This window comes from Neovison vison, chromosome 7 (genome assembly GCF_020171115.1).
Source record: "Neovison vison isolate M4711 chromosome 7, ASM_NN_V1, whole genome shotgun sequence".
Lineage (NCBI taxonomy): Eukaryota > Metazoa > Chordata > Mammalia > Carnivora > Mustelidae > Neogale > Neogale vison.
In genome coordinates, this window is record NC_058097.1 from 156,504,254 (window position 1) to 156,643,211 (window position 138,958).

At 45.7% G+C, this 138,958-nt stretch overlaps 2 protein-coding genes across 9 annotated transcripts; one reads left to right on the forward strand and one right to left on the reverse strand.

Annotated features, from left to right (window-relative positions):
- Window positions 1-7,944: 7,944 nt before the first annotated feature.
- TUB (TUB bipartite transcription factor) lies at window positions 7,945-31,055 on the forward strand. Of its 4 annotated transcripts, XR_006385667.1 has the most exons (13): window positions 7,945-8,272; window positions 16,864-16,915; window positions 17,390-17,552; window positions 19,380-19,523; window positions 20,711-20,878; window positions 21,868-21,989; window positions 22,457-22,654; window positions 22,971-23,083; window positions 23,969-24,086; window positions 25,658-25,756; window positions 26,010-26,181; window positions 26,598-27,531; window positions 27,923-27,967. XR_006385667.1 is itself a non-coding variant. In XM_044258765.1 (12 exons), the coding sequence occupies exons 1-12, from the start codon at window positions 8,235-8,237 to the stop codon at window positions 26,729-26,731; spliced, it is 1,521 nt and encodes a 506-aa protein (XP_044114700.1). In that variant the 5' UTR covers window positions 7,945-8,234; the 3' UTR covers window positions 26,732-31,055. The 4 variants fall into 4 exon arrangements, 3 of the variants coding, with proteins under 3 accessions (XP_044114700.1, XP_044114702.1, XP_044114703.1); XM_044258765.1 differs by having other exon boundaries at window positions 26,598-31,055; XM_044258767.1 differs by lacking the exon at window positions 26,598-27,531 and having other exon boundaries at window positions 27,923-31,055.
- RIC3 (RIC3 acetylcholine receptor chaperone) lies at window positions 30,909-93,722 on the reverse strand. 5 transcript variants are annotated; one of them, XM_044258773.1, is made up of 7 exons: window positions 93,574-93,703; window positions 62,921-63,147; window positions 61,370-61,445; window positions 58,702-58,795; window positions 44,941-45,089; window positions 37,203-37,247; window positions 35,086-35,128 (listed from the first exon to the last, which is right to left on the reverse strand). In XM_044258773.1, the coding sequence occupies exons 1-6, from the start codon at window positions 93,695-93,697 to the stop codon at window positions 37,219-37,221; spliced, it is 699 nt and encodes a 232-aa protein (XP_044114708.1). In that variant the 5' UTR covers window positions 93,698-93,703; the 3' UTR covers window positions 35,086-35,128; window positions 37,203-37,218. The 5 variants fall into 5 exon arrangements, with proteins under 5 accessions (XP_044114704.1, XP_044114705.1, XP_044114706.1 ...); XM_044258772.1 differs by having other exon boundaries at window positions 35,097-35,167; XM_044258769.1 differs by lacking the exon at window positions 37,203-37,247 and having other exon boundaries at window positions 30,909-35,167; window positions 93,574-93,722.
- Window positions 93,723-138,958: the final 45,236 nt, after the last annotated feature.

Here is a 138,958-nt window from a genome sequence, read left to right on the forward strand (position 1 = left end):
AGAACGCTTCTGCCTCCCTCTACATGCTGGCTCCTAGGGATGCCCTGAGCCATCAGTGAGATAATGCAGCACTGCTTAGCACAGTGCCACCGGGGTGCAGGCTCTCTAGATAGGAGATCTCATGGCTAATCCTTGTCACCTTGCCACAGTGCTTTTGACTTCCCACCCCACGGTCACATTCCTCTCAGTTCAGCGGCTCACACCCTGTGCAGTAGGCAAGGTGTGCATTGTCCCCATTTCACAGATGAGGAAACTGAGGCAAGTCTGGGTGGGTGGTCTTCTGCCACCCAGTGAGTTGGCAGCACAGGGAAGACAAGAGTTCCTCTCTTATATCTAGCATGTTTTCACTAAATAGAGAAATTTAGCGCTGCAAGGTAGCCTTCAAAATGGTTCCACCCCCTGATCTTCATGAGGCACAGAGAGGCCACATACTCACTCAAGGTCACACAGCACATTAGTGGCAGAGCCAGCACTGCAACCTTGGTCTCGTGTTCTTTCTGCTATATTCACTACTGTTACAGGCGTTTGAACTTTTATATCCATTTCAGCGATAGGAACATTGAGCCAGAGAGGCAAAACTATCGACTCCAGTCCCATGGCACTGCCTTTTAGGACACTGCGTCCTCAATGACCTGGTGGGCCTAGTCTGATAGTTATGAACCATCCTCAGCAAGAGGGAAGGCCATGGAGCAAAATATTGGTATATTGGGAGTAATAAACTTGGCAAATAGTTCAAATTGCATTTCAGGGTCTGATTCCTCTTGCTAGAGAGATTGGGTTGTAAATTCAGAGTAGGATTGTTTAAAATGCATTTCTCATTTTAAATAACCAAGGGTTTCTTAGGTGAAGAAGAATAACAGGTCAAAAACCGCACACTCAGAGGCTTTTCTGAAAGGTTACAAAATAAAATGTTCTTTGCTGGAGGATATGAAGGCACTGGCTCTCTGTTTGACAAAGGAGAGGGCTCTGCTAGATAAATCCTGCATTATGAACAAATGAGAGCTCTGCCCCTCTCTTCCTGATCAGCTTAATTCCTTGTTGCTTATCTGCAAATCCAATAATGCTGGGAAAACAGACCCCTCCCGCAGGCTGAGCACAGTGCCTGGCTGCTCCTTCTCAGAGGCATTTTTGTATTTATAACCTTGCCCCCTGCTCCCTGGAGAGCAGGGCCTAGAAGCCCTGTCAGGAAATGGGGGTGGGGGGACTTGTCTGGGAGGGACAGCCAGTCCAGGACTGGGCCATGGAGCGCCCAGCCTCCCCGCCCCCTGCCTGGGCCCTCAGAGCACGAAAGTGAGTAGATTGTCAGAGTGGAGCCCGCGATGGGGGGTATGGGGGAGCTGTTAAGATTCAGCATCCTTCCCCGTATCCCCTGTGCCCCTCCAAGATGAATGACCTGACCCGGGGTATTTCCAGTGCCAGCACATGTCACTGTGCGGCCCTGTGGAGGTAGTCCTGGTGACCGATCCTGCTCCACTGGGTGACTAGGGAGATTTCAGCTGCACAGATTTCAAAATATTTATTTATTTACTTACTTACAAAATCCCCTGTTCACCGACAGTATTTACTGTCCCTCTCCTCCCCTCTCCCCACACCGGGGGCCAGGGGTGTCATCTGGGCTCTCTTGGGGTTACTAGGCCCTCACTGGAGTGGAAAGCCAGAGATGAGAGGAAGCCAGCACCTGGAAGAAGACCCAGCTGCAGAGAGGATGGGGTTCTCGGGGGGCCTAGCTGATGGCACTCGGCTGTGTCTCCGTCCCCTGGGGCCCCTTTTCATGAGCCCATGCAAGCATGTGCCAGCCCGTGGGGCTTCTTGGAGCGCATTATTTCCGGCAGTATCAGACCCCATCTCATAAGCCTGCTCCCCTGTCGTTAACCCCCCCCCCCGTAAAGGATGCCTAATGATCCGTCTGTGAATACAGAATGCTTTACTTAAAACCAAGTCCCAACCAACAGACTGACGTTTTATACCCCCTTCTCCTGCCGATTTATCCCATTAGAAAAAAAGGGGTGCTGATGATCTCTGTTGGTAACCTTTGGACTCTGTTGCAGGTCTCCCTGGGTCAGGCTTCTAGAATGGGAATGGATGAGTCAAAAGCCTAAGGCTCTCGTCATCTGGTTTTCTCTCAAGGACTGAGGACTGCGGTTAAGCCTGTGGCTCTAGAACTCTCTGGTGCCTGAGTTTGAATGTGAACTCTCCCACTTATGATCTGTGTGACTTCGAGCGGGTTATGTAACCTCCCATTTGTTCACCTGTAAAATGGGGATAATAATAGTACTTACCCCATTAGTGGTGTTGTGAGGATTCAGTGAACTGAGCCATGTATATTGGTTAGGTTGAATAGGCATGACTCATGAGATGTTATCATAAAGCAAACTTTATTTTTGTCTCCCGTGGTCTCTTTAATTTTATTCTCTGCGGTTGCTACCCAGTCCCCCCAAAACTAGATGAAATTAAGGCTAAGTCCCATGACTTCTCTGGTAACTGAAGTTTGTCCTGTCAGTAATTAATATGTCCTGTCTATTGTAATAAAAAAAATCTTTCAATTTCAGATTTACACCAGCTCTTCTTGCCTGTGACATTGTGCTGCGAGCCAGCTGCCTGTGGGAGGGGGTCTGGCTTGCTGTTCTGACCCTTTTCAGGGTCCAGCATGATGGGAGGGAGGGAAGAAGAGAGGCGAGGAGCAGGAAAATTCTCCCCCAACCCCAATCTGGGTGCTTTGGACACCACTCCATCACTTGGGTGTCCCCATAAGCTCAGCTCCCTTGATGGAGGTGACCCTCACTTCCCATAGATCCACAGGACACTATGGTTCCTTTCTCAGGCTCTGGGAAGCCTGGACTCATCCCCTCTCCCCACTGTCACCTCCTTCCACAACAGGGCCCTCTCAGCTAAGATCTAAGATAACTGCATCTGACTCTCTTCTGGGACCCACACTGGTCCACAGGAAAAAGCTCCCATTTCTTGAGCCCACAGACCTGACCTTGAAGCAGCAGCATCCGCTCAGCCCTCAGGCAGCCACCCACTGCCTGCTCTTCGAGTTTGCAGGCCTGGACCCACTGCCTGTGCCCCAGGACCTCAGGACCATCCTGGGGGGTCTCCTTCAAGCCCCCCTCTCTGGATTTGAGGCAAAGGCCATGGAGCCTTCCCTGCTTCCACAGAAGGTCCATTGGACCTGGAGACTCTCTCTAAAACTTTCCCTTAGCCTCTAACAATTTAGAGGTACACGTTGGCTAATGGTACAGACCCAGGTTTCCACCATCTGGCTTCCAGGTCCTGTTTGGTCAGGGCTGTCCTATCGCACTTGACAATGCACTATCTCTTCACTCTGCACCTCGACCGGAGAATTGCATTTTGTCATCCTCTTGCCCATATTTGCTTCCTGTGAAACCTGGGGAGGGGTGCCTGGCCCAGAGCGTGCACTCAACCAGTGATGGTCGTGTGTGATCCCACTCACAGGCCCCCCCACTTATACTCACTCCATCACTCTTACATTTGGCTCTATCCCAGTGTTAACGTTTTCTTCCAACTCTGCTTGTGGTGGTGATGATGATGGTGGAGTTGGAGGTTTGAATTTACTATTATCTCCTGCAGTTATTTGGAACATAGGCCTATTGCTTTTAGTTCTGCGAGTGCTTACCTGACATCCTTTCAAATACATCAGTAAGCCTGTTCATCTCCCCTGAGCCAGGTAGAAATGGGGCAGTGGGAAATGGGGCTTCGTATAGTCCACAGTTATTTAAACGAGGATTTTGGAGGGCACTATCAGGCGTCCACACTTGGGCTGACATTTGCCATCATGTCAGCTCAACAGCTTCGAAAAGGCACAGAGCTCTGGTTTCAGGCCTGTTCATCTCTGTCCTAGACTTTCCCATTACCCAGCTCGCCGTTGTCAATACGTCTGGCCTTGTCTCCCTCTGTCCTCCATTTGCTCCTGATGAGATCTTGCTGAAAGTACATCTGGGCAGGTCATTCTTGCCTTAAAACCCTTTAGTGGTTTCCTGTTGGCTGTAGGATAAAGTTCAAACTCTTCAGCCTGGCGTTCGGGGTTCAGGGTGTCGTGTGATCTGGCCCTGCCTTAACTTTCTAGGCCCTTCTCCGGCCACATGGAACCACTCACTTCTGTGCTACCTTGTGGTTTTGCATTTCGGTTATCAGCTGCTCTGGTCACATGTTCTCATATCCTTGTAGCTTTGGTCATGTCATCTTCTATGTCTAGAACGCCCTTTGGTAAAAGAACCCAGCTTGGTGCTAGGCCATTTGTAGATTCTCAGTAACTGGTAAGCATCCCCTTCCCTTTCTTATCAGTCTATCAAAATCCTACTCATCCTTCAAGGACCAAATTCAAATGTCATCTTTTTCCGTCTCAGGGCAGATTTGTCCTACCCTGACTCCCTCCCCTTGCTACCACTGGCCGCCCCTCCTCTGTGCCCCCAGCATCTTGTACACATGTGTTGTAACCCTAGCACCTGGGGGCTTGGCGTCTTTCCTGTCAGACTGAAAGCTCCCTGAGAGCAGAACCAGGCCTGACGCCAGCCAGAGCCCTGCATGGACCTGCAAGCCCGGGCTTGTCGAGCCCATCACCTTCCTCAGCCCGCAGGGATGCAACACGGAGCTCCAAGCTCCGAGGCGGGGCACCCTGGGACTGGCTGCCCCATCTGGGTAGATACTCACTTATTGTTCATATCCTGTTGCATCCAAAATTGATTAGAGGTGGGCCACACTCAATACAACTGTTAAATTAGAAACAGAAAATTTAAACCTGCACATGGAAGTGGCAAGGTGCCGAAAGAAGGTGTGAACCTTCTTTGTTAGGTGAACTCATCTTGCCTGGAGGTGCTTGCATTGGGGTCTTCCAGCTGGGACAGCAGGTAGGAGGGTCTCCTTTGGCCTAAACTCTTGCACTCCCCTCACAAACTGTGGTCCTGTTTGAAAATGTCTGAAAGGTGGGACGCCTGGGTAGCTCAGTCAGTTAAGCATCTGCCCTCGGCTCAGGTCATGATCCCAGGATCCTGGAATAGAGTCCCTCCATCAGGCTCCTTGCTTGGCTGGAAGCCTGCTTCTCTCTGTGCACTTGCTGTCTCTCTCTGACAAGTAAGCTTAAAAAAAAAATTTTTTTTTTAATTTTTTTATTTGACAGACACAGCAAGAAACGAAACACAAGCAGGGGGAGTGGGAGAGGGAGAAGTAGGCTTCCTGCTGAGCAGGGAGCCGGATGCAGGACTAGATCCCAGGAACCCAGGATCATGAACTGAGCTGAAGGCAGACACTTAATGACTGAGCCACCCAGGTGCCCCTAAAATCTTAAAAAAAAAAAAAAAAGGAAGAAAGAAAAAGAAAATACCTAAAAGGCAACAAGGAGAATTTCAGTCCCCCCTTGCAGAGTTTGGGCAGGTGGCGAGGCAGGCGTTGGGTTTGCTATGTGGTGGGATTTTGGTGGAGATCACTTGGTTCCACAGGCTAAATTTAAAAAGCTTAGGCCCTTTCTCAAGGTCACCCTATAGCACAGTTGTAGTCTAACCATGGGCCAGTGTAATCTACCTCATGTGGCTTTCTGATGGAAGCCAAGGGCATACCCTTCAAATGTCAACCAGGGAAGCTCTTTGAGCAGGAAAACCCATTGCCAGGTCTGAGTTGAGTGTGAAGACTTACATACCCTTTAGAACTCACAGAGGCACATACTGAGATCCTCCCCATGCCCATACCCACCAGCACGCCATCCAACAAATGTTCTTGCGCAGACCCAGTCAGCAGCAGGCACACCACACACACACACACACACACACTCATGCACACTCATGGGTACATGGCACATAGTCCCACTGGCTCCCACACATCCCATTGGCATGTGCACAGCCTCTACAGGAAGAGACATGGGGAGCTGTCTTATTTCTGCACCTCACTCTGCCTCCAAATTTTGCTCTCTTAGGACAGAACCTGAAGTATCTATTTAATAGATTCAATTACTTTAGGCTCCTGAGACCTTCCAACTTGATTCTGATTGCTTTAAGGTGTCAGATGATTTGGGAATAAATGGGGAAAGCGTTCACATCCTTGAAGGGAAAGTCTTCTAGGCTCTGGTCCTCACTGAAGTGGTAGCTGTAGACTGTAGTTTGTGGAAATGTGGCCTGGAGGATGGGACCAGCCTCATGTTGCTAGGCAAGGTTCTGTCCTCTGGTCCTAAAGAACAGAGGCCCTCAGGGTAGTGCTTTGACCTCCAAAGCAAGGGCCAGTCCCTTTCTGCTAACCTTCCTGGGAACCCTTGGTGGAACCGAGGCCCATGCCAAGTGTCCCAGCAGGCAAGGAAACAGCCCTGCTTTCGGTCCTCTGCACCCCACTCAGGGGTGATTCCTTTTGTCTACTCTCTGTCCACTGGGATAGTGATAGCTCTTGGAGGTTGGTAAATAACCAAAGGTCATGGCCTTCAGAGAGTATCGATGCTGTGCCAGACAGAGATGGAGCTGTTCTGTCCTGTACTCCAGAAGCCTGAAGAAAGAGACCCAGTGTGTGGCATGTGCATGGCATGAATCGAGCTAGGCAGGAAGGAGGCTAACGGCAAGGGCTGTGGGCCCAGACTGCTTTGTGCAAATCTTAGCTTCACCACTGAACGTCTCGGACTTCAGGCAAGATCTTCGCCTTTTCTGTGTCCCAGTTTTTTTCTGCTGTGAAATGGGTATGATGAGAGCCTTCACCTGCTAGGGTAGTTGTGAGGATGAAAGGAGTTACAGTGTAGAGAGCACCTGGAGCCCAGCAAATGCTCTGGACATGCTGGTTATTGTTTTTGTAGTTAATGGGGAAGGCCAAGCCAGGCAGAAAGGCTGGGACAGTCCTGGGGTGGGGAGTCCTGGCTGTGTGGACCTAGGGCAGCAGGATGGGGTCCTCTCTCAGCCCAGCTGGTTCTTTTCACACTCTTTTCCACCAGTCATGCTGTCCTGATGGCCTGTTTCACACCAGAGGATCCCCACATGGACCTGCATGGTTGCGGGTCTCTATGATGCTGACTCCAGGGTGCTGGTGAGGATATTCACCAGGAGTGTGGAGCCTGAGCCCCTCAGCAGACCCCCGCCCCATCACCAGTTCCCTCCTCCCCTGCTGGGGATTCACTGTCCTTCACCTCATCTTGCATGGCTTGCTTTAGAGTTGGTGTGAATCACAGCCAAGACCTCCTTGGCACTCAGAGACTTTAAGATGACCTTTTTTGAAAATTTCTGCCTCTTTTTAAGTGTGGCCCCTAGAAGAGCTTTGGAGGACTCAGGCCCTGGTTCCATTTCAGCTCCTTCGCTTTTGTAGCTTAGTACCCTTGGCCATCTTAGCATTACGAATGCTTTATTCTCTGGAAATAGGAATAAAATACTTGCCTCTCAAGGCTGTTGTGGAGCTTAAATAATATAAATCTATACGGGCTGGGAATGCAATAGCATACGTTGTTCTTCTCTTGACTGCTACAGCTTAGAGCAGAAAGACCAAGGGCTTTGAGAAAGCAGCTCCCTTGCTAAAAAAAACAAAGGTTCCCCTGGGGCCTGTGAGGATGGGGGTGGGGGACTGGAAGGGGCAGAGAAAGGAAGGCCAGCCTCCAGGGATCCCCTCCTCACCCACTGCTCCTCCCCTCTTCCCCCCCATCTAAGGGGTGGTTCACATCTCTTAGTGGAGATAGGTAAGCCAGGCAGGCAGGTAGGAGTTAGAAATATCCCCGCTTCACAGAATAAGAAACTGAGGCTTAGGGGTCTGGGGATCCGCCCGCCGCAGCGGCCTTAGCCCGGGGTGGGCGCGGGCGCGGTGACGTGTGCCGCGCGGGAGCCCCCGGGGCTTCGGGGAAGGAGCGGAGGCGGGGGCGTTCGGAACGCCGGCGCCGGCCGGGGGTGGGGTCTCTGCCAGGGGCGGGGCGAGGGGGCGGGGGCGGGCCGCTGCCACGCAGCGCTCGGGCCCCTCCGCGCGGGACCTAGCCCCTCCAGTGGCGCCCGGCGGTGCGGCCGGCCTCTCCTGCTTCCACGCGCGCGCACGCCCGCCGCGGCCCCGCGCACTCCGCCAATTCGCCCATCGCGCCGCGCGCACAGCCGCTCGCCAAGCCCGCGGCCGGGGCCCTGGCGTGCCGCGCGGGCCTCGGCGGGGCCCAGCGCCCCGGCCCGGGAGGATGCGGCCCGGGGCGGCCCGGGAGCTGAGCAGGGCCCCCGCGCCGTCCCCCGCGGGCCCGGGCTTCCAGAGCCGCAGCCGCAGCCGCCGCCCCGCCCCCGGGAGACATGACTTCCAAGCCGCATTCCGACTGGATTCCCTACAGGTACGCGGGTGCCCGTCCCACCTCCCCTTCAGCTCGGGGGTGTGGGCTCGGCCCACGCCCCTCGAGCGCTCGGGGCGAGCGGCGCCCCCCACCCCGACCCGGAGCGTAGGGCCCCTGTACTCATCCCATCCCACACTGCGGGCGCGGGCTGGAGGCCAGGGCCTTTCTACCCCAACTTTGGGCCCTGGGCGGACTGAGCCGGCCTGCCCTGCCCCATCACTTCTCCGCAGGGTTGCTGGAAGAGACCAGTGCTCTGGGCCTGTGTGGGCCGTGTTGGGTCGGGCAGCGCCATGTGGTCGCGCGGGGAGGGAGCGCACTGCTCTGAGCCCCCTCCTAGGCCCCGCACACCGGGTCACACGCCGGTATAGCTGTAGACAGACACTCGTGCAGCTGCAGGCACGCACCCCCCGTGGGTGCATCGGGCCAGAGAGGCTCGTGCCGGTCTGTTCACACACGCAGAGCATGAATTCCTGGAGGCAGTTATTCTGAACCAAGAGCACAGGCCGCTCATAGACACATGCACCCCTTACGTCTCCACACACGCTGATTCTTGGTCTCACGCAGGTGTACTCCTACTCCCTGCGCCCATACACATCCTGTATTTGGACAATACCTGACACCCGCAACCCCCTCACAGGTACGACTCCTATCTATCAGGGACTCAGAAATCCACTTGGAACAGCTGTATACCTGGACACACACCAACTCACAATACATAACTGCCTTTACATGCGTAAGAGCACTCAGGACAGCAGGGTTGCCTACCCAGTGTTCCCAGAGTCTGTGGTCTGTCCCAAGGATGGATGGGCTTTGGCAGTTGAGTGGTGGTCGGGGTGGGGGAGGGGCGTTGGGGGGTTCTCACCCAGGTGCAGGCCTTTCCCCCATCCACTCTTCATTCTCTCCATTACCCCTGGAATAGAGCTCATTGTCATGGCAGCACCAGATCCTTGGCCACCTATTGGCTCCTGGTTGCCATGGGCTACGGGGCTGTCTCTGGGTCTCCTCGAGAGGCATGGGTGTAAGATGGGTGCTGGACTGCTGGGGCCACTATGTTACTGCCTGCCTAGGTGCCCATGCCTGCGGGCTGGAGGAGCAGACCCTCAGGACCTGCCTTGTAACACAGCCAGCTCTGGGGAAGGGACCTGATTCCAGTCACCCATAGAAAATATTTCTGACAGATCTCTTCTAGGAGTCTGTCCAGACAGCATCCAAAATGGAAACCAGCTGAAACCGCCTGAGGCTTGTTAAAAGCAGATCCTTCTGCAAGCAAGCACCTGTCACTGACCTGGGGAATCCAGCCTTTTTCTTTGAGAGCTATTGTCTCTAAGCTCCTTTGGGGGTTTTAGAGCTTCTCAAGTGAGAATTTGTGGGTGCCCCTCCCACCAGCATACACGCGTGCACACACACACGAGTCACCCATAGGGTTTCCTGCAGGCATAACGCAGTCGCTTCTCAGAGTCTGCCATAGATCAGGAAGATACCCCCATCGGGAGACTGGGGCTTTGCTGACTCAAGAGCTGTTACCCTCCACTGGTGTCCAGGCTGGGGGCACAGGTAGTTTCTGGGATACCGTGACTTGACATGTCTGTGCCAAGGACCTTCTAGAAGACTGTGCAGCCCCACGGAGTACCATCAGCCTTTTCTAGCCATCCAGCAGAGGTGCCTGGGTAGCACCTGCAGGCTGAGGGGTCTCCCCTCTAATGCTGTGGAAATAAGCTTAGGGGGGGAGCACTAGGCAGGGTGGTGGCCAGGCTGACTTAAGAGGGCAGGAAGGGACAGCGCTTGTGGCTGTAGATATGATGGGGTGTTTAGGATCTGGCGGACTAGGGGCCAGGCCAGATCATGGTTTAGGGGAGCCTCTCCCAGAAGCCAAAGACCAGAACAGGGTGTAGAGTAAGTGCACAAGTCTCAGAGAAAGCCTGCCTCTAGGAACGGGGTACCTCGGGAGGTGGGCTTATCTTTGAGAAATGGCTTTGTCCTCCGGTGGTGCTCAGGGCACTGGTATCCTTCAGGGGGTGATTTGGCACTTGCCCCAGCCTAGGCCCAACCACCCTATTCCCACATTCCTTCCTTGGGCCTGCACATGCCACCTGGAGCACAGAATCCTATCCCTGAAGGGCAGCTTGGCACCCTTGTGGCCCTGCCAGCTTGCGGTTGCCCGTCATCCCTGCCTTGCTGTGTGGCAGGGAGGGGGGGTTCTCGAGCTGGGGGCGGGCTATCTTCCGAAGTTGCCAGAATCTCTCCTGCCTTGCTGGGGTCTTTCTGAGCGTGCTCTGAGCCTGGGAAAGCACCGGACCTTGGGTGTAGACTTCCAGAATGGGGGAGACCCAGGCGGAGATGAGGAGATGCAAATTGCTTCTCCCATTAACTGGGCTGCTGATTGCAGTTAAAGCCACATGCCTGCGTGATCGCAGAAAACTGGGGCAGAAGACAGGCGAGGCCGCTTCCTTGCAGATGAAGGGGTGGGCATGCGTGCACGTGCCTTGTGCTTTGGTATGCGGTTTCCCCAGTGTCACAGCATGTCAGAACCGGAATTTGTCCTTTGGTTGGGGGGAGAGCAGTCGGTCGATTTCTTGTTAGCTCTCCTGGTAGGGGTTTTCCTCCCTCTGTGATGGCTGCACCTGCGTTCCCGAGGCCTGGCTCATTTTCTTTGAAGTAACTGCCGGTTGGCGATAATCGTCTTAAGGGTAATTGTGGCTCAGTTTATAGGGATCGTGGAGTAATCTCACACTCTGACTCAGAAGGGAGTCGTTTAGTTTATGAAGTTGAACAATTGGAATAATGTTTTGTGTTTTGATGTTTGTCTATTCTCACTAGTACTGATAATTCGCACTTCTGCCATTTTCTCTTCTTCTGTTCTTCCTGAGTAGTAAATGCTCCTCCTTCCCAGCTTCACAGCCCTTATGAATTGCAGGTGGAGCATTAAGAGCGAGGGAGGGATGGCAGGCCTTGTCCTTAGTGCTCTCTCTGCACTGCATCCCCCCAACCTGGCCGCGAACTCCTGGAGAGCAAGGACCCCATTTGGTCCTGGGCTGTGTGCCCGGTGCGGCCCAGCCCAGACAAGATGCACACTGCTTTCAGTCAAAGAGGCATCCCTCCCCAGGCAGCTTTGTGGACTTCCTGGCTTTCCTGGCTGCACACCAGGCTTCTCAGCACAGGGGACGTAGTAGTCTCCCCTCAGGAAGGGCACTAGTGCTGGAAGAGCGAAGCCCTGGGTCAGAGAATGAGCACCGCTGCCGGAAGGGCCCTCACAGGCTGTCCAGTCCTTTGAGTGCTCCCTTCCCTCACGTGGCTGTGACCGCTAGAAGGCTCTTCTTGGGGTGAGCCTCGGCATGCCTCTGAGTTTTCCCTCCTCCTGGCTCTTGTGAAGGTCCTCCCACCACTTTCTGGGGAGTGAAGGACTGCTGCCCAAGCAAGGCTTGGTTCTGTCGGCTCTGCCTGTGTGGGAAGCCTTGGGGTGCTGTGGGGGCTCCGGCTGCTGCTTCACCTCCTGCAGCAGGGAAGGGGAGCCCGGCGCACTGGGGAAGTCTCCCTGCTGCTGCTTCGGGTAGAGGCAGCAAGAACATGGGTGGTGGAGAGGACTGCAGGAGCAGGGACCATGTCTCTGCCCACTCCAGCACCGGGGGCCTGGACCCCCTGCAGCTTCCTCTTTCCCACACCGAGCAGAGGGAGGCGGTTACTTCCTTGCTGGGGGCCCTGCTCCCATTGTTGACCTTGGGTGCTCCCTATAATTGGGGACAGCTTTGGCTCACCAACTTGTCACCTTGAGGCCTCTGTAAATAGAACCCTGAAGTCTCATCTGACTGATGTCAAGCCCTGTGTACCCCATTCTGCCTATGTGGGGCAGACCTGGGTTTGGGGACCCACATGTAAAACGTGACCTTCTCCTGTTAGGCATCGGTTAGACTCTGCTAGCTCACCAGTGTCTTCTGAAGTCATACTGTCCCAGTGAACAGTTAATATCACTTTGGCGTTGTGTCACCTAGAAGTCGGCAGAGAGGCCCACTTTGTCTTTAGGTCATCAGTAAACATGCTTAGCAAGGGAAGTGGGACGCTGGAAACCTCCTCTGATTATGGCATGTTGCAAAAACCGTTGAGGGCCTGTCTCCTTGGAGCACACGCCACTCACATTGCTTTATTTTGCCCACAAGTGACTGTCACTGGTCCTCGTGATTCCATGGGGAACCCTGGCTATGCTGCCCTCCTGTTTTCCTGGATAGGTCTGGGGGTATGTGGCCTGACTTGCTTGTGGACTGGGCTGGCGCCTGCTCAGTCAAGGGGTCTTCTAGCTCTTGAGCGAATCTGTGATCTGGGGCCTGTGTAAGACTGATGGATGTACAGACTGATTGCTTCCCGCATCCGAACAGAAGTCTGCATTTGCATACTTTCAGCAACTCTTTGATTTCTTTTTTGTTCTTTAGAGATCACCAGCTGTGGCTTCTAGTCCTCATTTACATGACTGAGCATTACAATCACCTATGTTTCTTGCTTTTAAGGAGAAAATGAGGCGAGGGATTGATTCTGAGGTAACTTCCCCAGCAGTTCTGAATCCCTGAGTCAGGGCTGAGTGCACATAGCAGTTTTAATTACTGGCTGGACTCTTGTGAGCCCTGTGGGCTTCTCCCTTTTGAGGCTGCCCCTGTTCCCACCCATTCTGTGTTTCCCTGGTTTCCAGGCAGCCACTAGGGACAGATCTGGGCATGCTGGGGTGGGGGTGGGGGAGTTTGGCATCCATAGGTACAGGGCTTGCAGTCTGACCCCGTGGGTGGGCTTTCCTCCTCTTGACTCCCTGGATCCAGTGGGGGCAGCTTCCTTTGTGACTGGGTGGAAGGAATGAGGGCACAAAAGTAGAGGGTGAATTGGGCGTGGAGTACGAGCCTGTCCCTAGGTAGCCTGGCCCCCAGGTCTCTGGTCAGCTCTGGTGGGTTAGCTGAGCATGCACAGTGGAGTCTAGAGAGAGGCAGGGACGCGGCTTCCTAAATGTGTTGTCCACGGCTGGGCTGGCTTTTCCATCCCATGGGAGAAGTGCCCTGCTCTCCCTTGTTATCAAGCATGGTTTTCGCTCCCGTTATCTGTTGGGCGGCTTGTGAGAAGCAGGAGGATATGGAGGGGCTGTCTCCCTGGGAGGCGAAGGGCCCCCTCGTTGGCCCTGGGCAGAGTCGAGGGATTGATGGACACTGCAGATCAGGTTTCTCTGACCCTCAAGCCCGTGGCCAGTGCGTTACTGGATCTCCCTGGTCCAGTCCCCAGCAGGAGGCGACCGAGATGAAGGAGCTGCCGGGGTCAGCTGGAGGACCCATCCATCAGTGCCCTGTCTCCTATCCGAGTCTCCTGGCGGGGCCGCAGCTGGCAGCCTGGGCTTGGCAGTGATTCCATAATTGGAGCCCGAGTTGTTAAAAAGCCATTACTGTCTCCTCTGTGGTTATCATTTAGTGCTGTTGAGAACAGTGCCCATTGGGTGGAGGCAGGCCGGGTGGTGGTGGTGAGAAGGGAAGGAAGGTGCCATGGTGGGAGCTTGAGGGGCAGGGCCGCCTGCAGGGGTGGGGCCCGGGGCCTGCCTGGGACAGCCACCTTGTCGCTGTGGTTCTCCGCAGCCACTAGGACTTGTGGGGATTTGTTCTCAGTCAGGGACAGATGTGTGCCTCAGACACAGTGCTGTCAGGCGGTCCGGGCTTGTCCCTGCCGGGGATGGAGGTCGGCCTCCGACCTCTGGGGCTTTCCTAGAAACAGGGCTGCAGCAGGAAGCTGCTTTGTGGACATGCTGTAGCCCACCCTCAGAGCCACTACTCGGAGGTCCGTGGACTGCCGGCCCTCCTGGGGGGTCCTGTGTGGCCAGGCATGTTCTTCCTCCCCAGGGCTTGATGCTTTTCCCAGCACCCCCCCTCCTCCCCCCCCCCGCTGCTGTAGTGTGCCTCTTGGGAGGTGGGGGCTGGCTCCCCAGGCACTTCCAGGCCATCTGAGTTTCTGGAATCTCTTTAGAAACTTATCCCTTGCTCATCCATCTTTCTGTGAGGGCCAGAGGTCAAGTCCATTCCACCTGTGATCCTTCCAGGTGAGCAGCATTACTAACAACGCCAGTGGCTCCTGCTCAGGGAATGGAGGTGGGACTGGCGGCAGAGGAAAGCAGCCTCCTGCCCGCGTGTGACGTGTGGAGAGTCCGTGGCAGTGGGACAGTAGCCTGGGCTGACTGCAGCCCCCCTCTGCCCCTGCACAGATAGGGACACTATCAGATATGCCTTTGTCCATCGAGCTGTCGTGGTGACCCCGCGGTTCTGGAGGTGGCTTTGCTTCATGTCAGCTTAGCTCGCAGGTGGACGTCCCCTTTTCTGAATGAACCGAGATGTTTGCGTCAGCACCACAGCCCACAGGGGCATCTTCTCTGCCCTGCTCACCAGGCTCCGTCCCGGGATTACCTGGCTGCCCTCCCTGCCCCTGCCCAAGGAAAACACAGGGGTCGGGCGTCATGCCGGCCACAAAGCTGCCCCTGTCTGCAGGAAGCGGAGCCGGCAGTCTCTCAGAGGCCGCTTGGGCTCTCGTGGCCAGGCTGCTAGCGTGTGACTGCGCTGCCGGCTGCGCAGTGTGGACCCAGGCACAGAGCCGGGCAGGCAGAGCGCAGCTGGATTCAGGCCCCATCGTTGCCGTCTGCCAGGGCCACATGGAGTCCGGAGTGCCATTTCTGTCCAGATCCTGCGCGTTTTAAAGGAATACACACTGCTTGTGCCGCTGACCCTGGGAGATGGTGGTGTTGGTGGCCTGAGCCCTGGAAGTCTGTGGGAGCAGATGCTCGGCCTTGGCTTCGTTCAGTGAGGCCACTGACTTAGGGTGCGCAGACCAGTGGCAGACTCGTAGCTTCTCAGCCCTGGCCGAGCCCCCAGGCACCTTGCCCTCCCTAATGAACTCTTTCTCCTTCAGAACTCTGGCTCCCACCCTCTGGCCTGGGGTGCCTGCTTTCTCTGAGGGGGCACTTCCCGTCCTGGCCAGCTGGAAGTTTTAGGAGCCGGGTCACTGTCGTCTGGTCCTGGCAGCACCCTCATGGAGTCCCTCCCGCCCCGGACTAAGGCCTTGGCTCAGAAGCACATCTGTTCAGCAGTGTCTTCGCTTGTGTTCTGGCAGCCAAGACTTTTGGAGAATAAGGTTGCAAATCAACGAGGCTCATGGTTGGGGCTCCTCTGGAGTGAGGACCAGCCCGTGGGTGTCAGGCAAGGCCTTCAAGTAAGGAGAACAGTGCCAATGGTTGAAAACAGGCAGTCATCTTAGGTTGTGGCCAGGGAGGTGGGCGGCGGGCTGGGGACTCCGTGGACATCCTGCCGCCCTTGGGTGGCTCCCCAGCACACCGACTCACAAGTCATCTGGATGAGCCGAGGGGACATTGCAGGTCAATGATTGTTCTGGCTAGAAAGAGCTCCTCTTATCGGGAGGGGGTGACAGCGGCTGAGCTGTCTTCAGGGTGACTCGTCCTTGTCTGCACTCCTCACACGCGTACTCACCCGCACACAAGTTCATCTGTGTAGATACGCAGGTGTGTGCTCACTCACACGTATAGATGTGCTCATGTTTGGACACCTTCTGGCATGTGCACACGCATGACAAACCTGATGCCCTCAGGCATGCCTGTGCAGGTTCCCGCTCATGGTCTGGTTCAGGGGCAGGCTCTAGCATCTCCGGGCCAGGGTAGTCTGGGGGTTCCCAGGGCTCAGATCCTCAGGCTCCAGCTCTGCCCGCAACCCTGGCTTTTACAGAATTTGGGGCTATGGCTTATGGGTGTATCTTGGCCTAGAAGGTTGGGGCTCCCTAATTTCACTTGCTTTCCTGGGAGGCAGGTCCAGTCAATGTGAGATGACACACTGCCTGTTCCAAGACCTTAGAGACTCAAGGATTTGATGCCCCGGTGCCCCCTGTTGGCTGGTCACTGGGCTGTGCACGGATGGGCTGTGTCTGCCTACACATATGTCCAGCCAGCCCAGCCCTGCCCTCAGGGACTGGTTGGACTTCCAGTTTCTCTCTTACAGATGAGAGAACCCTCAGCCTTCTTTAAAGGGGGTGGATAGTGTTGGCATCTCTCATTCTGCCACCTGGAGAGCCAGGAGTTTGACTAGAAGAGGAATGAGTCTGCCTCAAAGGATCCAGCTCCTCTAGGAAGGACGGGAGGACCGGGGAGGAGCTGGCGAGATCCGAGAGGGACCTGGAGCAGACAGGTGCCTCAGTCTGAAGCCCAGCCTTGGGCCTGGCTTGTACCTGATGCCTCTGGGCAGGTTCCCCTGCATCTTAGGCACGTCTCAGCTCATGGCCCCAAAGAGAGAGTCTCTTCCTGTACTTTTTGGGTCAGGCTGACTAGGAAGTCTTTCGGTCAGCAGGGACCCCCGCAGGAGAAAGCTTCTGCATTGGCAAAAATATGGCTTCCACCTTTCCGTCCGGAGCTGGCTTCCAGGTAGTAGCTCCACCCTTCCTGTCTCCTTCTCCTGTGTCCCCAGGAGTCATTATGGGAGGGATTTAAAGAACCCTGAGGTGCAGGGCGGGGGTGGGCTCTGGGTTCCCTGTTTGTAGCTGGCAGCCGCCAGGCAGGCCCTGAGTGCCCGTGTCTCCCTCTACAGTGTCTTAGATGATGAGGGCAGCAACCTGAGGCAGCAGAAGCTAGACCGGCAGGTGAGTGCAGCCGGGGCTGGGTGGACGGGCAGTTGGCATTTTCCATCGGCGGGGGGCTGCGGGGGACATTGTCTCGCTTCCTGGGGTGACCCTGGCTGGCTGGGAGGAGGCCCTCACAGAAGAGAGATAAGCCATGTCTAGACTGCTCAGCATCAGCACAGCCCCAGAGCCCAGGGCTTTTCCAGGTGGGCAGCTGGTACCCGTAGTTGGAGCACCGGACATCCGTGCTGCAGTCCTGCTGGGCCGTTTACCTGAGCTGATTTGTGCCTCCTTTTCCTGGATCCTGAGCCTCGAGGTGCCAAGGGCACAGAGCCGTGGCCCAAAGTGGGCTGTGGACTCCCTGGTCACCCCGAGAACCGAGCTGAGTGATCGGGGCCTTCTCTGGTTCCAGTCGGGAGCCTGCCCTCCGGGTGGGAGGGATGGGCTGTGCTGTCAGGGCCTGCCAACTTGTGTGCCTGTCCGGTGCCTCCACAGCGGGCCCTGCTGGAGCAGAAGCAGAAGAAGAAGCGTCAGGAGCCCCTGATGGTACAGGCCAACGCAGACGGGCGGCCCCGGAGCCGGCGGGCCCGGCAGTCAGAGGAGCAGGCGCCGCTGGTGGAGTCCTACCTCAGCAGCAGTGGCAGCACCAGCTACCAAGGTAGAGCCTGCCTTGGGGTTGGCCTGGGGAGTTCCCTGTGCTGTGACTGCCCCTCCCCCGCCCCCCCCCCCCACTGCTTCCAGAGTTGGGGGTGCCCACGGGCCTCCAGCCAGACGACTCCCAGCTCCATCCCAGGCAGAGGGAGTCGGGACCTGCAGCCCCGGGCCCCTGCACGTGCTCCGGCATCCCCAGGCTTCGGTGGCCTTGGCGGGTGTTCCTTGAGCACCGACTGCGCCCCAGGCCAGGGGCAGGCCTGTCTGCAGCCCCTTTGGACAGAGTGGGTCCCAGCCCTGTCAGAAGACAGTTTCTTCTCACTTTTGAGTCTGGGCAAGTCACATACCCTCTTTGGGCCTATCTTCTCCCCTCGGAACATTGAGGAACGTGTCTGGGGGCTTTGAAAACAAGTGGCCCTGGTGTATCACATGGTCCCGTCTGCTGAATGCTTCTGCCTAGGTTGCAGACCAGGCTGGGTTCACGCTGCTGCTCTGGGGTGTGGGTGGGGTTGGGGGGGCTTCTTTGCCCAGCTCGGAGCCCTGAGGAGGATGCTGCTCCAGGGGCTGGCTGACCTGGAATCTGGGGTTCCAGGGGCACCTCCCATACCCCCCTGCTGCTTCAGCTGCCTCCTGCTCTGCCCTCTGCTGGCCCTCGGTGTAAAATACAAGGCCCTCATCCTCAGAAGCTGAGAGAGTTTGAGGGCAGTGAGAACTTTCTCCCAGCGAAGTTTTTCACTGACCGTGCTCATTCATGTTGTATACTCATTTCTTAAATATTTGTTGAGGGCCTACTGTGTGTCAGGCTCTGGATTAGAGGCTGAAGGTCCTGGGGAAGCACAGAACAGGCGTGCTCTCTCTTTGTTCATGGACCTGGAGGTCCAGGAAGGAAGAGTGAGTTCGTTGGTGTGCTTGGTGAAGAGAAGCCAGGCTGTGTGAGTGAATGGCAGAGAGACTGCTCCCATACAAGGGCCAGGGAAGGCCTTTCCGAGGAGGTGACACCTGAGCTGGAAACTGCAGGTTGAGTGGGAGTTGAGTTGGGGTCAGGGGGCCGACGTCCACAGTGAGGACAGTGCACACAGTGTGACAGTAGCGTCAAACCCCTCTGGCAAGAGGGAGGACGCTGTGTACAAGGCCCTGAGAGGGCCTGGAGGGGCTGGGATGTGGGGTGCCTGGGAGATAAGGGGTGTGCCGGGAAGGCCAAGGCCAAGTGGAACGGAGCTGGAGGGGAGAATGTTGGTCTTCATCTTATGAGCAATGAGATATCATTCAAAGACTTTGAGGAGATTGGGGTTCTGATGTGTGAGACTGTGGAGGCCACCTCTCTCTTGGTTGGCACAGCTCCTTGTAGCCCAGAGTTACTCTCCTGCTCGGGGTACGCTGGCGTGCCAGGCTCCCGTGGGCTTGTCCTGGGCAGGCCAGTACAGGCTCCCTGCAGTGCTTCCCCTCCCGAGTTCTGGGCTCTTCTAGGAGATGCAGCCTTTTCTATCTTTGGCACCTAGAGTGACCCACATTCTCCCAGATGCTCCCCCTCCCCCTGCCCAGACTCACACGGTTTGCTGGCCCAGAGCTTTGATTGTGGTGCTTCTTGGTTGGTCATGCTGTGGGCCAGCCTGTTGACTCTATCACATGGGGCTGGGGGCACCATCCCGTTCTAGCTCTGCCTGCCCTAGCCCCTCTGTCTTATAGAGGTGGGTGGTACAGAGGCCCTGCCTGGTAGGGCTGGGTGGTGGTGGGGCCCTGGGAAATGTGCTGAGAAGGGAGTTCCACTTGCAGCTCTGGTCTCACCTAGGGCCCATGTTTCTCTCCCCCCCCCCCCCGACTCTCTCCTGAGCAGTTCAAGAGGCCGACTCACTCACCAGTGCGCAGCTGGGAGCTGCCCGCCCAACAGCACCAGCCTCAGCCAAGAGAACCAAGGCAGCCGCTGCAGCGGGGGGCCAGGGCGGGGCCTCTAGGAAGGAAAAGAAGGGCAAGCACAAAGGTTGGCTTTCTTCCACCACGGCCCTCCTCAGGAGGTCTGGCTCCCACTGGAGGGTTGGGGGAGGTTTCTCCTCCAGATCTGGGAGGTAAGGGACAGGGTGGGAGACCTCCATGAAGGCACAGAAGGATACTCAAGGCTCCGCCCAGCAGGCTCACAGGCTTCCTCTAGCTCATGGGGTTCCTGGGCTGGCTTGTGGGTGTGGGCAGGCTCCCCACACTGCCAGGAAGTGAAATGCACCTCGCCGTGTCCCTCCCCCAACTGGTTTGAGCCCCCTCCATTGCTGTCCTGCCCCTGGCAGTCTGCCCCATCCTTGTGCCGTACTCACAGTTGTGTGGGCTTTCTCGACTCTCTGCTATAGTCCTCACTCCAACATCTGGGCCCACAGACCATTCTGTTCTCTCCGTTCCTCTCTCTCCAGAAGAGATCCCCAGAGATCAAGGACCATTGTGGTGCCTTCTGCCACGAGTCCTGTCTCTGCTGGCTAGACACCCTCTGTGTGCCCAACCTGTGTGCCTGGGCAGTGATTTCCAGGTGTCTGGGATGTGGTTGGACAGTGGCATGTCAGGGTTCATAGGCTTCCGGAGCTGACTGCAGAGTTGGGGGGCATAGCGCAGCCAGCAAGGCAACTGCTACCTGTGTGGGCCAGGCCTTCTGTTACTCGGGCACCTTGGGCAGGGTGACGTGGGATGGGTGAGCTTCCATTTGGGAAGGGGAGTGTATGCCAACCTCCATCTTTTTCAAGGGGCCCCCTGTGTTTTGAGTGATGTCTGTGAGTTATGAGGTGTGTATTTGTGTGTGTGAGAGAGAAGATCAGCACTGATAACTGGGTGTTGGTTGTGTCTATGAACAAGTGGTGGCCTTGGCCATGGTCATCATCAGTCCTTGTTCTCCATCTTGTCTTTTTCACTGTGCAGTTGGTTTTGTAGATGGCTGTCTTCTGCCTAGGGATATGAGGCATTTCAAACCAACCCTCGGCAACTAATTTGGGGGAACAGCAGAAGAAATGAAGCCCTTGTCCCTTTGTAGCTTGTTGATCAATAAGAGGCTGGCAGCAGTCATTAGTGTTTTCAAAAATCAGTTTTGCAGAGGGTTCCCCCCACTCATCCCTCACCCACTTCAAGGACGTCTGAGAATCCAGGCTCTCTCCCCCACCCCCCATGGGACTCAGGAGTATCCATGGCCTGCAGGCACCAGCGGGCCAGCAGCACTGGCAGAAGACAAGTCTGAGGCCCAAGACCCGGTGCGGATCCTGACTGTGGGCCAGTCAGACCACGCTCAGGACGCGGGGGAGACGGCAGCCGGCGGGGGCGCACAGCCCAGCGGGCAGGACCTCCGTGCCACGATGCAGAGGAAGGGTGAGCCCTGTGGGGGTTCAGTGACACCCCCAAAGCTCAGTTCCAGGTTCTCAGATGCACCCTTTTGGGGAACATGACCCTGGTAGGGGGCACAGTGTGAGACTAATGAGAAACTTGAATGTAGGGACCCCTGGTAAGGCCAAGTCAGGGAAGTCAGTGTCAGCTGGGGAAAGCGACCCATCCACAGCCCATTCCCCCTCTCTACCTCCATCTTCTCTCTCCAGGGAGGCCCAGGTTTGGAGACAGATTTCCTTTCCCTTTGGGTCCTTTGAGAAAGGTCCTTTTCAAAGTGTTTCCGCTACATCTCCCGAGCTCAGGGAGCAGGGCCAGAAAGCCAGGAGGGATGGCAGATCCTCCCAGGAAAGCTGCTGCCCAGAGAGTCTCTCTACCAGGAGCCCCGCCCCAGGGAGTCCCTGGCACTGGGTGGCAGAGGGAAGCCCAGTAGGGACACATGTTCTAAGAAATGAGATCAGGACAGGCTTCCTGGAGAAGGGGCTGTCGAGGCAGCAGGAGGCTAGGGATAGCATTTCAGGTGGGGAGAAATGTGTAGACAGAAGGCCATGGGCAGGCTGTGGGAGGAGGCATGTGCATCAGGCTGGGGGAGGAGGGAGCCGGGCCTCTCCTAAACAGACTCCATGGCCTGTGACGGCTGAGACCTCCGGTAGACACGAAGGCTCCCAGCACAGGGTCAGCTCCACTCAGGCCTCGCCACCCAGGAGACAGGCACTGACTGCTGGGGGCGGGTGGTCTCATGGGAGGACTGAGCTGAAAGCTGGGGAGGGGGGTTTACACCCTGAGGAAGGTGACCAGCCCCAGCTCATGCTTGCATTGGAGAGTGTGTGTCCTGTGTGTATTTGGACGTGTGTGTGTGTGTATGCATGTGTGTACATAAGGCTCTTTGCGTGTACGGGTGACTCTATGCTTCGGAGCAGGTGTCTGGGTGTGTGTATGTGACCACTTGTCCCGTCCCATTCCTCTGCCCCGCCCAGGGGTCTCCAGCAGCATGAGCTTTGAAGAGGAAGAGGAGGATGAGGATGAAAATAGCTCCAGCTCCTCCCAGCTAAACAGCAACACCCGGCCCAGCTCCGCTACCAGCCGGAAGTCCGTCAGGGTGAGGTGCTTTGCTGCCCCGAGGGAGGGTAGACAGCCATCAGAGGTCTGAGCGTCCAGGTTGGAGGGGGAACAGGTGTGAAGGAGTGGAGAGTTGGCTTTCTTGGGAAAGAAATTGTTTCTTTCTGGGCCTTGAAACCGATCAAAAGCTTTTCTGGCTGGGGTTTTTGTATCCCTCCTCTCCTGCCTCCTCTTCAGCCAGGCCAGAAGTAGGGGGCTCGAGTTGGACAGGATGGCCCCGAGAACCTGCCCACATCTCCAGCTCCGCCCCCCAGGGACAGTGGAGGTGGGAAAAGGGGCTGAGGAGCCAGCTGCTGACCCCAGGGCCAAGCTTATCCCAAGGACCCTGTCCCAGCTCCCATCACCACCACCACCACCACCACACCAGGGGGTAGCTTTGGGTCCCAGACCACCAGCTGTAGCTGCTCAGGGTCTCTGGGGCTTGGGCTTCTACTCTCTCCCGTGTAGGAGGCAGCCTCAGCCCCCAGCCCAACAGCCCCAGAACCCTCGGCGGATGTTGAGGTCCAGGATCTTGAGGAGTTTGCACTGAGGCCGGCCCCCCAGGGTATCACCATCAAGTGCCGCATCACGCGGGACAAGAAGGGGATGGACCGGGGCATGTACCCCACCTACTTTTTGCACCTGGACCGTGAGGATGGGAAGAAGGTGAGGTTGGCCTGAACCTGCAGTTTCACTGACGCAGGCTTGAGGTCCTGTGGGCTGGAATGTAATTGGAAGCCTTGGGTCCAACACTGACCTTTCAGTTCCCCAAAGGGACAGAAGCCTCTGTGCCTGGTCAGTGCACACCTTTTTGTTTGCTGATGTGTCTGTGTGTGTGTGTGTGTGTGTGTGTGTGTGTGTTTGTGCGTGCACACATACTTATGTTCAGGAGTCGAAGCCAGAGAGCGTCGTGTGTGTGGCACCCCTGGGTGTGTGTGACCAGAGGCTGAGCCTGGAATGTGACCTTGTTCCATTCCCCAAGGTATTCCTCTTGGCGGGAAGGAAGAGAAAGAAGAGTAAAACTTCCAATTACCTCATCTCTGTGGACCCAACAGACTTGTCTCGAGGAGGGGACAGCTACATCGGGAAACTGCGGTACTAGCACTCCCCTAAGGAAGCAGGTTGGGGGGTGGGTGGGAGGGGCGGGGCAAGGCTCTGGAGAGGGCAGGTCTTGTCCCTGAGGGAGATCGAGGTCAGGGGTCAGATCCTCTCAGAATCCTTTTTGTCTCTCAGCTCCGACCGCAGGCCTGTAGGCCCGGGTCTGTGCTAGCCTAGAGCCAGACTCAGAGATGGAGCTCATATACCCTACCCTAAGCCGCTCCTGGGTAGGGGGGGCATAGGCCAACCAGGAGGGACAGATCAAACCTCAGGAAGTCACTGAAGACATAGGCCACTGTGGAAGAACTGCCTTGGCTCCATGGTCAGTGCCAGAGGGCGGGGAGTGAGCCATTGAGGGAAGAAAGCGCAGTCTGGGGATGGGGGAAAGGCTTTGAGCTAGGCCTTGGGGAGTGTATGCGGGGGAACAGAGTGCCATATTTGGGGAGCATGAGTCAAGCTTAGGGGTAAGGAACTAACACTGGGGCTAGACTAACACAGGCTGCACAGGAGAGGAGGTCGTCTCATCCACTCTCCATGAGATGCTGAGCGCCTTTTGCCATCTTGCCAGATGCCCTCTGCCATCTGCTTGCTCCCCTCTCATGAGGGGCGCAGTCCTGTTCCTCCAGGGAAACATGTGGAACCCGGACTTAACTCCTCGAATTTCCCTCACTGAATAAGATGCCCTTTGATTCTGTTCAGAGCAAGTGCAGGCCTTCTGCCCCATGAAAGACCTTCAGAGATGGGGATTCGGTGTGCAGTGTGCTCCTGGGTTGCTCCCGGCCCAACCCAGAGTGCCCTGCAGGCTCATTGAACAGCTCATTGAGCTGTTCCCTGCCCTAAGGCAGAGGGTGCATGATCCTTTATTGATTGCCGGCCCTTTAGGTCCAACCTCATGGGCACGAAGTTCACCGTTTATGACAATGGAGTCAACCCTCAGAAGGCATCATCCTCTACTTTGGAAAGTGGAGCCTTGCGTCAGGAGTTGGCAGCGGTGTGCTATGTGAGTCTTGCGTTCCTGGGTCTCTGGTCTCTAGGTTAGACAGGACACTGAGGACTAGCTGCCCAGTCTGTGGGCTGTCCCATCTTTCTTGTGAGTAGACAAGATTGTACACAGTTGGACTGCCCTCTGTTGGAGTGGCTCCTGTCTGTCCTCAGAGCTTGGACCACAGATAGCCATCTGCCTGGGGAGATCTGGGAACCGGGCTGAGCTCTATGCTGCCCAGCCTGGGAATCTCCCGGAAAGGAGGCGCCTGGAAGCCTGAGTTCTTGTCGGTGCTTTGCTCTACCTCTCCCTCTAGTACCTGGGCCCTGCATGGACTATAAGTCCCTTTGCATAGTCATCTCACGGAATGCATTACCTAAGAGCTCAGTCCTGTTTCCTTTACTGTATAGAGGAGGAAACTGAAGCTCAGAGGCTGTCACTTGCCAATGTCCTACAGCGCGTAAGTGACCAAACTGGAATGTAAATACAGGGAATTTCTCTACCTTATTTTAAAATGAGGGATTGATACCCCCATTAATCTGGGCCTGGGTACTTGGAGGCCAGCTGGGACAGCCATAGGTGTTCTGTATCAGCTTATGGTGCCACCTGCTGGCCGCCTTTGGGAAGGCAGCCCAGATCTCTTCAAATGCTTTTTAAGCCACAGCTAATACCGGTTGAGGCACTGAGAATACAGTAGTGAACAAGAGACATAAATTTATACCCTTATGGGACTTAAACCCCTAGTGGGGAGACAAGCTATAAAACAGATTTATAAGCAAAATAAATAAATATGAAGAGGAAACAATAAAGCAGGGAAATGAAATGTTCAGGTGTGTATAAGCTTTTAGTAAGGACGGCAGGGAGGGCCTCCCTGAGGTAGCATTTGAGTAAAGCCTGGGAAGAAGGGAGAGCCAGCCATGTGGGTGTAGTGGAACACACAGCCAGTGCTAATGTCCTGCATGACTGGCATGTGTGGGGAATAGCAAGAGGGGGTGGGCGGAGCCAGTGCAGAGGTGAGTAGGTGGGCAGGAGAGGAACGTAGTGGGGCCATACCATGTGAGTCCTCAAAGTCAAGGTAAGACCTTCAGCTTTAATTTGCATGAACAGTGGAGGCAAAGGATATGACTTAACAGGATGACTGCTGCTATGTGAACAGACCAGGGGGGCAGGGCAAGGTCAGAAACCAGGAATCCCAATAAAGACTAATACTGTGACCTCGGGGAGAGATGGTGCTGGTAAAATGGTTGAGCTCTGGATGGAATTAGAAGGTAGAGGTGACATCATCTGCTCATGGATTAGAAGTGGGTTGTGAGCGAAAGAGAGGAGTCAAGAATGACTCAAAGTAGGTTGCCTGAGCAAACAGAAGAACGGAGTTGTTAACTGAAGTGAGGACGATAGGGAGGAGGTGGTTTGGGCAGTTGAAGATTCAGGAGCTCAGTTCTAGATGGGTTCAGTGTAGAGATGCCTATTAGACATTCAGGTGGAGATGGTGAAAACTAGCTCGTCAGCTTTATTCCCTTCCTCCCAGTCTGTTAGGTAAGTAGAGTTCTCAGATGGCCCGTATTGAGTCCTCCTTCTCTCTTTCCCAGGAGACAAATGTCTTAGGTTTCAAGGGGCCTCGAAAGATGAGTGTGATTGTCCCAGGCATGAACATGGTTCACGAGAGAGTCTCCATCCGGCCGCGAAACGTGAGTCACTCACCACCCTGTTACCCCAGTGTACATGTGCCCTTCTGGGAGCAGAACTGCAGCGGCGGGTGTGTGTGTGTGTGTGTGTGTGTGTGTGTGTGTGTATGTAGGAAGCATGGTGTAAGCAGCCCCAGGGCTCTAGGTGGAGGTCTAGGGAGATCTAAGGACTCCGCCCCTAGGGCAAATCCCTTTTTAGGGTAGTTGTGGGCCAAGACTTGAGCTGGACCTGACTGAGGTGAGGCTGCCTTCCCAGGAGCATGAGACGCTGCTCGCACGCTGGCAGAACAAGAACACGGAGAGTATCATCGAGCTTCAAAACAAGACCCCTGTCTGGAATGACGACACGCAGTCCTACGTACTCAACTTCCATGGGCGCGTCACACAGGCCTCTGTGAAGAACTTCCAGATCATCCATGGAAATGACCGTGAGTGTTTCTGCCCTTCCTCAGGACTGTCCCTTTGGCTAAAGGTTCAGCTCGTCCAGTCCCGGCTTCATAGGCCAGAGTTTAAGAATGTGGGTTATATGGCTTCGATCAGAGGTCAAAAATTCTCTGACCCTAGGACTGGGAGGCTCTTAGAAGAACCTCCTTTGGAGCCCTAACCCCAGATTCTGTGCACTTAGCAGAGTCTCAGGTGTGAGAACACTGTCTGAATAGACTTTTTCTCCTCTTCTCTGTCTCCTGGTATTTGTGTGCCTCTCCTTCTCCTCTGTCATCTCCTCCCTCTTTCCCACCATGTTTCCCAATTGTACCTCCTCTGGGCCTCTTCGCCCATTGTGATGTGTCTGTCTGTCTGTCCTGCCCTGCCCCACCCCTGCTCTGTTCCACGCGCCTGGCCGCAGCGGACTACATCGTGATGCAGTTTGGCCGTGTGGCAGAGGATGTGTTCACCATGGATTACAACTACCCACTGTGCGCGCTGCAGGCCTTTGCCATCGCCCTGTCCAGCTTTGACAGCAAGCTGGCCTGCGAGTAGAGAGTCTCCTTGTGCCCTTTGGGGTTGCTCAGCCTGGAGTGGAGCTGCCTGCCAACAGAGACAGCCCTGCCTCCCCTCTCTCTGTACATAGGCCTGCTGCCAGATGAACTGTCAGCTCTCAGTGGCTCCCTGGCCAAGCTGACTCGGACCTGGCTCCTCTGTCTCCACTGCAGAGACAGAGGACTGGGCTGGGGACGTGTGTGCGTGCAGGGACCCAAGGTCCAGATACACACCCCTGCTCTTGAGTTTGTATCCTGCTGCAGGTGTGTTGCCCAGCTGGGCAGCCTCTTCGGCTGGGAAGATAGGAAGAAACAGAGGGAGAGGAAGCACAATGCAGGGCTGCTGTGGTCCAGCCACCCACTCAGTCTGGGAGTCAGGTGACCATGGGTCCCCAGCAGTGAAGGGCACAGTGTGAGTGTACGTGTGTATTGAGTACACCCATTTTACATACATAGTAGGGCTAGGATCGGCTTCCAGGCCCTTGGTTAACTCCAAAAAGTCCTCCGACTTCATAAGGCCTCAGCCAGCCTAGGAGAAGTTAAAGGAGTTTGGGAAAGGTGAGTGGCAAGACCTTGTCAGGATTGCGGGGGCCTGGCTTCGGCTGTGGGAACTGGCTGGTAACCTGGGGTTCCCGCTCATTTGATTTCTCTAGGTTTTGTCTGTGTGCATAGAGGCGGCAGGAGGTACATGGCACAGGGCCCCTGGACCAGGGCTACGTTGGGAGTCCTAGCAGTAGCCAGAAGAGCTTTCTTTGGAGCAGCTCCTGCCCAGGGCCCTGCGCCTCAGCCCATAGTGCATAGGTAGGCATGCCTTGGCCTACAGCCAGCAGAGCACCAGTCCTAAGCCATGGCATGGTCCAGGAAGGTGGTCTAGCTCCAGGGCCTCTGGCCTGTGCCTCGCACCCCCTGTGCTCAGCCTAGGTTGTGGCTGCTAAGGACGCTTGTGTGTGGTTCTTTTGGGGTGGGAATGGGACGGGGGAAGAAAAGCAGGGAGTACATTAGAACCACAAGAGAGGAGAGGTGGCATGAGCTTTAGAGGTGAACTAGTACAATGTGTCACTTTAGATGAAGCACATTTAGAAGATGGACTTGCACTGGGTCATCTAGCTGGTGAGTGGCAGAGTTCAGAACTTCTGCTCCTTTATTTCTTTGTTCCTACCATCCCCTAAGAAACTGCTCTCTCGTTCTTTAGCCTTCCTGGGACTCTGGTCTGCATGCCCTCACCCTTCTGCCTGATTACAGAGACTTAGAAGTGTCGGAGTTGATGTCTGAAATTGAAACCGTTCAGTTCCCTGCTGAAAGCTGGCCTTTTGAACATCAGTCTGATCAGGACTGCCCTGTGTCTGGCTTCTCCCCAAGGGCAGGCCTTACCAAGGCCATCGTGCCTTTCTCTTTTTGGATGTGATGGGTGAGAGACATGAATGTTCCAGGGCTGGGTCTGAGTTCTTCCTCCTTGGCTGGTACCCTCTATGCTGAACACTTGGGAACACTAAGGCTTTGCTTGTCTCTGACCCCCGCAGAGGCTACTTGCCCAGGTGGAACTCAGAAATCCGGGGGAAGCAAGCAGGAGTTGTTCTTCCTTTCAGAGTAGATGTGCTTGGAAAGGGTGCACAGAAATTTTTGTTTTAAGTAAGTACTACTTAAAACATTGGGTTGAGGCTCCTCCCATAGTGAGGGGAGTTGTTTTGACCTACGTGGTGGTGGTAGTGTGTTCTCATTTCCTTAGACGCTGAGATTTCCTGTGTGGAGTGCTCAAAGCACAGTGCAGCTGTTATAGCGGGGATCTGTGGGAGGCCCCTCTATGGGCCTAGTTTCTGGACCACTTTTGGGGTCATTCTGAGGGCAATGAGGCTGATCCACTTTTCCAGTCCCAGTTGGGCTCATACTCCCCAGACTGGGAAGAGACGGGCTGACATTTGGGATGCCGGAAGCTACATCTCTGAAGTCTGGTCTAAGCTCTTTCTCTGGGTCTAGGATTTTAAAATAGAACAGGCTGATTTCAGAGCCTAGAGAGAGGGAGGGAAGCCTGGCAGAAGTGTGGAAGAGGCAGAAGCACAAGAACAAACTCTTGTACCCTGTGTTCCATCGAATACATGGGGTTAGTGGGGGAGGTTGTGTCAGGAACGTGGCTTGAGCTTCCCGGCCTGGACTGGGGAAGGTAGCACAGCAGCAAAACTCTGTTGGGCACTGAACGACAAGAGCAGTTGAGTCACCTGCTCGAGACCCAGCTTCACAAGGTCTGTCCTTAAGACCCCATTCCTGGTGATGCTGGTTTTCCCTGACCACTGGCCTCCTAGCCATGGGCCCAAAGACTCAAAAAGCTGCCAGGGCCCCTGGATACCACCTGGGCTCAGCATCTCCCAGGGTAAGAGCTCTTGTCCTTTATACCCTCTATCCAGACGGTACCCTTGAGTGGGCCGGGGATTGGATGATGGCACGAGCAAGCCCTAAAGGTGGGGTGGCAGTTGGGACCTCAGGCAGCCCCTCTGTCACTGCTCCTGGGGCCACACCCTCTTCCCCCAAACAGCTCTTCTGTAGAGCTGTGGTGTTCACTCCCCACTCTTCTCCGATTCTAGCTTTTCTTTCCTTCTGGCTCCAAGGTGCTCTGTGTCTGTCTGTGTGTCTCTATGTCTGTGTGTATTTGGGGAAAAGGGCAATCTGCAAATCACCAACTGAGGTTTCTTACTACGATCATATTTCTAAGGATGAGTGGGAAAGGAAAAAGGGTATTTGATCACCTGTGGATTTTGTTCATTCATTTCATGCTCTTTGATCAGAAAGTAAACCTGGGAAAGACCAGCTCTTTCTTGGGAATAAGAGAATAGGAGGATACTGTCCAAGAAATTCTAGTTTTCAGTTCCTTTTTGCGGTACATGATGAAATTGGTATGTTACATGCATGCTTTTGGATGAATTTGAACGTATTCTAGTGAATGTGCCTTAAAAATCACGACACTAGTTCAGAAGGAACAGTTAAGGTCCAGACACATGCTGAAGACCAGTGGTAGAAGCCAGCAAGTGTGAAAATTTGGAGTCTGTGTCCTTCAGTGACAAAAAGGGCAACAAAATTGTCTTTGGTCTGGAAAGAGCATTTACCTCTAAGTTAGTGTACAGTTAGAGGAAATTCTAAATTTAATAAGGAGTGGTGATGATCTCAAACCTAAAGAAGACATGCTTTCCTCACTGTGAGGGGAGATGCTGGGCTGGGGCTGGTCATGGCCCTGTTATGCAAGCACAGATTCTATCTCCTAGCCAGAGTCCCTGGTGTTCCCTTTCTGCGGTAACACTGGCCTTCCCCTCTCGAGAATTCTTTGCCCCAACTGAGCTCTACCTGTGACCTCAGGATACCAGGTGGCCCTCAGAGCACACTTTTCCAGAGAGCTGAAGGAATCTCCTGTGGTGGTGGGCCCAGCACTGAACGGTAGTGGGCCCAAGGGAAGGGCTCTTGTTTGTACTGGTTCCCTGTCTTTCTGTACCTCCAGTTTGCAGTCTTGTCATCTCAGGATATGGGGGAAGAGGCATAGCAGAAGCATGGGTCTAGATTTAGTTTAATTTTCTGACCAAGTTGAGAGGCAAGTTGGTCTTTGGTCTTACAGAGAGCACTACTGCACTTAGCTAAGTGATTCTGAGCAAACCACATGATTTTCCTAGGTTGTTTTCTCATCTACACACCGAGGAATTGGGCTGTCAAAGCTTTCAGTAAGAATCAGGGTGAATGAAAAATGATCCTTGCTTTCATCACTACCTTTTCTGGCTCATCACTGTGCCTTTTTTCTTTCCTCAGAAACATGTCACACCCATTCCTCTCTTCTGTTCAACTACCCCTCTCCCTTCCCCCATCAGGGTCCAGGCGGAATTGCACATTTAGGCCAAGATCCAGAGTTTCCTAGAGTGTGATTTTGAGTGGCTTACAGAGGGAAGCCTGACTCTGGCCTCTTTAATCCTGCAGAGTTTCGAAGGGCCCTTGGTCAGGATGGGTGGCACTGGCACTTCTCTTGCTGGGAGCATCCATTTAGTCAGTTTTCCTAACGCCTAGAATGTGTATGTCCATTTGCACAAGATTGTCTTTTCCTATTCTGGAGTGGTCATTTTTATTTTTGTTCCAAATTATCTGGAGTTTTAGACAAACTTGCAAAACTGTGCTTTTATTAAGTGACTTTTTGAATAAACTCTTTGGTATTCTTGAGCAAATGTATTTATTTATTGGTATGTGCAATGACAAAGTTGGTATTTTCCCATGTTGACATTATATATGTTGTAGAACTTAGTGTTTGTCTAAGTACAGACCATATAGCAACAAATTAAACTTGAACTGTTTCAACACAACTGTGTACTTTTTTCCTATAAAAGGGGAAAAAACATTTCTTACCTACAAGTGTTTTCCTATACCGTTAGTTCCATCTGTCCTGAGAGCCTGGGGGTTGGGGGGTGGGTAGGAAGGGCTCACAGCTGGTTTGGAAAAACTACCGCTGTCCTCCCTGTGGCTGAGCTTGTCATATTGAAGGCTGGGAAGGGCTGGATAGAAGAGACTTTGGTTAGAGTAGTTCTCTGTGAGCATGTATGGTTTAGTTCCTCAGTATGCCCCTAGGGGCCTGGTTCTTAGGACAAAAGTAAGTAGAGCTGATTTATTTTTTTTTTACCCTGGATTTGGAGTTTTTAGGTGGCCAAGACCTTGAAAAAACCACAGCCCAGCTCCTTGGCTCCATGGGAAACAGCAAATGCAGGTTCTGACCAGAGGTTTTTATTGGTTAGTGGGCAGATGAAAGACAAATCTTTTAAACAGCCACAGTCAAGGTGACCATAGGCCCAGGGCAGTCCCAGTTTATACCTATTGTCCTGGCTTCATTCTAATTCAAGCTCCCTTTTTTCAGGGTGTCTTAGTTTGGACCATGAGTTATCTGATCACCCAAGCCATAGAAGACACAGAGAGTGGTTCTCATAAGCCATCTCTTCTAAAGGTCAAATATGCCTCCATTCTTCAACATGCTTTCCTTCCTGGGCCTAGTATTTTTTTTTTAGAGCATGTGCACTGCTAGTCCTGGAACTCACAAGGCACTTTCCTTGTGCTCCTCTTTGGACCAGGAAAGGTGCTCTCCTGACTGGCTCACCCACCTGACTTAGCCAAGCATGGTCCCAGGTGATGCCCTTGTTTCCTAGGCCATTTATCCATCCCCAGAGCTAGGACTTCATGCTCTGTGCCACAGTGCTCTAAGGGCACTGAGGACCTAGTAACTCGGGTCTGATCAAGTTCACAGCCCAGGCCAGTTCTGAGAAGTGAAGACCATAAGGAAAGAGCACATATGACAACAAAAGCCAGTCCTATGATTTTGGTCATCCTGGGTTGTATATACACATAATTGTCATCCATGAAGGATAAAATAATTCTGGAAAATCCAAAAAGTACTAATGTAAATGACCAAATACATCAAAATTTCTGAAACCTAAGTATGTTAATACATCCCAGCTGTATAAGCCAACCAAGAGTTGTGGGCAGCGGGAACTTCCATGAGCTCTTAGTACTTCTGGCAGGAGATGGTTCCATAAGCCAATTTCCCCCGAAGATTAACATTCAAAATATAGAGTTGGTTACACAACAACTTACATACCAGCCTCATAAAAATACCTGAACATCCACATACTTCTGCACTTGTCACTGTTTTGTCCAACACCACTCTTTCTGCCAAGAATGACCGTTCTCTTCGTTGGCCCCTGGAGAAGTCTTAGCATGCTTGAAGATCCAGCTCTGCAGTAAAGCTTCTTGGAAGTACTTTGGCAAAAATGATCTCTGTTCCTGTAGATTTGGATCCATGTCTCAATTACAGCATAACACCTTATACAATTAAAGTAAGTTAGCTACCACCTAGTGAGTGGTTAGCATGGAGAAGATGGGAGGGCCAGTGCTGTTTTAAATGCACTGATGATTCACATATAATTCTCCTACTCACCCTGGAAGAGCTGGACTTCGACTCCCCTGTGTCAGGAGAAAGCCAAGACTCAGAATAGGCAGGGATGGAATCATGACCAGTATTTCTCTGCCTGCAGAATTCATAATCTTGAGCCCTTTTATTGTCAATCATTCATTTAAAAAACTGGGCAAGGTTCCCATTCTAAACTTTGTTTCTTAAAGGTAGGAACTAAGGCTCTGTTCCTACTGCCCAGCTGTGGGCAGTGTCTGCTAAATGAATAAATGAATGAATAAGCTGGAAAGAAACAAACATCTCTAATAAGGGAACCATATATACGGAGATAGAAAAGAAGGAACCAGGGACCCAGGACTCTCTATAAATCAACTGCTCATGGTGAAAAAGGGGAAATAACAGGGAAAATGATCTATCAAAACAGTAAAGAGCACGTACGTTCTTTTGTTTACCGTGAGCATTATATTACATCTAGATTACTTCTAGTACATTTTAAACTACACTCTTGAGAATTAATCAGAGGTTCCACACACAGATGGATGGAGTATACTTCCCTACAGACTCAATCTTCAATGACTTCTCTGTAACAAGAAATGTTAATTTCATTAATAAGAAATGCCTAGTAGCAGCTGACATATTATCTAAATATCTCATAACTTTCTGATAGCAGTCTATATGCTTGTATGTTTGATTTCAACTATTTTTTCTGGCATTTTAGTTGACCAGGAACGATGAACTCCAAAAGCCCTTTCAACCTTTATATCATTTCTTAGTTTTCAAGTCCTCCACATTCCATACCAAGGAATGTTCTCGGGAATGTGTCCTCTTTAAACTCTCAGGTCCTACACCTAAACTGAATTCACTCATCCTTACTAGACAGGATACATGGGGGCCATCTTACCTCAAGACAGTGACAAGTCCACCTTAGAGATTAGGTCTTTAGTTTCATCAAAATCCTCCTAGTCTTGACCTACCTCCTCCTTTTCCCAGCTTTCTCAAAAGACCCAGATACCTGAATATAGAATAGTCTCTTCCCCTGGGCACTGCTATACGTTCTCTGCAGCAGACACACACTGCAACTTTCCTTTCAGGTTGGCACTTTGCCTGTAAGTTCAGTCCTCGGTAAGAACAAATTTCCCAGAGGGCACAACATTTAGAAATAGCTTCTAGACAGGGACTGTCCTTAAGTACGCAGGGTCACTCCCTACCCTCGGCTCTCCAGCCTGGGCATCTCGAGGAGGACTACCGCCCTTATGCAGGTTTTTGTGTAGCCTCACCAGCCTCCAACCTTGGCTCTGCAGGACAGGGATTAAAGTCTTTATTTAAAGCTTCCTCTGGCCACTGAAGGCCAGAGATACAAAGATGCTTCTGGGCTGGCAGTTCTGTGAAACAGAACAGGGATAAAGGAAGTTAGAGACCCAGCAACAGCAGAGTAACAGTCCCTCAGCTGATCGCTGCACTCATTCACAGGGCGCTGGGTGCCTTCTGCTACTCTGGAGAAAAGCAGGCATCTGAGGCAGCAACAGTGCTCCTAAAAAGGCCCCCACTGTGAGGAAGGGGCTTCAGTTCACACAGCAGTCTTCCCCTGCTCTGGGCCCATCATACCCACTAAGAAAATGTTCTCTTCTTGAGCCCAGAGGACCACGAACCTGCTCAAGGCCCACAGAGTAAGGCATCCTGGACTCTAATCCTCACTTCTGCAGCCTTAGGTCCTCATCATGTGTAAACTGATGTCTGTTCATAGGTACACCATCTGGTACTCCCAGCTCAAAGAGTCAGACCTCTGCCCCTGAGTTGCACAACAGATCAAACGTAATTACTCAATGGATCAGCCCTCTGGTGGAGAGGCATGGAGGGAAAGAGTGAAGCTGTACTGTGTTCCTACTAATTGCTGTGGTGTTTTACAAGGTGACAGGTGTGTGAGCACCAGGAAGGATACATGATATCCATGGTAGTGGCCTCATTAGCTAGGATATTTAAATACAGAATGAAGTTTAGGGCACAGGGCCAAGGATGAAAACTGAGACAGGATAGAAAGGTCACCTTGGCACTAGAGTAATGGATACTTCCCCAAATCAGCTGTTTTCAACTCAAAACTCTGGGGGTTCCGCTTCCTCAGCATGCCACCTGTATGCACTTTATCAGAGCTGATGCCCAGGCCTTCATCTCTGAAGTTTTGAGGCCATACTTTGGTGGTTTCCTCTTGCTCAGTGTAAGTGTCCGCACTGAATCCAGCATTCTCTGCCAAGACTGCAGGATCCTCCTCTTCATGAAAGCAGCAGGAGCAAGTTTGTGGCTTTGGGTCATATGAGGTAACAAAATTCTCTTCCTGGGCTCTGGGGTCAGTGGGCATTTTCCAGCCCAAATGGTCTGATTCTTCACCTTCCAGCACTCCGATTCTTTCAGCTAGTTCTTCAGCAGAGGGCTCTTTGGGGTCTGGGTAATCCACCAGGATTGTTTCTTGCCTATGCTTGATGCAATCTGAAAGGTCATAAATTGGGTAAGTCTCTTCAGGGTAACCTAGAGAAAAAAGTAGCACAAAGTCTTACAAAGAATGTCTTTTCAACAGAAAATATCAGGCTCAAAGAGTCTTCTCAGGCATCAGCCATCCTAGCCCAGCATGTCCATTCAAGAAACCTCTAAGATGACTAACAGTTCTAAAGTTTTACTTGAATAAATTCTTAGCGATCTGGCGGACTATTCAGTATTTTTTGAAATTCAAACCGACTCGTTTTGGTTTGTATTTCAAAAAACACTGGGATAGTCTGCCAGATCGCTAAGAAGAAAATCCTTTCTCAAGTCCAGGGTGGTTAGGGAAGGGTAGAAGTCTCGCCCCTCTGGCTTCTGCAGTAGTGACGAAGATTAAACAAAGTGAGACTTCAATTAAAAAAAAAAAAAAAAAAGGTACCAAACACCAGATGGAGAGAGCATAGCTCAAGGCTATTGTTTACAATTTCTATTTGGATCCATTTCTGAATCTTCCTAGGGCTGGTGGTGGGGTTTAGGGGGGTGGTTAGTGGGTGGAGAAAAGGAAGACTAAGGCTTTGGGAAAAAAAAAAATACCATGAGGGCTCTGACTAATGGAAACAACTGAAATGGCTTGCAAGTGTCAGAGAGAGCACACTTCAGCAAGACGTGCCCAAGATCCCAAAGGACAAGCACTGCGTTTTCACAAGACACAATTCCCATTATTGGCTTCTTCGTCCCCATAAAATGGAAAAAAAGAAGAAGACAACAAACCGGTAAACAAAATGAGTAATATTGGTACTGAATCCTAGCTAGGATGAGAAAAGACGAGATGTTGCCAAATTAAAGGATGAAATGAAATAAATCTGTGTCAGCCAAGCTGCGTGGAAAGCGGCAGATGGGCCTTGCTGGGACTCACACACTGGCCCTGGCCTAGCAGCCGGAGGCCGGGCACAATGTGGGAAGCCGGAGAACGCACAATCCACTTGTACACTATGATAATTGGCAGGTTCAACCTGAATGCCAAACACTCTTTGCCTGCAAAAAGTCTGAAAAGCAGGGGTTTTTGATGCAGTGGAATGTGGAGAGACATATTTTAACATTTACTGTTTTTTTTTTCTGATTATAAAAGTTATACAAACTCACTACAGAAAATTTTTAAAAACAGACAAGTTTTAAAAAGAAAACACAAGTCACCCATTATCCCACCACTGATAATCATTTGTTGTGTTACTTCTGGCCCTTTTTATCATATATAAACATACTGTGTGTAAAATGTTACACTCTGATTTTTTAAATTCAACATTCTATTGTGAGCTGCAAAATATCCCATCATATAGCTACATAACTGACACGACTGGCCGTGTCTCTTCTGTTAAGACATGTAGTCTTTCCATTTTTTTTTTTAAAAAAATGATATGTTAGTCACCATACAGTACATCATTAATTTCTGATGTAGTGTTCTAAGATTTATTGTTTGCCTATAATACCCATTGCTCCATTCAATCTGTGCCCTCTTTAATACACAACACTGGGCTCAACCATCCCCCCACCCGCCTGCCACCAAAACCCTCTATTTCCGAAGTCCATAGTCTCTCATGGTTCATCTGTGATGCTGATTTCCCCCCCTTCATTTTTCCCTTTCCAGTTTCCCCTTATTATAAGTAACATGGCAGTTAAGATCTCTGAATATAAATCTATGTCTACTTTCCTATTTCTTTCAGACAGACCACTAGAAATGAGAGAACTAAAGGGACTAGACATTTTCAAAGCCTGTTTTTACACTCCACCAAATTGCTTTCCAGAAGAATGTATATTTTCTGTTCTACTAGTGATGTAAAAAATTGTCCATCTGATCACATCCTCATCATCACTGCCAGTGGCATGTGAAGAATCTTGCCAAGGCAGTGTCAGTCCGCTGGCTTAACTGTGGACAGAATGCTAGGTAAAACAGAGCTTAGCTACCCACAGCCCTCACAGCCTACTTGGTCAAGGGCAGGGGCTGGAGCAGCTTACTTGCTAGTTAGCTCCCAGCCAGGAATACTTAAGAGAAGTCCACGTTATTCTCCACACCAAGGACTAAGCTTACCTTTGGAGTTCCATGGCTATCTGCTTTGGTTTAATAGGGGAAGGCCTGCTAAGGAAAACAAATAGTGACTCACAAATGGGCTGCTGAGGTTCCTCATTATCAGCCAACATCACTGGTTATTTAAGAACTTCATTAAAAATATGAGCAAGCAAAAATAAAAAAAATTAAAAAATAAAAATAAAAATAAAAATATGAGCAAGGTATAAAACTCATTGATCCTATGAAGTCAGCAGGGGAACCAAAATAAGCAAACTGTGTAAACAGCCCCTAAAAAGAACAACAGTCAATGCTGGAAACAGGAGCTATCACCTTGTAACTGATACTCCCAGTAATATTCAAAAAAGTACCACACTGGTAAAACCCAACCAGACTTCAATATAAAAAGGGAAGCAAACAGGAAATAAGAGCTGTTAGAAATAGAAAATATTTAAACTTGAAAAAGGAAGAAAATACAATAAAATGGACAGGACTAAAAGCCAAATTAGTAATACCAGAAGTAAATGTATAGGAATTCTTCTAAGACAAAGGTAAAAATGACAAAGTAATGGAAATTGTGAGGGGAAAAAAAAAAAAAAACAAAACAAAACACACACACACAGACTACACTGAAAACTAATCCAGGACATCCAATCTCCAAATTGCTGAAATTCCAGGATGAGGGCAGAGTAGGTTAAATGGAAACAATAATTTTTTTAAAAAGTTACAAAAGAAAATATGTAGCTGAAGAAAGACTCAAGTTTTCAGATGGAAAGGAGTCACTAAATGCTAGGCAAAAATACTATGAAAAATCCACACACATACACTCAGATATATGCCAGTGAACCTGCCCAAATGCAGATGTTTAAGTATTAAAAGATCCTATGTTTCCAGCCAGAAAACTAACTTAAAACAGACTGAATCAGGCTGTGATAAGATTTCTCATTTCCAACATCAAATGAAAGATGATACAGCAATGTTTTCAGACTTACAAAGAAAAATGGTATGATCAAATAATTATTTGTATAAAGGTGAAAAATGGTTATGTGTAGAAATCTAAGTACTCAGTACACCAATCTATAAGGGGATGAGAGGGTAGGGGGTGAAGGTACTTAAAATTCTGACACACACACAAAAATTAAAAATTTTGAGAACATACTGTATATGAAAAAGTGGTAAGCAATGAATTAATAAGAATGATCAGTGTAAATTAATTTTGATAATGTGGTAAGAAATTAATGCCATTTAATGGTTAGAAATTGTTGAAATACTTAAAGTAGGTTAATATATTTGAAAGTTAGTATCACTCGGGAGCTAAAATTCTATATACTTTCAACATCACCTAAGAGAAAGACAGAAAATAAACCTGACAAAGATTTTACCTTATTTGGGAACAAGATTATGTAAGAAGATTTGCAATTTAGAGGAGAAAATGAATTCCAATTTTCATTTCTTTGATTACTAGAGAGATTGAAATACTTGTTAATGTTTTGTAGCAAGGTGCATTTTTTTCTTTTATGTACTGCTTACATAGGAGGATACAGTGTTTTATAAATTATAGAATGCTTTATATATTAAGGGTATTGACTTCTTTTCAGTCATTTGTTACAAATACTTTTTCTAGTTTAGTGTTGGGTTTAAGTTGTGTGGTATTCTCTAATCTAGAAAGTAAAGGTTTTCATATTTAGGCTACATTATCCTTTCCCTTAAAATTTTTTCATTACTTTTAAAAAATTTAATTGCAGTTTCACATGTAGTTGTAAAAAAATATATATATAGAAATCCCTCTTGTACCCTTTACCCAGTTTCTCCCAATGGTAATATCTTGCTAAGCTATACAACAGTATACAACCAGGATATTATTATTGATAGAGTCAAAAGGGCATAAGGGATCCTGGTGGATGTTCTATACAGAACATTTCTACCACAAGGATCCCTTATGCCCTTTTATTGCTATACCTATTCCCTCTCGCCCCCTCTATCCTCCTTAACCTCTGGCAACTACCAGTCTGTTCTCCATTTCTATAATTTTACCATTTAAAGAATGTTATATAATTGCACAATATGAAACCTTTTGGAATTAGACTTTTTTACTCAGTATAATTACCTGGAAATTCATCCACGTTGTTGCATGTATAAATTTATTTTCATTGCTGAGTAGTATACCAAAGTATCAGCACATCACAGTTTGTAACCATTCACCTACTGAAGGATGTTTGGGTTGTTAGCAGTTTGGGGTGACTATAAATAAAGCTGCCATAAATATTCATATATAACTTTTATGTGAATTTAAGTCTTAAGTTCTGGGATACATGCCCAGGAGTGCAACTGTCAGGCTGTATAGTAGTTGAAGGTTTGTGTAACTGCCAAAATGTTTTGCAGAGTAAGTGTACATCCCCGCCAGCAATGCATGAGTGGATCTAGTTTCTCCATGTCCTTGCCAGCATTTGGTGTTGTTACTGTTTTCTATTTTAGCCATTCTGACAGATGTGTAGTGGTTATTTCATTGTGATTGTAATCTTCAGAGAGACTTCTTCATGTTTTTAGCTGATTTCTTTCTGCTCTGTGCATATATGTGAAAGAACTACCCAAGTCCAGGAGAAGAACTATTGACAGCATTAGGCCCCCAAATTCTTGGCACTCATACATAGCAGGGAATAGTTCATGTTCCTACTAGCCACAGTAGAAAAACATTGTTGAGCCATCAGACAGAATCCTAAAAAGGGTACTGCCTTATTAGTGGGGCTAAATTAGCCAGAGTAAAGGCTGCTCTGGACCCATTCTCACAAATCTTAAAAACAAGCCTTAAAGGAATCCACCTGCTTTAGGTAACTTAACTGTGGGTTAAGAAGAATTCCAACAACTATTTAAAGTACCAAAACAAAATCCAGAGTCCAATAATGTGAAACCTGCAATATCCATCATCCAGTCAAAATTTACTAGGCATGCAAAAAGGGCATGAAATTAGGCCCCATAGCAAGGAGAAAAATTAATCACTAGAAATAGACCCAGATGATAAGATTAGCAGCTAAGACTATTAAAGAAGTGATTACAAATATGCCTTATATTTTAAAGAAGGTACAAGACTATATAAGAAATGAAATATTTAAGAAATGAAAGACGTAAAAAAGACCCAAACAGAATGTCTAGAAATTATAATATCTGAATTAAAAATACATTAAATGAGACTAAGAGGAGATCATATACTACTAAAGAAAAGATTAACAAAGGCACACCAAGAAAAATTATCCAAAATTAAGCATGGTATGTATTAGAGAACAGACTATACACAACCTATACGGCAATTTCAAAAGTCTGAACAAATGTGCAACTTAAGAATCAGAAATGGTGAGGAGGAAGACAGAAAGAGAAAGAGAGAGATTATTAATAAAATAATGGCCAAAGTGGTTGCGGGAGAGGGGGGATCAATCAAGGACCGAGGCTGCCACCTTTAGAAACTAGAAAAAGAAACTGCAAATTAAAACAAAGTGAGCAGGGGCGCCTGGGTGGCTCAGTGGGTTAAAGTCTCTGCCTTCGGCTCGAGTCATGATCCCAGAGTCCTGGGATCGAGCCCCACATCAGGCTCTCTACTCTCTCTCCCTGCCTGCCTCTCTGACTACTAGTAATCTTTGTCTATCAAATAAATAATTAAAAAAAAAAGAAAGAACCATAAAAAAAAAACCCAAAAAACAAAGTGAGCAGAAGGAAGAAAACAAGCAGAGAAATCAAGGAAATAGGAAACAGAAACCAAAGTACAGTTCTTTGAAAAGATATAAACCTCTGGACAGTCTGATCAGGAAAAAAATTAGAGAAAGAACAAATTACCAATATCAGGAACAGAACAGAGAACATCCCTATACATTACATACATTAAATGAATATAAACAACTTTATTCTAATAATACATTTGACCATTTAGATGAAATACATAAATTCCTTGAAAGAAATAAGCTACGAGAGCTCATTCAAGAAGAAATAATCTGTGTAGCACTATATGTGTTAAAGAAATTCAGTTTGTAGTTATGTAAGTCTTACCAATAAGAAAACTCTAGGCCCTGATGGTATCACTGGAAAATTCCATATTTAAGAAAGGAAATAGCAATTCTATACAAACGCTTCAGAAAATACAAGGAACACATTACATACAATGCATTACCATGCAATCAAAAACAAAAAGATGACAAGAAAGCAAAAGCACAAACAAATATCCCTCATAAACACAAAATTAAAAAGTACTTAGCAGGGCACCTGGGTGGCTCAATGGGTTAGGCCTCTGCCTTTGACTTGGGTCATGGTCTCAGGGTCCTGGGATCGAGGCCCTCGTTGGGCTCTCTGCTCAGCGGGGAGCCTGCGTCCCCCTCTATCTGCCTACCTTTCTGCCTACTTGTGATCTCTCTTTCTTAGTCAAATAAATAAATAAAATCTTAAAAAAAAATTTAAAAAGATTAAAAAAAAAATAGTCCTTAGCAAATTGAACCTAGCCATATAGAACATCATAACAAAATAGATTTTATCCCAGGAATGTAAAGTTGTTTAAACATTCAAAAAAAAAAAATCAATGTAATTCACTGAATTAACAGATGAAAATAGAAAAGCAAGATCTCAGTTAACAAAAAGCATTCCACAAAATTAAATATCCATTTGTGATTAAAAACTCTCAGCAAAGTAACACTGGGAGGAAGGTTCCTCAACCTGAAAAGGAGCATCCATGAAAAGCCAGCAGCTCACATCACACAAATAATGGAGAATGTGTGAGGGCTTCCCCCTAATATCAGGAAAGCAAGGATGTTTAGCCTCACCACTTCTATTCAGTATTGTGTGACAGTTTCTGACCAGTGCAATAAGGCAAGAAAAATAAAAGACATATTGATTGGAAAGTTAGACGTAAGACTGCCTATTCACAATTTGATTCTCTATATAGAAAATTCTATGAAATTTAATCTTAAGAGATCTAAAGAAAAAAAAGCTACTAGAACTAAGTGGAAGAGATTATGCGGAGTAAAATAAGTCAAGCAGAGAGAGTCAATTATCATATGGTTTCACTTATTTGTGGAGCATAACAAATAGCATGGAGGACATGGGGAGTTAGAGAGGAGAAGGGAGTTGGGGGAAATTGGAAGGGAAGGTGAACTATGAGAGACTATGGATTCTGAAAAACAATCTGAGGGGTTTGAAGTGGCGGGGGGGTGGTGGGAGGTTGGGGTACCAGGTGGTGGGTATTAGAGAGGGCACGGATTGCATGGAGCACTGGGTGTGGTGCAAAAATAATGAATGCTGTTATGCTGAAAATAAATAAAAAATAAATTTAAAAAAAAGAAAAAGAAAAAAATAAAATTAAAAAACAAAGAACTAAGTGTGTTTAGAAAGGTGATAGGAAACAAGGTCAGAATAAAAAAATAATAGTATTTCTATATAGTAACAAGCAATTAGAAATTTTAAAATAAACACAATATCTTCAAAAATATGAACTACTTAAGCATAAATTTATAAAACATGTATAAAATGTATACATTGAAAACTATAAACTCTGCTGAAAAATTAAAGATCTAAATAAATGGTGAGATGTAAAATGTTCATGTACTGAAAGATTCAATATTGCTATAATGTTAATTCTTCCAAATTGATCTAAAGATTCAATATGATGCCGGTAAGAATCTCACTGTACTTTTTCATAAAACTGACATACTGATTCTACATTTATGTGAGAATATGAAGGGCCTAGACTCACCAAAATAATTTTGAAATAAAAGGGGGGGAAAAAACCCAAGTTGAATTTGCACTACCTGATTTCAAGACTTAATATACAGACACAGTGATAAAGACACTGTGATATTGTTATAAGTATAGACATGATTTCACTCATATGTGAAATTTAAGAAGCAAAACAAATAAAGAGAAACAGGGGTACCTGGGTGGCTCAGATGGTTAAATGTCTGCCTTTGGCTCAGGTCATGATCTTGGGGTCCTGGGATCAAGCCCCACATCAGGCTCCCGGATCAGCAGGGACTCTGCTTCTCCCTCTCCCTTTCCCTTCCCCTGCTCATGGTCTCTCATTCTCTCTCTCTCAAATACATAATAAAATTAAAAAAAAAAAAGCCCCAGACTCTTAAATATAGGAAACAAATTGGTGGTTGCCAGACGGGTGAGTGAAGGATAGATGAAATAGGTGAAGGGGATTAGAGTTGTCAGTTATCACGATGAACACTGAGTAATGTATAGAATTGCTGAATCATCCTGAACACCTGAAACTGTATGTTAATTATACTTGAATAAAAAAATTTTAAAAAGAATCCAGAATAGACCCACCCATACATTGTCAACTGATTTTCAAACAACATACCAAAGTAATTAAATGTTCCAAAATAAATAGGAATAATTGGATATCAACATGGAAAAAACAATTAATCTCAGTCCTAATACTTCACACCATATATAAAAACTAGTTCAAAATGGCTCCTAGGCCTAAATATAAGTTAAAACTATAACACTTCTAGAAGAAGAAAAGGTAGGAGGTAGACAAACGAGTTAGGTAAAGATCAGAAAAGAGAAAAATGATAAACTGAACTTCATTATAATAAAAAGTCTGCTCTTTGAACAATGCCACTAAGAAAATAAAAGGGAAAGCCACAGTTTAGGAGAAAATATTTGTAACATATATAACTGATAATAAACTTATATCCAGAATATAAGAACTTCTATAGATCAATAAAAACAAATCAATCCAATTAAAAAACTGACCAACAATGTGAACACTTTACTAAAGATACACAGATGGTGAATGAATACATTAAAAAATGTTCATCATTATTAGTCATTGGGAAAATGCACATTAAAGTTACAATTGAGATACCACTACATTCACTAGAATGGCTAAAAGTAAAAAGACTGACAATACCAAGTGTTACCAAGGATGCAGAGTAACTCTAATACTCATACATTGCTGGCAGAAGGCAAAATGGCAAAACCACTTTAGAAAACAGGTTGACAGTTTCTAAAAATGTTGAACATACACTTAACATAAAACATAACATAAAAGCTCAGAAATAAATCTCATTCCTAGGATATAACCCAAAGACATAAAAGTATATGTTCAAACAGATGTGTATGCACAAGTTCATAGCAGCTTGATTCATAATAGCTCAAAGCTGAAGACGATCCAAATGTACTTAAACTAGTGAATAGAAAAACAGTATTTCCTTGTAACAGAATACTACTAAGCGATTTAAAAAAAATACCGATACATTTAAAGCATGCTCTCAAAGCATTATGCTAAATTAAGCCAGAAACAAAAGAGCATATGCAATATGACCCATTTATGGTAAAACTATAGGGACAGAAAGTGGTTATATTGTTGCCAGGTCAGTTGAAGGGATTCCCTCCAAAGGGGAAGGGAATTTTCTGAGAGGATGGAAGCATCCTAGATCATGATTGTGGCATAGTTATACCACTCTATATATCTGTCAAAACTTACTCAACCAGACACTTAAAACTGGTGAATTATATTTTAAAACATTTTTAAGATCTTTTTTCTGAGGGGCGCCTGTGTGGCTCTGTGGGTTAGAGCCTCTGCCTTCGGCTCAGGTCATGATCTCAGGGTCCTGAGATCGAGCCCCGCATCAGGCTCTCTGCTCAGCAGGGAGGCTGTTTCCTCCTCTCTCTGCCTACTTGTGATCTCTCTCTGTCAAATAAATAAATAAAATCTTAAAAAAAAATCTCTTTTCTGGGCTGACAGTTAACGAAGAAATGACAAGATACTGTTTACCTTCCCAGTCTTCCATATAAGGGGCCTCTTCAGCTTCTTTCTCTGGAGTGGGTCTGTCAGTGAATTTTCCTTCTTTTATGACCCTGGTGATTTCTCGGAGCTGATGCAGCAACCGTTTTTCTTGGTCAGAAGTCACAGTCTGTGCTCTGCTTAGAGATATTAGACAACCCAGCCATTTAATGGTAAATGTACTCCTGGGTAATGAACATAGACATCATTATGACCTTTCTGGATCCTGAAATAGGATGTCCAAGAACAGCAGGTAAGTATTCTAGAAATTGGCCCTGGAAATGCACAGCTGAAAACTAGGTATCTTAGTTCAGTGTTCTGATTTTATAAATGCAGAAACTAAGGCCCAGAAAAGATTAAATGATTGCCCAAGGTCCCACAATGAATTAAGGTCAATAATGGCACCAGTACCCAGAAATTTCAGCTTTCAGTTTAGTGTTCTTTCAGTATACCTCACTGTCCTGATTCTCTAATCTCCAGAAATTTCATTGTTACTCTTATTACCCACTTACTATAAACCACTTTTTTATGAAGCAAGGCCATCAAAAGAAAATGTACTGAGTCATTAGACTCAACTATGGAAAAATATCCTAGCCCAACACTGGAATCACTAGGCTGCATCTACTTGTGCAGAAATAAAGATATTCCTGTACATTTCAGAACTGTGTCATTCTGACAAATCAGTCATCTAGACCAGAGAAACTGAGGCCCACAGAGGGAAATTCTACATTTATTCCTATTGCTAGTTCATGTCATCACTTGAACTACAACTGAAGTCTCCTGACTTCTGATAACATTCTATGCAATTCTTAAAGGACAATGCTCAAGTTCAAGTTTAGAAAACCTGGGTTTGAGTCTCAATTTAGCTGAATAACTCTGGGCAAATGTGTACAAAAATTAGGCTCAAGATTATGGTAGGACAATTTTCTTTGAGATGGAAGCTCTGCATCATACTCACAGGCAGACAAAGTCCTACTCAGAAGACTGAGAACTGGTTTGGGACCAGTTTTATTTAGTGGCAGGATTTAACAGAGACTACTTATTCTCCTCTTAAAAATACAAATCATTCCATGGCCATATAAATTCATGAATGAATGAATGAATGAAATTCATTCATATAAATTCATAAATTCATGAATTCATTCAAATTCATGAAGGAAAAATGACCTTTAATACTAACCTCCAAGAAATGCCTTCAATTTTTTCTAATCAGCCAGTCTCCAGTTTGTGTTCCTGTTTATGCTTAGCCTAACAAACTTTAGCCTTAATGACTACCAGGAAAAAAGTGTTCCTCCCACCAGTGTTAGGATGGTAAGTGAGGAAAATGAAGGTGCAACTTTTCCACAGACCTACCAGTGGGGAGAAAACAGAAACACCATGAGCTCCATTTCTTCCACACTAAAGGGCCTCACAGCCATGAAGCTGAAGAAGCCTGTCTGTCCCACATTCACCTAAAATCTTACCTGTAGCAGGCCTCTTGCAGTTCTATTCTTTCTATCCGTACAGGAGTCCTCACCTGTCACAATTGGTCATCTGCTCTATAGAACTCCTAATTCTTACTATTACAACAACTCACTTTGTGGGGAGCTTCTGACTCAGCTAAAAGAGCCTATTTGTTATAATCTAAAATATAGAAAGAACTTATAAAACTCAACACCCAAAAAACAAATAACCCAGTCAAAATATGGACAGAAGACATCCAGAGACATTTTTCCCAAGACAATGTACTGATGACCAACAGGCACATGAAAAAAATGCTCCAACATCACCATTACAAAAAAATACAAATCAAACCCATAATGAAATATCACCTCACGCCTGTCAGAATAGCTAAATCAAGAACACAAGAAACAACAGGTGTTCGCAAGGATGTGGAAAAAGCGGAACCCTCTTACACTGCGGTGGGAATGCAGGCTGGTGCAGCCACTCCAACAAGCAGTATGGAGGTTTCTCAAAAAGTTAAAAATAGAGCTGCCCTATGATCCAACAATTGCACTACTGGGTATTTACCCAAAGGACACAAAAATATTGATTCAGAGGGGGTACACGTATCCCAATGTTTATGGAAGCGTCCTCAACAACAGCCACACTATGGCAAGAGCCCAAATGTCCACTGACTCATGAATGGATAAAGAAGATGTGCTATACATATACAGTGGAATATCACTCGGCCATACAAGAATGTAATCTTGCCATTTATAATGACATGGATGGAGCTAGAGAGTACTATGCTAAAGGAAATAAGTCAAATACCATATGATTTCACGCATATATGGAATTTAAGAAAGAAAACAGATGAACATAGGAGGGGGAAAAGAGGTAAACTAAGAAACAGACTCTCTACTATGGAAAACCAACTGAAGGTTCCTGGAGGGGAGATGGGTAAGGGGATGGGTTCAAAGAGTGATGGGGATTAAGGAGGGCACTTACTGTGTTGAGCACTAGGTGTTATATGTAAGTGATAAATCACCAAATCCTACACCTGAAACTAATTTTTCACTGTTTATTAACTGGAATTTAAATAAAAACTGGGAAGGAAAAAAAAAGAGGCTATGTGCTTATCATGGAGCTCTGGCCCTGGGATGCACGTGTTACTTCTCTGGAATGTACTCAGTGCATTTTCATTTTTACTGAATGAAACAGTCTTGACTCTGTTTCCTAACTCATGGAAAACCAGAACTCCTAAGAGTTCTCAAAAGAGATAGGTTGGCTAGGAGAAGCAGAAACAGGCAAGTGAAGCTTTCCTAGAAAATTCTAAATAAAAGCATCCTCTTTTACCTCTAAACAAGCATATTCCTATTGTCCATATCATGCATGAGGCAATTAATCATGGTCTGCCTCACAGCTTCTGAATTTATATAACTGTTTTCATCGAGTCCTCATTGTCTCAGTTTCGTCTGATAGTCCTGGAGGACGCTGGTAAGTTCAGGACAGTACGGGCACTGTGCCACGAACAATGCAAGCACTAATAAGTATGTGTCAGTTTAATTGGTCCCCATTTCCTTACCACCTGTTTTCTCCCACCTCCCTGAAATCTGGCTTCTACTCCATCATTATACCAAAATTTGTGACAATCATCAATAATACTTTACTCTCAAGTCCAAGAATCTTTTTTTTTTTTTTTTTTTTACATTTTATTCTTCTTGACTTCTCTGTACTGTGGGCCATCCTCTTCTTGCAATGTTATCTTCCCTTGGCTATTGAGACCTCTGTATTCCTCCCACTTCAACTATTCCTTGGACCTCTGATCCTGGCTTACTTACCCCCATTCACCTCCTAAATACATGGATTTTCTAAAGGCTCAAACCTTAGGCTCTCACTTATCCATTCTTACAATCATGCCTTTAGGAAGCAGACCCAGTATCACAAATTAAACCAATCCCTCTACATAGATGAAACCCACACTCTACCTCGAATCCTGACTTAACACATGAAAACCAGTCTCAAAACTCCAGTGATCTAGGCCTTTCCACTTAGAAGCCTTGCTATTAATGAAGTTAAACTTAAATTCACTCTTCAAAACAAGGGCTTAGTTGGCCCAGGATGAGGAACAGCTGCATGAGCAGCCAGGTTTGGAAAAGCTGGACAGAGAAGATTTCAAGATGCTAGAAAAATAGAAGGTGAAGTTAGAAGATACTTGATCAGACTTTGAGTATTATAAACCCAGAGGAACCATCAAGTTCTGAATCTAAAAGCAAAGCAGAGAATGAAACAGTTTCTTTCTTTTTTTTTTTTAAAGATTTTATTTATTTATTTGTCAGAGAGAGAGAGGAGCGAGAGTGAGCTCAAGCAGACAGAGTGGCAGGCAGAGGCAGAGGGAGAAGCAGGCTCCCTGCTGAGCAAGGAGCTGGATGTGGGACTCAAGTCCTGGGATCATGACCTGAGCCGAAGGCAGCCGCTTAACCAACTGAGCCACCCAGGCGTCCCTAGAATGAAACAGTTTCTTACAAGACCATTCATGATTAGAACAGAATTCAGACCAGCAAAAGACTGCAAGCAACTGCCACACAGTATGACATACCCTAAGAATTTGATCTCATCTCTCCCCATGGCCCTTACTTAGCTCTAGCCAAATGACTTCCAAACTTGTGTCCTTGGTCCTGACCTCAATATCCAAACTTCCTATTGTTGTTCTACAACATACATAGATGTTCTGACCACACCTCAACCATATTCAAAGCTGAACTCAAAGCTGATCCCTATACCAAAGTCCTGTTTTCTTTCTCCTCTTCTATGTTTTTATGTTGTCTAATATCATTTTCCTGGTCATTTGGACCACAAATCTCCAACTCCTCTTTATCTCTTTCTTCTCTTTCATTGCCATTACCTAGTTTTCCTTTTGGGGAACCAACCCCTCTTTTGCTCATAGTGCAAAGGTTAGAGTGAAGTTTTCCATTCCCTTACATCTCCTTCAACAGTGGCCACATGGCCCACAGCCAATCATCATACTCAATTTCTCACTACAGTGACTGACTCAGTGATACACACAGGACCCAAGTTGGACCAGTTGTACTTTCTCCTAAAACTGAGTGTTAAATGCAATGAAGCCAGATCTGAAAACTTTTCATATTAATTCATTGACAGCAGACCTTGAAGAACCTGTCCATTTGTTTCTGTCCTCTAACTCCCCAGAGCTTCTCTGATTCTCCCTCTTTCTGAAACCTGGATTTTCAGCTATTCCTTTGATATTGTGAACTAAGCCATAGTTTTCCAATAAATTCTGTCATCTTCTCCAAATTTTTGCTACCCAGAGTTGGCTATTTGCTACCAAGGATTCCTGAAAACAGCCTGTAATTTTTTAAAAAACTCAATATTCATTTATCTAGGTAATCTCTACACCTGACATGGGGCTCAAACTCAAAACCCCGAGATCAAGAGTTACATGTTCTTCTGACTGAGCCAGCCAGGTGCCCTCAGCCTGATTTTTTTTTTTTTTAAGATTTTATTTATTTAAAAGTGAGCGTGAGAGAGAGAGAGAGAATGAGAGAACGAGTGGGCAGGAAGGGCAGAAAGAGAGGGAGAAGCAGACTTCCTGCTGAGCAGGGAGCCTGATGCAGGACTCAATCCCATGACCCTGGAATGATGACCTGAGTCAAAGGCAGATGCCTCACTGACTGAGCAACTCAGGCACCCAACACTCTGCGACTTTTTTCCCCTCCCTTTTGTCAAGTCCCCTTGATTTGCTGGAGTTATTTCCATACCTTCTAGCATATAGCTGCTCTACCTATCACTAGAAGAGTTACTTTTCTAAAGTACGGCAGATCACATTTCTCCTCAAAAGCCTTTATAGGCATTCCACTATAAAGACAATGAACTTCAAACTTCTCAGCATACCATCCAGGGCCTTCCAGTCTGGGCCCAGTTTACTTTTCTAGCTTTTTCTCCCCTTACTTACCTCCTACCCATTTGTTCTACTCCAGTTACTCAGGACTACATACTGTTCTACTCCAGTCACTCAGGACTACATACTGTTCCTAAAACAAGTCTTGACTTATCTTGTTTGCTGTTTGTGCTACTACCCTCTCCTCTGAAATGTCCCCCCACCCCAAACTTTGCCTGAGGAGATCACTTCATCCTCCAAGGCTTATCCAAATTCCTCCTTTTCCACAGAGCTTCTGTGGTAGACAGAATCATGTTCCCTTCCCCAGTCCCCAAGAAAGTCCACATCCTAATCCTTGGAACCTATAATGATGTTACTTTATATAAAAGGGGACTTACAGCTATAGATAGATTTAAGGTTGGCCCTAAAATAGACATTATCCTAGATCATCTGTGAGAACACATGTAATTATAAGCGTCCTTAAAGATGGAAGATAGAGGCAGAAAAGGTCAGAGTAATAGATGTAAGAAGGTTGCAACCCACTGCTGCAGGCCTTGAAGATGGAGCAAGGGGTCCACTGAGCCAAAGAATGTGGGCAGCTTCTAAAACCTGAAAAAGGCAAGGAAATGGATTTTCCCCTGGAGCCTCCAGAAGGAAATGCCGTCCTGCTACCTTGATTTTAGCCCAGTGTAGGACATCTAACAGATCTGTGAGATGAAAACGGTGTTATTTTAAAGCATTAGGTTCGTGGTCATTTGTTACGGTGGCCACAGAAAACGAATGCCATCCCTGGAGTACACTTACTCTGACATACAGCTCCTTAAGAGAAAATAATAACTGCCATTGACAACCACAGAGGGCTGCAAAGAGCAAATCAAACTAGGTGCCAGAGAAGATATTGCTGAGACAGCCTGCTTTACTTGAAGTACTTTCTTCAGATTTACCTCATTCATTCTTTAACAGACTAAATAATTTTATAATCATCTCAATTAAATCAGAAAAAAATTTCAAAATAACACACAATATTAATTTGTAATAAAAATGCTCAGAAAACAAAAAATAAAAAGGAGCTTACTCAACTTGATAAAGGACATCTACAAAAATCGTACAGTTATAGGATGCCCAGGTGGCTCAGTTGGTTAAGTCCCTGCCTTCAGCTCAGGCCATAATCCCAGGGTCCTAGGATTGAGTCCCGATCCCGCATCAGGCTGCTTACTCTGCAGGGAGCCTGGTTCTCTCTCCACCTCTGCCTGCTTGTGCATTCTCTCTCTCTCTGATGAATAAATAAGTAAAATCTAAAAAAAGAAATCATACAGCTAATATCCTACCTCATTCATTCTTTCAACATGTTCTGACACAGTCAGTGCACCAGCATCAGGAATACAAGTTTGAACAATGAAAATTTCCTATCTTCAAGAAGATTACAGGGCATTAGGGAACACAGAAAAGTTAACAGAAGATCAGAAAGTAATAGGGTACTTAAAATATTCAGCCAGCCTAGGTGGCATGGAAGCACATCAGAGGAACACTGAGCTGAGTTTGAGGTTCAGGATAGGATGCTAAGAGAAAATGATGTCTAAGCTGAGACCTATAAGAAAGAGTTAAAATAAGGGTATGTGGGATGGGAGTCGGGGAGAGAGTCAAAAAGGGAAAAAAGTATCTGCAAAGTCCTGGAAGCAAAAGAAGATGGGTATTTTAGAGGAAAAGCAGTAGTCAGTGTGGCTGGAGCACAGAGAGAATGATAGAGGAAGATAAAGCAACAAAGGGCCATGGGTGTAGGGCCATCTAGGATAATATGGCCATGTAGGGCCATGTCACCCAAGACCATTTAAGCCAAGTTAAAGATTCTATTCTTTACTAAGAGCAAGAGAGACCTGTTAAAGGGTTAAAACAAACAAAAAAACATAATCCATTTGTTTGGAAGAGAAAGTGAATTGAAGAGAAGCAAAATTAGAGAAAAGCAAACCACATGAGCTACCACATGATACAGGCTTGTCCTATGTCAAAAGTAAAGGCCTAAGGGCAATATCCTTGATGAACAAAGATGCAAAAATCCTCAACAAAATATAGCAAATTGAATCCAGTCAAATGCTAAAAGGATCATTCACTATGATCAAGCGGGATTTATTCCAGGATGTAAGGATGGCTCAATAGCCACAAAAACATGAAAAATTACCTTAACAAAACAAAAAATAAAATTAATCTGACCATCTCAATAGATGCAAAAGAAATTTGACAAAATTCAACATTTATTCATGATAAAGTCTCAACAGCGAGCTTAGAGGGAACATACCTCAATATAATAAAGGCTATAAAGATGAACCCACAGCAAACATCAAGCTGGAAGCTTTTCCTCTAAGATCAGGAATAAGATAAGAATGGTCATTCTTGCCCGTTTGTTCAACATAGTACTGGAAGTCTTAATCTCAGCAATCAGATAAAAAATAAATAAAAGGTATCCAGACTGGTAAGGAACAAGTAAAACTGTTCCTATTCCCAGATGACATGATACTATAGATGGAAACCCTAAAGACTCTACCAAAAAACTATTCCACCTTTTTCAGTAAAGCTGCAGGATACAAAACTAGTATACAGAAATCTATTTTATAGAAACCTGAATTTTATATACTAATAATGAAGTAGCAGAAAGAAAAATTAAAACAATCCCATTTACAACTGCACCAAAAAGAATACTTAAGAATAAATGTAACCAAGGAAGTGCGTGTGAACAAGACTAATACCATCTTGCACAAATCCACCATGATGACCACTCCGTGACCTGAGGCCTTCTTTGGTATAGCACTGCCCTCCAACACATCCTCTTTATTTGACCACACCCTTAGGTACACCCCTGAGGTAAAATGTCCTTGATATTCTCTGGAGATACGACTGTGATCCTAAAACATTTCCTCCCAGGTTTCCCAGCATATACTCCCCAGTCTCTAAGCCTATAAAAGCAGGGCTTATAGTAGGTGGGACTGTGGAGATGTACTGGTCTTGCAGCCACCCACAACACACTTCCGCTCATAACTCCCTTTAATAAACCCCATTTGTTATCAAACTGGATTCTTCAGCTTTTTTCTTCCATATTATGGCTCCTTAGGCCTTTGGAAATCATTTTGCATATGCCCCCCTTCCATAGAACAAGGTTAAAGACCTATGCTCTGAAAACTAAGACATCAGTGAAAGAAATTGAAGACAACACAAACAAATGGAAAGATACACCACATTTACGGATGGAAGAATAACCTCAAACTCAGCTAGGTGTTCCTCTATACTACCCAAAGCTATCTACAGATTCAATGCAATGTCCATCAAGACACCAAGAGCATTTTTCACAGAACTACAACAAATATGTAGGGAACCACAGAACACCCTGAAAAGCCAAAGCATTCTTGAGAAGGAAGAACAAAGCTGGAGGTATCACAATCCCAGATTTCGAGATAAACTAAGTTGTAGTTGTAGTTATCACTTTGGTACAGTAAGGTATTGGCACAAAAATAGACGGGGACTAGGATAGAGCCCAGAAATAAACCCATACCTACAACAAAGGAGGCAAGAATATACAACAGAGAAAAGACAGTCTTCTCAATAAATGGTATTGGGAAAATTGGACAGCTACACGCAAAAGAATACAACTGAACCACTTTCTTACAACATACACACAAATAAACTCAAAATGGATTAAAGACCTAAATGTGATACCTAAAACCATAAACTCCTAGAAGAAAACATAGGAGAGTGGCTCAGTCAGTTAAGCTACTGCCTTCAGCTTGGGTCATGATCCCAGAGTCCAGGGATCGAGTCCCTCATTGGGCTCCTTGCTCGGCGGGGAGCCTGCTTCTCTCTCTGCCTCTGTCTGCGTTTGCGCTCTCTCTCTCTCTGACAAATAAATAAAATCTTAAAAAAAAAGGAAAACATAGGAAATAATTGCTTTGGTATCAGCCTTAGTGACATTCTTTCAGATATGTCTCCTTAGGCAAGGAAAACCAAAGTAAAAATAAATTATTGGGACTACACTGAAATAAAGAGTTTTTGCACAGTGAAGGAAATCATCAACAAAACTAAAAGGCAACCTACTGAATGGGAGAAGTAATTTACAATTGAAATTTATGATAAGGGGTTAATATCCAAAATATATAAAGAACTAAGACATACAGATGGCCAACAGATGTATGAAAAGATGCTCAACATCACTAATTGGGGAAATATAAACCAAAACCATAAGATATCACCTCACACTTGTCAGAATGGCTAGAATCAAAAAGATAAGAAATAACAAGTATTGGTGAGGATACAGAGAAAAAGGAACTCTTCCTTGTATGCTGTTGGTGGGAATGTAAATTGTGGCAGCCACTGTGTAACACAGTATGGAGGTTCCTCAAAAAACTAAAAATAGAAATACTATATGATCCAGTAATTCCACTACAGGCATTTACCCAAAGAAAACAGCAACACTAATTCAGAAAACTATGCACCCCTGTGTTTATTGCAGCATTATTTACAATAGCCAAGACATGGAAACAACCCAAGTGTCCATCAGTGGGATGGATGGATAAAAAAGATGTGAGTATATATGTGTGTGTGTGTGTATATATATGTATATATATATATATATATATATATACATATATATATATATATATATATATATATATATATACATATATATACACACACACACACATATATACTCACACTGTATATTATAAATATATATAATTATATATAACACACATATATATACATAAATACACACAATGGAATGCTATTACTAACCCATAAAAAAAGAGTGAGATCTTGTCATTCACAACATGGATGGACCAGGAGGATATTATGCTAAGTGAAATAAGACAGAGGAAGAGAAGTCAGACAGAAAGACAGAGAAATACAAATATCATAATACTTTATGACTTACATGTGGAAATCAAAAACAAACAAACCCCACAGAAATAGACTCAAATACAGAGAACAAACGGGTGATTGTTGGTGGGGGGAATGGGTGAAGTAGGTAAAGGACACTATTAAGAGGTATGAATTTCAGGTATAAAATAAGTCATATAGATGAAAAATACCACATAAAGAATATAGTCTATGATACTGTAATAATGTATAGTGACAGATGGTAACTACACTTATGGTGAGCGCTATGTAATGTATAAACTAACAGAACACTGTATGTCAACTATATTTTTTTAAAAAAAAGCATTCATTCACTCACTTGCTCATTTTTCCATTTCAACTAACACTTTTTTAGAGCCTACTGTTGACCTGTGGTAGGCTCTGGGACTAACAGATAATCTCTGCCTTAGCAGAGCTTAGAGTCTTTTGCAGGGAGACAGACTTATTAGTTTGAAAGAAATGACAAGACAGGATGACTGAAGAGATATAGGAAGTGAAGGAAAAGGTAAATCAAGGATAATACTGATTTCTGCTCTGGATGATTAAGTAGATGGTGAAGCCATTTTCAGAGATGAATATTAAAGGTGGAGTAGAGTCAGCTGGGGATAGATGACGATTCTCATTTTATATGTTCATTCATTCAAAAGATGTTTATTAACTGAAGAAGGGCAGATCATCTATGAGACATTTTCAGTAGGACCCTGAATACAGAAGTCAGGAAATGAGGAGACGATCTTAGCAAAGAATGCCATGATTACCTCTTCTACTATAATACATGTTCAAATGCTTATTTCAAAAGTGAGTATCTATCCTTTTTCAACAATTAGGATCTCCTTAGTATCTACTATGTGAACATAATGAACGAAACAGATTAAGTCTGTCCTCCGTAAGTTTACATCCCAGCAGTCCATGCCCTAAATCTACAGCACTACACACGTCCTCAGTATGCCTGCTATGGCTATCTTCTGCCCCAGGCTTTACCCTCACTGCTCCCTCAGGCCACACCATGCTTCCAGGAGGTGAAGGATTACAACAAGACATGCTGCTCCAGAAAGGAAATGTTGCTGATCCCATGGACAGAAGTAAGGACACTTTGATTCTGATCCTTTCCTTAGTCTTTATGTCCTTGGGAGGTATACTGTGCTTAGTATCAGGCATAACATGATACAATACGAACCTTCCACAAGGCTTAAACACATGCACAGACATATCACTCACAGGTAAAAGTTGTCTAAAAGTTTTATTAGATAATATTAAAAACCTTCCCCATATTTTGATTCTTACATAAGCATTGAGATGAAGTTTCAGAAACTGTGTATTTCTGGAATTTTAAGAAAATCTTACAATTATGGAATTGACATTCTATAAAAGGAGTTCAAAGGCATAAATGAACATGTCTTCTGTGTCTTAAATCCTCTCCTAGACTCCTAGAGCCTGGAAATGTGTTCAATTTTGATCTGATGGAAAAATACTGGGGTATTTGGGGCTCTTCTAATAATCATAAAAACACAGACTTGTAGAAGAACAAATGCCACAACACTAAGGTTAAAGGATAGAAATATAAAAAGGAAAACAACATAAAACATGGGGCTACCAAGACCTTTCAGCTTGGAGGTGAAGTCTCATAGGGACTACCTATAAGGATATGAGATGTTGGATTAGGAGTGACAGGGAGAAAGTCACGTTTTTAGGATTGGAAGATTAGAGATTTGGGAAAGGGAGCCACAAGCTATGCTCTCTGCAGTGGAGGGAGAGCTGATCCCTAGCCCCTGAGAACTATGGCGGAAAATGTTTTACACAATCATTGTCATGTGGCAGGCTGGAATTGATAGGTTCTCGAGGAGTCTACACCTTAACATCCCACCAGGAGTAAATGTTCTGAGCTAGGACCTGTGGCCTGAAAAATAATGAGATGGCACAACTCCAGCTTCACAGTGGGGACAACTCCTCTGCCTTACAGAGAGGTAACCCTAGCACAAAGCAGAAAGTCAGGGTCACAGTACTGCATTGCTGACTTGGGCAATGCACAGATGGTACATACAGGTGGTAAGGTTGAGCTATGTGATTTGAGCTAAGGGAGTGTGAACAGCAGTAATAGTGAGAAAATATCTTCCTCTGGCTTCTTACTCCAAGGCCCAGTTGTTCAGTCTCCCACATGGGAGGCCCTGCCCACAGGTTTTCATAACCCTTAGGTGTGGCATGTGTCTTCAAATGAACCAGAGCCAGGGTGGAGATACTTTTTGAGGGGCAAAGGTCCATAAAAGGATGGTAGTTCCCCACCCAGACTTGAGTAGTACAGGGTAAGGGCAGAAAAGATCAGAAAAGTATTGTTGCGTAAATTGGTTTAGTCATTCCTACAAATACTCTGACATTAGATAATGTATATGAAGTGTTTCACTCCGAGCTGGGTTCTTAGTAAGTGCTCAGCAAGTATCAAATTTTACTACACACTCACTGAGGTATACTCGTGTGTACCTATGTACACATTCCTCTACCACTCTGGCAAACAGTCTGCACAGTCACTCTGCTTTCTGGACCAAAAGGTGGTCAAGGCTCCTGGGTGCAGATAGGCAAGGTTTAGCCACATAAATGTCATTTCAGCAGTACTGTAGACAGACATTGTAGAAAAAGCCCAAGCCAGGGAGCTGCAACCTGAAGATGTTCACTCTTGCCTTATCTAGTCAAAGATGCACAAGCTGGGGCCAAGGAGCTGAGAAAAGGATACAGGGCACAGTACCACCAAGACGGCAAACAGAAGAGGCCATGGTAGAGCAATTTTCTGGGGCAAAGACTCCACTGTGAGCCCACAGAGCCACAGGAGAAACATTTTAGCACATAAGATTTTGCCACTCACGTCCCAGCTCTTCCTCCATCCTTGTCAGAGGCCTAGTGGAGACTAAATCCCTCTTTGTTCTCAATCTCACATTCTGGCTTTTCCTCCCTGGCCTTCCCACATCCATATTTTCTTCCTTTTTGCCTGCTTCCATCAACCTCCTGAAGCCACCTTTTCAGATCCTCACCCAGCCCTGTCACAGGAAGGCTGTCTCCCATGTGGGGAATCCTAAAGGGCCAGCCGGACACCTGACACCTACCTGACATGTCTAATCCAATTCTGGCATAGTCAACACAAAATACAAATGCCTAATCTGATCATATTTGCCTTCTTCTTTTTGTCTCAAGCAGATTTAAAAAGGTATAATTTTAGGTAAAATCAGATTATTATATCAGATTATTATACAGCTATGGAATCATCTTCATTAGAACCTTGTTATTTTACCCTGCAGAACTGCTCATAAACCTCTCCTCACAGTGATACGCACAACACTGAACAAAGACTCTTGAAAGCTGAGACTCTTGAAAGCATATGGTATGAAAATGGAAATGCTTAGTGAGAAATAATGTGTAAATGACAAGTACGTTGACAATACTATAAAATGGAAGTAAGTGCTTCAGAAATCAAAGAAAAGCAAAATTTTTAATGGATTCTCTAAATGGGTAATAGTCTTGAGTCTGGTTATATGAAAACCTACCTTTCACCATTAGGTCCCACTCTGTTGATTAATTTTTCCATGGCTTCCTCTGTCTCCTTCAGTTTTTCTTGCAGGTGAACAAGCTCAAAATTGGCTGAAAAATAAGTATCAGTCTAAGAACCATCAAACACACCTCCAAAAGCTCTTTTCTGAAACTGGCTGGCTGGGACGCCCTGTGATAATTCCAGCTAGTTCAGAGATTCAGAGACGAGACTCCATATCTCTCCAGCTGATCCAATCAGGACACAAAGGGTACCAAGGTGTGAGCACTGAGATCTTAAGGATACATGTGTAGGGAATAATGAACAAATCACTCCTCTTACACATAGAAATACAGCAGGACCAACTAAAGAAAATACATGAGAAAAACAAAACAAAACAAAGCTCAACATGGTCACCCAAGAGGAAAAGAAGAAGATAGACCTATCTTTTCCAATCCAAATGATGCTTGAGGGTAAAAGTACCGAACCTGCAAGGTACTTTAGAAAAGGAGTTAAGACCCTGAGATGAGCATTCATTCACTTGTGTTTGAAAACATCTGGAAGATCACAGTCTCAATGCTGCATTTCTTCAATAGGGGACAAATCTTGAGCTAGGGCTGAAGCCTTCCTGCCCAAGGTTTCCTACCCTTGTCATTTGGGGTGAAGTGGTATAACCCTGGCCCACAGATTCTCAAGAAAGATCAACAGAGATCACAATGATCTATTGACATTAACACTAAGACCCTAAAAGTAGAGCAGAAAAAAAAATAGATCAATTAGTACATTAGTACTAATGTACTTCTGAAATGAACTTTAAGGCAACAGGAAAACAAAATGCTATTTATTATGCAGATAATCCAGTTTTTCTTCACTGTAAAATATTGTATTAAAATATTGTATTGTCTTTTAATACTTCTAGAACAAATTCTTATGCATGCAGTTAACATCTGCAAAGTGTCTAGAGGACTATGCCACATAAATGCTTAGGTTATTTTTCTTTTCTGCATGATTCAAAACAGAAGGATAAGCAGATATAACTGCTACATTATAAAACAGTTGTTCTTAGGAATTTTTAATTCTATTTCCAATGCATTATGTGACTGGATACAGAATTTGCTATTTTTTTTTAAGATTTTATTTATTTATTTGACAGAGAGAGAAATCACAAGTAGGTAGAGAGACAGGCAGGGAGAGAGGGGGAAGCAGGCTTCCTGCTGAGCGGAGAACCTGATTTAGGGTTCTATCGCAGGACCCTGAGATCAGGACCTGAGCCAAAGGCAGAGGCTCAACCCACTGAGCCACCCAGGCATCCCCCAAATTTGCTATTCTTTGACAGAATCCAAAAATCTCTTAATAATTATTTTAACAATGCATTTACCATCACTGCTGGTTTGATATTATCTCAATTAAGAACACAAGAACTTTCTTAAAGAATTTTTTGAGTATTTAGTAGGATTTCTAAAAAGGATGCAGACTGTGACTAGGGTATCTGCTTCCATAGAGAATCTGGACTAAATCCAAAAAGCAGTTATGGCCGAGAGCAGATCCTTCAGCGGCTCAGCTTCACTACATTTTGCTGCTGTCTCTCTTTTAAAAACTTCTGAAGAGGCTTCATTATCTACAGGATAAGGCAATTTGGCCTCCAAGGCCTTCAACAACATGGCTTAACCTACCTACTCCTCAAGGCCTCTTTCCCACAGCCGTCCTATGTCAGGCTGTGTCTTCCTCAAGCTGTCTGGTCTATCGGACAGGACCCAGCTCCAGGTCGCTTCCCATAAGGCTTTCCCCGAGTCCCCTTTTAGATAGTAAGCTTTGCACAAGTCATTTTTCATCCCAGACTATGAATTCTTAGGGGGAAAAGCCATGCCCTATATATTTCATTTCCCCCAGAGAGCACAGAATATTCTACTTGGCCAGTAAATATTTGATGAACATGTTTTATGAGTCAGAAGTATTATTATTTTTCTTAATAATTAAAAAAAAATTTTATAAACATATAATGTATTATTAACCCCAGGGATACAGGTCTGTGAATCGCCAGGTTTACACACTTCACAGCACTCACCATAGCACATACCCTCCCTAATGTCCATAATCCTCCACCCTCTCCCTCCCCTGCTCCCCCCGGCAACCCTCAGTTTGTTTTGTGAGATTAAGAGTCTCTTATGGTTTGTCTCCCTCCCAATCCGACCTCATTTCATTTATTTTTTTCCTACTCCCCCAACCCCCCATGTTGCATCTCCACTTCCTCATATAGGGAGATCCTATGATAGTAGACTTTCTCCGATTCATAAGTCAGAAGTATTAAACCCAGTCCCTAGATCTAGTAACTGGTTTTGGCAAGGACTTGATCTCTCTCCCTTTAGTTTTCTTGTGAAATAAAGGTATCTGCTACAAATATTCTGAAGTCTGGAACTGAGATATAACTCCAAATGTGAAATATTAATTTGCTAACATATAAAAAAGTAAATAGACCGTTTTGTACTTTTTGTAACTCTCTTTCTCTTAAAAGCCAACATCAGTTTGGAAACTTGAGAATTCCTGGAGCTTAGGTAAAAATGGCATCAGATTAATTTGGAGCAATTTCTGAGATGTGCTTTTTAAGACCTATCCAGACTGTCCCTCTGACTGTATGATGGTGGTGCAACTCAATAAGACTTGTGCATATACTGAGAAGGAGCACTTACTAATTGTCTTGTGGGTGTTTCCAGCTGCGGCAGTAGAGCATTTCCGATCCTCTGCAGTAGATTTTCCCTTTGAAAGCTGGGAATTGAAGGAGGTATAGCACATCAACAGCAGCTCAGAACCTCAAAGTCATGGAACCCCTCATATTAAATGAAAAAAGAAAAAAAAGGTTGGGAGACAAAAATTAAGTCAGAAATCAAATCAAGTATCAATATCAGAGAAACATTTCAAAGAAAGAAAGAAAAAAAAAGAGGCGAGAAAGAACCAATAGAAGGTTCCCAGGAAGGGCGCTTGGGTGGCTCAGTTAGTTAAGTGTCTGCCTTCAGCTCAGGTCATGATCTTGGTCCTGGGATGGAGCCCCACATCTGGCTCGCTGCTCAGCAGGGAGTCTCCTTCTCCCTCTCTCTCTGCCCCTCCCTCCACTCTTGCTTTCTTCTCCTTCAAATTAAAAAAGGAAAGAAAGGAAGAAAGAAAGAAAGTTCCCGAGAAGTGAAAAACCATCAAGGCACAAGAACAAAAATCAATCAATCAATCAACCAATTTCCAGGTCATCTGCCTTGCCTACACTCATCTAAAAGAGGGGATGTGCAACCCCTAAGGCCGTTCTTACAGAGGCAACTCAGGCTCCCTGCAGAGTTCCTGGGCAAGAAGGACATGCTTCTTTTTTTTTTTTTTTTCCAATTTATTTATTTTCAGAAAAACAGTATTCATTATTTTTTCACCACACCCAGTGCTCCATGCAAACCGTGCCCTCTATAATACCCACCACCTGGTACCCCAACTTCCCACCTGCCCCGCCACTTCAAACCCCTCAGATTGAAGGACTTGCTTCTTATTCTGTTAAAAGGGCAGGGAATATTTAAGATTTCCAAAATGGATGCACAATGTGACTTCTGCTCTACTTCATGGTGTTTAGGCCCATAGCTTGCTGAAGTCTGTCTGGAGATGGAACTTAATTGGGAGTCAGCTTTTAAAGGACCCAGTGCATATCTCCCCAAAGCTGGGAGACATCAGGCTTAGTTTCAGGATTGGCAGTTTTGTTTTGGAATTACTACAGTGGATATTAAAAACAGCACCTCACACTCCTGGAGTGGAAAAGGAGGACAAAGTGGTGTTGGTAATGGTCATTATGTGGCCTCACATTGGCTACTTGGAAATCACTGTGCCAAACCTAAAGTTAAAATATCTTTGTGCCTTTTCAGCTTACAAAGACATCCAGTAAAAACAAAAAACAAACAAACAAAAAAAGCCCACCAAAAAACTGGGGTGAGAGGGAGCTTTGACCTTTATTGCTATTTATTGACCCAGGCACAAGTCCTGATTCTGCATTTCTAGTTGTGAATTCTTGGGCAAACCCTTTAAGCTCTGACCGAAGATCTTCTCTTCTATAAAACAGAGAACAGTTATCCTAAGTATCTCATAAAGAGCAGGCAAGGTTTAAAGATGATTTGAATAAAGGTTATGAACTATAAAGAGTTTTAATGCCAACAATTATTTTTATTATGACACTAGATTTTTTATTGATATAATATGATCAAGATGATTCCACTTACCTTAAATAGAATATACAGTATGTATAAAAAAATCCCAAAACCATAGATTGGAATAATCTGTCCCATCAGGCCTCTTCCGCTTCCTCCTCCTCCAGTGCCTCCACCTGATCCTTTGGCCTTTGCAAATGCCTCTGCAAGGTGAGACCTCTGGAAACGAACACCAGGGGTCTGGCCATCTGTGGGTGGCTGGTGATGATGCATCATAGGTGGAAATCGCTCCAACTTTCCTGAGAGAAATAATCAATATTTATTTCTTTTATTATTTTTTTAATTTTTAATTTTTATTTTTTAAAGATTTTATTTATTTGACAGACAGAGATCACAAGTAGACAGAGATGCAGGCAGAGAGAGAGAGAGGAGGAAGCTAGCCCCCCTCCAAGCAGGGATCCCGATGAGGGGCTCAATCCCAGGACCCTGGGATCATAACCCAAGCCGAAGGCAGAGGCTTTAACCCACTGAGCCACCCAGGCGCCCCTCTACTATTTTAAATAAGCTCTTATGAAAACACCTCATGCACTGAGGCGTAAACAACAGAAGCCAACTCAAACAAGTTAAGAAAAAAACAGGAACTTGATTCTAAAGATACAGAGGTATCATACAGATAACAAATATGATGTGGCAATCTCTAGCTGTTTGCCAAACCCATTTTCTCTTCCTTTTAGGTCCACAGATTGACAACATTGTTCAGCTTCCTATGCAGTTAAATGTAGCCATGCAACAGAGTGCCAGCCAGAGGAATGGGAGTGATATGTGCTGATGCAAGGCCTGGCCTATAAAACTTCCCGTGTGTTAAACTCCACATTCATTTGCCATCTGCAGGCTTCATGCTGATCTAGGAAGACCTCTGAAGTCATGTGATGAAACGGCAGGGCCTCCATCAGTCTAGGTTACTGAATAACTGTGTGGCAAGAGCCCTCCAATGTTGCCACCCACCAACTTAGAACCATCTGGATCTGTTCATGTGAGTGATAAATAAACTTTTATTGTGTTAGGGCCATTATACACTTTGGAGTCTGTTATGCAGTTAGCCACCCCTAACTACTACAGAAAAGGAAGTGCAATCTGGTCTCAAAAGAGAAAAGAACCGAAACTGGAAAGCCATCAGGATCCAGGACAGCTACTCTCACATTCTACTGCCATCTCCCTCTCCATGGGGCCATAGGCTTTTTCCTGTGCAGATCTTCTTTATTCTCCCTTCTGGCAGACAATTTCTCCAGCTTCTTTGTGAACACAGAGGAAGATGGGCACCTCAAAACCTTTCAGTTTACATGTCCTTCAAGACTCCAAGTTCCTTGGAGGAAGATTTCAATTACTCTGCCTGGGGATGTATGCATTCCTTTCCAGTCAGCTATTGCTGGGGAGAGAGGAGTCATGTAGCACAAACAGGGTCACAAGGTTCTGTAAGTGGAAGCACAGGGCTTAGAGAAAGACGTGTGCATCAATTTTCTTTCACTTTTCCTCCATCGGGGCAGTTGGACATGAACACCAACTACCAAGCCTCCTGAGAGCCATAGGTGAGAAAAGAAAGACCTCTCTTCAAAAGGCCATGTAGGGGCGCCTGGGTGGCTCAGTGGGTTAAGCCGCTGCCTTCGGCTCAGGTCATGATCTCAGGGTCCTGGGATTGAGTCCCGCATCAGGCTCTCTGCTCAGCAGGGAGCCTGCTTCCTCCTCTCTCTCTCCCTGCCTCTCTGCCTACTTGTGATCTCTCTCTGTCAAATAAGTAAATAAAATCTTAAAAAAAAAAAAAAAAGGCCATGTAAACAGGTTTGTGGGGGGAAAAAAATCACTGGGAGCTAACACTACAGAGCAGACAGATTTCATAAATCAAACTCCAAAAATACAAACTATATAGATTAACACTGTTAGATTTGACTTCCACAAAATTAGATTTCTGTTCAATCTACCACAGCAACTACACTACCACACTCTATTACACACTCAACAACTACCGCAATCTACTACAAAAACAAACCTTGTTTGCTGTACCACAAATGGGGAAAGAGCAAGATGGCAGAGCAGTAGGAGACCTAAATTTCCTCTGGTCCCAAGAATTCCGCTAGGTAGTTATCAAACCATTCTGAGCAACTACTAACTCAAAAGGAGATCAAAGAAATGAGCAGCAATTCTATGAACAGAAAAGCGACCACTATCTGGAAGGTAGGATATGTGGATAAGTAAATCCGAGGTGACATACAGGAAGAGTGGGGGGCTCCATCACTCGGTTCCTGGCATGTAAAAGAGCAACTGAGCACAAAATCAGAGATTTTAGAAGTCTGCTATGCTGAGGGACATTGCTCCAGTGGCTAAGCATGGGGTGGAATCCTTGCTGGCACAGGTGGTCTCAGGACCCTCGGGGTCACAGAAAGAATGGGGGTGTCTGAGTGTGGCAGAGCTCCCAGGTATTGGAGTGGGGAAGCCAGCTGCAAAGACAAAGTCAAGGTGTGGGTTCTCATCTTGGGGTTGCCATAAACCATGATCTGAGTTACAGCTGGGCCACTCCTTTTCGAGCAGGGACCCCACAAGTGGCAGATCCAGGGAGACCCCCCTTTCCTCCATGGGGAGGAGCAGTGCGGGAGCACGCTTCAGAAATCTGCTGGGTTTGGAGACTCCAAACGGGGCTCTGTGCCAGAGAAAGAAACACTCAGGCACTGGTCAAGTGAGCTTGGAATGTGGCTGGAGACCAGGGAGACAGGAGGGATTGACTGCCTTTCTCTGAGGGCTCCTTGAAAAGGGTGGCCCCGAGCTCTCGGCTCCTCTGGGACTGGAGATTGGGAGGCCACCATTTTTATTCCGTCCTCCAAAGCTGTGTGGAAAACTTTCAGGGAGCAAAAGCTACCGAGAGCAAATCCAAGCAGACTGTTTAGCCTGGCCCCTGGCAAGGTGGTACAATCCCACCTCGGGCAAAGACATTTGAGAATCACTGCAACAGGCCCCTCTCCCAGAAGATCAGCAAAAACATCCAGCCAAGATCAACTTTACCAATCAATGAGAATGGCAAAACTCTAGAGCTAGGGGAATACACACATAGAATTCACGGCTTTTCCCCCATGATTCTTTAGTCTTTCAAAATTTAAATTTTTTAATTTTATTTTTTTCTTTTCTGTTTTTTAATTTTTCCTCTTTCCTATTTTAACCAACATCTTATCAATACCTTTTTAAAAAACTTTTTTCATTTTTATAGACATATTCTATCCCTTCTTTGTATTTAACCTTATTTTTTGTATACATGTAAGTTTTTCTGTCTTTTTTGGGATACGGTTTCTTCTAAGAGACCAAAATATATCCTAAATCTAGTGTATGGCTTTGTTCTAGTCTCCCTCCTGTTTTTAAAATTTTTTTCAACCAACTTATCTAATCAATTCCTTTTTAAAAATCTTTTTAAATTTTCACCTTTATAGTCATATTCCATCCCTCTATTGTACTTACCCTTATTTTTGAATATATGTTTTTCTTTCTTTAAAATTTTGGGAGGCAGTTTCTTCTAACAAACCAAACTATACCCAAAGTCAAGTGTGTGGCTCTGTTCTGTTCACCAGCCTGATGATATATACATATCTTTTTCCTTTTCTTTTACCCCCAGTTGCGGGTCTCTTCTGATTTGTTTAGTGTATTTTTTCTGGGGTCGTTGTAACCCTTTTAGCATTTTGTTCTCTCATTCGTCTATTCTTCTCTGGACAAAATGACAATGCGGAAAAACTCACCTCAAAAGGACAAGAGGCAGTACTGACTGCTAGGGGACTTAATCAATATGGACATCAGAAAGATATTGGAACTAGAGTTCAGAATGACAGCTATAAAGATCCTTGCTGGGCTTGGAAAAAAGCACAGAGGATACTAGAGAATCCCTTTCTGGAGAAATAAAACAACTAAAATCTAATCAAGTTGAAATAAAAAGAAGCTATTAAAGAGGTGCAATAAAAAATGGAGGCTCCTACTGCTAGGATAAATGAGGCATAAGAGAAAATTAGTGATATAGAAGACCAAATGATGGAGAATAAAGAAGCTGAGAAAAAGAGAGATAAACCACTGATCACGAGGGGAGAATTCATGAGGTAAGTGATACCATAAGATGAAATGATATTAGAATAATTGGGATCCCAGAAGAAGAAGAAAGTGGGGGGCAGAAGGTATACTGGAGCGAATTATAGTGGAGAACTTCCTTAATTTGGGGAAGGAAACAGGCATCAAAATCTAGGAGGCACAGAGAACTCCCCTCAAAAACAACAAAAATAGGTCAAAACCCCATCATCTAATAGTAAAACTTACAAGCTTCAAAGATAAAGAGAAAAATCCTGAAAGCTTAGGACGAGAGGTCTGTAACCTATAACAGTAGAAATATTAGATTGGCAGCAGACCTAGCAGGCAAGAAAGGACTGTTCTGATATATTCAAAGCACTAAATGAGGAAAAATATGCAGCCAAGAAATACTATATCCAGCTAGGCTTTCATTGAAAATAGAAGGAGAAATAAAAAGCTACCAGGACAAAAAAAAAAAAAAAAAAAAACTAAAAGAATTTTCAAACACTAAAACCAGCCCTACAGGAAATATTGAAAGGGGTTCCTCTAAGTAAAGAGAGAGCCTAAAAGTAACATAGATCAGAAAGGAACAGAGACAATATACAGTCACCATACAGGCAATACAATGGCACTAAATTCATATGTTTCAATAGTTACCCTGAATGTAAATGGGCTAAATGCCCCAATCAAAAGACACAGGGTATCAGAATGGATTAAAAAAAAAAAGAAAGAAAAGAAAAGACCCATCGATATGCTGTCTGCAAGAGACTCATTTTAGACCCAAAGACGCCTCCAGATTTAAAGTGAGGGTGTGGAAAAAAATTACCATGCTAATGGACATCAGAAGAAAGCTGGGGTGGCAATCCTTATATCAGATAGATTTATCTAATTTAAATATCTAATTTATCTAAATTAGCCAAAGACTCTAATAAGAAATGAGGAAGGACACTATATTATACTTAAATGGTCTGTCAAACAAGAAGATCTAACAATTTTAAATATCTAGGCTCCTAACATGAGAGCAGCCAATTATATAAACCAATTAATAAAATCAAAGAAACACACCAACAATAATACAATAATAGTAGGGGACTTTAACACCCCTCTCACTGAAATGGACAGATCATTTAAGCAAAAGATCAATAAGGAAATAAAGGCCTTAAATGACACACTGGATCAGATGGACATCACAGATATGTTCAAAACATTCCATCCCAAAGCAACAGAATATACATTCTTCTCCAATCCACATGGAACAATCTCCAGAACAGATCACATCCTGGGTCACAAATCAGGTACCAAAAGACTGGGATAATTCCCTGCATATTTTCAGGCCACAATGCTTTGAAACTAGAACCCAACCACAAGAGGAAAGTTGGAAAGAACTCCAATACATGGAGGCTAAAGAGCATCCTACTAAAGAATGAATGGGTCAACCAGAAAATTAAAGAAGAATTGAAAAAATTCATGGAAACAAATGAAAATGAAAACACAACTGTTCAAAATCTTTGAGATATAGCAAAGGCCGTTCTGAGAGTTAAGTATATAGCAATAAAAGCCTTTCTCAAGAAACAAGAAAGGTCTCAAATACACAATCTAACCCTACACCTAAAGGAGCTGGAGAAAGAACAGCAAAGAAAGCCTAAACCCAGCAGGAGAAGAGAGATCATAAAGATCAGAGTGGAAATCAATGAAAGAGAAACCAAAAGAACCATAGAACAGATCAATGAAACTAGGAGCTGGTTATTTGAGAGAATTAATATGATTGTTAAATCCCTAGCCAGTCTTATCAGAAAGAAAAGAGAAAGGACCCAAATTAATAAAATCATGAATGAAAGAGGAGAGCTCACAACCAACATCAAAGAAATACAAACAATTATAAGAACATATTATGAGCAACTATACACCAGCAAATTTGACAGTCTGGAAGAAATAGATGCATTCTTAGAGATATATAAACTACCAAAACTGAACCAGGAAGAAATAGAAAACCTGAACAGACTCATAACCAGTAAGGAGATTGAAGCAGTCATCAAAAATCTCCCAACAAACAAGATCCCTGGGCCATACAGCTTCCCAGGGGAATTCTACCAAACATTTAAAGAAAAATTAATACCTATTCTCCTGAAACTGTTCCAAAAAAATAGAAATGGGAAGAAAACTTCCAAACTCATTTTATGAGGCCAGCATCACCTTGATCCTAAAACCAGACAAAGACTCCATCAAAAAGGAGAATTACAGACCAATATCCCTGATGAGCGTGGAATCAAAAATTCCCACCAAAATACTAGCCAATAGGATCCAACTGTGCATTAAAAGGACTATTCACCATGACCAAGTGGGATTTATTCCTGGGCTGCAAGTTTGGTTCAACATCAGCAAATCAATCAATGTGACGCAATACATTAGTAAAAGAAAAAGATCCATATGTTACTCTCAATAGACGAAGAAAAAGCATTTGACAAAGTACAGCATCCTTTCTTGATCAAAACCCTTCACAGTGTAGGGATAGAGGGTACATACCTCAATATCGTAAAGCTGTCTATGAAAACCCCACAGCAACTATAATTCTCAATGGGGAAAAACTGAGAGCTTCTTTTCTAAGGTGATGTCCACCATCACCACTGCTATTCAACATAGTACTACAAGTCCTAGTCTCGGCAATCAGACAACAAAAAGAAATAAGAGGCATCCGAATTGGCAAAGAAGAAGTCAAACTCTCACTCTTTGCAGATGATATGATACTTTATGTGGAAAACCCTAAGGACTCCACTCCAAAATGCTAGAACTCAAACAGGAATTCATTAAAGTGTCAGGATATAAAATCAGTGCACAAAAGAATCAGTTGCATTTCTATACACCAACAACAAGACAGAAAAAAGAGAGTCAATCCCACTTACAATTGCACCCAAAACTGTAATACCTAGGAATAAATCTAACCAAAGAGGCAAAGAATCTATACTCAGAAACTATAAAGTACTCATGAAAGAAACTGAGGAAGACATAAAGAAATGGAAAAACGTTCCATGTTCATGGATTGGAAGAACAAATATTGTGAAAATGTCTATGCTACTTAAATGTCTACACACTTAATGCAATCCCGATCAAAATTCCATCAACTTTTTTCAGAGAAATGGGACAAATAATCCTAAAATCTATATGGAACCATAAAAGGCCCCAAATAGCCAGAGGAATGTTGAAAAAGAAAACCAAAGCTGGTGGCATTACAATTCCAGACTTTAAGCTCTATTACAAAGCTGTAATCATCAAGACAGTATGGTACTGGCACAAAAATAGACACACAGATCAATGCAACAGAATAGAGAGCCCAGAAATGGACCCTCAACTCTATGGTCAACTAAATCTTTGACAAAGCAGTAAAGAATGTGCAGTGGAAAAAAGTCTCTTCAACAAATGGTGTTGGGAAAATTGGACAGCCACATGCAGAAGAATGAAACTGGACCATTTCCTTATACCACAAACAAAAACAGACTCAAAATGGATGAGAAACCTCAATGTGAGAGCCGAATCCATCAAAGTTCCCGAGGAGAACCAAAGCAGCAACCTCTTCGATTTCAGTCACAGCAACTTCTTCCTAGCCACATCACCAAAGGCAAGGGAAGCAAGGGTGAAAATGCACTATTAGGACTTCATCATGATCTAAAGCATTTGCACAGCAAAGAAAATAGTCAACAAAACCAAAAGACAACTGACAGAATGGGAGAAGATATTTGCAAGTGATATATCAGATAAAGGGCTAGTATCCAAAAACTATAAAGAACTTAGCAAACTCAACACCCAAAGAACAAATAATCCAATCAAGAATGGGCAGAAGACATGAACAGACATTTCTGAAAAGAAGACATCCAAATGGCCAACAGACACATGAAGTGTTCAACATCACTGGCATCAGGGAAATACAAATCAAAACGACAGTGCGATACTACCCCGTACCTGTCAGAATGGCTAAAATTAACAAGTCAGAAAATGACAGGTATTGGTGAGAATGTGGAGAAAGGGGAACCCTTCTACACTGTTGGTGTGAATACAAGCTCATGCAGCCACTCTGGAAAACAGTATGGAGGTACTTTGAAAAGTTGAAAATAGAGCTACCCTATGACCCAGCAATTGTACTACAGGGTATTTACCCCAAAGATACAAATGCAGCGATCCAAAGGGGCACATACACCCGAGTGTTTATAGCATCAATGTCCACAACAGCCAAACTATGGAAAGAACCTACATGTCCATCAACAGATGAATGGATATAGAAGATGTATATATACAATGGAATACTATGCAGCCATCAAGAAACCCCAAACCTTGCCATTTGCAATGATGTGGATGGAACTAGAGGGTATTATGCTAAGTGAAATAAGTCAACCAGAGACAGACAATTCTCATATCATCTCACTGATATGAGGAATTGGAGAAACAAGACAGAGGATCATGGGGGAAAGGTGGGAAAAATGAAATAAGATGAAACCAGAGAGGGAGACAAACCATAAGAGACTCTTTTAAAAAATTTTTTTGTTTTTTTAATTTCTTTTCAGTGTCCAGAATTCATTGTTTATGCACTACACCCAGTGCTCCAAGCAATACGTGCCTTCCATAATACCCACCACTAGGCTCACCCAACCTCCCACCCCATAAGAGACTCTTAATCTCAGGAAACAATCTGAAGGTTGTTTGAGGGGAGGGGGATGGGAAGAGTAGCTGGGTGATGAACACTGAGGAGGGTATGTGCTATGGTGAGTACTGTGAATTGTGTAAGACTTTTGAATCACAGACTTGTATCCCTGAAACAAATAATACATTTTATGTTAATTAAAAAAAAGAATATTACAAACAGAGCTAAAATAGATGACAGACAAGGAAAAGCTCCTGCAACATCCAAAAGTGAAAAGAGATAAGGATCGACATGAATTGACAATTGACAAGAATAGACTAGGAATTTCTACAATTTGAAATAAAAGTCACAATAAACCAACAGAAAAATGGTCAGAAGTTATGGGTAGGGAACCTATAGAAAAAGAAGCTGAAATGATTAGCAAGTAAATGAAGAGACGATCAAATTCAAAATAAAAGTAAAGAGTAAAATATAAATTGAAATAATCAGATAGCATTGCTCATACCAATCTGAAGGGCAAAAATTAGAAGGGTGGACAATAGCAAAGGCTAGCAAAGATGTTGGGAAGACAGTAAACAGATACAGCCATTCTGCTAGGATATCTTAGTGACATCAAGTATGTCTGTATCCTAGGTGATCCAGTGATTCAGTGGACCAATTTCAGAGAAATTCTCAAAAAGGATGGTCTATGTGCAAATTACAGACTTTATAGACCCTTGTAAGAATGTTCGCTGTGACAGTAATATAACAGGGAACTTGAAGTAACTTTGATTTCAGTAACTGGAATAATGGAAAACATGGAATTCTATATAGCTTTTAGAAATCACACTTTAGATGTACCTACAGCAACATGAATACATCTTAAAAAGCATGACATGAGTAAAAAGCAAATACCATTATGTAAGCTGAAGACATCATAATTATACAATATATTGTTCAACCAAATATGTAGGTATGGGGGCATAAACACAGAGTAGGTACATATGAATGGGAAAGAGAATGGGCATGTGGATTGAAGGTAAAGGGTTAAAAAGAAAAGAACAAGAAAGAAAAATTGCACTCGTGATGTTAACAAGGGGCTATAAACTGATGACTACCTTTAAATCAACTCTGTTTCTGAAGAAAGAAAGAAAGTGGGTGGGTAGGCAGGGAGGTAATAAAACAGCTAGCACTACTAGGTTTAGAAGCTGCCTTCTACCTTGTATCCCTCTCTCAGCCAACTCCACTCCAATAATCCTCCTTTTCCTCCTAATACTGATTTTGGAGGACATGAAAATTACAGGAAGAAGTGCTTTTTAAGAGGACAGCAACAAAAGCAGAGCTTCAGATGTAGAAGGAAACCAGGTCAACACTCCTCATTCTGGGTGCTGGTGACTATGTAGCTATTAAATTGTCAAGGATCTTAATATAGTAAATGGTGAGTAATGGCTTTAAGGCTATAATGTACCTTCAAAAAATGCCTAGCCAGCATCCAAGAAGCTAACCTTTCTCTTGAGAGAACTGGATATATCAGATGGCTAGTGTTCAATAAACTAGATTTAATATATATAGTAATATACGTTATTGAACTTCATTACATTGTACTGAGAACACAGTCTCCAAAACTTGGTATAAAACAAAAAAATTAGAAATAAAAGTCTGGTAATGCCACAAAAAGTATTTTTTTGCATTTCTAAAATTAAAAAATGAAAAGAAAATGATGACAATTCTAAACACTACCCATCTCTCCTCAAAACTTTTATAGACTGTCAGCCAGGAAGATTTACAGGACACCTATTTTTTTTTAAAGATTTCATTTATTTTTTATTTGTCAGAGAGAGAGAGAGCGAAGGCGAGAGCGCACAAGCAGGCAGAGAAAGGCAGAAAGAGAAGCAGGCTTCCCACCAAGCAAGGAGCCTGATGCAGGACTCGATCCCAGGTCACTGGGATCACGACCAGAGCCAAAGGCAGCGGCTCAACCAACTGTGCCACCCAGGCGCCCCTACAGGACAGCTATTATATTCAGGTCTCTATGCATAGGTTGGAGTGAGTCACAAATAAAATAGAAACAATAGTTCCCACATTGAACCATGCTTTTTAAAAACTAGCATATTCAAAACAAACATGAACAAAAACAGACAGGGTATCATGGACCTTATTACTAGATCAAAGAATGCAAAGAGAAAATAAAGAGGAGTCAAATGGAATCAGTCACTGAAGGGAATGAGACACAGAATAAAGAAGCAAAAGCATGCCAGGAGGAAAGAGAACTCTGCAACAGGAAAGAGATGAGAACAAAGAAATAAGAACAAAGAATAAAGAAGGCTAACTACCAAATTAGGTTGGTTCCATTTGGGGAAGTAACAAGAGATAAGGAGAGGGAAGTAGAGGTGGAGGGTTTAAATGTTAATGTGTGGTGGATAAATTTGATACTAGGGTCTAAGATCAGGGAAATGATCTTAGGGTACCTGAAAGGGATTAAAGCTAGCATTTGAGTACAAGGCCTAATGCAGAGAGAAAGGGGTTTGAGAAAGCAACAAGGCAGTAATTAAGCTCTGAGATGTTAAGGGCCTGAGGTGCTGGCTATGGCTATAAAGAGGAAGCAACAGATCCAAGGGCTCTGAGCATGGAAAGATCAGCAGCACTGAATACTGAATAGCATATAGAACTAATGAGGGAAAAAGTCAGAAAACCCCAAGGTTAGGAGTTTAATATACTAAGAGAAGATAATGGAAAAACTGGGTGGGCTTATGACAAGGGGAAGACTGAGTACACATTTTTCACATGCTAAGTTCCAAGTGTTGGTGGCGCATTCAGAAGAGCTTTTTATTAGGCCACAGTTAGGCCTGAGAAGAAAACCTAAATGAAAAGTTAATTAAAAAAAATAAAATGAGTGAACTATTCCCAAATTAAAAGTGTTGGGGGGGGCGCCTGGGAGGCTCAGTGGGTTAAAGCCTCTGCCTTCAGCTCCGGTCTGATCCCAGGGTCCTGGGATTGAGCCCCGAATCGGGCTCTCTACTTCCCTTCCTCTCTCTCTGCCTGCCTCTCTGCCTACTTGTGATTTTTGTCTGTCAAATAAATAAATAAATAATAAAAATAAATAATAAAAATAAAAAAAAGATTACTAAGGAAGTAGAAACATCATCAGAAGTTATTATCAACAGTTATATGCCAATAGGTTAAGCAACCTAGATGAAATGGATGCACTCCTGGAAAACTATAAACTCTCAAAATTGAACAAGGAAGAAACTGACAACCTGAATAGACCAATATCTAGTAATGAGATTGAAGCAGTGATCAAAAACCTCCCAAAAAACAAGAGCCCAGGACCTGATGGATTCCCTGGGGAATTCAACCAAACTTTCAAAGAAGAAATAACACCTATTCTTCTGAAGCTGTTTGAAAAAATTGAAGCAGAAGGAAAACTTCCAGATTCTTTTTATGAAGCCAGCATTTCCCTGATCCCCAAACCAGGCAAAGACCACATCAAAAAGGAGAATTTCAGACCAATATCACTGATGAATATGGATGCAAAGATTCTCAACAAGATCCTAGGAAACAGGATCCAAAAGCACATTAAAAAGATTATTTACCCTGACCAGGTGGGATTCATCCCTGGATTACAAGGATGGTTCAATATTTGCAAATCAATCAATGTGATAGAACAAATCAATAAGAGAAGAGAGAAGAAAAACATGGTCCTCTCAATTGATGCAGAAAAAGCATTTGACAAAATCCAGCATCCGTTCCTGATTAAAACACTTCAAAGTATAGGGACAGAGGGAACATTCCTGAACTTCATAAAATCTATCTATGAAAGACCCACAGCAAATATCATCCTCAATGGGAAAAAGCTCACAGCCTTCCCGCTGAGATCAGGAACACGACAAGGATGCCCACTCTCAACACTCTCATTCAACATAGTATTAGAAGTCCTAGCAACGGCAATCAGACAACAAAGAGAAATAAAAGGTATCCAAATTGGCAATGAACGAGTCAAACTCTCTCTCTTTGCAGATGACATGATTCTTTATATGGAAAACCCAAAAGACTCCACCCCCAAACTACTAGAACTCATATAGCAATTCCGTAATGTGGCAGGATACAAAGTCAATGTACAGAAATCAGTTGCTTTCTTATACACTAACAATGAAAATAGAGAAAGGGAAATTAAAGAATCATTTCCATTTACTATAGCACCGAACCATAAAATACCTGGGAATAAACCTAACCAAAAAGGTAAAGGATCTGTACTCGAGCAACTACAGAACACTCATGAAAGAAATTGAAGAAGACACAAAAAGATGGAAGACCATTCCATGCTCTTGGATCGGAAGAATAAACATTGTTAAAATGTCTATACTGCCTAGAGCAATCTATGCTTTTAATGCCATTCCGATCAAAATTCCACCGGTATTTTTCAAAGAGCTAGAGCAAATAATCCCAAAATTTGTATGGAATCAGAAGAGACCCGAATCGCTAAGGAAATGTTGAAAAACAAAAATAAAACTGGTGGCATCAAGTTACCTGATTTCAAGCTTTACTACAATGCTGTGATCGCCAAGACAGCATGGTATTGGCATAAAAACAGACACATAGACCAGTGGAACAGAGTAAAGAGCCCAGATATGGACCCTTAACACTATGGTCAAATAATCTTCAACAAAACAGGAAAAAACACACAGCAGAAAAAAGACAGTCTCTTCAATAAATGGTGTTGGGAAAACTGGGCAGCTATATGTAGAAGAATGAAACGTGGCCATTCTCTTACACTGTACACAAAGATAAACTCAAAATGGATAAAAGACCTCAACATGAGATAGGAATCCATCAGAATCCTACAGGAGAACATAGGCAGTAACCCCTTCGATATCAGCCATAGCAACTTCTTTCAAGATATGTCTCCAAAGGCAAAGGAAACAAAAGCAAAAATGAACTTTTGGGACTTCATCAAGATCAAAAGCAAAGGAAACAGTCAACAAAACAAAGGGGCAACCCACAGAATGGGAGAAGATATTTGCAAATGACAGTACAGACAAAAGGTTGATATCCAGGATCTATAAAGAACTTCTCAAACTCAACACACACAAAACAGATAATCATTTCAAAAAATGGGCAGAAGATATGAACAGACACTTCTCCAATGAAGACATACAAATGGCTATCAGACACACGAAAAAATGTTCCTCATCACTAGCCATCAGGGAGATTCAAATTAAAACCACATTGAGATACCACCTTACACCAGTTAGAATGGCCAAAATTAGCAAGACAGGAAACAACGTGTGTTGGAGAGGATGTGGAGAAAGGGGAACCCTCTTACACCGTTGGTGGGAATGCAAGTTGGTGCAGCCACTTTGGGGAACAGTGTGGAGATTCCATAAGAAATTAAAAATAGAGCTTCCCTATGACCTTGCAATTGCACTACTGGGTATTTACCCCAAAGATACAGATGGAGTGAAAAGAAGGGCCATCTGTACCCCAATGTTTATAGCAGCAATGGCCACAGTGCCAAACTGTGGAAAGAACCAAGATGCCCTTCAACGGACGAATGGATCAGGAAGATACGGTCTCTATACACTATGAAGTATTATGCCTCCATCAGAAAGGATGAATACCCAGCTTTTGTAGCAACATGGACGGGACTGGAAGAGATTATGCTGAGTGAAATAAGTCAAGCAGAGAGAGTCAATTATCATACGGTTTTGCTTATTTGTGGAGCATAACAAATAGCGTGAAGGACAAGGGGAGATGGAGAGAAGGGAGTTGGGGGAAATTGGAAGGGGAGGTGAACCATGAGAGACTATGGACTCTGAAAAACAATCTGAGGGTTTTGAAGGGGTAGGGGGTGGGAGGTCGGGGGAACCAGGTGGTGGGTATTAGGGAGGGCACGGATTGCATGGAGCACTGGGTGTGGTGCAAAAACAATGAATTCTATTATGCTGAAAAGAAATAAAAAAAAAAAACAAAAATAAAATTAAAAAAGATCAAAAGTTCTTAATATATATTTCTCCAAAGAAGATATACAAATGGCCAATAAACACATGAAAAGATGTACAACACCAATAGTCATAAAAGAAATGCAAATTAAACCCACAATGAGATACACTGTATTACACCCACTAGCATGCAATTAAAAAAGATAATGAAGTATTGGCAAGGATGTCGAGAAAATGGAACTCTCATACTCTGCTGGTGGGAATGTGCAATAGTGTATTCACTTTGAAAAACAGCCTGGCAGTTCTTCAAGAGGGTAAACAAAGTTTCCATATGACCCAACAATTCTACTCTTAGATATATACCCAGGAAGAATATGCTCACACAAAAACTTGTACGAAAATGTTCACAGCAGCGTTATTCATACCTATCAAAAAGTCCAACAACTGACAATAAATGGATAAGTACAATGTGGTATACCCATGCAATGGAATATTACTTGACCATAAAAAGAATGAAGTACTGTAAATGCTACAATAAGGATGAACTCTGTGAACAATATGCTAAGTAAAAAAAAGAAAGAAAGAGTCAGTCATGCAAGACCATTATGTTACATGAGTCCATGAATTTGAAATGTCCAGTACAGGTAAATCTATGGAGGCAGAAAGTAGTTGCTTGGGCTGAGGGGGAGGGGATTGGGAGGAGGGGGAGAAGAGTGACCGCTAATGGGTATGGAGTTCTTTGTGTGTATGTAGGATGGGTGATAAAAATGTCCTAAAATTGATTGTGGTGATAGCTGTAGAACTCAGACTATATTAAAAACCACTGACTGTACACTTTAAATAGATAAACTGCCTGGTATGTGAATTATATCTCAAAGTTTTTTTTAAAAAAAATTATCTAGTCTAACCACCTGAGTTCAATACCCTCACCTTCTGTAAGTGGAGGTCCTGACTTTGCTGAATACCATCAAACAGGAAATTCAGTAGTGCCCCCAGGAAGCTCATGCCACCTCTGAACAGCTCTGTTAGAATAGTATTCTTTATATTGAGTTAATGAGTGAGTAATGGGAAGAAGAAAGGAAATAAAATGTAGGGTTTCTAACAGCAACACTGACTGTGATGTGGCAAGAAATAGGGAAACGACTAATGAAAGAGCTTGTAGACTGGAATCAAAGAGGAGCCAAAAAGTGGAGGAATACTATTTTCAAAGATTAGAGAAGGAATTGAAGAGTAATGGAACAGATAGGCTAGGTGGTAAAAATAGGTTTTATATCACAGGAAAAATCTCAGCATTTTGTATTTCGTATAATATTTCACAGAATTCACTACTGAACAATTAGTGTGCCAGTCACAGAGATTAAAGTGATAAATAAAACAGAAGCGCCTGGGTGGTGCAGTCATTTAAGGGTCCGGCTCTTGGTTTTGGCTGTCATGATCTCAGGGTCTGGGATCGGGCCCCACCCACATCCTGCTCTGTGCTCAGCTTGAAGTCTGCTTGAGATTCTCTTTCCTTCTCCCTCTGCCCCTCCCAGTTGTGGGTACACGCTCTCTCCTCCTTCCCTAAAATAAACAAATCTTTTTAAAAAATGATAAAACAGTGCCCCTATCTTTAAATTAAAGGGTTTACAGATAAGCAATATAGTTCCAGCAACAAGGCAACTGTGCTTTAACCATCAAATCCAATAGTTTTTCCCCTCAGGTCTCACTCTTAAGACTTAACTGTAATACAAGAAAGTGATTATCACATACTACTCATTCAATAAAAATGGGATTAATCTGAATAAATCCTTGTCAAAGTCTCCGGCCTTGGGGTGCCTGGGTGGCTCAGCGAGTTAAAGCCTCTGCCTTTGGCCCAGGTCATGATCCCAGGACCCTGGGATCGAGCTCCGCATCGGGCTCTCTGCTCAGTGCAGAGCCTGCTTCTCTCTCTCTCTCTCTCTCTCTGCCTGCCTCTCTGCTACTTGTGCTGTCAAATAAATAAATAAAATCTTTAAAAAAAAAAAAAAAGTCTCCGGCCTTAATCTCAACGGCACACCACACTCCTGGGCTCTTCTTTTCCAACTGACTGGTCTTCCAACCTATTCTTTCTCAGTCTCATGCACAGGTTTTTCTTTAATCTTCTCCTTGAGATCTTTGTCTCAACATGTTTTCAAAGATTTTATTTATTTATTTGACAGAGATTACAAGTAGGCAGAGAGGCAGGCAGAGAGAAAGTGGGAAGCAGGCTCCCTGCCGAGCAGAGAGCCCTGGGATCATGACCTGAGCCAAAAGCAAAGGCTTTAACCCACTGAGCCACCCAGGCACCCCTGTCTCAACATGTTTTTTCTTCATCCTTTTTCCTTTGACAAATTCATTCATTCTCATGGATCCATTTTAAGTTCCCAAATGTACAGCTCTAGCTCTTTTTCCCCTCAAGCTTCTGTCTCTTATCTCTAAATTCCGTTAGTATATACATCCTTTTGTTGGGACTATCATGTCAAACCTAAAAATGAAACTCATTTCATCTTCTAAAACCTGCTTCCCTCCTGTGGTTTTGTGTGGTGTTTTTGTTTGTTTGTTTGATTGGTTGGCTGTTTGTTTCTTTTTTTTTAAGATTTTATTTATTTATTTGACAGACAGAGATCACAAGTAGGTAGAGAGGCAGGCAGAGAGAGGGGGGCGGGGGAAGCAAGCTCCCTGCTGAGCAGAGAGCCTGATGCGGGGCTCCATCCCAGGACCCTGGGACTATGACCTGAGCTGAAGGCAGAGGCCCAACCCACTGAGCAACCCAGGTACCCCAGGGCTGTTTTTGTTTTGTTTTGTTTTGTTTTTTAATAGAGTCATTCTCTCAGACCTTTAGGCTTAAGACCTATAACCTCTGCCACCTGTAACCAAGAAAATTCTTGGGATGGTAGGTTAGGGTCAGAATGGTCAATTTGGAAGAGATTTATTTTTCCTGTAAAGTTAACTGCCCTCAGCAGGGAACCATTTCAACTCTTGGATCTTAGTACCACATTTCTTAGAACTGAACCCAGAAATTTCAGAAATTCAATGGCTATAAAACATTTGGAAATAATTTTTTTAAAAAGAAATTTTTAACTAGACATCTCAAGTGAAATACTCCAAGTGTACAAAAAAGTATAAATGATAATGGATGAGCACTTATACACCTGCCTACCACAGAGATGTAACTGCAAGACATGTGTACTCTCAGAACATCAGCTTTATACTTTGTTAAGTATGTATTCACAAACTACATGTCCTGAGTTTTAAAACTTTATTATTATGAATGGACAGTAGTGACAGTCATATAGCAGTATGAACATACTGAATGTCGCTGAACTATAAACCTAATGGTTAAAATTATAAATTTATATTATGTATATTTTACATATCACAATTTTTTAAAAAGACCTTTATATTATATCATACTATACTCATTCTTCTGCAACTTCCTTTTCTGCCATTTTTCTGGGTGGGGATTAATACATGGCCCAGAAATGCAGCATGTTGATTTGCTATGTGTAGCTTCACAGTTCATTCACTCAAACTGCCATATAGCATCTCCTAGTATATTCATTATTACAGTTTATTCACCTCATCCCAAGCTGATGAATATTTAGGTTATTTTCTATTTCTCACTATTATAAATGTTCTACTTTATATCTACGTTACAAAGAGGATTTGTGGCTTTAAAAAAAATTGTGTGGCTCAGTTGGTTGGATGACTGCCTTCGGCTCGGGTCATGATCCCAGAGTCCCGGGATCGAGTCCCGCATCGGGCTCCCAGCTCCACGGGGAGTCTGCTTCTCTCTGACCTTCTCCTCGCTCATGTTCTCTCTCACTGTGTCTCTCTCAAATAAATAAATAAAATCTTAAAAACAAACAAACAAACAAACAGCTCAAGGGGGCACCTAGGAGGATGAGTCAGTTAAGCATCTGCCTTCCTCTCAAGTCATGATCCTGGAGTCCTGGGATCAAGCCCTATGTCAGGCTCCCTGCTCAGCAGGGAAATCTGCTTCTACCTCTCCCCCTGCTTCTCCCTCCACCCTACCCCTCCCTCTCTCTCTCAAATACATTAAACAACAACAACAACAAAAAAAAACCAAAGACAAAAACAAAACAAACCAGCTCAAGAGATCAGAGTATTAAAAGATATTAGAACATGAAAATTGAACTTTTCAAAATAGAAAACAGCTGTGTTCACTATCTGCATATGCACTTAAGTATTCTCTAAAATGGGACTTGACTAAATCCTAATTATTTATTGAACGTTTTCCCCCTATTTAGGTTTATTTAATTATTAAAATTTCACTTAGCATATCATTTAAGCTTGACTACAAACTTAATGTATTTTAAAGAGTGAAGCTCTACTTTCCCTTGTTAACAACCATCCTTATTGCTAAAAACAAAAACTCAAACTGTTAACAAAAAGGGCTTTCTGAAAGCCATCTGCAACATTTCATTCTTAAGACAAATCAATAAAGAACTGAATGTGTTTATGTTTGATTACCACAGTTTAAGAAAGATCCTTATGGGCCAATTCCTTAAGATACATAAGCTTCTCCCTAAATACTGTGGAAATAATTTTTTTTAAGATTTTATTTATTTATTTAACAGAGAGATCACAAGTAAGCAGAGGCAGGCCGGGGGGGGGGGCGGGGGGCGTGGAGAAAGCTCCCCGCAGAGCAGAGAGCCTGACAGGGGGCTCCATCCCAGGACCCTGAGATCATGACCTGAGCCAAAGGCAAAGGCTTAACCCACTGAGCCACCCAGGTGCCCCAAAACTGAGGAAATTCTAGAGACCAAATTTAATTCAGCATTACTTAAAGTGGAGCCTGGGACCACAGCTGACTGCATCAGTCTCCTCCAGGGGCCCCTCATCTTGTTACATTCTCCTTCTACCTCAAGCTGCGCTCTGCCCACCACAGCTTTGATATTTTCTGCTAGCTTAACCAGAACTTTTCTTCCTCTTTTACCAACCTCCCTACTCCCAAATCAAGCTACATACTCTTAGATACTTGTGTGTCTAAGTTGCTTAACACAGGGCTTAGTCCATATACCTTATGCATGTTAATTATTACTGTTTTGTTAGGAGTAACCTTCCTAAAGCATAATTCTAGTGGGTCTTGCCATTTCTCCCATCAAAAGCTTTCAGTGGTTCCTACTGAGGACAAGAGACTATTACACAGGAGGCAGTGAAGTGAGTAAAATCAGTGCTATCTTCTCAGAGTTATTAGTTAGGATACTGGCTGGGACTCCAACTATCTAAGGGGAGGTTAAATGAACCGTTTTTTTTTAAAGATTTTATTTTACTTTATTTTTATTTGAGAGAGAGAAAGAGAGAGAGAGCAAGTGAGCGTGCACGCATGAGCAGGGGGGAGGGGCAGAGAGAGAAGCAGACTCTCCTCTGAGCAGGGAGCCCAAAGCAGGCTCGATCCCAGGACTCTGGGATCATGATCTGAGCTGAAGGCAGATACTTAATGGACTGATCCACCCAGATGCCCCTACATGAGCCTTTCTAGAGCTCATCTGCATCATCTATAACTGGGGTTGTTAACAAGGATTGTAAAGGGTTATTAGAAGGATTACAGACTAGGGGACCCTGGCTCAGTCTGTTAAATGTCTGCCTTTGGCTGAGGTCCTGATCCCAGGGTCCTGGAACTGGGCTGCATGTCACGGTCTCTGCTCAGCGAGGAGCCTACTTCTCCCTCTGCCTGCCGCTCTGCCTCCTAGTGTTCATATGTGTGTGCAAGCACACTGCCCCTCTCTCTGTCAAGTAAATAAAATCTTTACCAAAAAAGTTTACAGATTATCATATACAATGCACCCTGCATGCACAGTGGGTATTTAACAAATTCTGGTTTTGCCTTCCTGGTAAACTAAATTCCTAAATAACTAAATTCTATAATCTGGTCCAAAAGTACATCTTCATATTTCTTTCACATTACATACTCCTGATTCAGCCTAACTAGACTTCTCGCCATGCTCTGAGCCTGCCTTGCCTTTTTCACCTCTAAGCCTTTGCTTTTTGCTAACTCTAGTGGTTGTGCTTTTTCTCTCCAACTCCACACATCTAAATCCAGCTTATCCTTCAGGGCCCAGGTCAAACACTGCCCACACCCCCTATGCTTTTTCTCATGTCACTCCCATGTACTTGGAACATACCCCTTGAACCTCTTTAATTGCACTTATTAGAACTGATCTTATTAAAAAGTTGTATTTATATGCCTTACAGCCTCTATTTGAATGGACTGAGAAACAGAAATAGATAAAATCTTCCACTAAGTACTATTTCCACCCAATTGTATTCAGCACCGACTAAAACCTATAAATCCTATTAGAGCCCCAGAAAAGATGCGTCTGACAACCAGAGCTGGCCTGGTACTATCAGCTAGGCCTTGGTGTTGATATGAACTGGCTTGGCACTCAGTTAGGTCTTGGTGTTCTCCTGTTAAATGCGAGCAATTTCAGATCAACATTAAAAAAAGCCATTCTAGGGACGCCTGGGTGGCTCAGTTGGCTGGACGACTGCCTTCGGCTCAGGCCGTGATCCCGGGACCGGGATCGAGTCCCGCATCAGGCTCCCATTTCCACGGGGAGTCTGCTTCTCTCTCTGACCTTCTCCTCGCTCATGCTCTCTCTCTCTCTCAAATAAATAAATAAATAATCTTTAAAAAAAAAAAAAAGCTATTCTATGACCACCATGGATCAAGACGAAAGAATCCATAATCTGCCTAAACAGAGACAAAACATAAATACTCTCCAAGCTAAAAAATATCAAATAGTCCCTATTCCTAGATAATGAGCGGCTGCTGCTTCATCGTGAATTATAGCTTCAGCCTTTCTCTAGTCTGTTCTCCCTTTAGATAAACTCTATTAAGATACCCAGCCACAGAATTTGCCTCACTTCCTGATGGGACCCAGAGCAAAGCCCCACATCCTTAAAATTTCTTCAAAATCACTCAACACATGCGCACATCCTATAATAAAGCTTTTCAAACAATCTTACTGCGATGTTGCATGCTTCCCTATGGTGTGCATTCTCCCTTGCTACGAGTAATAAATCCAACTTCTTTAATTATAGGCATTCTTTGTGTTCTGTGGCTGAAGAACAAACTATGAACTTCTTGAATAAAAGTCCAGTGTTTTCTCTGCACTTGGGCCCCCTACAGGGTATGCTCTGGGTCTTGCATGCTGTATACTTGCTGAATTGTTCTTAAAGACTTATACTGGGCCTGGTGGCATTTACTGGAATCTCAAGACCCAGCAAAGTTACTTTCAGGACTAAAAATAATTGTTTACTTCATTATGCTGAGTGGTTTTTAGCTATGAGAATAGAAAATGGCAGTCAGGGTGCCTGGTAAAGGTGCTTCACACCCACCACTATGCTCCAAACTCACTCCTCCAGAAGTTCCTGAACTTGAAAAAGTAACTAATTTACATGTATTCACAGGCTCTCAAATTGTCTCCTCCCCCAGGTACAGAAGTTGAGAGGAGGGGAACTACTTTGGCCAAAGAAAAAATTGGTTGATGAAATGAAAAGAGAACTGTAGGAGAAAGGAACCATGCCAACTCAGTATTTGTGGCAACAAAGTAGGGATTGTGTGGCACTAGGAAGGCAGAATTAAGTTCTGAAACCCTATGACATGAGACCCTAAGAGGAAAGCTCTTAAAATGTATTGCTGCTTGGGCATTTCAAAAATTGTCAAGCAGATAAGAAAGGCAGAGGGGGAAAAAGCAGATGTATAGGTAATTCTTCTAAAAGAACAGAGAAACATGAACAAAAAGACACATACGTGAATGAGTGACAAGACTTGGAAGAACCACATGAGGCCAAGGTTCAAAATAAATTAAGATTTACAAAAAGGCTAGCCAAAGCAAAAGGGGCATTTTAGAGCAAAAAAAGGCAATTTACCTGATGATAAAATATAATGCCGAGCAATTTACCTGATGATAAAACATAATGCCGAGGAAACAGAACTTCTGAACTTCTATTTTCCTTCTATATTCTCTATTAAAGGAGATACATTTTGAATTAAATGGAAGAGAATCAGCAATCCTAAAGACAAAAAGTTCCAGATGGGTGAGGAGGAAAAGTCCTTCCACCAAGTAATTTGTACCAAGACTAGAAAACCTGCAAGAAAGGTCATTAAACTAAAAGAAAATTTTAAGCAATTATGTTGATAGAAAGAGGTAATTTTAAAGAATGGAGTAGGTGACTACTGTTTCGGTTTGCAAAAGGTCTATGGTACACTTTTTACCTACAGAGAAGCGAGCACACTGTAGCTCTTGGACTAGAATCTAAAAAGGATTCTTCAGGAGATTGTGAGGAAGAAGGCAGAGTAGGAAGATCCTCAACTGAACCCGTGGATGCACAGGAAGATAACACTCTGATCTGTGTGACTAACTCTGAAAATGACCCAAAGACTGATGGAACAGTGCTTCCACATTTAATACTAGAGGGAACTGAAGACAAAGGCCACATCAAAAAAGGGCAGAGGAGCAGAGTTGAGATTGGGAAACAAACCCAGGTAAGACTAACCACAAATGGAAAGCATGGAAAAGTTAAGAGGGTCAGATCCCACACTAGGCTTTGGAGACCCACACTAGAAAGATGAATCCCCATTAACTTTGGCTTTGGGGGAAAAAATATCAGTGGAACTTAACTTCGCTTTTAAAATCAGCAGGGTTTAACTCTGGGTACTTTAAAAAATTAACTGGCTTACCTACAGGGAAACCGAAGGGAGACAGGAAACGGAGTCCTTGCCCTAAAGCATAATAAATAACTTGACTTTAAACACAGCATAGAAGCAACAGTTTGAAAGTGCCTGAGGTACAAGTGAAGGAGATGTATTTACTGTTCTGAGAAAATGTGCTGGAGGCGCAGGTATCTTCAGGAGACTCCCACAACAGAAGTGCTAGCAGGCGCCATTTCTCTTCCCTCCCCAAGCCCAGAGAGCCAGATACCTGCAAAAACAAGCACAAACACTCTCCACCTATTCTGCTAGCAACATGTGTGCAGCCCCACCTTCCCCTGCATGGCCTTGGCAGGCATCTCTCCAGAGCGGTTCCAGCCCCACCATACCTGAAAACAACCCCAGCAAGGACCAGTGCCACTCCACAGTGAATTCTGCACTGGGGAGAGTGCAAGTTAACCCCACACACCGGTGCCCCTGCAATTCCAACAAGCCAAGCCTTTTCACTGACCACAAAAGTAGAAGCCCCTGCCTTCTGGTGCGTCTGCAACTGTGACAAAGAGACCAAGCACAGAAATAGAGACTGACTGTGAACACTGCTCACCTATGTTCGAAAACAAAGTGAACAGCACAAAATGGACAGACCCAAGATGAGCAGCAATCAAAGAGAAAAAAGGGAGGGGGAGGCAGCTTAAGATTCTAATATACCAGAAGGTCAGCAAGTAAAATGCCAAAAATCTAAAGCAATCCTCAGGCTGCATTAAAAGAAGTACAGAGTTTTTAAAAGCAGAAGGGGGAGGGCAACAGGTTTGCTTCTCCATAAGTTAATGGGTTTCCACTTGCTATTATTTGCCTAGAGGGCTCTGTTAAGATACTTGGAACTACATCACATGAGGAATGGATGAACTCCTACACATGTCAACAGAGGAAAAAAGACTGAAGAAGGGGACATGATGCTAGTCTTCAAATTCCTGAACTCACCATCTTTCTCTTTTATCTAATTTCTTCCATTCCTACTTTGGTGAAGGGCATCACCATCTGTCTGTTCACCTAAGCCAATAACCCAAAACTAATCCAAAATGGCTCCCTCCCTCTCATCTTCAATTCTACTTAAAAATGGCTCTTGAGGGGCACCTGGGTAGCTCAGTCGGTTAAACGTCACACTCTTGATTTTGGCTCAGGTCATGAACTCAGGGTCGTGAGATCGAGCCCCAAGTTAGGCCTTGCACTTAGTGTGGGGTCTGCTTGAGACTGTCTCTCTCTCCATGCCCCTGCCCCCCCACTCATGCGCACACATGCACATGCACTCTCTCCCAAATAAATCTTTAAAGATGGCTCTTAAAAGAAACTGAAATTTCCGACATTAAATAAATTTTTAATCATAAAACATAAAAATAAAAACCAGAGAGATATTAAAAATAAAAATAGCTCTTAAAATTGTTCTCCTCCGGGGCACCTGGGTGGCTCAGTGGGTTAAGTCTTTGCCTTCGGCTCAGGTCATGATCTCAGGGTCCTGGGATGGAGCCCCCGCATTGGGCTCTCTGCACAGCGGGAAGCCTGCTTCCCTTTCTCTCTGCCTGCCTCTCTGTGTACTTGTGATCTCTCTCTCTGTCAAATAAATGAATAAAATGTTTAAAAAAAATTGTTCTCCTCCCTTTTACCCAATGGTGACAGCCTCCCCTGCTCTACTTCCTCCAGTACCTTATATCCCTTTGGGAATCTCTCTCAACTTCAGAGTGGTTAATCAGTAGTTAATCAGCATATTCTTTCTACCCCAAGCACTGCAAGTAACTTAAATTAAGTCACTAAAATGTATGGATAGGTTAGCAAAAACTACTTAGACAAGAGTAAGGTGGGAGTGAAGGAAGAGTTTAAAAGACATGCTCCTTGTCTGGACAATGGAAGGTGAGAGGTGATGTATGGTGCTGTTGCAACCATTGTTGCTATCCTGAGAGAGCAGGCAGAGGACAGAGCCAACTTGAGAAGGAACTTGGAAGTGAAATGCACACAGAAAATTAGAGCTGGAGCCCTGGTGGGACTGTGAATCTCTGGATCAAACAACACTAAAGGCCAGTTCTAACACATTCGCTTTTCACTGACACAAGCAATAACGCCCCTTTTTGTCTTAAGACAGCTAAAGTTGAATTTTTTGTCGTTTGTCCTGAGGATCCTAACTCATGAGCTCAACAGCACGGACTTAATGATACTCACGCGATCTCAACTGGAGTACTGCGACCATCTTCTCCTTAAAGAAATCCTCACAGTGCAGCTCCTAGAGCGCTGCCAGGATGTCCTTTCTAAAACCAGACTGGAGGTGTTTCTCTTCTACTTACAAACTTAAAATGGGCTCTTCCACCTTTGAAATAAAATCCAAACCCCTTAAGTATGACAGAAAAAAAAAAAAGTCCTCACAGTTTGGTCCCTGCTGACATCTCTGGTCTCATCTCTCATCAAAATGAAAAACTTTTCTTCTTCAAAGTACACCAGCAAGAAAGCGAAAACAACCCACTGAACGGGAAAAAATATTTGTTGTTTTTTTTTTGTTGTTGTTGTTTTGTTTTTTTTTAAGATTTTATTTATTTATTTGACAGAGAGAGATCACAAGTAGGCAGAGAGGCAGGTAGAGAGAGAGAGAGGAGGAAGCAGGCTCCCTGCTGAGCAGAGATCCCGATGCGGGACTCGATCCCGGGACGCGAGATCATGACCTGAGCCGAAGGCAGCGGCCTAACCCACTGAGCCACCCAGGTGCCCCTGTTTTTTTGTTTTTTTAAAGATTTTATTTATTTACTTGACAGACAGAGATCACAAGTAGGCAAAGAGAGAGAGGAGGAAGCAGGCTCCCCGCTGAGCAGAGAACCCGATGCGGGGCTTGATCCCAGGACCCTGGGATCATGACCTGAGCCGAAGGCAGAGGCTTTAACCCACTGAGCCACCCAGGCGCCCCGGGAAAAAATATTTGTAAATTATATATCTGCTAATAGATTTTTATCTAAAAAGCTCTTAAAACTCAACAATAAAAAGTAACCCAATTTAAAAATAGGCACAGGATCTGAATAAGGCATTTCTCCAAAGATGATATACAAATAGCCAATATACACACAAAAAGATGCTCAATGTCAAAGGTCATCAGGAAAATGCAAATAAAACCACAATGAGATATCATTTCACACCAACTAGATTGCATATGATCAAAAAAGGCAGACAATAAGCGTTGGCAAGATGTGGAGAAACTAGAATACTTCCCCCTTGCTGGCAGAAATGTTAAATGGTGCAGCCACCATGGCAAACAGTCTAGCAGTTCCTCAAAAGATTAAAAACAGAGTAATCATATGACCCAGAAATGTCACTCTTCATTCCAGCCACAGTAAAATGCTCATATTTCCAGAATGTATATCCCTAAAAAATATTAAAATATGTCTAAGTTTGTATTCAAATGTTAATAGCAGCATTATCTATAATAAAAAATATAAACAACCTGGGGTGCCTGGGTGGCTCAGTTGGTTAAGCTGCTGTCTTCAGCTCAGGTCATGATTTCAGGGTCCCAGAATCAAAGCCCACATCGGGCTCCTTGCTGACCGGGGAGCCTGCTTATCCCCTGCCTGCCATTCCCCCTGCTTGTGCTTGCTCTCTCCCCCTCTTTCTATCAAATAAATAAATAAAAATCTTAAATTTATGTCAAATAAATAAATAAATATATATATATATATTTATTTTTTTATATATACAAATACAACCCAAATGTCCATCAGCAGAGGAACGGATAAAAGTGGTATAGCCACATAATGGAATATTATCCAGCCATTTAAAAGTAATGAAGTAATGAAGTAACGGATAAAAGTGGTATAGCCACATAATGGAATATTATCCAGCCATTTAAAAGTAATGAAGTAATGAAGTAACGGATAAAAGTGGTATAGCCACATAATGGAATATTATCCAGCCATTTAAAAGTAATGAAGTCTGGCTGGCACATGTCTGTTAGGCTTAGATTGTGAGATCAATGCCCTGCATCGGGCTCCGCACGCAATGTGAAGTCTGCTTGGGTTTCTTTCTCCTTCTCCCTCTGCTCCTCCCCCTCACTCTCTCTAAAATAAACCTTAAAAAAATAATGAAGTATGTATACATGCTATGACATGGATGAACCTTAAAAACATGCTGAGCAAAAGAAGCTAGTCACAAAAGATCACATATTGTAGAATTCCATTTATATGAAATTTCCAGAACAGGAAAATTTATACTGATAGAAAGTAGATTAGTAGTTAACTAGGGCTGAAGCGGGGGTGGGGTGTGTTGGAGGGTGATGGCTAAAGAATGTGGGGATTTTAGCAGGGGGTGGGGTAGAAAAATGTTCAAACACTGATTGTGGTGATGGTTGCACAACTCTGAATACAACAAACCCCAATGAACTATACACTTTAAATGGGTGAACTGTATGTGAATTATATCTTAAGAAAGCTGATGGGGTGGGGAGGACTCTCCTGCTCTAGGACACCGGTAAAACTGACCATTCTAACCGTGACTCCTCACTGTTCCATGCAAGGACTTTGAGTACATGCAACTGACACTTATGCACTTATTTTTTTGTCTTTTTTCCTCTACTAAACTGTAATCCTCAAGAAGAGATTTAGCTCATTTTTCTTAGACTTCATGGTTATCTGTATACTGTGTATACACTATGTGAAAGAATACATCATAAGTATTTACTAAAAGACTGTCTTAAGGGCTATCATGTGGAAAAGGGACTGTACTTGTTTTACATATTCCAATAGGAAGAAAAGTTTCAAGAGTTTTCAAATAACTGGGGTTGTTTCTTTCTCTAAAACAAGGGTTTCAGGGTTCTGTGAATTCTCAGACTTGATACTCAAATTCTGAATATATGTGTAAGTAGTATGTGAATTTTTTTAGGGAGAAACGTTAACTTTCATCAGATTCTCAAAGGGATATATAAACTCAAAATGGTTAGGAATCACTGTTTTTAAAATGTCAGCAAACTGGGACAGGGATTTTAAGTAATTTATTTTTTATTGAAGTATAGTTGACATACGATGTTACCTTAGTTTCAAATGTATGACACAGTCCTTCTATAGCTCTATACATTATTGTGCTCACCATGAGTATAGCTACCAACTATCACAATATGATACTATGACAACATCACTGACTATACTCCCTATGTTGTACTTTCATCCACGTGACTTACTCATTTCAAAACTGGAAGCCTGTATCTCCCACTCCTCGTCACCCATTTTGTCCATTCCCCCACCACCCCTCCCATTTGGCAACCATCGGTTCTCTATATTTATGGGTCTATTTCTGGTTTTGTTTGTTCATTTATTTTTTAGATTCCATATATAAGTGAAATCATATAGTATTTGTCTTTTTCTGACTTATTTCACTCAGCGTAATACTCTCTAGGTCTCTCCTGCTCTAGGGCAGAGAGTATAGTTAGCAAAATTTCAGTTACTGAAATATATCATTCAGGAGAAGTTTTTTCTTGTTTTGTTTTTCTTTTTAATTTTTTAGAAGCATATAATGTATTATTAGCCCCAGGGGTACAGGTCTGTGAATTGCCACGTTTACACACTTCACAGCACTCACCATAGCACATACCCTCTACAATGTCCATAACCCCACCACCCTCTCCCTACCCCCTTCCCCCCAGCCCCCTCAGTTTGTTTTGTGGCATTAAGAGTCTCTTATGGTTTGTCTCAGGAGAAGTTTTTCCCTAGATTATATCCTTTGGTAACTAAGGCAAAAAGAATTCACAATATTAGTAGCTTCATAAACTTGAATTATTCACTTAAAAATATTTATCAACTGCCATTTTAGTCAAATGCTAAAGAAACAGTGGTAAAGGAGACCAAGCCACTGCCTTCACGAAACTTACATTCTAGAAGGTAGACACAGAAAAAGACTAAATAAGAACATTTCATATCATATAATAATTCCTTCAAGAAAGAAAATAGAACAACATGGAGGAACAAGGAAGAATGGGGGTCAAGTTATCTTAGCTACGGTTGGTAAGGAAAGTCTCTGAGAAGGTTACATTTGAGCAGAAACTTGAGTTATGAGAAGGTAGCTGAGGGAAGAACACTCCAGGAATAAGGAGAACAGAAAATGCAAAGATCCTAAGATGAGAACATCAAAAATCAGCTCTTAAATTCTCAAGGGAAGAACCATTTAATCTCTGTACAACATTCAGAAGAGTATCTCCCACTCACATTCAATAGAACTTACAACATAATTCAGCATAATGTAATTCAATTCAGTAAGATACTGTTTTAGAAAAATCTTTATTGCTCAAGATCATCATGAATTAATCTTCAAGGCAGACAAGGCAGTATCATTAGACAAAATTAGTGAAACCTCTGGGATTTTGTAATAAGGCAGATAGAAAAAAAAATAACGTGATTTTTTAGAAGTCTCTTCCAGGTAGATAGTTTTTACAAGTATAAAGTTTATCAAGCACATTCTCTCAAGAGAATTCTCGGTTCAATCTGTCCTCTACCCCTAGAGCTTAGTGCTTTGCATCTGCAGTATTTCTATGATGTACAAAAGAGTGGAATGACAGTCAGAGTGCAAAGATTACAGGGAAGTGGCTTTCAGTTCAAAAGGAGCTGTCCAATTATCGAAAGGCTGAACATTAGTGCAAGTGTTTGGAGACTAAAACCATCCTCAAGTGTATTACAGAGATAACCTACAGGAGAAAGTTATCAGTAGAACTTCAGGGGCTACAGAGAATTGTTCTAGTTCCTTCTCTCAGCCTGGACATCCATCCCTTTACACCTGTTATGTAAAAGCCCCTGAACGCGACCAAAAAGGTGGATTTGTAAACACCACATACACCATACCAATAACAAAGATTTAGCAAACACTTGAGGGGAATGTAGGAATTCTTTCGTCTCAGTAATTGAAGTTCGGATTAAAATCTTCAAGTTGTATTTAAAAAGGCACAAAGACAGCCTGAAGCGGCGCGCTGGAAGTACACAATGACTTCAGATTAACAATAGCAATGTCAGTTGACTTGTCTTACAAAAGCACAGCACAAGACACAAAACACACGGAAACCCCAGAGACAGGAGTCCAAGCGGGAGCCCTCCGAACTCAGAGCACTTGGACGGATGAGACAACTGAGTGAAGCCAGTGAGAGGAAGGGAGAAGGACTGAGAACAACGGGTGAGCGAGAGGCCACCTGGAGGGTGCCCAGGCACCCACGCCTGCATCCCCAGCCCTTCCTGCTGCAGAAGGTTGGGAGGGACCCGCCGCTGTCCGTTGAAGCTAAGGGGACCGCGGGGCTTGGCACTTCCCAAACACCGCCCGGTCCGCCCTCCCTAGCCCGCTCGGAGACCTCGAGCCCCTCTCCCTGGAGCAGCATTCTCCGTACATTCAGAGGGAGCTAGCCTCCACTTACCTTCCGGCACCGGCGGCGGCTGCTGCCGCTTTCCGCGGGATAGGAAGGCCTTGGGCAGCAGCAGCGACACGGCCAGGACGAGCCCCGAGGCCAGGGCCACCCTCTGCACAGTGGAGTACGCCATGGCCGCCGCCCTCGCCACAGGTGCAGACGCCAGCCGGAACCGGAACCGGAATCGCAGCGCCGGCGGCATCCTCCAACCGAACCCCGAGCTGCGCGGACGGCGACGCGCGAGGGACAAGTGCGCGAATCCCCTGCACGACCGTCCCCTATCTCCGTGCTCACACCCGCACCCTCGGGTCTGGGTCAGCTGGAAACCCCTCTCTCTCCGCACCCCGCGGTGCCATCTCCCCCTGCCCGGGGGCTGGTGGTAATGCCCTTCCTTTGTATCCCGCTGGCCGCCCTGCTCGCCGCCCGCCCCGACCGCGCCGCCGAGCCCCTTAGCGCAAGCAGCGTCCTCCGCTCGCTGCCAGACTCCGTGCGCAGCCAAACCGGAAAATGCTAAAGCAAACGCCTAATGATCTCGCTCCACTGTCTAACTTTCACAAACACCTCTTGATCCCCCGCACAATCCTCAAATTTCTTTCTGGGACCGCCAGACCCTGAATGATCTGGTCTGAACAGTGCTGCATCCGAACGACCTCGTTTGCTCTTTTCCCAGCATATTCCTTGCTTTTGTTGTTGTTGTTGTCGTTTGTTTTGTTTTAAAATTTCTTTTCAGTGTAACAGTATTCATTGTTTTTGCACCACACCCAGTGCTCCATGCAGTCCATGCCCTCCCTAATACCCACCACCTGGTTCCCCCAACCCCCCCTTCAAAACCCTCAGATTGTTTTTCAGAGTCCATAGTCTCTCATGGTTCATCTCCCCTTCCAATTTCCCTCAACTCCCTTCTTTCCATCTCCCCTTGTCCTCCATGCTATTTGTTATGCTCCACAAATAAGCGAAACTATATGATAAATTGACTCTCTCTGCTTGACTTATTTCACTCAGCATCATCTCTTCCAGTCCCGTCCATGTTGCTACAAAAGTTGGGTATTCATCCTTCTGATGGAGGCATAATACTCCATACTGTATGTAGACCACATCTTCCTTATCCATTCATCCGTTGAAGGGCATCTTGGTTCTTTCCACAGTTTGGCACTGTGGCCATTGCTGCTATAAACATTGGGGTACAGATGGCCCTTCTTTTCACTCCATCTGTATCTTTGGGGTAAATACCCAGTAGTGCAATTGCAAGGTCATAGGGAAGCTCTATTTTTAATTTCTTATGGAATCTCCACACTGTTCCCCAAAGTGGCTGCACCAACTTGCATTCCCACCAACGGTGTAAGAGGGTTCCCCTTTCTCCACATCCTCTCCAACACACGTTGTTTCCTGTCTTGCTAATTTTGGCCATTCTAACTGGTGTAAGGTGGTATCTCAATGTGGTTTTAATTTGAATCTCCCTGATGGCTAGTGATGAGGAACATTTTTTCGTGTGTCTGATAGCCATTTGTATGTCTTCATTGGAGAAGTGTCTGTTCATATCTTCTGCCCATTTTTTGAAATGATTATCTGTTTTGTGTATGTTGAGTTTGAGAAGTTCTTTATAGATCCTGGATATCAACCTTTTGTCTGTACTGTCATTTGCAAATATCTTCTCCCATTCTGTGGGTTGCCTCTTTGTTTTGTTGACTGTTTCCTTTGCTTTTGATCTTGATGAAGTCCCAAAAGTTCATTTTTGCTTTTGTTTCCTTTGCCTTTGGAGACATATCTTGAAAGAAGTTGCTATGGCTGATATCGAAGGGGTTACTGCCTATGTTCTCCTGTAGGATTCTGATGGATTCCTGTCTCACGTTGAGGTCTTTTATCCATTTTGAGTTTATCTTTGTGTATGGTGTAAGAGAATGGCCGCGTTTCATTCTTCTACATATAGCTGTCCAGTTTTCCCAACACCATTTATTGAAGAGACTGTCTTTTTTCCACTGTATATTTTTTCCTGTTTTGTCAAAGATTGTTTGACCATAGTGTTAAGGGTCCATATCTGGGCTCTCTTCTCTGTTCCACTGGTCTATGTGTCTGTTTTTATGCCAGTACCATGCTGTCTTGGTGATCACAGCTTTGTAGTAAAGCTTGAAATCAGGTAACGTGATGCCACCAGTTTTATTTTTTGTTTTTCAACATTTCCTTAGCGATTCGGGTCTCTTCTGATTCCATACAAATTTTGGGATTATTTGCTCTAGCTCTTTGAAAAATACCGGTGGAATTTTGATCGGAATGACATTAGAAGCATAGATTGCTCTAGGCAGTATAGACATTTTAACAATGTTTATTCTTCCGATCCAAGAGCATGGAATGGTCTTCCATCTTTTTGTGTCTTCTTCAATTTCTTTCATGAGTGTTCTGTAGTTCCTTGAGTACAGATCCTTCACCTCTTTGGTTAGGTTTATTCCCAGGTATCTTATGGTTCTTGGTGCTATAGTAAATGGAAATGATTTTCTAATTTCCCTTTCTCTATTTTCATTGTTAGTGTATAAAAAAGCCACTGATTTCTGCACATTGACTTTGTATCCTGCCACATTACTGAATGGCTATATGAGTTCTAGTAGTTTGGGGGTGGAGTCTTTTGGGTTTTCCATATAAAGAATCATGTCATCTGCAAAGAGAGAGAGTTTGACTCTTTCATTGCCAATTTGGATACCTTTTATTTCTCTTTGTTGTCTGATTGCTGTTGCTAGGACTTCTAATACTATGTTGAATGAGAGTGGTGAGAATGGGCATCCTTGTCATGTTCCTGATCTCAGCGGGAAGGCTGTGAGCTTTTTCCCATTGAGGATGATATTTGCTTGGGTCTTTCATAGATAGATTTTATGAAGTTCAGGAATGTTCCCTCTATTCCTATACTTTAAAGCGTTTTAATCAGGAACGGATGCTGGACCGATATCTAGTAACAAGATTGAACCATTATTCCTTGCTTTCAGGGAAGCTTGGCTTGTCCTGTTGCCTCTGCCTGAAAGATTCCTAACACCATCCTCACTGGTGAGAAACTTCTCTGAAGAACAAATGAAAAATACTGCCCTGGTGAGACTTCTCCAGTCAGCCCTCTCCTTCCTCTGTATTCCCAGTCCTTCCTTCGTGTCTTTATTCATTTGTTTTATAAACATTAAATAATAAACATTTAGTTCCTAAAATGTACCAAATCTGGAAATGGCACTATAGGGTCTGATGAATAAGATGGGATTCCTTACAGGGGAGATAGGTATCTAACCAAGAAATGCAGGAAATATTCTCGGCTCCGGAACAGTCAGCTCAATTGGAAGGACAGGGGCAAGAAAAGCTCCTGGGGGCACCTGGGTGGCTTAGTGGGTTAAGCCTCTGCCTTCAGCTCAGGTCATGATCTCAGGGTCCTGGGATTGAGCCCCGCATCGGGCTCTCTGCTCAGTGGGGAGCCTGCTTCCCCCTCTCTCGCTGCCTGCCTCTCTGCCTACTTGTGATCTCTCTCTCTGTGTCAAATAAATAAATAAATAAATAAAATATTTTAAATTTTTTTAAAAGCTCCTGAAAGTGGGTGAAATTTGAGTTTTTGAAGAGTAAGTCACCAGACAGACAGGTGGGAAGAGTTAGAGTACTCAGACAAAGGATACAAAGAAAGCAAGTTCATGAAAGCCTGTGTGCCTTCCAAAGATTCTTAGTGATTCATTTTGGCTGGGCCATAGGGCTGGTGACAGGACATAAAGTAATAAGCCTACAAATATAAGCAGGAGCAAGATTGTGTGAAGCCTAGATAAAACTTCCAGTTCAACATGGTGGATGGAACACACCCATTTATCTTTCCTCCTCCAGACACCTCACAAAAATGAAAATAAAGAGGTAAAGGGTATCCACTACAATACTAAGGAGAATGAGTGAAAATATGACAACAAGCAAAAAAAGTCAACATTTTGTAAGATATAACATTATCCAATAGAAATACAATGATAGTCACATATATACGTTAAAATTTTCTAGCAGCCTCATTGAAAAAGCAAATGTGCAGGCAGTGGGGGTGAGGGAGGAGGCCCCTGGATGGCCAGTTGCTAAGCGTTTGCCTTCCTGTCAGATCAGGATCCCAGGGTCCTGGGATTGAGCCCCACATCGAGCTCCCTGCTTGGTGGGAAGCTGGTTTCTCCCTCTCCCAATCCCCCTTCTTGTGTTCCCTCTCTCACAGTGTCTCTCTCTGTCAAATAAATAAAATATTTTTTAAAAAATAAAAAAGCAAACGGTTGAATTTGTTTAATGCATTTTATTTAACCCAATATACCCCAAATATCCTTTCAACGTCTATAGCACTCGTAACTCATATTTCAATGGCTTAATAGTCATGTGACTAGTGGCTACCATATTGGACAGTGCAGGTGTAAAACCTCCCTGCACTGAGGGAGCTGAGGGAAAGCTCCTAGAAGGCAAACTATTTTGCCCCTCAGAACCTAGGAGGGCTTAAGAATTGGAGGCACTGAATTTCTTTAAAGGCAGAGATGTGGCTTGGGCTGGATAAAGGATTGTTGAAAATCTGGTTAAGAAGCAGGTAAGATCCTCCGAATCTTGTTCCTCAATTATTGGCATTGGGTGGTTGCCCCTACCAGCTTTATTCAGGCATCATCACTGTTGATACCATCAACATCACTAAAAGTTATTGAGTACTTACTGTATTCCTTGTATTTTACATAACAATTGATTCTAACAATTTTATGAAGTAAGCAATATAATATACCCATTTTACAGAGGGAAAAAACAAGAAACAGAAAGCTTATGTAACTCCCCAACAACTACACAGTACCAACTGAAAGCTATTATTCAAATCCATGCGTGCTTATTCCAGGACTTAACCTCTTAACCAACAACTCTCTGGAACCAGGGGAGCTCTGTACTCATAGGCAACAGGTGCAACCTATGGAGGTGGTACATTATGGGATATGGTTTCTAGGAGGTGCAGATAAAATGGTGATGATCTGCCCCCAACATTCTAGCCTGGGTGACTAGATAGGCATTGATTCTATATAAAAGCATTTTGAGAACAGAAGAAGCATGTTTGTGAGATGAGGAATTAAGATTTTGACTAGTTGTATTTGAGTTCCATGAAATATCCAGGTACTGCTCTCCAGATGGATACATGGGTCTAAAACTCACAAGGAATGTTTGGGCTAGGAACAAATATGGAAACAAATGGCCTTTCAATAGTAATTGAAGTCTGGGAGAAGATAACATCAACAAGAGTGCTCATGTAGAGTGATGAGAGGCCACAGTAGGAAACCTAGATTACACCATTATGATAAAGTTCCCAAGTGTGAGGACAGAAATGGGGTGAAAAAGACAGTGATCCAGGTGTTAAAATCTCGAGTAAGGAGTTACTGGGCAGTTAGAAGGTGACAAAAACAGAAGGTATAATGATCGGCCTGAAGACACACTTTTAAAAAAATATATTTTATTTATTTATTTGACAGACCACAAGTAGGCACAGAGGAGGGGAGGGGAGCAGACTCTCCGCTGAGCAGAGAGCCTGATGCGGGCTCGATACCAGGACCCCGAGATCATGACCTCAGCCAAAGGCAAAGGCTTAACCCACTGAGCCACCCAGGCACCCACAGAAGACACATTCTTGTAAGCAGTGGTGGTTCTTGTGTTTGTTGGTTTTGAGAATGATTATAGCTTCTAAGTCCTTTACATACAGACATGCATTGATAATACAAAACTCTGAATAAATGCCTGACCCTAGTCATTATGTGCTTAATCTTGTTGTGTTTTTTAATCGTTCTACACTCAAACAAACCTTTTTCCCTCTTGCCTACCCTCCCACTACCATGGAACTTGTAAATTGCTCCCTAGAAACTTTCTCCCTCATTCCTGGCATTCTTATCCCTATGCTAGTTGCCTTCCCAACATTCCTGATTTACCTTTATTCCACTTATCTTGACACCAAATTTCCGCCCAGAAACAAACTGCTCATGAATCACAAGACCCAGGCGAGAAAACCTACCTTTCTCTCTGGTGTGCAGTAGGAAGCAGAGAAGGGCTCTTCTAGCCTTAAGCCCCCAAAGAAGGGGAAGACCTCCATTTCCTTCTCCTTGGAATCTATTTCTACTCTGTCTTTTAATGACCAGTAGGGCTCCCTGATATGAGGCTCATGAAGGCCTACAGCTGGAGAGACTTTTGCAGCTGCCGCCAATGATTTCCTTCCCTCCACCCCTTTCACAGTTGACCTTGCCGAATATAGAAGGCCCAGATAAATCTGAATCCCTTCCACAAAGCTCTCCTGGATGCTCCAGCTCATGCTAACTCTTCTTTTATTAAATTGGCGTGGACACTGTTTATCATGGGTTTGTTGGGTCTTTTCACCTGGGCAGGAACCCCAGGAGGATAGGGTTATGTCTTCTTTCCATGACATGATCAAGCACAGAACTGGCTCACAGTAGGTTCTTATTGAAGTGTGAGGCTGCTTGTTACACACACACACACACACACACACTGATTTTGTCACAGCTCCAAGGAACTATCCATCCTTCTAGGAATCAACAGTCAGAGTTTCCTTGAAGAGTCACCTCAAAAGATATATAAACTATCAATTATAAAATAAGTAAGTCCTGGGAATGTCATGTACAGCATGGTAACTATAGTTAGTAATAATGTACTGTATACTTGAAAGTTGCAAAGAGAGATCTTAAAAGTTCTCATTATAAGAAAAAAACCTGTAACTATGTGTAGTGATAAATGTTAGCTAGACTTATTTTGGTCAGCATTTCACAATATATGCAAATATCAAATCATGTTGTACAGGGTGCCTGGGTGGCTCAGTGGGTTAAAGCCTCTGCCTTCGGCTCAGGTCATGATCTCAGGGTTCTGGGATCGAGTCCCATATCAGGCTCTCTGCTAGCAGGGAGCCTGCTTCTTCCCCCTCCCTCCATCTTCCTCTCTGCCTACTTGTGATCTCTCTCTGTCAAATAAATAAATAAAATATATTTTTAAGAAATCATGTTGTACATTTGAAACTAATACGTTCTTCTTTAAAGCTAATATGTTCTATATCAATTTCATATCCAATGTACTTATATTTCAATTAAAAAAGACTTGGTTAGGGGCGCCTGGGTGGCTCAGTCCTTAAACGGCTGCCTTCGGCTTGGGTCATGATCCCAGGGTCCTGGGATTGAGCCCCACCCGCATTGGGCTCCCTGCTCAGCAGGAAGCCTGCTTCTCCCTCTCCCACTCCCCCTGCTTGTGTTCCCTCTCTCACTGTGTCTCCCTCTGTCAAATAAATAAATAAAATCTTAAAAAAAAAAGACCTGGTTAAAAAAAAAGGGGGTCATCCCAAAGAGTCCCATTTCAAAAAGTCACTGATTTTGCCCACCATAGTTCACTCTACCTCATCCACCAAATTTGTCCCCTAGTGACCATGATGGTTAATTTTATATGTCATATTGGCTGGGCCAGTGCTCAGATATGTGGTCATACATTATTCTGGATGAGGGTGCTTTTTTTCTGTGAGGGTGCTTTTTTTTATTATATTAATTTAAATCTGTGAAATTTGAGTAAAGCTGATTGCCCACCATAATGTGGGTGAGCCTCACCCAATCAGTTGAAATCCTAACAGAACAGAAGTCTGATCCCTCCTGAGTAAGAGACAATTCTGCAGTAGGAGGTCTTCAGACCTGAACTGCAGAATTGGCTCTTCCTGAATCTCGAGTCTGTCAGCCCACCCTGAAGATTTTGGACTTGCTCAACTTCAATAATCACATCAGCCAATTCCTTAAGATAAATCTCTCCCTTTTGCTCTCTCTCTCTCTTTCTTAGTCTCCTATCATCTCCATCCCCCATCCTGACCACACACATACATCCAATTGTTTCTTTCTCTGGAGAACTCAAATAGACTTTGACTATTTCCAAAAATATAATTCTCCCTGTGATGGGAGGTTTTTCCATCCCAGAGGAGATTCCAAAGATGCACCTTTGTCTCTGAAAACAGTTTTGAAGCAGAGCCCAAAGGAACTACAGTAAAGTCATGGACCCTTAATATGGACAGGAAATTGGGGTGGTCTACAGGGAAATGTGACCCAAATATCCAGAACACTGAGCAGAAGGGAGCAAGGCCTTTATCTCCAAAGCCCAGAATGAAGAAGCCAAAGAAGGAAGCAGGAGATAGGGTAGGATGCGCACAAAGGGTATACTGAAACCAGGCCTTGAGAGAAGGGTAGAATTTCCATCCGGAACGAAGGAAAGCTAATAAACATGTTAACTATGGATGTCCAAAATCTTCGGAATCCCCTCTCTTTGATGTTATCCCCATCAAGAGACTCACATTGCCCATGTTGAATCCAGCCAACTGTCCTTACCCTTTCCACTAGGCACAGGTCTAGAAGCTTCCCTAGCCAGACCTACACATGGCTGACCTTTTTTGATGGTCTTAGGTGGCAGCAGACCCCCATTTGGACGTTACCTATGAGAGGAAACAGCAATGACTGGGCTGCTTTTCTTGACAGTCTTAGGAGGCAGCAGAGATGGGATGTGCCCGCAGCTGGTGGCAGCCCCAGCAGCTTCCTGAGAGGCAGAGCTGAGACCACACAGGCCACAGGGCAGTGGCAGCAGAGATCCCTTAGAGGCCAGCTCTCTGGCATGGTTCTGGGAGTTGCTTCAAGGTCTGGAGCCCCTGCTTTGTCACCTGTGAAATGGATTTTGTGTTGCCTCCCTCCCTGAGCTAGCAAATGTGATGGAGCTTAGAAGGCAATTGGGTGTACCATGAAACAACAGCCACAGCTACAGCTCAAAGCAGGTAAAAGGAAGAAAACAAGAATGAGAAAGGGGAGACAGTTTCAGGAGCAGGCCTACCGGGAGGAAGCCTCTATGAGGCCCCTCTTCCTCACCCTAAAGCTTTCCCCTACTGGGACTGGGAGGGCAGAGGCTGGGGGCATGAGGACCCAGGCTTCTGGGTGGTGTGTGGTCAGGGTAAGAATGTCTTTACCACTCTCCCAGCACCTCTCCTCACTGGGCCCTGCCTCCAGTGGATGCCGAGCAGAGAGAAGTCACAGTTGGATACCTTGGGTCTTTCTGCCTCGAATGAGAAGAAATAGTCTTTGGCTCCAATTAATTAAGCAAACTGATAGAAATTCCCTGCCCAAGTCACATTTTGCATATCCATAATCTCTGTGCTACATTTTCTGTATGCTTTACCCCTGGGTAAAAATTGGTGAGCATTTAAATGCTTCCTCACATAATCTTGCTAAAGCACACTCTGGCCTATAAATATTCATGCCACCGCCAAAACATTTGCAAGCTTTCCCCAAAGGTGAAATGTGTGTAATGTACTTTGTCTTCTGGGTATAAATATTATCCAATACATTTTGGTTAATATGAATACACTAATTATTCCTGTAACCCTTTTAAAAAGGGTCATCTTCATGATGTGAATTTTTAAAAAATGTAATTACAGTAATTGGATACTTAATCTAATTAAAATTTGCTTTATCTTTAATGGGAATTTTTCTAAAGAGGGAGAATGACAATTGCCTTTTTGATAACGACTGTTTTCTTCCTGTGGGGGGATCAAGTTGGTGAAAACTGGAGAACCAGGAGTTTTGTGTCTGTCAGTGCCCTGGTTGCTGGGCAAAGCCAAGCCAGTCTTTGCCTTAGGACTCAGCGCTTACATAATGAATATGGGTTTTAGTTACTGAAGAGAGTGGAGGAAAGAACTAGTGGAACTTTTTCTATTCCAGTAGACGAACCTTCTGCCGTTCCTAGGGAGCAGCCTGCTGTTCCCCTGGACCTGATGGGTCCACAGTGGGAACTTGGTCCCAGCCTGCTAGATTAGGTTCCCTTGCAGGGCTTGCTGGAGCTGGAGCTGGAGAAGTAGCAGCTCCCCTATTTTGAGGACCGTGGTGCGGTAAGGTGTTACAGTAAATGCTCCAGGGGCTCCACTCAGATCCTGTTGGCTCACCCTTAAGGTCACCTGCAGATAGTTCCTACATACAAGTTGGGGTCCTGCCTGGTTTCTAACCTGGGGAGCAAGCTAGGCCTGCTGGAGAGCTATCAGTCCTAGAGGAACTCTAGGACTATGAGGGAGGGAAGGAGAAATAGGTGGATGGAGGGCAAGCCTGGTGTTGAATCCAGGCTCCACCCCCAAAACTCTCTTTGCTCCTTGCTCTTCCTCCTTTGATTCTGTGGGTTCTCTGAACCCTCCCCAGCCATATGAGTCAAAACGTTTCTCCCATTTTTTTCATATGTGTTAAGTTTGCTTGCTAGAATTGGATTTTTTTCTTTCTTTCTTTCTTTCTATTTTTTTAAAGGGAGTTTTATTAAAGCATGGCGACAGGACCCATGGGCAGAAAGAGCTGCCTAGAATTGGATTTGTATTTCTTGCAACTGAAAGTATCATGACTTTCTCAAAGAATAAGTGAGTTTGCATATAAAGCATTTGAATAGAGCTTCCCTCAGATGCAGTGTTACTACCATCATTACCACCGTTATTATCAAGGGCACATCATTATTATCCAATGTCTGAACTGCTTCTAGAAAGGAATATGGATCAAGGACCTAGAGCTAGAAAAGAGTCACAAGGGGTGCCTGTGTGGCTCATTCAGTTAAGCATCTGCCTTCAGCTCAGTTCATGACCCCAGGGTCCTGTGATGGAGCCCTGGATCAGACTGCCTGCTCAGTGGGGAGACGCCTTCCTCTGCCCCTCCCCAACTCATGCTCTCTCTCTCTCTCTCTCTCTCTCTACCCCTCACTCTCAAATAAACAAATAAAATCTTTTTTAAAAAAAAGAGTCACAAAAGAAGTCAGTTTGATTCTACCTGATTTCCTCTCTTTTGTCTTTTTTTCATAACTTGAAATAAATATTATTCTGTTTCGCCTAAGGGTCACGTTCATTTTGCTATAATTTTGTTAGCAAGTCTGAGTGGCATAGACAAACTGCTGAGTGTGAATGCCCCGGTCAGATTCAAGTCATGGCAGGCTTTGACTGGCTGCAAGGTCGCTTTAGGACTGTCATGGGCTCCTGCTGCTTTAGCTCTGATGGGTCCCCTCTTCCATAGCACATATTTAAAATTATATATCATGACCACATTGGCATAAAGACAAATACATTACTATTATATATCAAGACAATTTTCTACCTAAAAATTCACTCTTCCTTCTGGTTTTAAGAGAAATTAAAACACTTTAGCTTTTTTTTTTTTAAAGTTTTTATTTATTTATTTGACAGAGAACACAAGTAGGCAGAGAGGCAGGCAGAGAGAGAGAGAGAGAGAGAGAGAGAGAGAGAGAAGCAGGCTCTACACTGAGCAGAGAGCCCGATGCGGGGCTCTATTCCAGGAGCCTGGGATCATGACCTGGGCCGAAGGCAGAGGCTTTAACCCGCTGAGCCACCCAGGCACCCCTAAAACACTTTAGTAAGATGGCTCCTGATCTGTGTTTTCTAAGACACACAATTGTTTTTAATTGTATCAAGTGCATAGAAGTAAAATGTTGTCATTTTTAGAAAAGTTGCCAAGCAGATGTTTCTATATTCTAGGGAATGGTGGAAGACTTACCTTGGCACAGGTAAAATGCTTCTGGGAATCTTCTGGTTCAGCAAGGCAAGTCCCAGAAGGTCATCTAGACAGAGTTGGGGTTTAAGACAATGAGGACAAGGGGCCTTCAGAATAAATTAAAGTGATGTTTTCCTTCAAGGAGAAGCTGTTATATGTTGTGTAATATTTGGGACTTCTCTTGGAGTCTCAGAGACAGGAATCTGACAGCAAGGTACCAGGGAAGAGACAGCAGGGTTTGAAGCACTGTGGTTTGTGGAACAGAAGTTCTCCTAGAGAGTGAGCCAGAAAGAGCTCCCTGTGATGAGAGGTGTTTGGTGGGCTACAGTTTCGGAAAAGTGATATCCAGAGTTTCCTCCTGAACTGCATTCCTCCTATGGTTTTCTCAAGCCTTTAGAAAAGTCTGTGACACACCACAGGATGTGCCATTGGTGCTCGGGAATCTGGGAAGGGATTGGTTCCTGCTTGGAGCAAGGCATTCTCATCTCTTAAGACCTGAGGACATTCTCGCCTCCTAAGACGCTGCCTCATCTCCAAAGGCTAAGGGAGCAGCATTGAATCAGCAGAGAATGCGAATCCCAATAACCAAGGTGACAAGAAACAACGTGCGTGGAGGGCTTCATGGGTGGGGGGTGACCAGGTGAACACAGAGAGTCAGGACGCCGCATGTTTGGTAAGAATGCACTTGGGACAAAGTCTGTTCTCCCAAGTGCAATGGAAGACAGTGATCCTGGAAGGGAAAGGGGCAGAGAGAAAGATCGCCTCCTACTATTTTGTGGTTAAGGGTTCCAAAGTAGCCAGAGTCTGTAACTATGGTGTCCTCCCCTCTCTGAACACATGTCCTGTGATGTCTCTGCTTCCAGCTGTAGCCACACTGGCCCTATTCAGACTCACACAGGCCTGGGCAGCGCCTGAGTCCCCGCACTTTTGCTCTCTGCCAGGGCTGCCCCTGCCCCAGATATCTGCATGGCTCAACCTCTCACCTCCTTTTTTTTTTTTTTTTTTTAAAGATTTTATTTATTTATTTGACAGAGAGAAATTACAAGTAGATGGAGAGGCAGGCAGAGAGAGAGAGAGAGGGAAGCAGGCTCCCTGCTGAGCAGAGAGCCCGATGCGGGACTCGATCCCAGGACCCTGAGATCATGACCTGAGCCGAAGGCAGCGGCTTAACCCACTGAGCCACCCAGGCGCCCCTCTCCCACCTCCTTTAAGTCTTTGCTCAACTCTAACCATTCTCAGGGAGACCTTCCCTGGCCAACTGCTGTAAAGTAAAGCGCTGTTTATCCACCTGCCCTACTTTATTTCCCCCAACGGTACTTGTCCTAGCCAGTTCAGGCTGCTATAACAAAGTCCCATAGACGGCGTGGCTTATCAACAACAGAACTTTAGCTCTCTTAGCCCTGGAGGCTGTGATCTGAGAGCAGGACACCAGCAGATTCCGTGTCTAGTGAGAGCCTGCTTTCCTGGTTCACAGATAGCCCTCTTCTTTCCCTGTGGGTGAAGGAAGAAGCAAGGGAGCTCTCTGGGTTCTCTTTCATAAGGGTGCTAATCCCACTCATGAGGCTCATCACCTTCAAGACTCAATCACCTCCCAAAGGCTGTACTTCCAAATACCATTCCTGGGGATTAGGTGTCAACATATGAATTTCAGAGGGACACAAACATACAGTCTATAGCAACACTTATCATCTTCTACAGCTTATTTGGTTTCTCTTCTGTCTCTCCCCTCTAGAGTATACGCTGCATCAGAGCAGGGAATTTTGGTCCATTTTGCTTGCTTCTGCTTCCCCAGTGCCTAGAACAGTGCCTGGCGCATGGTTGGTATCAATAAATATTCTTTGATTAGATGAATTAAGATGACAGTGTATTGAGTCTACAGATAAAGTGCTTTGAGAAAGCTTCTAAACTGGCTGGAAATAAGTTACGTGCATATTATATAGCAGCTGAAAGCCACAATCAGGTACATGAAGTGGGAACGGGTTTCCATTGAATGACTGATCATCCACATTCCCATATTTGGCTTAGATGGTGTTTATCATACTGCCACTGAGTGCTTTTTAAATCATACTGCCACTGAGTTCTGTGGAAACTCAGGTGCTGCAGATCTCTCTTCAATGGTTTTTTTTTTTTTAAGATTTTATTTATTTATTTGACAGACGGAGATCACAAGTAGGCGGAGAGGCAGGCAGAGAGAGAGGAAGAGAAGCAGGCTCCCCACCAAGTAGAGAGTCTGATGTGGGGGCTTGATCCCAGAACTCTGGGATCATGACCTGAGGGGAAGGCAGAGGTTTTAACCCACTGAACCAACCAGGTACCCCTGTTCTTAATTTTTTTTCAAATATGTTTTTAACTATAATTAGAGTAACACATACTCAAATGGAGTATAGATTAAATTTGAATATATTGACAACTCCTGATATGTTAACTTGTACTGTCATGTTAACTGATTTTTTAACAAGTAGAGCCTAGGAATAATGATTCTTCTTTCATTTCTATAAATATATTTGGATTTTTAAAAAATATGTCCATAAAACACGATGAAGCTTGGGGTTCTCCATTTGTAATGCTTTGTTTAATAAGGAATGCAAGCAGTCACATACCTTTGTTGATGTTCTGTTAGAAACAAACAAACCATACCAGTTTTCTATTCTCTTTCAAGTTTCTGAGGTTAATTAAAGATTATCTTGGGGCTGCATGCTGAACTCGAAATATGTTGCCATTTGCACTACATTTTTCTAGGTGTCAGAATCTTCTCAATAGTGTGTGACCAAAACAAAAGGAAGACATTGACTGGATGCCAAAACTGGTATGTAGCAGAAATTCCCCCTCAGTAGCCTTGCTTTCAGTATTTTTTTTTTTTAAATGGTCATTATTTTGTATTTGTAGTACTTTGGGTGGTCTTCTTTTACTTTTTTGTTTCATTTTGTTTTTCTTGTGAAACTGATGCAGCTATGTTAATGGATCAGCTCATGTCACCACAAGAGCCCAGACTCACATCTTCATAAAGTCTTGGAAACCAGTAGTTCCAAGCATTATTTTATTTTATTTTATTTTATTTTTTTTAAAGATTTTATTTATTTATTTGACAGAGAGAAATCACAAGTAGATGGAGAGGCAGGCAGAGAGAGAGAGGGAAGCAGGCTCCCTGCTGAGCAGAGAGCCCGATGCGGGACTCGATCCCAGGACCCTGAGATCATGACCTGAGCTGAAGGCAGCGGCTTAACCCACTGAGCCACCCAGGCGCCCCCAAGCATTATTTTATACTCTCTCCCCTCTGTATGGGTTGATACAGCTGTTCATACACCTCCAGGTTTTGAATGTGGAACATGGAATGTTCACTGGGGATTCTTCTTTAAGTTTTTAAATTTACAAATGTAAAATTCACTTTTTTCCTGAGTTTTATATATACCCAGATCCTTTTAACCACCACCTCACACAGGATACAGAACAATTCCAACATCCCAGAGAATTTCCATGTGCTGCACCTTCGTTGTCAGATCCTCTCCCTGTATCAACTGCAGGCAACTGCAGATCTATTCTCTGTTTCTATATTTTTGCCCTTTCCAAAATAAGGGAGTCATACAGTATGTAATCTTTTGAGGCTGAGTTCTTTCACTTAGAAGAGTGCATTTGAGATTCATTGATGAGGTTGTGTGTATTAATAGTTTATTGCTGAGTGGTATTCTATTGTTATTGTGTGGATAGAGCACAGTTTACTCACCTATTGAAGGACATTTGGGTTTTGTTTCAGGGTTTTGGTGATTACAAAATACTCCTATAAACTTTCATGCACAGGTTTTTGTGTGAGCATAGGTTTTCATCTTTTTAGGATTAAAAAAATAATGGCATTCACAGGACATAGGCAAATGTATGTTTCACTCTGTATTTATTTATTTATATTTCTTAATCTTTTTTTTTTTTTAGTAAACTCTACACCCAACATGGGGCTCAAACTCACAACTCTGAGATCAAGAGTTTCATGCTCCACTGACTGAGCCAGCCAGGTGCCCCAAGTTTCACTTTTTAAAGAAACTGCTACACTATTTTCTCCAGAGAGCTATGTCATTTTGTATCTCTACCAGGAGTGGAAGAGAGTTCCAGTTGCTCCCCATCCCATCAGCACTTGATATGGTCAGTTTTCATTTGTTAACTTTAGTCATCTGAATTGTACATACTAGTATGTTATTGTGGTTTTCATTTATATTTATCTAATGATGAGTGATGTTGAACATCTTTTCATGTGTTTATTTGTCATAAACATGTCTTCTTTGTCGAAGTTTCTATTCAAACCTTTACCATTTAAACAACTGAATTGCTTTCTTATTGTTCAATTTTGAGAGTTCTTTAAATTTTCTGGTTGCAAGTCATTTGTCTGGTATATGATTTGCAAATATTTTCTCCTAACCTGGGGCTGATCTTTTCATTCTTTTAACAGTATGCTTTACAGAGCACAAGTTTCAATTTTGATGAAGTCCAATTTACCAATATTTTCTTTTCTGGATTGTGCTTTTGGTGTCATCCATAGGAACTCTTTGATTAACCCAAGGTTAAGAAAAATTTCTCCTATGTTTCTCTTCTATGTGAGTTCTATATTTAGGACCATTACACATTTGGAGTTAATTTTTACATATGGTTGCTTTTAATTCTTGACATTTCAAAACTGTAGGTTTTTATTGTTTGAATTTCTTTTTTAAATATATTGATTTTGTTTTTATGCAACTAACACATGTTTACTGTAAAATAATAGAGGACACAAAGAAAAAAGTTAATATTCACTCCTATCTCTACCACCTGGAAGGAACCATCTATAACTCCTGATGAACATTATTTCAGAAATCTCTAAGCATAAATACAGATAGACCAGTGCAGGGGAGAAGAAAAACATGTGAAAGATAGGTAAGAAGGTATTTTTAATTTTCTTTGGGGACATTTTCATCTTAAGAAACACCAGTTATATATATTGGATTTCTTTAGTCCTCCTTATCTATCAACCTCTTCATAATCATGTTTTTATTTTTATTTTTGTTCCACTTTATCTTGGGTGACTCTGGCTGTATTTTCACTGTTATTTGTTGCTTCTAATGTGAGGTTGCTCTCTATAATATTCCCTCACTGTCTCTATTTTCTTTTGCTTCCATTTATTCTCTTGACTTTTGCTACCTTATTATTTATTATTTGCTATCCTATAAACCCTTCTCTATACCTTTGTGTCTCTTCTCTGTACTTTTCTTTAGAGATCATGTGATCTACAATTTAATGAAGGCTATAGAAAGTTATTTGTCTGAATCCTTCCTTTGCTTAGTTCTTCTTGAAATGTATGTTCGTCATCTGCTTTTTTGTTTATGTTCTTTTTTTATGTTCCCTACCTCCCACCCTTTGCTAAGGTTCCATGTGACTTCCAGCTGGTTGTATCTCATCCTACAGTTGAGTGGGTTGTTGAAGAATAGTGTGGGGACAGGGGAGAGCTGAGACAGTTGATAGCTTCGATTCAAGCAAGTCATGGCAAACAGCCTCTCAGCATTATTTCTCCTGCCCTAGGTGCCTGTTTTCCATAGGTTTTCAGCTTTCAGGAGATCCCAAAGGCTCACAGCAGGGATCCTAAAGTCACAGGTTTTCCTTACTATGATCTCATGACCCCCATTTAAGCTCTGCCTCTATACCAGTTCACCTCTGGCTAGGAGTTTTGGTAGTAGGCAGTGATAATTGTGTCTGCTTTGAATTTGACTTGGTAATTATATATTATCTAAAAACATGCTGCTAAGTGTTATTTGCTAATATTTTATTTAAGATTTTTGTTTTGTTATCAAAATGAGATTAATCTGTGGTAGTTGCTTTGCCTTGTCCAGTTGTGCTATCAATATTTTATTAGCTCTGTAACAAATAACTTGGAGATTTCCTTTCCTTTTTATGCACTAGAACAGTTTAACTCCAGAATTATTTGTTCCTCAGAGATTTGAATGAATTCACTTGTGAAGGGGTGTGTGTGTGTGTGTATGTGTGTGTGTGCATATATACATATGAGAAAATCATTAAAATATGGACTCTGAAAAACAATCTGAGGGGTTTGAAGTGGCGGGGGGTGGGAGGTTGGGGTACCAGGTGGTGGGTATTATAGAGGGCACGGATTGCATGGAGCACTGGGTGTGGTGAAAAAAATAATGAATACTGTTTTTCTGAAAATAAATAAATTAATTAAAAATATTTTTTCTCAATATCTTCCATGATTATTAATAAACTTCAGCCAGTTCTAGTACTATCATTTTCCTAGAAACAATTTCACACAGTTTCTAAAGTACATTAACATAGAGTTGTAAAATTTTAAAATTATAATTAATTTTCTACATATTTGTGGTTATTTCCCTACTTTGTCTATTTGGGCTCCTTTGCTTCTTTTTTGATCTGATTAAGTAGTAATTCATCTTTTTTGGTCTTTTCATCAGCTGGGAAGTTAATAAGTTATTCTTAATGGATGAATTTCTATTTATTATTAATTTCTTCTTACTACTATTCTTAGGATGATTTTATTTTTTCTAGTTTCTTGAGTTGGATGCTTAAGTCATTTATTTTAATTGTTTCTTGTTTGATGTGGCTGAGACAGTGCTCACTAGATATATATGTGCTCCTCCCCTACATACCACAGTGTCTCTTAAAATTTGGGATCAGTCATGTAACTAGTTCTAGCCAATGTGTTGTGAACAGAAATAGTATATATTTTGTCTCAATTGGAATAGTTATGAGCCAGTATATTTTCTCCCTTCTCCTCCTTCCACTTTACCATAGTCTTGTAGGCTATGTGTTCCAGATGGTCCAGCTACAGGATGGAAGATTCTCTATCAGCCTGCTTCCTTAAGTAACTGGAACAGGCATGTAGCATGAACAAGAAATAACCTTTATGGTGTTAAGCCACTACACTTTTGGGCTTTGCCTGTTGTGCTAGCTCTTGGTTACTCATCTTGTCTAATAATGCATCTGAGTCTATGACTCCTCCTCTGAGTATAGCTTTAGACACATCCCAAGGTTTTGGTACACAATACAGAGATCTATGTACTAGGGCTCATTGTCTATAGTCTGACAGCTGCACGACCCATATGCTCAGTCCAGTTCTTCCAACTCTAGTCTGACTAGATCTCCAGGCCCTCACACTCACCTAGGGGAGCCTGCAGATGCAAACCGTGATTGGCTGCCAGGCCCTTCCAGAGCCTACTGCATTTGCTCCTGACCCACTTCTGCTTGAATGCCAATCCTCCCCGGTTACCAGTTCTTGGCTCCATCTCTCCTTCACAAATCTGCTTCTCTTCCTTCAGTCTTGGCACTTGCAACCATCTCTCGGGTGGCTTAAGGCTTTCCCTACAGACTAGCTTGGATTTGAATTACTCCCTTCAGATGGCTTCAGGCAGCTTGTGTCCCAGCCCAGTTCTGCAGGGCCATCTCAGGAAAGGGTGTGGGGGAAAATGCCATCCTTAGGTTTCCCTCTAGAACCCCCCAAATTCTCTCATCCCTCTTTCTTCTCCTGTGCCCCCTGTTGAGAGGGAGATGTGCATGCCACACAGAGTGGGGGCCTGGGGAGGCCCTGGGTGGTCTCAGCCCTCAGCCTGCCATAAGGAGGGCTTTCCACAGCAAACCCTCTCACCCCCCCAGGAGGCCCGAGGCAGGTGGAGGCATGGTGCCGCCCCCACCACCGTTTTCACAGCTTTGCAACAATCTGTATTCTTGGGCCTTTTGCTTAAGAAGAAGTGTGGGAATACATATGATTTATAATGTAAACAATATACACTGACAAGATGTGAATGAATAAAAGATGCATAAATAAAGGCACAGGAATAAATAAGCCTCCTACCTTGGCCTTGCTCTGAGCAGCAAAAGAGAGGGTGGGAACACGGCAGCAGGACTGGGCAGCCAGGGGCAGCTGTCTCAGCGTTCTTCCAGAAGTCTGGGCAGCCTCCCTGCCCCACGCCCCCTCCCCCTCCCGCCCTTCATAGCCCTCCTGTGTTCAGGCAGATCCTCCTTCAGGAGCTGACATCTTCAAAATGGGGCAGTCTGGTGCACGAAAAGAACACAGGGAAGATACTAACTAGCATCGCAGCCTGGAGCAGGTTGGCACCCCCGCCCTCCTGCTACCCTCCAGGCCTTGGTGTCCCCCACCTGTAAGAGAGAGGATTAGACTAGATGTCCTCTGAGTCCTTTAGGAATATGCTTTAATATAGTCCCTCTCATCAGGCGGGGCAGTGTGATACACTCTATTTCTGGGCCTCAATTTTCTTATCCATGAAATGGGGATTCAGATGGGAAGACTCAGAGGGTCTTTTCTTTCTGGTGGTCTCTACGTGGCTCTGACTTCCCTGTTTTGCTCTCAGGGATCACAAGAGGGCCATTCTCTAGTGCAGCTAACTTTGAAACAGGCCTGGTTCTCTGGGCTGACAACACTCAGGCAGACTGGAAAGAGCACATCCATGTAGCCTCCTGTCCTGACCTGTGACAAGGCAGGCCGCATGGCCACCTCTTTTCTGCCTGGCCCGGTCCAGAATGATGGAGGGGACAGAGAAACTTGTCTTGCCTGAAAGGCCATGTGCCTCAACGACCGTGCTCTGTGCCTGTGCCTCCGTGCTTGGGAGGAGAGTCGGGGGAGAGGAGCCCAAGCCAGAGAGGGATCAGTACTCTGATGGGGTGTGAGAGAGGGCTTGGGAGGCCAGAGGAAGCAGGCAAGGAGGAAGGGAGGGAAGCTGAAGACGGAGGGGCTAGGACTAGCAAGGGATTCTGGCTTGGGCCCTAGTGCCAGGCGGCCTCTGGATTGCTCCCCCATCCTCCCAGCAGATGGCAGTGCGCGTATGGGAACGAAAACAATGACTTCTGGAATCCCCAGTGGAGGATTTTGCTAGGCTAGAGAGCAGGGGCTTGTCAACACACTGAACTCCTGGACCTCTGGTTTCCCACCGCCCTTGTTAATAAACTCCTTATCCTAATCTTCTCTGCATGCAGAGAGCTGAGTACTACTGGAGACAGTTACCCAAACACAAGGACCAGAACCCTAGGAACTATGGGCTCCCTTCTGCCGAGCCCTCATCTCTGTCCATCCCTCCCTCTGTCAGTTCCTAGTATCTCTGTCTCCTGCTTTCCACAGAAACTATTTCAGAATTGATTCCCTGTCCTCAAATCTTCCTTCACTTCACTCATATCAGAAAACCCTAAGGAATAAGAAAATTGATAGGGAAACTCCTTTGATGACCTTTTCTATGAATTACAAGTTGCAACCTCTGTCAGTTGGCTCAAGCTGGTTCTCAAACACCAGCTTTTCTTTTTTAAATTTGTTTATTTGTTTATTTGACAGAGAGGGAGAGAGAGAGAGAGAGAGAGATCACAGGCAGGCAGAGAGAGAGGGGAAGCAGACTCCCAGCCAAGCAGAGAGCCTGATGTAGGACTTGATCCCAGGACCCTGAGACCACGACCTGAGCCGAAGGCAGAGGCCCAAACCACTGAGCCACCCAGGCACCCTAAACGCCAGCTTTTCTTTCCCCTCCTAGTGAGTCACTTCAAAGACATGTCCACCCCGATTGTCTGTTTAGGTTTAGCCTAAAGGAAACACAATCACATGACTGACAAGGGGGTCTGGATACCATGTGGGAGCTCCCATCCAAGGCAGGGCAGGGGCAAGCTACATCAGTCCCTATTTTAGGAAATATCAAAGTCGATGCACTGGAAACACCCAGAACAACCTGGAAGCCTAGAGGGTTAGTGGCAGGATCAGAGTTTGCAGTGTAAAAGCAAGAGCACAGAGTCGCATGAGATGATCTCACAAGGAAAAGCAGAGGAAAGAGCAAAGAAGAATGGCAGTGGGTGGTTTCTCTGAGCAGCCTGGAACATCCAGATCATCTTTTGTGGCCTTTAGATGCCACACACCAAAAAGGTAGGGGTTTAGGGTGAGACCAGGAAATGAGGCTGTTCCCAAGGAAGGACAGGTGTGTGCCTTCCTGGCCTACTGCTCTCACGGTTACGGGCTCTGAGCTGTCCGTGGTACCAATGCTCTGCCTCCCTGTTCTGGGCTGTGACTGACTGAGGATGGAAGAAGGGAGAGGACAGAGTTGGGAGACTGTAATAGGATGTCTTCCACATCCAGGATATTCTGTAGGACAGTGTCTTACACACTGTAGGATCTCGGCTAATATTTGTTAAATGCATGATAAATGATTCAGGGCCACTCATGCAGGTGTAGGCATGTCTGGAAGAGGATTTGTCCATTTGTTACTTTCTTCCATCCTGTTTGCACACTGTCTTCATGAAGACTCATGTTCTCTGTGTGGGTCCCAAAGGCCAGATCAATTCTACCCTTTTTGTTCCACACCAGCTCAATCCTGGCAGAGCAGGGTTCTCCTCTTCCCCCCACCTCATCTCAGGAGGTAGTGTGCTTTTGTGGGACAAGTTCCAGGCTCAAAATTAAACATAGATGTTGTGGTCCCTTCATCATCACTGATTTGTTGAGTGACCTTGGAAAGGTCACTTACTCTTGGGGCCTCAGTTTCCCCTGGTAATAATTATCTCTGCCCTTATAGGGTCATTGCAAAATTAAATGAGCTAATGAATTGAAAGAACTTTACAGATCATAAAACATGGTGCATAGGGTTAGGACTGCAATGGTAATGGTATTGAGCCCACATGGCATCCCAGATCAGGTTATGGCCAGGCAAAATATGCAAGCTCCTTGAGGGAAAAACATGAGAGTGGCACACTTCTGTGTAGTTCCCCAGGGCTCAATAAGGGCAGTATGGAAATGCCAAGTAAGTCATTGAATGAAATGGGATTTCTTTCTTCAGAAGACTCAGTCATGATCCAGATCTGGAGGTTTTAGGCCCAAGGAAGGTGAGATTTTCCAGCATCTGCCATTTCCCAGGGATTAGCTGTTTCTCCTTTTGCACCCATCCCTCTGGGCCTTGAGGAAATGGTCTGGAATCTGAATTTCCAGCTTCACCAAGCGCCTCCTGTCACCATGGACTTCTATAACCATCACTGTGTGCAGTGTGGCTGCTGCCCAAAGGGGGGGCAATGTGCGCTGTCAGCATCTATTAATCCATCACTTTCAAAAATACTGCTCAATGCAAAACCGAAAGCAACAATTATGCTAACTACAACAATTTTTGTTATTGGATGCTATTCAATAGGGGAGCTATGATTATTGTGCATCTATGTGTCATCTTAGAGTTTTCAATTTCTTAGTTATGTTTGGTCAAAAATTGATAAATACATAAATTAGAGTACCACCCATTAATTTATACTATGCATGGGACCATGGGGTGCCATGTGGATCTTCTGTATTGGTAATCACCTGCCTGTCCTGTCCTCCATGGCTGGCCACTACATATGTCCAACCTCAGTATCCTGGGCATGGTCACAAGGCAATGTTAAGAGAAGCTGAGGTTTAGGTGGTTTTGAGAGGGAAGATTTGACTCAAGCCCAGAGACTAGACCCGGGGCTCAGGAAGAAAGCACTCTAAGTACTCAGGAAGTGATGGATGTGACACAAGGACTCTCTGATGTTAGTGGACATTTTATATCTAGAGGGGGATTCCAGATTCAGGGAGGCTCTGCTTCTTAGCCTAATCACAGTGGTTCATGGCATGATGGTTCTGCTTACCCTCTTTCCTCTGCTTCTCCAAATGAATCCCTGTTCTAATGTTCTGCCTTGATAGCCATGTAGCTCTGGGGTCAATCCTCCCACCCCACCCTACCTTTCAAGCCATGTCTGGCCCTATATTTCACTCTGGGAAAGAACCTGGTGGGGGCGGTAGAGGAAGAAAAGAGAATGTGAGGATCCTTGGCCAAGTGCTCAATGGTTCAGTAGTATCATCTGTCCATTCAATAAACATTAATTGAGCACATAATATGTACCAGTTTCAGTTTAAGCATGGCCATTGATTGAAACATGGGAAATACTTATGGGAACATGTTGGTAAGAGGTAAACTGTCGGGCCTAGATGCATATGGAATCAAGGCTAATGGCATCCAGCCTCACTTACTTGCTCTGTAATTTGAGTAAATTATTTAATTTCTTTGTGCCTCATTTTCCTCATGTGTACTATGAGAGGAGTAATAATAATGGTAAGGGGATGGTAAGGATTAAATGAGATATTAGGTTGAGTCATTTGATGTGGCCACCAGTGGCTATTTTTGAACTACAGAAACACTAATTTCATATAGTTTAGCCTAACAAAGAGTTTAGCATGGGGCCTGGTTCAGAACAAGTGATCAGGGAGTAGCAACCTTGCTTCTTATTATCCATATGGTACAAGCCTAACAGTGAGTGATTTCCCCCACCTTGATTGTCTAGTGCTAAGATTTGGAGATGACACTCTTTCTAGCAACCACCAGGAAGGTTTTGACTCAAGACTGACATACTCAATGGATTACTTTTACTCAAGACTGGGGACAATCATGTTAAAGCAGGCATTGACCAACAATTAGTGACTAGCCAAGGAGTTACCTAATGGTGTCTGGGAGTTAGCATTTGCTTGGGTTTTATTCGAAGTGGTACACACTTTTATGTGTGTAGACACACATAAAAGTCTAACTATTAATGCTAATTAATACTCTCTCAATTACTTTAAGAGAGTTTTGTTTCTAGGAAGTCATAATGGAATGGGAATTGTCTCTATACTTAATCACAGGTAATATGTCCATTAATCACAAATCTATTTTTTGAAGAGGCAGAGTAGGAACATACTGTCTTTGAGCTTTGGAGAATTCAGCCTTCAGTCCTAGGGGACTTGAGAGTCTGTTTTCCAAAAAGCTTAACTTGGGAATAACACAGAGCCTGGAAGGCAGGGCCCTGGACAAGCCTTCCTTTCTCTGCATCTTATTCTCTTGAAAGACCTACTCAGGCAACACTATCATTGGAAACATCAAAGGCTCTCCCCCTGCCAGAAACCATCCCACCTAACCTTGTGTCCAGAGTGCCTCCCACAGCTGCACTGATTTCTGCTCTAATGCTCAGAGGTGAAGAGTTAGCTTGTGTCTGTAAGCTCTTCCCTGAGCACCTTGTGGGCAAAGCAGGCTTCTTGGGCTTTGTGAATTTTCTCAATGCCCCTAGGGCTTCTCCTTGCATTCCCTCCAGCCAGGGCCCAGTTCCTGGTTTTCAAGGAAGTGAGGCAAGGCTGCTAGCTCCATAGTCTCCCAGGGCCTTCTGGCTCAGCAGAGCAAGAAACATCCCCCTAGCTCTGCAGCTTCAAGCCCCTTCCTAGTTTCCCCCAATCTCTCTTTCCTCACATGTTTCTGGTCCTCAGAAAGAGCATGATCGGGACCCTGAGTTCCCTCCGGCTCTTCACAAAGAGGCTGTATTTCTATTTACAGAGTCAACTGGATGAGAGGCAAAGAGAAGGCAAAAATACACTGTGGCTCACCAATTATTGCATTAGAGCAAGAAAGTCCCACCCCTCGTGTTGCACAGGAGGCCGCAGAGGCTCAGAGAAGGGGAGGGGCTCGCCCAAGGTCACACAGTGAGTCTCTTCCTTGCTCTAATAAGCTTTCCTTTCCACGATTTTGTATTAAGTGCCAAACTGTAGGCCACCCCCAGAGAAGAAGAACAAGAGAACCAATCTCAAAGTCTGCATCTCAGCCACAGAACCCTCTGTGTTATGAGGCCCTAGGGAAATGCAACCCCCCAAGTTTGAAGTGAGAAGGCCCCCCTCTTGAAAAATCAGTTAAAATGCCCTCCTTTATGCACATGCCAACTTTGACTTCAAAAAGACTTTATTCCCAAGGATAAACAACCCCATGTTTGTGTAATATAATTAAGTGAAGGCATCTTTAAATGTCATACTAGCTTGTGCCCATTTCAAATTGTTATGCATCAACAGAACTTAACGAGATAGCCAAGCCTTCTCCTTGCTGTGAGACTGAGATAAGCCACAGCACTGTGGGCCCTTTAATAGATTGCCAAAATAAAGCATTTTCTATGCAAATTATTCATGCAGTGGGACAGCTAATCGCTTGCCAAGAGCCCGCCCACTGCCTCTCTGCAATTAGTCGCAAGTTGAAGGAGCTCCAAACTCCGCAGGCGCACGCAGGGCCTCCTGCTCCTGTGGCTGGTTTGCAGGTGAGCAGAAGCTTCCTTTACTTGGGTGGTGGGGCCTTGACTCCCCCGCAATGGAGACAGGTGAGGGAAGGAGGGAGGTAGAGGTGGGCAGGAGGTAGAGAACTGAAAAAGGGTAGAGGGCTGTTTCTGGAGGCCCAGCCCAGCACCTGTCTGGTTGGCTATAGTGTGTACACAGACACACCCTGAGGCCCAGTTCCCTCATCTATAAAGTTGGGGTAGATACTGGGCTGAGGCTCCCAATAGTTCGGGATTTCAAGTAGAAGAGGCAGAGGGGATTGGAAAGTTTTTCCTCTGCTCAAGAACGAGCCCACAGTGGACTCGCAGGAAACCAAAGACTCAAGATCAGGATAAGAACTTGGAGTCAGGAAAACCTCCAGGGTCCCAGCCCATCACCACTCCCATCCTGGCATCCGTCATCATAGACACAGGAAGTCTCTGTGGCAGCCAAAGGAGAGTCGCAGATAATTTAACCAATGATTAAGCTCCCCTTCACTGTTACACAAACCAACCAGCACTCTTGATGTCTCTCTGCCTCTCCCAAGGCTGTCTCTGAGACTCGCTGTCTCTCTCTCCCCCAGCGGGCAATGGGAGCCTCTCAAAGGGGGACTGGTGTCCAGTAGCCTCCTGAAACATAAACAAAACAGACTCAATCTGACTGAGGAGGATAGGGGTATCTTGTTCTTGCACCATCTTGTGTAGGCAGAACCCACACCCTGGGATCACATGCTCACTCTTCAGAGGGGATGGGGCCAAGACTCTAGCCTACTTTTCTGCCCCCAGTCCCAAGATCTGACAAGATGAGTCAAATCCAAGGTGTCCAAAGGAACATACTTGCTCAGTGAGGGGCCAGGGAGCCCTATGAGGGCAAAAGTCATGTGTGTACACATTGGTACAAGAAGGAACGGACTTTTTTACATGCTGTGAAGCTTTAGAAGTTACTTGCTAACTTGGTAGATTGGGGCTTGGGCTAATCCATGGGTTCCTAAATCAGTGTTTTGCTTACTTAATGGAAGGTTATTTTTCTCATTAGGGTCTTTTAACATATGAGAATGGCAGAATGATGGCAGAACCTAGCAGAATGATGGATGATGGATGACTGCTTTTGATGTCATTCAACAGCCTTTTGAGTTACCAGGAGCCCCAGGGAGGGCACCAATGAAAAGATTATTGAGAACGATGCTCCTTCCCTGCTGTGTTCTGGTGACTCAGACAGAGCATGTGGATGAGCGTCCCCAGAGGCCTGGGGCAGCTGTTAATCCTCCCACACAGAGGTCAGTGCCCTAAGGGCACCTGCTTCTCAGGACAGGAATGACCCCAGAGGAGCAGCACCCTGAAACTTTGCTGCTGTGGAGTCACATGAAAAACAAAGGAACTGCTGAGAGGAAGGAATTTCCACCTCTTTGGCTTCTTTCCTTCCTCTCTCATCAACCACTGAAGCCACCAGTGGGCCGCAGCCTCAAGGTGGCCCAGATGTCACTCTGGCTCACTCAGTATCACATCTGGTGCCTGCCTCATGTCCCAGGGCTGATCACTTCATCCTAACTGGTCCAAGGCCCCACTGGGTCATCTGCTCAGGGATGCCATCTACCTATGCCTAGAGCTGCCCTCTGCCCAGCCCAGCTTTGCCTCTCGGTGGCTGGGCCCTGTCGCCTCTCAGGGCCTAACCCTCCTTGCCGCTGGCCTCAGCTCTCTCAGGAGCACAGGCCTGAACTCCTGCCATCAAGATCTGTGATGTACAGATTCCTCCCTGACTTCATGGGATCAGGGGCATTAAGCCTGAGCTGGGTTATGCCTGGTGTCCTACCTAAGGCCTCCCGGATCCTACGGCTTGACTAACTCCCATGTAGCGCCCAAGAGAGGGTGGGGGTAAAATCATGGGAGGATCCTACCCACTTCATCATCCTAGGCTGCCTCCGAGGCCACATCCAACTAAAGCCCTCTACCTCAGTGACCCGGGCTTGCTGTTTCACGTGCAGAGATGCCCGTAGCGGCTCCCTGATGCCGGTGACTCTGGACAGGTGGGTCTGAGCTGGGGGAAGGGTGGGAGCGGGGAGCTACGGAACACTGAGCCCTACCTGACTGGGCTGACCTGGGCAGGTGCAGTGACAGAGGACGGGTGGTGGGGCGACAAGAGAAAGGAAGAACAGGCTGGGAATGTAGGACACCAAGGAAACCGTGTCCACTAGGAAGTAGGCACAGTCCAAAGCTGGGGTGTGGGCTCTGGGAAGAGAACAGATATATCCCCTCTCCGTGATCTTCCTTTCTCTACTTCCTTCTCCTCCCTTCCCTGGCCCGTGGCGCCCCCTGCTAAGAACAAGTGTTGAGTTTCAGCTTTGCTACGGGTTATCTGGGGACTAGCCTGGGGGCCCATCCTTCCACGGGGAACATCATTCTCTGTAGAAAATGCATTTTAAATACACAATGGCTCCCAGATGGGTTCTCTGGAGCCCAAATCCTGAAGAGAGAGAGCTTGACCACCCTGGCGGACGTGTGCGGCCTTGTTCCCTACTAGACGGACCCCCAACAGGCCATGACTGTGGCACCCTGTTCCACTGCCTCTTGGCGGGCCAGTCCTAGTGTTCCCAGACTGCCTCGTGCCCCCTGCTGCTCTCTGTGGGTGAGGGGAACGTGACTCTCTATGGCAGGACTCAGCAATGTGCATAGCTAATTCTTCCCCACCCTGGGTAATTCTGAGACACAGCCAGAGTGGAAACTCTGCTTTTGTCAAATGTTTCTTGAACTTCACGCATTAGGACCACTTAAAGAGCTTGATAAAACATAGATTCCTGGGCCCCATCCCCAGAAAGTCAGATTCAGGAGATCCAGGAGCTGGGGGGTGGGGTGGGGGAGGAAAAAATTCGTGTTTCTAGCAATCTTCCCAGCGATGGATGCTTCAAGACCACGGACTCCATTTAGAGTAGCAAGAGTCCGGTCCACCCTCTTGACGGAAGGCAGGGGATGCTGGTCACCTGCACAAACACCAAGTCTATGAGGGCTTGGGTTCCCACTTGAGGAAGGCAACCCAACTCAAGCCAAACCCAAGCCGGTCATGTTGCCACGTGTCGGGCCTCCCGCCTGGCCCAGATGGCCAGGGCATCAGGAGCGTTAGCCACCGTCATTGGCTGGTCCCTCATTGACAGGTTGTCATTGACGGCAGACACTTGGCCAATGGCAATCAATCAGGGGGCCTGCGCTGCCTTAAATACCAGCAGAGCAAACAGCCTCAGACAAAGCTGCGCCATATATCAATTACCAAGAGGCTGCGTGCTCCTCTGGGTGGAGGGAGCCCAAGCGAGCGGCCGGGCGGCTGCCCCAGCTGATAAGGGCCTGCATTGTTCGGGGACAGCTGGCGGCCCGATAAGGGCCTGCTCGCCTGAGATAATGGCACTGGGCAGGCGCCTCGCGGCAGTTTAGAATTTCTTGGGTCTCCAAGAAAGGTTCTATTAAGCCCACTGACCCCAATTGAATATTAATTAGCTAATTAACGGATTTATTGTTCCACGCCATTTCTGGAGAGGCCATTTTTTTCGAGTGCCATTATTTTTGTAAATGATTTTTCGCATTGTGCATAATTGAATCTTTGCAGCTGCCAGCATCTTCTGCATGATTTGGCAAAAAAAAGGAAGCAGAAGCACTTAGGGCTTTTCACCCCACCCCCTCTCTGAACAAATGTTTTCAGCCCCTCCTGCTAATGCTGGAGTGAGGGAGAGGGAGGGGGCCTGGCTCTGTTTCACAGGTTTGCTTTTTAAGCCGAACTGCACTCCTTTTCCCTTGTTTTCCAAGGCAGCAGGAGGGCCTAGCACTCTCCTGCGGTCCTGCACTGGGCCTTTGGCTGTCTTCAAACCTGGCCAGACTTAGCTTTTCTCAGCCCCAGCTCCTTATGGTAGGGGGTAGGTAGAGGGAACCAGGCCTGAGCTCATCCCACCTGGAGCTCCCCATGGAGGGAGGCCGCTCTGACCGGGAAGGCAGTGCCTACGTTTCTGCCCTTACCTACCCCAGCCCGGCCTTCCCTAGCTAGAGCTTACCTTGGATCTGGTGGGCTCTGAGGGCACTGAACCCCAGCCTTGCGCATGTCAGCTGCTCTTTAAATGAGTCCTCACTCCGAATTCCACGCCCGAGCTGCCTGACTCCCTGGAGCTGGCGTCTGCCCGTAATAAGTTGACCTGGAAGGTCCCACAGGCAAATGGCTGATTGAATCCAACCCATTCCTCAGCAGAGGGTCTGGAGTTGGGGGGGCTGGGTATGGGCGCAGGGGTGGGGCTGGTGTAGACGCTCAGCAATATTGTCAGGCAGCATTGGGGAGCCCCCTTGGACCTCTCGGCCCCTTCAGCATTGTTAATGAAGCCAGGGGCAGGTGGAGGCTCCAGGAATATTAGTCGGGGCCCCCGGGTGGGCGGGTCTAAGGAAAGCTTGTGCCCAGGACCTGCCCCTGGCCACCAGGGGCTGCAGAGCTTTATTGGGATTTTTTATTAAGCCACCTCTTCCTGCCCTCATCCCTGTCCCTATCCTGCTGCTTGTGCTCAGAAAGAGGAATTCTGAGGGCTTTTCTGAGCAGAGAGATGAATCAGGAAGGAGTTCTTGTATCTTCGTCTGCAGACCCCGGCCAGGACCACACCATCTGCCTCTGTCCTTCACTCTGGACTGGTGTCGAAGCCCAGTGGACAGACTGACAGACTGTCCTGGGCATCCTCCCCAGGTACAAAAATGGAAGGGATCCCAAAAGTCTGGCTAAGAACTAAGGTGGTCCTTAGAGTTAGGGCGAGGGGTCAGTCAGCCTCTGTTTGAACACCTCAACGTGCGGGAAGCTCTTGGCACTGTGGCCGCTTTCATGACAAGAAGGGTCATCCTTATTACAGAGTCTGCGGGCTCCTCTCTCCGATCCCCACCCCTCTCACCTCTCTCCCTCTCCCCATGAGGGCCACTCAGCAATAACCGTAATAGTATCTGATAGTAGCTGAACTAGGACCCACAAAGTACTGGGCCGGTCACACATCACCTTGGTCAGTGTTCCCGCTCTCCCTATGATGTAGGTGGGAGTCTGAGGCACAGACACAGGACATAACCGAACCTAACCGAAGCAAGGTCACTGGTGAGAGCTGCAGCACAAGGCATGAAAGCCCACTTGGCCAGACCTGAGCCCTCGCTTTTGACCTCTCTGTTCCACAGAGAGGGAAACCATGTCCATGAGGCTGCTGCTGCAGGGTAAGCCAGCTCCGTGGCCACAGCTGCTCCTTGTCCCACAAGGTCTCTCCTCTCTCTCCCACCCTGAACTCTCTTCCTAAAGTCCAAAGCCCGGAGGTGGTCTGGCTAGGAGAGAGCAGTGTGAGCCTGTCCTGCTCCACACATGAGACACTGTCCTCTGGGAATTCAGCCTGGCCTGCAAGAAGGTCCTTGGCAGGGGGTCACTGCCCTCCCCACAACACCTCCTGTCCACCAAGGTTCAGACTCACTGTACTGTAAAGGAGCTAATAAGATCACTCTCTCCAGTTATTTGACTTTTAGGAAAATTTGGTGTGATCTTCCCCAAGCAGGTTTCCTACAGCCCAGGAATTTGCTGAGGGACCCCCCTCTCTGGGCTGCAGCCTCCTTCAGGGAGTTAGGGGTACGCGAGTTGGAGGTCAGTGGGGCTGCATAGCCCTGGCTCTACCTTTCTAGGGCTTTTGAACCCTGTTCTATTAATGTGACCTTGGCAGGACCCTCAGCACTGGCAGTGTCCTATGCTGGATGCCCTGGGAACTGTAAGCCACATCAGGCCTTTTGGGAAATTCCTTCCAGTTTCTTCTTTTGTAGAGAGAAGTAGGGAGGAGACCTGCCCAAGGTCACCCAGCCACAAGATGGGGTCAGGACCCTGTCTCGTTCTTCTCTGTCCCTAAGGAAGGGCCTTTGAGTATCTGGTAATGGATCTGGGAGCCAAAGGTCACACTTGGCTCAGAGGTCTAAGGTCACCTCCTATCAGGTTGCCTGGGACCCTGCCCTCATTACCATGTCCGTGTTCTGGGAGCCAGTCTAGCTTAAACCCCAGCCCCCTGCCCCCTCTGTCTCTAACATGATGTTACCAAGCTCTCAACAGGAATCCTTTCATCAGCTAGGACGACTCAGGCTCCAGGGAGCAAATCTCTTCCCCCTGGGGCTGTAGGGTGCTGGTGGGGGGTCTCACGTTCCCAACTCCTCACTCAAGCTCAGTGGGCTTGGGCAAATCGCATCTCTCTGAATATCAGTTTCTTAGTCGTCAAGTGGCAAAAATAGTAAGGCTAGTCCTCATTTCCTGAAGTTGCTGGGAGCACCGGGTGGGAAGAGGCTCTGTGCTTCTCCCTCTGCAGTGCCCAGCATGATCGTGGGGCCTGTGAACGCCACGGAACCCGTATGGGTGGGTCCCCACCAACAACAGTTTCACTACACAGAAAGGAATTTAAAACATATTTTGAAAGGCATATATTATGGACTGGCAGAACAGAGGTTACCTTTCAGGGATAGTGACTAGAAGGGGCCCTAGGGGTTCTTAGGGTGCTGAAGAGATTCCTTTCCTTTGGGTTCTGGTGGCATAGGTATGCTTCTTTTGAAAAACCCTGGGGCTAAGCATTTCTGATTTGAGCACTTTTGTTTACATTTCAATAACAAGCATACCTTACAAAGGCTGTATTATGAACTGGAATCATGAAGATGTGTGTGAACTTTTGCATGTGATGAAACATGAGACTTACTTTAACTCAATTTGTGCAAAAGGCAGACCACACCCCTCCAAGGCTCCTTCCTTCTGATAACTGGGGCCCTTCAGAGAGAAAGTGTGAGACTCACACATGATGTCCCTGGGTGCATGGATAGGGGCTAATAATGATGGTTTTAGGCTATAGGCAGATGGGCTGGGGGTTATTCTGGGGCCTGGGGAAGCCTCCCAGATGACAGATAGGCTTTCATTTCTCCTGTAGGCAGGACCACCTGTGAGCATCCGAGTATCAAAAGGCTTGTGTGTCCTTTCTAAGAAAGAAGACTGGGGGATAGGCAGCCTCTGGCTGGTGCCAGCAAAGGCCCTGTGGCAGCCTCTCTACGGAGCCCAACTCTTTTACACAGGGTGACTTAGATTTCACTTGAGAAGAAGTATCTCAGCTACATAGATCCTAGGAGGGAGGGTGGTGGAAGAAAGGGAGAGAGTCAAAAGGAGACAGAGACTGAAATGTAGGAAAGGAAAGAGGGAGAAACAAAGAGAACACAGGGCAAGAGTCACAGGGGAGAGACAGAGAGCATGGACAGGGAGAGGTCTTTTCAGTGGGTAAGGCAGGGTATCAAAGCAACCAGCATGGGGCATCAGAATCCCTTTCATGTTTCCGAGGCAGGGGAGAGGAGGAAGAACAGCTTTGAAGGCTCCCCACTCCACACCACACCGGCGGTCCTAGCCAGGCCATGCCTTGGAGCTAGGGCAGGCTGCACTGCCCACACTACCTTCAAGAGCTTTCCAGAGCCCTTCCTAGCTGATACCTCAGCCTGAGGGCAGGAGAACAGCAGCTTCTGGCTTTTGCCTGCCTGCCATTTGAGCCCTTGGGACACTGCCCTCGAGCTTCCACTGGGCTCTAGCCCAGCACAGTGGATTCCCAGGAGCTACCTGCCTGTGCATGGCTCCTCCCTTCAAGACACAGGGTCAGGGAGTGGGTGAAATGTGGGGCTTGATGGGATTGAGTAAACTGCGACATATGGAGAGAACCTGCAGCTCAAGGCTCTCCTTTCTGGCCCTCAGGGGAGGCACACACATGGGTCTGATGATATTCTCTTGAGATGAAAATCAGGAAATTGGCCCTTGAACCCTCAGGCCTGGGGAGCTGCCCATGTCTGGAAAGCCCAGGCTGTGATGCCCAAAAGCAGCGCCAGCGTTCCATCTGAGGACAAAGGAGAAGGCCCTGCCTCTTCTCTGAGTGTCTTCTCCAGGCCTGACACAGAGGATGGGGGTGTAAGCAGTTTTTCTGCTGAGGGCTTCGGCTAAGCACCTGAAATCAATATGGAAAGTTGGACGATGGTGGCATGACATTTTATGCAACCAAAAAGCTCCTGTACCACACCAAGGGGGTACAGGGGGAACAAACCTTCACCTCTGGAGTCTTCTGGAGTGGATATTAGTAAAGATGCTTTGAGCTGTGAATAACAGAAAGTTACTGCAAGTCCTGATTCCAAGGGGCCTAAAGAACAGGGACATCGGAAGTATAGCAGGGCGCCAAGTATGAACTCCCAGCAGCGTAATGAAGCTGTCAAGGACTTAGGAGGTTCCCATTCCTCCATTCTATCTCTTCAGTGTCATTCAGCCTTCCTGGTTCCCTTCGTGGTCATAAGATGCTTCTGGTGGCAAACAGAGCTACCTGTTTCCTTATTCACAGAGTGAAAAGAAAGAAAGAAAAACCTCTCGTCCAATCAAAAATATAAGTCCTTCATCTGCTCGGGATGACTTGGATATCTACTCACCCTACACCGATAATTGTACACCCTTTCCATTGAGACAGATCATCTGCAGAACAGGGGTTGGGACTTAACCAGATGTCCACCACGGAGGGTGTCTCAGGGAGATGCTCCCTTGTCTACACGAGAGAGAAGAAGATGTTCACGCTTTGACTCTCTCTAGTTCAGTCTCTCAACCAGACACACACTGCTTCCTCCTGGAGAGAGCTAAGAGAAATTCACCACTGCAACAAGCTGATTCTCACCAGAGGAATGCATATGCTTCCCAGCACCCTGATTTTTATTTCTGTCTAGTAACTATGACCCAGAATTATTGTGCTAAGGACATGTTTGACTTGTCGCTGCCCCTGCTTTCACAGGACCCTTCATTCACAGAAAATACACCTCCCCCGCCCTCCCCAAGTCATTTGGGACATTTGGCAGCATTCTCAATTCATCTCTCTATGACCCCCAATGTCTTCCTTGGCAATGGGGGACTGAGGAGGTGGCCACAGCCCATCTCAATTCATAAAACATTCTTTGCCCCATGTGTACATTTTTCCTTTGGCCATTTTATTCTCTGTGCTGGTAGAAGCCCTAGGAGCAGATCATGGGTGAAGGTCCTCACAGGGGATCTGGGAGGCTGGGTTTTCTGAAAAGGAAAAAAGCAGATATTGGAAGCTACGGCAGAGTGGAGCATTTCACCTCTGCATCCCCAGGACGGTTCTAGTATATGTTTTTGAGTGGATACAAAAATAAAATAAAATAAAAAAAAAGCCCAGCAGGAGCTCCTGAGGAGGAAGTCATGCAAAACTCATTTCTCACCTGGGCAATTGAAACGGCAGGTGTCCCCACTGTGGGTGTCTGCTCCTTCTGATTCTCCCTTTATTTCACCCCAGAGTGATCTTTCAAAGAGTGCGGATCTGATCATGCCTTGTTCCCCTTACAAAGCTCTGACATTTTCCTGATCCTCAAGGACAAAGCCCCACCTTCCCAGGCGGGTAGGAGAGCCCCCGCCGGGAACCTGCCACCCTCCTCCAGGACCTCTGTGCCTGTGTGTGGGCCCACAGAGCTCAGGGCCATCCTTCACCCAAGCTCCACCCTCTCCGGCTTCTGGGCCTTTCCCCACTGTCTGCTATGCTCATTCTCCCTTGTTTGATGTTCAAGTGTCCTTCCCCAGAAACTTCCTCACCTCTTCTGCCTTCTTTTCTGAAGCTGTCAGGACACCGACCACACTGACTTAGGACTTTTCTGCAGGCTGGCTCTGGACTCGCCTTCTTTCTGTGAGAGGTTTTTTAGGGCAGGGACTTCGCTTCATTCCTTTTGTGCCTCCCTGGCCTTACCCTGCATTAGACGCTCAACATACAATGGACAGATAGAAAGGTGGGCGGAAGGAGGAACAGAAGGAGGCAAGGAGGGACAGTGGGAGGGAGGGATGAATGAAATCAATCCTACTTTTTTTCTGCTTAGGGCACCAGAGAGCTATCAAGGATGCTTTGTGGTGTTCAGACTTTTGATAAATTCTTTCATAACCTCATCCATGGCTGTGATGGAAAACTGCCTCAGACATGGTACTATGCAACTGTTTAAAGAACCGCCCCCAAAGAGCACTAAATAACGGTAATCTGAGGGGACACACCTAGTGACCAGTCACAGGACTTTGCTCTGGGCCAGGTCATGTGCAATTTCTAGCCAACAGAGTGGTCATCTCTGCTTATAATTGGCTTTATTGGCAGAGACGGCATTGAAAAACGTCACTCCATGTGCCGAACTCTGCCACCTGCAGAACCTTTTGGGTCTATTGGTCCTGAGTTCTCCCCCAAAAAGGGTACCCCTACCTTGATCATGTGCCCAATTCCCAAGAGAGAGACCATCCAGTGTCTCCATGCACCACACCCTTTTGCTTGTCACCTCCTCCCCTCTTTCTAGCAGCACAGCTGGGCACCTGCTGTACCCAGAGCTCCCCTAATACTGTCCCACGCCTGGGCCTTTGCACTTGCTTTTGTCTCAGCCAGAAGGGTCCTTTCTCTGTGTCTCCACTCAGATGAATCTAAGGCCCAGCTCAAATAATTCTGCTTCCTGGGACCACCAAAACCCTTCTTTCTCAGCAATCTTTCTTCACTGCAGGCTAGAACTGCCCTTACCAAGGTAGACTTGGATAAGTGGTGGCCAGTGAGGTTTCCTGTGTGCCTGCAGGAAAGGACATACTGACAGTGGCCATGACTTATAAAACAGAGGACTTGTGTGCCACATCCTGCCCGAGAACCTAGAACAGCTCTGAGTGTTGCACGTCAAGGCTTCACCTCTTCTGTTCAGCTTTGCATTCTTGTCCCCCCACCTCAACTCCAAGCCCGCTCCCCTGCCAGTGTCCCCTCTTGTGTTCCAGCCAGTCAAGATTTCAGACCTCCCCCTATTCCTGTAAGGCCTCCCTCATCTCTCCAGCTACTCTTTCTGCAACAAGCAACCCAGTATCTGCTTCCTCTCAGGTATTTTGTTCCACGTGCGCTGCCCATCCTTCAGAGTTCTCACAACAGAATACACTTCTGTTCATTCTCACCACGCGCTGCTTATATTGATGTGTGCACCTGAGCTACCACAGAGCAGCTCCCCGTCCCAAGAGGCAGAAGAGCTGACTTCAATTCTCTCCTCCGCACCACCCAGCTACATCCTGATGTGTTTTATTTCCTCACCTGTAACCTCTGTGCTCCCAGGGACGCTTCAAGACACAGTACAGCAAAGGAGGTGATGCTGATTTAATAAGCAGAAACATTTTCTAGTGTGGGGAGTTGTCATTGGCCCTGTTGGGGCTAAGTTCCCAGAGGGTAGAGACCTATGAGCTCAGGAATTTAGTGTGCAGGGAGCAAGGAGTCCTTGATATCCTCCCTCTAAAGCCTCTTGTGCCCAAGGGCATTGTTTTGCTACACAAAGGGGCTATAGATAGGCAGTGGAGGTAGGTGGAAATGTGAGCATTCTTCTGGGGAATAAAGGCAACCAGAATTGTAATGGGGATCTAGACATCACCCATGGAACTGGACAGGAGTCTGGAACCTACATCTGTTGTGGGACTCTGGAATCTGTGCCTATTCTTCTGTATGGAGTTCTTATCCTTGCCTGTTTCCCTGCAAAAGACCAGAAGGCAAAGCTTCCAGGTTTACAGAACTGGTAGAGTGCAGCAAGAAGGGGAGAGGAAGATGGTGCCTCATGCTTCAAAGTGCTGTTGATGGTAAGGGCCATCAGAGACAAGAGCAGTGGCAGAGGGCAGAGTCTGAGTCCTGCTTGGCTGAGCACAGCCTGGTACTTGCCCTACAGGGCCTTACAGTCCCCAAGAAGGCAGATCATGTTACTTTCTTCCCTCTTATATTCATTTCCACTTTTAGCTCCAGGCTAAACATAGCTATGCATCCACTGCCGGTGGGGGTGGGAAGACAGCAGGTAGTGAGAGCCCACTGCCACATGTCCCTGGAGAGGGGACTCAAGGGGTCCCAGAATGTGGGAAGGGGAGTGACCTCCAACATGTAGCAAAGCCCCTGATGAACAGAACCAGATGAAGTCTGGACCTCAAGTTAGAGGCCCCAAGTTAAAAAATATTAGGGAATCCCCCTATGTGATCTAAAATAAATATAATGGCTAAATTGTAAAATAAAATTATATTCTTGAAAGGAAAGCTTACATAGATGCTAAAATTAAGACCACCCCTTTGTAGATAGTCTTTTTTTTTTTTTTTTTTTTTTTTTTTAAGCTTGGTTTTTCCATTTTGTAGGTCCCAGACAGGGGGCAGAAGGAAATACAAGGGTCACAGTGAAGGTCCCTGTTGACATCATTTCCTGGAGCCAGAGGGGCCTGAGCAGGGGCCTTCCTTTATAGAATCAAGCTGCTTCTGGAGATGATGAGCTTCTGTGCTGCTGTTGCAGGCGTAGCCCACGTCGTAATACTTGGAGGTGCTCTCCACCACCCCTTTCACTCTGTGCATCTCATCATGAGGCCAAAAGCTCCGGCTCAAAAACTTCAGGACCACGGAGAGCTCCCGAGAGCTAGTTCCCCCTACCACTGGACATGTGCAAGTCTTAGATTTGGGCAGGGAACTCTTCCAGCACTGAGGCTCCAAAGGGGCTGCTTTTTCTCCCTCCTCCTTAACACCATCTCTCCATCCAACTCTCCAGCTTGAGCCTTCCTGAACTCACTGGGACGTCTGGCTGGGAGCCTCGGATGCCTCCACCTCCTTCCTTCCCAGCCACCTGGAAAGGATTCTGTGAGGAGCCACTGTCTGGGGAAGACAAGGAGCAGGGTCCCTCTTTAGATGGGAAGTGCATAGTAATTAGTTTTAATAGGGAAGGAAGAGTAGCCCATTTCATTGCAGGGAAATAGGATTTTTAAATCATTTAAAGAGCTGTGTCAACTCTAAAATGGCCTGTGGTGGGGCCTCTGAAGGGTTGGTAATTGGCTCTCTTGTCTCTAATGAAAGCAGAGGGACAGGAGGAAGGGTCACATAATGAATGCAGGGATTAGCTTCCAAATAGGCCCCAAATAAGTAGGCAGGTGCAGGGGAGGGAGTAAAGGACAGGCGTGCGCCAGCTGGGTCTCAGGCTGAGGAGCAGCCAGCCTGTGTGAACTTAGAGAAGGTGTCCAGGGTCTCCTGAGTCCCATGGAACCAGTGCCCACCCAAACCTGCTTTGGGCAAAGTGCCTCCACTCCTTCACTATGAGGCTAGGAGTGAATGATGGCCTGTTGTCCCCAGCCTAGAAGCAAGGGGCTCTACTGTCAGCCGTGTTTTGGAAATCCCCAGCCCTGCATGAGAGCCCAGGGTAAAGTTGGGAAGTATCGCAGGAGCCTTCCTCCAGGGGGCACCTCATGCATGGTACATGCTGTTGGCAGCAGACAGGGGATGCCACATCTCAGCTCTGGGCTGCAGGGCCATGAGAAACCCACTTGCCTTGGCTTCCCTCTGGATCCCTGGAAGCAGGAAGGCCCAGTAGCAGGGCTGAGCCTAAGCCTGGTGTACCCCTCCCCTCAGAACAGGCCAGCAGGCTGAAGGCAGTGAGTCTGGAGAACGGGGAAGGAGGACTGGTCATGCCAACCCCATTGTCCCTTGGCCCTCTGGGCATTGCCAATTCCTGCTTTTACAGCAAATCCTCTTTTTTTCCTGGAAAACTGGTCATGCTGAGCCTGCAGAGAAAGTGTGTTCTTCGCGCATTTTCTGCAGAGGGCAGTAACTCCCAGCATTCAGAATAATCGGGTTGCAATCCTCCAAAACCGTGGGCCCAGCCAACATATCCCAAGTTAGTGGCATCATGGGGTAGGGAGACTAGCGATGGCAGCCAAGAACCCAAGCCCAGTGTGCTGGTATTTTAAGGAATAGTATTTCTTGTTAATCTGGAAAACAAAGGGAGAGGAGCACTGAGCCGATGTCAGGGCTGAGCAGCCCTTTCTCTCCTCTGTGCACTGTGTGCCCAAGTGGGACCCCTGGAGAATGAAGGTCTCAGGATGCAGGAGATTCCGCTCTGGGTTGTGCTGAGGGCCAGAAAAGGTCAAGCCCCCAACCCAGGCTGGTCTCAGTGTGCCCTTGTCCATCGCTTCCTGTCTGGGCCTCAATTCCCCCAAAGTGAGCCCATTAGAGAAGACGGTTACTCTAAAGGTGAGCAAGAAAAGATCATTCTTGCCCATTCTACATAAAGCAGGTCTCTTTCCCATCTCTCCACGCTATCTTTAGCTTGTTATTGATCTATTTCTTTGTTTATCATGGGTCTCCCCTCCTAGACTGTAAAGCTCACACGGAGAAGGACCCTGCCTGCCTTACCCACCAAGATTTCCATTCCTCTGCACCCACCACCACAGCTTCTACGTGGCAGGTTGGCTTCCTGGCGGACTGGCGGACTGAGTGCTCTGGGGCCTGCCTCACAAATAAAACTCCAGCCCAGGGAGTTTTGGCCGAGCTACCGGGTCAGATCCCTGTTCCGGCCCACACTGTTCTGATGACATCATCTGAAACCCCTCGCCCCATGGACAGGCTCAGGCAGGGTGTGCAATGTGGGAGAGACATGCCCGAGTCACTTACTCTTCCTCTCTTGTCTCTCTGTCTCTTACACAAGGATCATGTTCTCGGCAGGGGGGTAGGCCCTAGAGAGAAAAGGAGACAAGGTGGGGCTTCTAGGGGCTTTGTCACGGGCATCATCTACCTGTGCCCTCCCAGGCCCACTCCTGTGCACGGGCAGTCTCTAGGGGTCCATTTCACATGGGAATTCCCCGACTGCAATCTGGAGTCAGACCGGGCCCAAGTTCAGACGAAGTTCTATGACTTCAAAGAATGATGCTTAGAGCTTCAGTTTCTTGAGCTATAAAATGGGGATGAGGATAATCATCTCACCTTCCTAATGGAGTTCCCAAGCAGTTGGAAGGGGCTGGGTGTGTTTTTATTTAGGAAAGCCTGTTCTGTTGGTCTGCTGGGCTGATCTCCCCCACAGTCCCAGGGTGCAGGGCCCCTTCCAGAGAGCAGCTTACTTGGGGGGAAGGCAAGTGGCTGCCGTGGGGAGCTCAGGCCTCCTGCAGGAAGGCCTCGGGCCTCAGAACCGGCAGACCTAGTGCTGGTTGGGTCAAGCCTGTGCTCCAGCAACAGCTACAGATTCCGGCATTCACCGTGAGCTGGCTGCATTGGGACAGGTGCCATGCATGTGATGACTCCTCTGAAGCTCGGCTCGGGGCAATCTCGAGTAGGTCTTACCATATCCCCCTTGTAAAGATGAGGGAGCCCCTCCTCTGTAAGATGGGTGTGAAGTGAGCTGCTGGAGGCTGGGCAGCTGCCACGCAGAGGAGTGACGGGTCTGAACCCATGTAATGTGGCTCCTGGTCACAAGTCACCGCCATGCCATGCTGCCCTTTGCTGCCACAGCTGTCCTCACCCCACGCCTCCCACAGTTAGATTCTTCCCAGACCTATTGCCTATTTTCTCCCCCTGCTCTCTTGGCCCGTCTCATCTCTTCCCATCTGTCTCTGTCTCCCCTTTCCTTCCTTCCCTCCTCTTTTACTCTTTCATCTCTCTCTCTCCATTCCTCTGTCTCAGGTAAGCGCACCATCTCTGATCCCTAAGCTGTGCAGGCCGATTGGGAGAGAGACAGGAGGAGGGGATCCTGGGTCATTCCGGAGAGCCCTCTCTGTGGGGAGAGCCCCATATTCCCCAAGGGCAGCCGGGAGACCTGTTACAACAACAGGTGTGCCAGGAACGTTCCTGCCTCTCTCACCCAGCACCTTCAGACTCTGAGAGACAAAACGGCACTTGCCAGAACTATAGGAAACCCCAGGAGGCTTCCTGGGGGCTCCCTGACTCTGCTCACAGAGCAGACCCAGGAGGTAAGAGAATAAATCAAGCCCCAGGCAGGAGCCCCTGGACCAGCTCCTCTCCGGAATCTAGTTATACCCCTGGAGAAGGCCGAGGACCAAAGAAGCAGAGACCCCAACCCAGTGCCACCAGCAGCCAAAAGGCTCCTGAGCCCCTGAGGGGCTCACGCTTTTCCTGCAAAGGCCACAAGGTCTACAACACTCAGTGCCGCTGGGATAGTCTGGGGACTGGGCTGTTGTGTTGCTCTGGGAGCATGTAAGCTCAGAGAACTGAGGTCCATGAGGCACCCACGGGAAGCCTTGCATAGGTGTGCAGCCTGGGGGGTCTAGAGAGGAAGAAACTCATATTGGGGGGAAGAGCACAGAATTTTCACCATGTTTCATAAAGGGGAAGGCTGCTGCTCTGAAATAAAAATCATTTGGGAGAGTCCAAAATATTTGAATCCAGCTCTATTTTCCTCCACGGGAAACAGGCTTTAAAAGCTCATTTCTCTCTCTGAGCTGCAGATTTCCTTCCTCCCTGAAACCTGGCCCCAGCCTATTTCTCTTCCTGCTACGGCAGTTGCATAGTAAAGCTCCCTTTGCTCTGCCCCGCACCATGATGGATGTCCTGAGCAGCAGCACCTGCATTCCCCTTCCTAGGTCTGGCCCTGAGCCCCAGGAGAGGGTCTGGAGGCAAGTGCCAGCAAGGGAGGTCGCCTGTCCCATGAAACAGGTGCAGGTGGTGAAAAGGAGAAACCACAGAAAGAAGTGTGATGTGAAGCTCACGCAGGCACCAACCCCAGTCCAGAGCGGAGACCAGTGGAGCCTCAGGGGAGCTCAGCATGGCTGCAGGAGCAGGTGGGAGCTCAGAGGTGCTGCTAGATTGGGGGCAGACCAACTGATAAGAGGGGCTATCGCTGGATGACAAATATGGCAGCAACTGGAGGGAGCTCAAGAGCTATCAATTGGTAGTCTACTTGACTCTTGGAAGTCTCAGAGATCTGGCCATCTGGGGGGCAAGAGACTCCTGCCCTTGTTGAAACCTGCATCCCAGGTGCAGGGATGAGGCTTGTCCAGAGGCTTCTGATCATCTAGCATTCTTGAGCTGTGTGTGTGTGTGTGTGTGTGTGTGTGTGTGTGTGTGTATGATATTTTCTCTGATGGTTTTATCTGATGATTTTATCATGATTAAACCAGGCTTGACCAAGTATTTTTCTAGACTAACAGATCTTCACAGCAGCCCATCTTTAGTCATTCATTTTTGGCAGCTGTAATTTTAAAGGTAATGCACAGTTGCAGTACAAAGCGTCTGTCCTGAATCTATCCTCACTTGGTGCCAGCGTCCCTAGATGGGCGGTGCTGGGAGCACCCCATGCCAGACACAGTCAGCTGGGCTGTGACGATCACTGACCACTTTAAGGGAGAAAAGCAAGCGTCTCAAAGATGAGACTGCCTAGGCAGGAATTTCACGTGGGTTCTGCCTTGGCTCCTGCGCATCTCATGATGTGGGGCGCAGTTTCTGGGGCAAGGCCTGAGAGAAGAGAGATTTCATGATGGGCCATGCAGCACTGTCAAGATTAGAACTGAACTTTTTTCCAAACATGGGACTACCTGGTTCAGCTTCAGGCCAAGGAGCGGGGCATCAGCAGGTGCCATAGTCCATGGGTCCCAGGCCCCTCATTAGGGTATCTCTGACATAGGACACCAAGGAACACAGGGAGGAAAGATGGGGTCCCGCAGGCTGGCTGGAGGACGAGAGGACCGTGCCTGGCTACCATATGATGCCTGTCCATGCACAATGCCACCACCCACGTGGCCTGGGCTGAGGCTTGAGCTGCTGCAGCCTCCAGCTACCCATGCTTGATGCTTCCTGTCTCCCCCTACCCTCATCTTCCGTGGGGCTGCATCCCCAAGGAGAACCAGGTCAGGGCCACTCATGCCCTTCACTGAACCGCCACAGTGTCAGGCTCTTCTTGGGAGCCCCTGGGGTACTCCCCAGGTGCATAATCGCTGGCGCCAAGCAGCCACAGCAGCCTGGCCCCGCTGCCTGCTACAGGAAGGCCCTGGCCTCCTCTGTGCTCCCCTGCCCTCATTTTGGTTCCACACCAGTCACATGTCCACAAGGCCCATGTGGTCTCTTCTTGGAGGCACCTGTGGACCGCTGTGGGACTTTCTGGATGAAGGGTCTCCCACTCAGCAGGTCAGGACATCTGGCATGGTGACCCCAGCTCTCGTAAGCATAGCACTTCACAGTATAGATCTCTGCCTCGTGGCTGCCCTGGGAAACAGATCAGCCCCCCTCCTGGACGGGGACCATGACACAGGCTTAATCGGGGCCCTGGTGTTGGATCTGGCATGTTCCACCACGTGCTGAACTGGGGAAGACCCCCAGCAGGGTCTGCGGTGGGTAGAGGAGGGCTGGGGTCCTCCTAGAAGGCCGGCTCTGCTCTCAGGGGCTTCCAGAGGCCGGCTGCCTGATGCAGAGTCTATCTCATTGTGAGTGAATTAATTGTTGTGCAACCTAGAGCGGTGAGACAAGTTAATTACATAATTACTGCAAAACGACATGTTATTTCATGGCTGCAATATGGGAACTCTGTTGGAAACAATTGTAATTGCCCAGAAACGGCATTCGAGTGGCTCCGTTATCTCTCGATAACCATGTAATTAACTTGTGTTACAACTTCATCTGCAGTAAACTCTGAAGTTAGGAATTGGGGGCCCAGGGGTGGGCACAGCCCTCCTTGACCTGAGGGCCTGGGGAGGGTCTGGCACAGGGTAAGGAGTTCTGCTTACCCTTACTCAGGGAAATGATTCGCTTTTCCAAGCTGAGGGAGGAAATTCCTCACTACAGACTCCAGTCCTCAAATTCACGCACTCCGACTCGGTCCCCATCTCACACGGTCACACACAGCTCCCCAGTTCCAGAGTCACATCAGACACATCACACAAAAACCCCACTGCAGCCAGGCCACCTGGCTCTTTGCCACTCTTCTCTGTCATAAGAGGGGGACACCCCACAGATGAGAACCCCTGCGCCAAGATCCTTGGCAGGATCCTAGTGATCCCTGCCCACAGATTGGCCACTGACCACAAAACCACCATGTGGGGAGGAAGCTGCTTCCAGGGCCCGAAAGGCCCGGCCATGCTCCCACGTCACTCTCAGTGGAGGAGCAGGCCTGGGGCAGGGTGTCACGCAGTTCCCCATCCAGGAGTAGGCAGAGCTGGAAGCAGCGAGCAGGCTCCATCCGCCCTGGGCTCTGGGCCAAGTCCAGGGTGAGAACAGTCCCCAGAGAAGGAGGAGCAAGTGGCCTGATGGTTGGGGGAAAGCCTGTCCACACAGCCTTACCCATCCAGGCTTTGGATCCAAGCAGTCCCTATTTGTCATACCATTCATTGCCCAGCAGGGCATGGAAAACGCCCTGGGCATCTGGCTGGATGGCTGTCCCCGCCTATTTCTGCCTACACACTTGTCCGCTCGTGTGTCTATGTCTCCTGCCTGCCAGCATGCACATCTGTCTGACTGCGTGTGTCACTGGATGGGCTGTCTCTGACTCTCCACGTTTGTCGCAAGTGGTCGTGGTCCGCGGAAGGCCACTGGCCCATCCCAGGTTTCCCTGTGGGGTTCGTCCTCACTGTGCTGGACTCCGCTTGCTTTCCTGGCTTTCTCCCTCCTTCTCAAGGGCAGGGACTGTGTCTGATCCATGATTCATCTGCATGGCTGGTGCTTGCAGCACGGGGATGAGACAGAGTAGATTAAGGTTTGCTGAATGAATGAATGAAAGCCTCTAGCCTGCGTGGGTTGAATACAGGCCAACAAGATTGTTCTTGGTCACCCAGGAGTGCAGAAAGTCGGGCCCCAGGACAGGCCCAAGCTGCAGGGAGGAGACAGCAAAGGCTGCCCATCACCCTGAAATGGAAGAGGGGTTTGTGAAAGGTATTCTCAAAGTAGAAGGCTCGGGATTCGGGGTCTTACTATGGGAACAAGTCAAGGCTGGGTTCCTGGCTGGGGGTCTCCGTGGAAGGAGGCCACAAAGGAACCCAGG

Excerpts from the sequence above, each read along its gene's own strand:
- TUB (XM_044258765.1), top strand. The coding sequence starts at position 8,235 with ATGACTTCCAAGCCGCATTCCGACTGGATTCCCTACAG. Across the intron at positions 19,524-20,710 it reads AAAGAAGGGCAAGCACAAAG|GCACCAGCGGGCCAGCAGCA; the intron begins GTTGGCTTTCTT and ends CATGGCCTGCAG. Across the intron at positions 21,990-22,456 it reads CCAGCCGGAAGTCCGTCAGG|GAGGCAGCCTCAGCCCCCAG; the intron begins GTGAGGTGCTTT and ends TCTCCCGTGTAG.
- RIC3 (XM_044258769.1), bottom strand. The coding sequence starts at position 93,697 with ATGGCGTACTCCACTGTGCAGAGGGTGGCCCTGGCCTCGGGGCTCGTC. Across the intron at positions 58,796-61,369 it reads AAACACCCACAAGACAATTA|CCAATTTTGAGCTTGTTCAC; the intron begins GTAAGTGCTCCT and ends CTTATTTTTCAG. Across the intron at positions 45,090-58,701 it reads GTGGGACCTAATGGTGAAAG|CAGAGCACAGACTGTGACTT; the intron begins GTAGGTTTTCAT and ends AATATCTCTAAG.